General features: G+C 39.9%; 2 protein-coding genes across 3 annotated transcripts; both read right to left on the bottom strand.

Annotated features, from left to right (window-relative positions):
* Positions 1–36982: 36982 nt before the first annotated feature.
* On the bottom strand, positions 36983–85210 carry KCNK13 (potassium two pore domain channel subfamily K member 13). The gene is made up of 2 exons (XM_041400327.1): positions 84871–85210; positions 36983–37875 (listed from the first exon to the last, which is right to left on the bottom strand). The coding sequence occupies exons 1-2, from the start codon at positions 85208–85210 to the stop codon at positions 36983–36985; spliced, it is 1233 nt and encodes a 410-aa protein (XP_041256261.1).
* A 5003-nt stretch (positions 85211–90213) lies between these two features.
* TDP1 (tyrosyl-DNA phosphodiesterase 1) lies at positions 90214–134420 on the bottom strand. 2 transcript variants are annotated; one of them, XM_041395937.1, is made up of 16 exons: positions 134359–134420; positions 133121–133671; positions 131605–131648; positions 130879–130934; positions 128886–128982; positions 127752–127786; positions 126581–126673; positions 124955–125125; positions 123249–123327; positions 120275–120460; positions 119446–119494; positions 115010–115076; positions 110016–110123; positions 108382–108484; positions 97996–98110; positions 90214–90694 (listed from the first exon to the last, which is right to left on the bottom strand). In XM_041395937.1, the coding sequence occupies exons 2-16, from the start codon at positions 133665–133667 to the stop codon at positions 90621–90623; spliced, it is 1824 nt and encodes a 607-aa protein (XP_041251871.1). In that variant the 5' UTR covers positions 133668–133671; positions 134359–134420; the 3' UTR covers positions 90214–90620. The 2 variants fall into 2 exon arrangements, with proteins under 2 accessions (XP_041251871.1, XP_041251861.1); XM_041395927.1 differs by having other exon boundaries at positions 134355–134410.
* Between the last annotated feature and the right edge of the window lie 9759 nt (positions 134421–144179).

Here is a 144179-nt window from a genome sequence, read left to right as displayed (position 1 = left end):
TTCTTTTATAAAAGCTGAGATTCTCCCAGATGACAGTGACACAAGGGTTGGGAATTCCACGGAGTTTTCAATATGCTCAGTGCATCAATAAAATCATGGTGTTGACAAATCCTATGAATATTGATGATCACTCCAGGAGCACAGACCTTGCAAGGCAGTGATGAAACAGTAAGAACTTGTTGGTTAGATAGAGGGCAACAACAAGTGAAGCAATGAAAGGAGAGGCAGTGGAGCAGAGTTTTATAGGTCTGTGCTGCCTGGCTGCTGGCTGAGTACAAAGGAATTTCAGCTGACTGCTGACACCTATAGCCAGAGAAGGTATTTCTGTAAGAGTAAAGTAAGAGTCTGGAGGAGCTGTATTAACAGTGAACAGAAAAAAATGGGAACACATGGGCTTGTATCACAAGCACTGGAAAGTCACTGTTTATGTGTGCCCCAAATAAAAAGGAGTGTTGCACAGAAGTCTGATGTATATCCAATTAGCATAAAGTCAGCAGGAATGTAAGGTCTGTGTGCTCTCAAACTCCTTGGAGGAGACAAAAATTGCTGTGAGAACCCTTCATCATTTACTTGCTTTAATGTCCTGGGTTTGTAAAGAATGTGATTCCTCCCATGGTAAAAGAGATGCAGTTTTTGTTCTGGGCTGAGATATCCTGACAATGCTTCATGTCCCATAGAGCCAGCCTAGCCAGGCTTCCCAGTGGCTCAGGGCTACTGGAGATCTCCTGCATTCACTGCTGGCAGCTGAAAGACAGCATCACACAGAAAGGACCAGGAGGTCTTTTTTCCTTCTTCTTTCCAATCTCCTTGCATCATATGAGTCTCAACATAACTCACTGACAGCCCTGTAACTGAAGATTTTTATACATGCAAAAAACAGCCTGGATTTCATCCCTGTTGTGTGACCTGAAGATATAATTTCAAACAGATAGAAGTTCAGTTTTCATTACCCTATCTCTCTTAATCCTATACCTGCAGCTTGGGTGGTGGCCAAGCATCCCAGCTGCAAAATATGAGGTAGGAGCATCAGCCTCAGATGAACTGGGAATAAACAACAACTCACTTCCCGAAACAGTGGCAGAGGAACAGCCAGATGCTGAAATTATCCAGACTCAGCAGCTGCCTGGAAACTTGTAGTGACCAGCCCAGAGGGAAAATCACAGACTGTCACCCTAGTGCTCCCAGCTCTCCAGAACAGACAAGTAATAAGGGGGAATGGAAACACACATAGTAGCACACCCTGTGTGCCAGGAAGATCCCTGCATATGCTATGCAATGATAGACATTGAATAGGTACAGTTGGACCACTTCACATATTGATTTAATTTTGAATGGAGGCACTGCTGAGAAAAAGAAGATATAAGAATTTCTTCTCATGTGGCTTGTAGCAACTGATTAGTACAGCAGCTCAGTGTGAGAATGTGCAAAACACAGTACCTCTTGAGAGCATGTGAGCTGTTTGGTGCCTTTTTGGTCACCTCCCTGTTACCTCTGGTGTAGCAAAGAAGTTCTCAAGTCCTTTGTCTACACAGCTAATTGAAAACTAACCTGCACATTTCCAAGCATGAATGCAACACTCAGGACCAGAGCTGGGTTTGGTCATTAGGCTAATTCAACACTGTAAAAGTAAGTTTGCATCAGGGCTGACTGTAAGAGTCTGCCTGCAGTATAGGCCAAAGCTAAGAGGTGGCAGTGACCAGCTAAGTTGATGGAAGTCCAAAAGCAAGAATAATAAAAGTACCAGAAGTTTTCTCATAAAACTGGAGTTCTATTAGAGGCCTGTAAATTCTTTCAGTTAAGCTTAAGTGCATGGGACCAGAAGTATTTCATGCTGCTTGAGGATTATGTTATTGAGCAGCTATTGTTACAATTAGCCTTAATAGAAAAATCCTTCTGAAAAAACATTTCAGTTCATTGTCTGAACTCTGCCTTTAGCTAAGCTATTAATTTCCTATCTAGTTACCAAATCATATATCCTCTCCACTACAAATCCCTTGCTATTTTATACCTCATAAAGAGCCAGTCTAAATTCTTACATGTTTACTGCTATAAATCTAAAAAGTAAATTGCTTCAGGAATTCCCCTGGGGCAGTTTGTTAAGCAAAGCTCATTAATTTAGTTGCCTGGATTGCCTACACACTTCTCTGCAGTTGGGAGTGCAGGTGCATGCAAATGCTGGTGACCCCCCTTTACAACTGAATCCTTTCCCTTGCTGAGTGAAACGTGCTCCCTTAACGCGCCAGAATCTGCTCAAAGCTGTGCTCCTGTCTCCTGGGCTGGCAGCTCCAGCACCCATCTGTCCTGAGCCAGGCATGGCCAGGGTTCAGCTGCCTCTGTCCTCCAGATTTTTAGTTCTAGAGTCAAGAAAATCGTTATCTTGTGCATCAGACTGAAAGAGCTAACAAGCATGTAACATATTTCAACAACTTCAAAAAGCTGGGAGAGGCTGTTTGGGTCATGAAACCCAGTCCCTATGACTCCAGGCAGCCACTCAATAGAATGCTCCAAAGTATCCCCTCTGTGCTATAGCTCTGCCCTGGAAATATTTCCCCATTTCCTGTGATAAATACAACCTCTTTTGTACCCACTACCAAAAGTCTACAAGACTGTAACATGCCACAGCAAAAGGGCACAGGAGATATGGAGAGAGTCACTGCAGTCCTGGCAGCAGTGGGTCTTTAATGGGTGAACATGCCAATCTGATCTAAAAAACTGATGGCAGCTCATCTCTCCTTCAGTTTGGGTTTTCCTCTACAGATTCTTCCTTTTGTCACTTGGCAACAGGGAATTTCAATGAATTTTCTCTGCCTGTAAATAAGATGGTTTTGTTACTGTGCTGCCATCTTTGTCCCTAAAAGTTTCCAAGCTGTCAAACAGCTTTGTAACCAAGTATTTCTGATTGCAAATTCCACATTGTTTACTTACATTTTTTTTAGTTTCTTGCACAAAGTCAGAAACCATGATGGCAAATTAAAGAACAGGGCTGTGTTACTAATTAGTGTCCTGCCAATTTATAATATTTTACCAAGCATAAGCTCCCAGCATGTGGTCACATCTGACACTCTGCTCTGAATTTGCTCAAAATAAAAATGGAAACTACAGTGGTTCTTTTTCAAGAAAGGCAAATGAAAATTAAAGCGAATGTTAAAGATACAATGCTGTGAAGCTTTTTGTTCCACTTAACAATATAGAATTCCCATTGATTCATCTGGAGTTTGTGAGGCATGTCTATGCCACAGCACAAAGAGAATCTGAAGTCTGTCAAGAGACAACTGGTCTGTAGAAAGACCAAATTATGTCATGAAGAGCATCAGCCCCGTGTTCCCCAGCACTGCAAGCACACCTCTGAGGCACCTGTTGCCCAGGCAGTGGAGGCTCGTTCAGCAAGGCCTGTGCTAGAAGGATGTGCTGTGCAGGGCAGAGACACTGCCATGAGCGTCTGTAGAAACACTCACCCAGAGGAAACTGGAAGGCAATGACGAAGTACAACAAGGGCAGTGTTGACATTCCCAATCTTTCAGCTGCCTTCCTGCTTTATACATTAGCCCTGCAGAGATTAGCCTGAACTTCCCAGGGAATACACTTTTTTGCCATAGCTAGAGTTAGGACAGTCACCAATCTCCCTGCAGCAGCTGGTTGTCTTCTTCTCATTAGGATGGAAAGAACAACTGTGGTAATACAAGGGCTTTTATGTTTTGTTGACCCCTAAATTTGCAGCAGCTGCTGCTACTGTCCTCGAGGTACTTGGAGCTAGAGAGGCAAGCAGAAGGAATAACTCGTTCCCATAGCAGCAACCTCCAAACCTTCAGTGTGGAGTGAGGCATGAGGGAAGGAGCCTACTATAGGAGAGCAGCTCCCAGGATTTTGAAGTGCAAGATGTCCATTCATCTGCCTGTCCATAGGAGGTGTGAACAACCTTACATCTTTTTCATACCTCTAGAAATCACTCTGAGAAGTTAGCACAGGTAAATCCTCTCACATATATGTGCCACCACTGCTCAGGGTGCCAGCTGGGGAAAGCATTTGGATTTGAAACATCTATCAAGGACTGCACTGCCTCACGAACTGTGACAGCCATGCTGTGAACATCCTGCACTCCGGGTCCCCAGCTGCTCTACAACATCTGCTAATTCTCACAACATGCCATGGGGTTGATTTTGATTGTTTGGTTTTTACAGGAAAAACCAACTTGAAGAATAGGTGACTAATCCCAGAAAGACTATTCTGATGTGTATAATTTTACCCAGTTTATAGATAATCTCCTTAAATACTGAAGGAAATGTCACATACTGGTGCAGAGCTGAGGATGTGTGGACAACACCAAAAGTGATATCAGCAGGGTACAACAACTGCCCCAGAGTGCAGCAGCATTGCCAGTGGTACCTGATGGTATCATCCATTGGCACAGTGTGGAGAATGGAGGCTTTTAGAAAGAGGATTTCTCTGCTCCAAGGCAAAAGCACTCATACAGATAGCTAAAAAGAGCATTCATGTCAATCTGATGCCATTATGTTTAACAGAGCTAAATGTGTGACTTCTGCAAAAATAAAATACTCCTACAGCAGAAGGAGGAGAGAGAGACACACATTTTACATCGTAGCAGCCCCATGGGAATGAGAATAAAGGCTATAGATGCTGTATGCCTAATCACACAGCTGTGGTTATTTTGTGCATGGGATTGATATTTACATAAATTCCCTGGGAAAGCTGTGTAAAGGCAGAGTGTCTGGCTTCCTGGCTAGCATGGCCTAACAGGCACAAGTGTCTCTGGCTCCTGATTCTCTGCTTTGTGATTTCTCTTTGCTTCCATTGTCATGCCGCTACAGAACTTTTATCATCATGACAAAGGCTTGGTAAAATTAAATTTCCCAGAAGAACTTACAGCTTCTCTCCTAAAATTTCAGATTTTTTAAAATGGATCAGCTAATAAATTGTTGCATGTACTCCCTGGCCACATGACATCTAACAGAGAAGTAATGGTTAACCCACTAAAGAGTGTCTAGCCAACACTGACTCTCTGGTCCCAATTTTTCTCTCAACCTTTCTTCATGGAGCCAGACTTGCTAGCACAAGCAACAGTTAGAACCACAAAGAATTCATGTGCCCAAATTGCCACAAAAGACCACAGCAGAAAGTCTGAGATGCTAAACACAGTTGGTCCATCCCTGCAGGTGCCTGGGGGAAGCTTCATCACTATGTCCTCAGAGAGAGCCTGCCTAAGGAGCTGCATTTTGGCAGGGCACTTGGCTTACACTGTGAGACATTTAGCTGCTGCCCCAGCTGTTTTCCTTGCAGGTGTTCCTGGACAATACCTGACTGGGCTGCGGATAGAGTGGGCCTGGGAGGAGTAGGACCTCTGAGCTACCCTTCCTCCGAATGTGGCAGAATGTAGCACTTTGAACACATGCTATTAACACTGGTTTGCCTTGGATGTCAGACATCTCTTTTTCTGTTTACCCCAAAAGATTAAAAAAATTACGTATTCATTGAGGAGATAGTAAGAACAGCCTCTCATAAAAGTTATACAAAATTCTAGTGTTTATAATGTGCAGATTATAGATATGCTGCTACTTCCCTGGATCAAAGTTCCATTCATACCCCAATTAACAATTGTGGCCTTGTTTTAGAACCACGTACCTGGACAGAAAAGTAGTGATGGCAGGAAACATCCCAAACTAAATGCAAAATAGATATTAACTCCCAGACATCTACCAGAGTTGGATATCTGGAATCAAACCACAGGACTCTATAGTTTCTGGAGGAAATATTGTATCTGCCATCTGGCTTTGTAACACGGACTACTGCCACCATTCTTTCCTCAGTGCATGTTTTCATTGTACCATTCATGTAAATTTTGGAACAAGAGATGACAATGTCACTGCTAGTCAGTTTGTTCCCCTCTCTTTTGCTATAATTATGGGTCTCTGTTCAGTTCCTTGTTACTTAAGGAATCTTTGGTTTTATGTGACTATTAAATTAACCCAATTACTTTCCAAACTTCAGTTTCTCCACTCCTCTCCAGGGTGGGAAACTGTTCAATTAGTTTTACAGTACAGAATTCTCTGAAGGTCTGATTATAGATCAGGTTCTCATCAGTATGTTGCATCTATCACTTGAGACTCAATCTCTTCAATAACCAACAGGAAAATGAAGAATTTTGAATTTAAATGTCATTTTGATCCCAGTTCAACCAAGCACTAGGGAGCTGGTTATTCAACAGCAGGGGTTAAACAGCCTTGTAGGCTGGGCAGCTGGGGTGGAGAGCCACACAGCTGAATGTTCATGCCCCAGCACATTCCCTGGTAACCTGCCTGCTCTGCACTGGATGATCTGTGAAGGAATAACTGTGATGCTCATGTCATGGGAGCAAACCGGGGAATGGACCAGATGTCCTACACAACCCTGCAACACTTCCTTTTGGATAAAACAGGACAGACATAGAAGTTTTCTTCTGAGAGGATGAGAAAACTTTTTCTGGGTTTTTTGTTGTTGTTGATGGTGGTTTTGTTTGTTTTTGTTTCGGTTTTGGCTTTGGTTTGGTGGTTTATTTTTTCTTTTGTTTGTTATTTCTGGGGGGTTTTTTGTTTGTTTGTGGTTTTGTTTTGGGGGGTTTGTTTATTTTGTTTTGGGTTTTTTGGGTTTTTTTTGTGGGCTTGGGGTTTTATTTCTGTCATTAATACAAAGTTCTGTATTTTTCTTTTCCCACGGAACTGCTCATTCAACAAGATGCTGTATCAGTATAGCATTATACCAATCAACTTGTAGTTGATGACTCCAGTTCTTCAGATCATGGGTAAATGCTCTATTAAGAAAGAAAAGAGTACTTTTTTCCCCTTGCTTATTTATTAATGGTATGAGTTACCATGGGTATAAAAGAAAACACTAATTGTCATGAAGACCTATTTAAACATTTAATCTGTATAATGACCTAGGTCAGTCAGTGATTTTATTCCTTGGGGTCTCAGCTTGACCTTTCTTGTGATATTCTGTCACCTCCAAGGATCACAGTGTGCTTTGTCTGGGAGCTTGTTTCTCCCATGGGGTGCACTTGTGCCTTAAAGATCACAATAAAATGCAGAAAATATACAATTAACATACTTTATCCTGGGCCATATCCTGTAAGGACACCATATGCTTTCACAGCTTGCTGAGATTCTCATTTTTTAAAACTTTCAACAAAATCATATAACAGATGCAAATTTAGAGGGGGAAAAAAAGTCTTGTCATTTAGACTCCACTATGAGCCTTTTACAGGTCTTGACTTCACTGGTCTGACTTAACTCCCCTGGTTGGATGAATCAAAGCATACACATCAAAAAGAGAGGAGCCCTGGCACAGTGCTACTGCCAACACAGTCAGATGTATTTGAGATTAACTGGTTGAGAGCAAAGTGCTCTGACTTCTGTTTGGTTACAGTCAACATGTCAGTGAGGTGAAGGTCCTGAAGACCAAAATAGCCCCTTCTGGAGAGCTTTTGCTTTTGTCCTGGCACTTACTAAACTATCAACATTAAAGTAACAGCTGCTGTGAGAAGAGTTTGTGCATTCCATGCTTAAACAACTAAGCACATTGATTCCTTTGAGTGAAATGGACTCTGCTGTTGAGTCATGCAGTCTTTATTACAGGCTGACTTCCAGAAGAGGCTGCATTTCCTACTCTCTTCAGGTCTATTTGTTAGTCTTAAGAATCTCAAAGTCTTCAAATTGTCAGGCAAAAGCACAAGAACACACTGGAATGGATTAGAAGTTAATATACTCTCTTAACAATTATACTAATTTGGGAAGAAAATTTGTAATTGCTTTCAAGTCCATAAATATAGATCAAAAGCCCTTAATGCACAACTGCAGAGCATAAATGCTGTTTACCACTGGTGCTTTCCTTTTGTACATCTCAATGCATCCTACAAAAGCAAGCTGCTGCAAACTATTATAGAGGTGGGGAAAGTGAATTACAGATTCGTTACCTTTCCAAATCCCTGCTCAGAACCAGCATTTTCCAAGCAAAGTCCAGCATTCATAAATCCATATTCATAATGCATGAAATACTAATCACACAGGGAAAAGCAGTAGAGTTGTGCTCCAAGCCACATATTTCCCAGCTCAGTTTGGAGCTCACTCTACCAATTTCCCAAGCCTTAGGTGCATTGGTATGTTTGTGTGGGCAGGTGTGCTGGAAGGTGGGGGTTTGCACCTTACCACTGCTCCTTCCTTCACCACGGCTCTGGCTCCCACAGGGTCTTCTGGTGAGGTCCTGCTGAGATTCCTGTTGCTCTAAGTGAATAGATTTTTTTCCCTCCAGTGCTTGGAGTGTGGATAAGAGTCCTCTCTTTTTCCAGCAGCAAGATGTTGTTCAGTCTGAGTGATCTTGTCAAGCTGTTTCAGTCACAAATATGCCCAAATAGAGACCCTAAGAAGAGGATTCTAAAGATTATAGAATGAAACCTGGTGAAAGTGTATTCATTAGAAAAAAAATTTTGAACACTTCTGCTTAAAGAACATCCAGTATTTTGGTATTGCAGGAAATAATTGCCCAGACAAGCCCAGTGGTTTGGATCAATGCAACACCCATCACATCCCTGGAGACACTGGGGACACTCTGTAATTATTCTATATTTAAACAGTGGATAGTTTCAAGCCCCCATCATCCTAATCAAAGTTACCTTCATATAATGAGGTCTCTCAAAGTTTTCCCACCCCCACCATATATTCTCCCAGCAAGCCTTGTCATCCCATTTCTCACAAACCCAAGCACACTTGGCTCTCTTGGCATCAAGTAACAGGGCACAGCTGCTGCACTGTTGCCTCTCGAGGGAAGCCACATGAGGAGCTGGTACTCCTACATTCTTCACCAGTGCTACACCATCCAGCCTGTGCAACCAGCTCTTGCTGCTTCCCTCACTGCAGTTCACTCTACCAAACCTGCCCCATGTCAAGGGCCAGCTCCATTCCCCATTCCAACTGCAACACAACAGTTCCTGTACTTTTTTGGACAAAACTAATTTTTGTTCTCATGGTATGTTTTAGGAGAGGTCTTCCTCAGCTAAGAGTAACAGGGACTGTGGCACTTGCTCATGATGCAGAGACTTTGGCACACCAAGGGTTCTCTGAGGAACTGGCAGTGCTGGTAAGAGTGATGGATTTCTCCCCCCATGCACTGAGCCTTTTGGTGCAGGTCACCCTGCTTGTGTCTCAACATGAAGATCAGAGCAGAAGAGGCCATAATACTGCTGCTGCCATCCCCTTTCACCTCTCGCAGCAGAAGGAAAGAGAGTAAGAGACAAAGCAAATACAGCTTTTACTGTGCCTTGCTGAGGAAGCTGTCACCAGTGTAGGGTGCTTTGGTGTATTTTTCTAAGGACAAGACTTCCCCTTTTTCAAACTGCCACAGAACAAATTTCCTGTACTAAACAAGGGATCATGAAGGCTTTTCTCTGAAGGGGAAGACTTGCTTCTTCCCAAGCTTTTACCTGCATCACCTAATTAACTTCCTGCAATCCAGTCTGCATTGCTTCAGAACCTGATATATCCCATATCCGACAAAGTCATTCCTGTTTCTATGTCATGCTTCAATTGCACCAGTTTGCAGGAAGTATTCGGATGTTAAATTTGATTTAAGTCATTATGTTTCACTTTTATTGAGACTCTTTGACTCACCATTTATTTAGCTGCTTCAGTTGCTTGCATGGCAGGTTGCCCATTGCCAAGGCATCTGAGAACATCATCACCAGTAAAAATCAGCAGACTGACAAGCCCCAAATCCTGAGAGTGGGCCAGATTTTACAGGGAATGATTCATCTTTCAGTTGGCAACTTCCAGCTGCTGATATTGGGAGGTTTAGTCCTCTGCATTGACAGCACAATTGTCTCAGCCAGTCTCAGTCATTTTAGGCAATACAAAGAGAAAATGTCTAAACTAGCTGATCCCTGATGTGAAAGGGCCTGCCCCTGGTTATTGGCAATGTCAGGAAGGCTGTGTACTCTCTCTAGTTCCACTGATAGCCCTTGACATCACCGAGAACAGAGTAGCGGTTGTGCGCCATTTTCTTCATCCATGGTATCAAGATTAGGAATCAAGACTAAGTGTGAGGGTTCTGGTGATAAAGCAGTTATGTCTGGGAGCTGCACAGAGGAGCATGTATGGTGCATTCCTTAGAACCCCAGAGGTCCTAAATTAGCAATTAGGTTGTGGGAGATCCTGAGGTTGCTTTCTAATTGTCCTGATGACAGTCCCTCTAAACAGCCCTGTCGAGGCAGAAACATTTCACTAGGCTGTAAAATGCATGAACAGCAGACAAGACTTATGACATGTTATGTATGAGCAATGAAGTTGTTTAGTAGCTACAAACATTGTCAGATACAATGAATAACTGAGATTTTCCAAAATTAGGGCGTTTTTAAAAGTTGTCCTTAGAAAACCTCAGAACCATTACAAGGAGCTGCAAAGCCAAATTAGGGACTTCAGAGAAGCTTCACAAAGCTTTAATGTTAGCTATTAATGTTAAGTTCACACGGCAATTAATGTAAATTTTAGACAACCACACAGAAACTTTAGATTCTCAGAATGAATGTCCTGTTAGTACCCAGGGCTTGGGGACATATTAAACAGGTATAGTAAACACACAGCCCTTGGGCATGTGGACAACAACCAAGGGCTACATGCCGTGCAGCATCTTCAGTACTGTCTGGCCCACACTGCTGGTAGAATTTTCATCCAACAAGCTAAGAGCAATGCAGTGTCACAGGCCTGGAAAGGGATCCTTTTTGGGCAATGATTATGGCAGTCTCCATAAAGTATGGGGCCATGATCAGCTTGGGGCTGCTCCCGCATAGCTTCCTGACCCCACCAAATCACAGAATCAATTAGGTTGGAAAAGACCTCTGATATAATCAGGTACAACCCACGGCTGAACACCACCACGTCAACTAGATGTGCTACTGAGTGCCACATCCAGTCTTTCCTTAAACACTTCCAGGGACAGTGACTTCACCACCTCCCTCGACAGCCTCTACCAATATCCTCCTAATGTGCAACTTAAACTTTTCCTGGCATAGCTTCAGACTGTGTCCTCTTGCCCTGTCACTGGTTGCATGGCAAAAGAGACTGACGCCCACCTAGCTACATCCTCCTTTCAGGGAGATGTCACAGGACATGCACTCCAGAGCCTTCAACAGCTCTCTTACCCTCCTCTGGACCCAATCCAGCACCTCGATTTCCTTCTTGAATGGATGGGTCCAAAACTGGAAACAGTACTCGACATGAGACCTCACCAGTGCCAAGTACCAGAAAACAATCACTGTCCTATTCCTGCTGGCCACACTATTGCTGACACAGGCCAGGATGCCATTGGCCTTCTTGGTAGCTGGACACTGCTGGCTCATGAACAACTGCTGCCAACCAGCACAGCCAGGTTCTTTGCACCAGGCAGCTTTCCAGCCACTCTGCCCCAGCCTGTAGTGCTGTGTGGGGTTGTTGTGACCCAGGGGCAGAACCTGACACTTGGCCTTGCTGAACCTCATGCAATTGGTTTGGCCCATTGATCCATCCTGTCCAGATCCTTTGGCAGACCCTTCCTACTCTCCAGAACAATACTTCCACCCAAATCAAACTTTTAAGACAAGGCTGACAAACGGGTTGTGGCTGTGTGAGAGAAATTTGCAAACTAGTATTTACATCTGTTCTCCCCAACTATCTCTGAGCCCAGACAAGAGCTTGTCCTCTCTTCACAGGGCAACACACACAATTTCATCCTCAAGAGTCAATGTCATAGAGGAAAAAAAATAAATAGGGTACCTGAAGTTCAGGTTATGGGTCTTACGAGTCACATAAATTTCACAACCCAAATGACTACTGATGTACAAATCTGCTGAACTGTATAAATACCTGCATCAATGTGTTACATTATTTGGCCCTCAATTGCCTCAAGTGCCAAAACTCTTTTTTGTCACAAACACTGGCTTCTTTCTTGCACCCTTTTCCCATAATTGTATTTAAAACACATAGGAAGAAGATGCTTTAAAACTGTTTACATTACTAACTGAAACATCATTAATATTAAATTTGTGCAAAATAATGAAATAGAGCAGAAGGTAATCCTGATTTTGAATAAACTAGTTTCTTAACACCTTCAGCTGTGGAGGGACAAACAAATTCTTTCTGTTCTATAACTTTTGATAGTGTTTTATTCAAAATCCAATTCAATCACAGTTACATCCAGGCATGCAGTTTCTGGCCCCCTCCCAGGAAGAACTGATATAATTGGGCTGCAGGAGAAGGGTGTGCTCTTTCTCCAGCTATCCCTAGGGTAGCAGTATAATTTTTTTTTTCCTATGTCTTATCTCAAAGATATTAAAGTTACCACAAGGAAAAATAATTGTATTGGATAAACAACAAAGAAGTAAAGCAATTTTCTGCCTCTGGACCTGCCTACTTGCCTTCCTTAAATTAACAGCTTCTCAACTGAAATCCCAATACTTCCTAATGTAAAAACCATCTATCCTGTTTATTTACATCTAGCAGGGTGACTAGTTCAGTTAGTAGGCTCAAAAGTAAATCACTGTAAGCACCATCTGCAGCTGGAGGAAGGTTGCCCCAGGGCTCTCTGAAAGTCTTTCCTGTCTCCGTCCTTCTTAGTCACACAGCATGCCCAAGGCAGCTGGAAGGTGTCTGCCAGTGGCAGAGCAGACATGGCAGTGTTCCCTCAGCCAGGGGACTCAGGCTGCAGTTCACTCCTTGTGTGGCCCTGGCCAAAGTACCTCTTGCCCTACTTTGTCCATGGGTTGCCTACTGGTGGGACACAGCGTTTGTGAGCAAGGGCTGGATGCAGCAGAAGGAGCAAGGATGCTTCCTGAAACCAGGTCTGCCTTGGCAGAGCTGGAGGTGGCCTCTCCATATCTTGGAGGTGTTCACTAACCAAACACTGGTTCATGAAGTGAGACTGAAGAGAACTTTTAATTGGTCTAGTCATTAAAGAGCACTGGCCCTAAAACTGAGTTTAAAAAATCCAAAGAGTTTCTCAGAATTGCACAGAACACAGACAATTAAATAATTATTTTCTAGAAATCTTTACTCACTTTAAGGCACTCCTTCTAAGCTCTGTATTAAGCTACTTTATGGTAAGAGTGATTAAGAATGTTGACAGAAGATTTGACTTTCAAGTTCTTCATTGTAAGCTCAGTGGATAAAATGGACCTGCTTTGGTACACACAAGTAATCATTCCCATTTTGGCTAGATTTGTTAACACTTCTATTAATGTAACTGCATCTCATCTAGGCTGTCCTGTTTACATGTAAGTAGGAAAAATCTAGGATAATACTCTGTTCAGAGAAAATAGATGGACCTGCTTTGGTACACACAAGTAGTCATTCCCATTTTGGCTAGATTTGTTAACACTTCTATTAATGTAACTGCATCTCATCTAGGCTGTCCTGTTTACATGTAAGTAGGAAAATCTGGGATAATACTCTGTTCAGAGAAGATAACACCCTTTGTGTAACCTGCAATTCTTTTTATTAACCTGTGAGGAACTTGGACAAGAGAACATACCTTTGTCTTGATATCTTCTAATTTTTTTGAGACATATAACAAGCAAATCAAACAAAAAGAAACAAACAAAAAGAAGGGATGTTACATTGTATATCCCTACTTCTTGTGCTTGGGACTTTCTTTTAAAGGAGAATGTCTAATGCAAGTTTCATTTAAAAATACGTAACTGAATATCACTGGAACTGCTAAGCCAAACAAAGAAAGGTTAGAAATTCTGGGTTCTCTGGTCATGACTTTTCTCTTCTTAATCAGGTGCATTAGCCTACAATTTTTTATTCTCTATGAGTATTGGGAGAGTTCAATAGCCCCAACACAGTCCTTTCTTTGCAAATAAAAAATGTAAACTTCCCGTAAGTATTTGTAGAAAATTTTTATAATGACAAACAAAGAGCAGGCCCACTTCTCAGCTCCAAGCAGATGAAGAATACCTGCATGGGTATGCTAGCCACAAATTGTGGCAAAGAAATGTAATTCCTTTCTTCAAGAGGGGGCCCTTTTAGCTAAGGGAGAAGAGGTAGAAACCATACATCATTGCAAAGCTCTGATGCCATCTTTCCACAATATTTTCATATGTAATCTAAGGAAATGTGGCCCAAATTAGACTGTTTGAAGGTGAATCAGAGCAGACTGAAAACTGTTAGAGACATGGTTCACCATCAAAATGCAGGAAAAGGACTTGGTATAATTCCACATTTTCACCAGTGAAGAGGTCAGAGTTAATACACTGTGAAGCGCTCTGCACACTGTTAATGTTACGTGCACAGTCTTCGTGCAGTATAAACCTGGCAATCCGACATGGTTCACCATCAAAATGCAGGAAAAGGACTTGGTATAATTCCACATTTTCACCAGTGAAGAGGTCAGAGTTCACTGTGAAGCGCTCTGCACACTATTAATGTTATGTGCACAGTCCTTGTGCAGTATAAGCCTGGCAATCCAAAACTATTCTGGGATACTGTTATATCCTCTAATTTACTACTATATCTCTACTGTATCTCCTCTAATTTAAAGATATTTGAGTAGGTTGTAAGCCCCTAAGTTTTGGGAATCCAGTTACATAAAATATTAGCTGTTGTCTTGGTTTGAAAAGACAGGTGTGTGCTAAGGAAGGCAGAAGCCTCTCTTGAAATGGAAAATCTAAGCCCCTTCCCTCTGAATTATTATACCTTTGAAATTAAGGGGGCTCTCAGGCAAAGATACGGGAGTAGGAATAACAGTTTTGTATTAGGAAAAATAAAAATGCAGTAAGACAAAACAACACTGACAAAGTCAGTATGCAACCTGACACTCAGTTGGTCAGGGTGCTGTTAGCAGACCAAAGGGATGGTGGTTGCAGTCCTCCTGGAGTGACAGGTGTGGTTTTGTTGAAGCAGTGATCCTGTAGAAGAGTGTAGTTTTTCTCTCAAGGTCCAGTAGTGGTGTAGATGGAAGGCAGAAGCCTCTCTTGAAATGGAAAATCTAAGCCCCTTCCCTCTGAATTATTATACCTTTGAAATTAAGGGGGCTCTCAGGCAAAGATACGGGAGTAGGAATAACAGTTTTGTATTAGGAAAAATAAAAATGCAGTAAGACAAAACAACACTGACAAAGTCAGTATGCAACCTGACACTCAGTTGGTCAGGGTGCTGTTAGCAGACCAAAGGGATGGTGGTTGCAGTCCTCCTGGAGTGACAGGTGTGGTTTTGTTGAAGCAGTGATCCTGTAGAAGAGTGTAGTTTTTCTCTCAAGGTCCAGTAGTGGTGTAGATGGGCCTGGTCTTCCTCTGGAAATCCAGTGAAAAAGAAAGTTGTTCCTCTGGGAATCCAGAGAGAAAAGGCTGTCTATGGTGTTCCAAATCTCAGGTATCTAGTTGGGAATGCTTGGCTCCTACCCCTGGGCAGAGCTTCTCACAATGGGATGATGTAATTTTACCAGTCATGCAGTGAGACTCAACGGCCCATTAAGAGAAAACATCTCCCCAGAGGGAGGATTGGTTGTGGAAGAGATGGAGAAAACTGCCCCACCTGGTTTTAACAGGTGGCTCCATTAACAGAAGATAACAGCTCCACCGCTAACAGATGGCAATGTGTCCTAGGGTGAGGTTATGATGCTTGTATCCCCAGTTGTGTGTTCTGTTGGTGCTGGATATTATGTACTGTGCCTTCAAGACTGGCTCTGAAGAGCAAGGTTTGTTTTGGTTTGTTATCAGCCTACTCCCCCACGGCTGGCGGGACAGAGAGACGGGACAGTACATAGTGCAGCTTTTGCTTTTGGCTTTGCTTTTTGCTGCTTTGCTTTGCTCTTGCTCCTGCTTCGCCCCTGCTTTGCTCCCGCTCTGCTTTTGCTTTTTTGCTTCTGTTAGTTTAGCTAAGTGGTCCAGATTTTTCCCTGGACTGTTTTTTCCCTTCCCTTCTTGAAACCATTCGAACCTGCTCCGGACTGGGACCTGGGAATCACTGAGAGTTTACATCTTGTGGCTGCAGCAGCTATCCCCAGCGCCAGAGGGAGCAACAACAGAGCGACCACTCCCAGGAAAGACTTTCTGAATTTGTCATCCTTTTCAGAGAGGTGAAAGTGTTGTCATCTGGTATTGTTCATTTTGTGTGCTGGGGGTGTTTTTCTTGTTAAATAAACAGGTTCTTTTCACTTCTCTCCAAGGAATCCTTCCTGAACCAGTAGGGGAAAGGGGCTGTGTGGGTTTATTTTCTGGGGGAGCCCCCTTTGGAGGTTTTCTCCCAGATTTGCCCTAATCCAGGACACAATGGAATACACACCCTTGGCCACATCTTGCATTTGCAACATAAGACAGCTGTTTTTGAAGCCATAGGGAGAAAAGTTAGATTAATTTTTATTTTTTCCATTTTATCAGTAAGCTACTTGTGAGGCTTTGGAATCATTGACCTGACCTCATCATTCATCTAAGTGCTGTAATCACTCCTGACACCTGATACACACATTTTCTTGTATTGAATGAAAAACATAAAATAGTGGTCTTAGAATTATTTCTGAAGTGCAGGTCGGTTCTGTTTGAGCAACTGCTACCTTTACTCCCTGCAAGGCAGAAATCCTCATGATGCTTTTTCCAAAGAGCCTGGGATTAGGGGGAGACAGTCTGACCCCTTTCAATGCTTCTGCTCTCAGGTCTGGCTGCTTCTGCCATACACTCCTCAGAAATATTCTGTGGCATCTGTAGCACTCCTCCCAGAGCTTGCTCTACACTGCAGAGCTCCTGATTATGACTGGCACACAGCAAAGACAGCTTTGGAACCCGTGGTGTAAAATTAAGGAGTAGGTCCAGAGTAACAACCTGCAACACTGATGATGCTCATTAACACTCCTCACTTACGATTTTGTCTACAGTAAACTATGACATACTGCAAACATGGGACTAAGTTTTAATGAACAAGTGCCAAAAACACCCCCTTCCCACATGTTAAAATTGGAAAGCTGAAGTGATAAGCAATGACTATACAGTTGCTGGGGCTCAGGGGAAACATATCACTGTACATCTTTCCCAAGGACTGTTACAGGAGCGTAAATTCTTCTCATTCGACTTAACATTAGTCATCTGCTGATTTCATTACCCATGAACAAAACCTGGAACAGCATGTCTTGTTGGAGTAGTAATATAAGGAGACTTTATAGCCCAGAACAAATAATGCTGAACTGCAAATATTTTTACCAAGAACTTCTTAGACCAAGAGCTAAAGCTGAGAAAACTTGTTTGAAAAGAAGTACTGATGGCAGACTGACCGAGCACACCAGGGCTGCAAGTGTCAGTGCCTGACACAACTTCCAAAGCTGTGGTACCTTGGAGTGTCTCACACTACAGTGTCAGCCTTTCAGCCCCTAAATTACCCACACAGTGTGTATGTGTACATGCATTTCTGTACTTCTTGACAGTGCTCAAAAGCTACCTGTTTTGGTTTTTTATTACTCCAGAGTAACACCAAAGAGGATAAAAGAGGTTCTGTAGCAGGTGACATACAGGCTGCTCCAAGAGCAATAAACACCTTCAAATCCCTCCAAATGGCTCACCTGCACCCTTTTTCTGTATGTGGAACAAAGTCCTACTATTGCTTAATGTATGGCTGTGCCATACAGCTTTGTAATGAAACACTTTTTAAAAACTTTCAGGCTGAAGATTTTGCACGGTCAAGTCCCATTATCCTGCAAGTGACCCTGGGCTGCTCATCAGTGCACTGTAGGCACTGTTCCCAGCCACAAAGGAGGATCCTTTCTTCTCTTCTCAGACACTGTGGTGGCATTTGTCATCAGGACACCTGACCAGTGGGAAGTGTATAAACATCAAAATCAAGTTCTAGCTTTCCTTTGCCACTTGCAAGGTTACATCAATCAGTATATTGCCGATTGATGTACACATGAATCTGATGGTTTCAGCCTACCATGCTATCAGTTTTAGGCTTAAACTGGGACAGAATGGCAACATGAAAAAAAGACAGTTTCAAAGCAATAAATCTGTCCTTTGGATGAAGGGTGTGCATCCATTATACTATGAGAAGTCAGAAAGCAAATAACTGAAATATGCAGTACTATCAGATACCTTCAAATGAAATTATTAATAATTTAGTCAGAGTTCATAAAACTTAGATTGTTTTTTTTATATGAAGGATGCCTTAGAAGAAGACAATGAAATATCTTTGTTCTTTTTACTACTGCTGCTATCAATTATTAAACAGTAACCATATGTCATCTTGTCTTACTTTGTTACCAACTTGGGAAAGTGTTTAGCTAAAAGGGATATAGGTGTTTATATAGGTGTAATAGAAAAATAGTAATTAGAAATGTTTGAAACATCCCAGTTTTGGGAGAACAGGCCTTATTCTGCTCTGTTTTTCTGCTACTTACTCTGTGTAGATGTTTAAAATGTTCCACTCAACCCATGCAACTCTGATACAAGGTTTACACAGAACGAAGTAAAACAGTAACATCCATCTGAACATGGCAATTTGGTATTAGATGGGGCAATATTCTAAGCAATATACTCTGTACTGTCCCTGGAAATAATCTACTTTCTAAGTCAAAGGCATTAAAGAGAGCTCCCAGATAATTATTTCATTTCATTCCAGCAAATTATTTCATAATTATCAATTAATAGAATCCAGTCACTCTTATCTAAGGCACCTTGCACTGGTTACTGCCAGACACAGATTTGACACACCATTCATCTGTATTCCAGTATTGTATTCTTCTCTCCCCATAAAGATAAAATAAAGTCCTAGTTGTTTATTCTGGAATTTTTTTAGGGGGGGTGACTATAAAAAATGAGACAAAGTGTTGGAGAATTTATGGTTTTTATGGTAGGGATGCTCCCTACCATCATTTTACTTCAAATGCATAAAAGTTATAATAGAAATAATTTAACAACAGTTCAGGGAATAATAATAATAAAAAAAAAAAAAAATCACCACATCCAAAGAATTTCCACAATTAAAGGCACTGGAAACTGGATTTTATGTAGAGCAGAAGAAAATCGTGATAAAATTTTCCTAAGCAAGGCTTGACATTCTCTAAAATACATAAAGGCTTTATTTTAAGAAAAGAGACTGATATGACAACAGATTTTGAACCCAGACATGTGTCTGTTGGAGTTGGATGGGATTATCATGCCCAGGATGCCTTTATACAGCTTAATTGAGTAACAACAGAAGCAAAGCTATGACAGGCACCAGCACTAACTGCACAAGCCTGCCAGAAAACTTTAATAGTACCTCTTGCATCTAGGGCATGCCACAATGTTTGCACTGAAATTGTCCTTCAGTCTCACTTGGCTGAGTGGAAAGGGGGTTGCTACAGTGACCATAATCACAGAACTGATAGCAGACCTCGGAATCAGTGAGCTGCAGCCCTTTAAGCACGATCCATCATGTTCAGCAGTGAATGAAGAAAAAGGCAAAGTACAGACAAAATGCAAATCAGCTTTTTTTCACCTTTCAACTGAAGAACAATTCACAAATAAGTGGTGGTTCTGGAAGATCAGAGGCCTGAGACGTCCCATCTGTTGGAGCACCACCTGATTTCCAGAAGGCAGGCTATGGTAAACATTTTTCTCCCTTTCTTTTATTGCAGCTGTATTAAACCTTAATATTTGTATAAAATATTTGAACAGTCACAATGCAACAGCTTGGGCTCTTAGGCAACCTAGCAGGTGAAATACCAGGTTCTCAAATCCCATTCATGGGGAAAAAAATGTCAGTATATGAAAAATGAATTATCAGCAATATACTCCTTGGGAAAAGGAAAAAATCAATTTGGACACTTGGGGTACAGATGCAACATGAAGCCAGACCTCTTTCAAGAACCATGTGCTGCAACCATAGGCACTATAACCCACAATCAAGGCTAGCAATAAGAAATTTGGTGGGTTTTATTACTTATTTGTGACCATTTGATCAGCATCTGATTCTTATAACTAAGACAGTTAAAATAGTATTTTATTTTTTTTCCTTGTCAATGTACTGTTCTATTAAGCTTGCATTATCTGAGAAGACAATTAAGGGCAAAAGTAAGTATCAAGCCCTAGATGGCTGTGACACCAGGAGCTGGCTCTGAGCAGAGGCAGGATCAAGAAGAGCATTCCCTCCCAGAAGGAGGTGTGTGGGCAGAGCACAAACACAGCAGCAGAAGTGCTCAAGTGGGCAATGAAGCTGCTGGGGCTGAAGGCTGTGAATGGCAAATGTCGCCAGCACAACACAAATTAGAGGTGGGAACATGACATTTAAGTCTGGCTTAGCAACCTCCTAGTTCATACAGGGAAGGGATATAGAAAGGATTGGGAACATGTTGAGAATACAGCTGGACTAAAGAGCTGCTGTAGTTGGCAAGGCCAGGGAAGGTTTGAAATGTTGGCACAAATATGGAACAGTTGAAGGACAGGAGGTGGCACACCTATGATTGGAACAAACTGGAACTGAAGAAGTCAGCTGCCACTGTTTCACCACAGGTAGCAGAAAAAAGCGTTTACGACTGACATCAGAGAAGAAATACTATTGACCAATAAATGAGACCTTCAAACTGGTAGTTTCACATTGCCTGGGTTACCACAGACAGTCTAGCACTCACCACCATAGCTCAGCTGCCTCTGTATGAACATATATTTGAAGATCCAGTTATTTAATGGAACAATCCATGAGGGACAAGAAGTGTTCATCTGAGGAGCGAAGACCTCAAATGAGTGATTTAGTAAGCGCTGAAATTACCACCCTCCTCTTATGAGTTCCACTTTGTATTTATCAGAGCCAAGCTGCTCTCTGAGGGCTTGTGTCTTTTTCTCTAGACTGAGATAATTTTCCCTATGAAAATATTCAGTTGAGCCACTTGAGACTGATGAGAATGTGGAGTTTTTTCAGGAAGAGATGTAGCTGCTATAATTGGTGAACAGAAATTGCAAGGTCTTACTTTGATAAGCAAAGATAGTCCAGGCTGCTGGGGAGAAAAATAATTTCTATAGCTCATTGGCTTCAATATAGCTTTGAATTTTCCTTGTTTTATGTTCTGAAGAGCTGGCCTGACAAGACATAGGGATGTTAACCAGTCCCTGTCTTTGCCACAACATTTGCACTAGTACAATGGCTAGCACAGAGCCACTTGCTGTATCAACTTCTGATCCTTTCTGACATGACCTTTAATTTTAATGTCTTAAAAGCATTTTCCTGTTTACTCTCCATAACCCTACAACCACAGCCTTGTCTAGCATTCCTACCCATAGCCCATATCTAGTGTGTCTGCTAAAAGTGAAGTTTGATTTAAGTTCCCTCAGATTGATCATTTTGTTGGCTTGAATGATTCCCTACCAAATGGGACCACAGCTCACTCCAGAGAAACACCATTATACACAAATGCAAACCACTTAATACAGTTTATCCAAGTGTGGATGTAACTCATTACTGCCCATGGTTAAACTCAATTCCTCACTCTCTGAGAGAAGTGAGGTAAAGTGGTAAAGAGCCAATATTCTCAGAATTCTGAGATTCATTCATCAAGATAACACCTAGTGGCAACAAAAGATAAATGTCTTTATTAAAAATACCAGAGAACCACCTGCACTGTGGTGCTTTTTAAAGCAGGTGCTAGTCTAAACACTCTTGCAAGAAGCAGAATATCTACAAATAACCTTGCAGCTTTGTGACATATTCTCAGATCCATTATAGATCAAAGCCATTAAAAAAAAAAGTATAGTTAAAGTAGCGCTGCTTTAGGGATAATTGTGTACAGAAAGTGTCTGATTATACACTTAATGGCCAGATGTCATTCTTTTAATATCCTTTTCATATTGGAAGCTGCATTTGAAGTTGCTCTTATATTTTTGCTGCAAGTGGAATTGCTCGACTTTGTGCTATATTGCTAGAGCAGGAGCAAAGTTAACTCCTATTGCTTGAGCGAAAGGTAAGTCCCAGATGACTGTGACGTGCATGGTGATGAGCACAAAATGGTGGACATGGATTTGTTAAACAGCTTGCAGGTAAGTGGCACTGTCATCACTTTTCCTACTACAGATACTTCTGTTACTCATATCTTCAGGACTTGAAAAGATAAAGTAATTTTAAGTACTTTTATCATCAAACTTGTCTGCTACCAAATCATTAAGAGGCAAAGAATTCTCAAAGTAGGGAAGAGAGATACATAGCAGTAAAATCAGTGGATGGGTGAAAAAAAAAAGATTATGCACAGTTAACATATTAAAATTTGTTTAGAGCTGATATAAAGTACACACATACATGCAAGACATATAATCATGAAATTTTCAAATGTAGTTTAGATGAATATGTCTCTGAGACATGTCTCAATTATTTTTCTTACACAGTCTGGTCTGTGAGCTTATACTGGAGATTTCAGTTCAGCCTGATTTCCAAGAATATGAGAAACCTTACATAGTGCTGCTGTTTGATCTATTTAGTATTATTCTCTTAAGATTTGGGCTACCATCCCAGGAAAAGCACATAGATAAGGGAAACATTTGCAAAATAAAGGTGGTTAATTCAAATAAGCTAAACGGGACTATTTTCTCCAGGAATCTTAGAAAATCCAGTTGCACAAATTCAAGGAACTTTAACATGTAGAAATTGTTTTTACTGTAGTAGGACTAGCACTTGCAAGTAAATCCACTGCTAGTTGTTAATTAGCTGTCTGGACAACAATAGCAATGAAAACACAACCCATAAACACATTATCAGACTGCCTGTACACAGGGCAATTGCATAGGCAGAATCCCCAGGCACTTTCTGTTTTGGTTCTTGGCTCACAATAAAACCCAGACTGTCAGATTTTAATTCTGGTGTTTTCCCTACTGCAGTCATTCTTGAACCTTCCTACCCACACATGCTCCAAATCTCCTCAGTGTTGTTCCTTTTACAGTTACTTTCTTCTGGAGGGCAAACAAAAACATCCATATTTTTGGACTGTGTGCATATAGACTTGCAATGATGTGCACTCCAGAATGACATAGACATTAACTGGCAACTCCAAAGAAAAGTGCTAAACTTTTGTCTAAAGCAAAATACTTGAGGTAAAATCCCATAACTCAAACCAACTTTTTCTTGTAGCTGTTCCCAGAGGAGACAGAATGAAGTATTTTGTATTTTCAGCAAATAAAGAATGGAAAGGAGAAACATGTTTCCTTATTGTTTTTGAGGTCATATGTCCCATCACAAATTCCATTTAAGCAGGCTACAAGAACCCTGGTGTAATAATCAGGGAGAAATGGAACCTCCAATCAACTCCTTTTCAATCAAATATTTTAATTTGGAAGCAGAAGACTGAAGTACAGGAATATATGGAAACATATTCTGCTCCTGGATATTAGATAACTAATTCATAAGGGTGCCACATCTGCTGTATGCAGGAGGAAGAGGGAGCATAAAGGCAGAGGAACTGCCAGGGTATTGAGTGGCAAATTTCCATAAATGTCCTTAGATTTCTATCAATCTACACATGTAGACTTCCTCTGAGCACAGCTTCTGACCTTCAAATCAAAAATAATGGTCAAGAGAGGTAAATGAGACTACTTGCATCTATTTTCATCAGCAACAAGTAGTTTTAAATTATCAGTGTCATGGACATGCTGTGAAAACCTCTGAGACAATCAGAAGTAACAGGAAGTAATCAGTAAATTGGGGGAGTATAAGAAGTAAAAAAGAGGAGGACTTTAGCAGGGAGTGTGTGAAACTTGGCGTGAAGCACGGTTCTCCCCTTTGGTGCTCTCGGTGTTGGTATAAAAAGTATCTTATCAAAAGTTAGTTTATTCCACCTGACTACCCCTTGGAGTAGGAATAAGGCTTTCAGGCATGATCAGAGTAACCATACCAACTAGAAAACATACAAACTGAACAAAAAACATTCAAAATTTGCCTCACTACTTCATTAGGACTTTGCTAATGAGCACTAAGAGAAATCAGTCACCCAATAAATGTCAGAAGTAACACTCTGAATTAAAAAAATGGCAGAACTTGTGATTATTGCATCTGAAGACTGAGATTCTTGGAACTCACAAACTGTAAAAATACCCAGCAAAACAGGTTGCTGCCTAAAGGTTAGGATGCAAACAAATGAAGAGTACAAAATCCATAGCACAGCCTCTTCTATTCTCTTCCGTTCTCATGGCAGTGCACTGGCCTTGTCTGCAGATCTAATAGTTTGGACAGGCTTTCAATTCTGACCATTTAGTTGACTGGAATGGATGAAGACCCAGCATCTGGAAGGCTGGATACCAGACTTGGGGTCTGAACATAGCAAAAGGAGTAAAAGGGCAGAGCATGAATCTTCAAAACCTGTAGCTTCCCAGAAGCTCCTCTGGTCTCCTCAGCACTGATATAAAGGAAGGGCAATATCAGGCAGTGACAAGCCAGTGTCATGTACTCAAAGCTTTTAACATCAAACGAGCCTGATGCTCAGGGTAAAACACATCAGCACATTTCTAGCAGAGAACCTGGTGGTTGGTATTGATTGCACTGGAAATGAGGAACAGGGAGAGTAAAATGAAAATAATATTAAGTTCAAGGGTACTGACAGTCAGCGAGCAAAGAACAACAAGATTCACGCTGACATTTACATGTGCTTGTCCTGTTTCAGCCTGCTAAGTACCTACCAGGCCTGCTGTACTATCAGCCCATCTAAAAATGGTGGGGTTTTATTTTCACCTAACACAGCAGAGCCTTTCACCACTCCAGCTATTTATTAAAACATATCGCATAGAGTTTTAGGCCCTAGAACAAACTCTCTTTTGATTAAAAAAAAACCCTCAAAAAAGTACATGGAAGCATTCCTAACAGACCTTTCTCCCACCAGTTTACTTAATTTTCCTATCAATTTTTTTTTTTTTTTTGCCACTTACTAATTGGAGAAATGTTCTATACTATAGTTTTTGTAAGATATAACTTAAAGGAAGCAGATCATGATCCTGTGACTGAGACACTCACCTGGGGTGTAGTAGACTGCCCTTTAGAAGAACAAAAACTAGGTCTGATAATTTGTTTCCAACAGGAATTTCAGTCTGAATACTTGTTATCTGTTTATACAAAGCCAATACCAGCATTTTCGTGTGGGATTTATTTTATGCTAAGCAAAGCAAGAGGAGACTAAATCCAGTTAAAAAGTATCTGTAAAACATAACCCCCAGGTTATGCTCTAAGAACAACATTATTATTTCCTACCCATGTGGAGCATGCATTCTCCCTTCACTCACCACTGACAATGTTTGTCAGGAGCACAAACTCAGACACAAGGAGAGCTTTGGAAAAAACAGAACTTGAGACATAAAAATAGTCTTAATTATAGCAATGGAGTTTCAGTGAACAGAAGCATCTGCCTTCGGGCAGACAGCACACACGGAGCCTACGCCTGGGTGCAATGCCCCACATCAGAAGGGACGAGTGTCTCAATCAGCCATTTGCTGAGACCATGGGAGTGCTCAGGTAAGTTCCTTAAACACTCCAAAAAGGTCTTTGGAAGAAACCCCAATGTGTTTCCCAAAGTCTGCTGGATTGTAGTGTTAAGCAGGTGGTAGTTTTGGTCAGCGTTACCAGGAAAAAGACTTAATCCACACACATGATAACATCACCGCCTTTCATTGAAAAGAAAACTATCAGTATCTTAATTTTCCAAAAACCATCTCTGGGCAAGAAAATAAATGGATTGCATGCTATTAATACTCTCAGAACTTCTCTGTTTGCAGGAGACAAATTTGGTGATGATACTGCTGAATGCTGGATATTGGGTATCCAGTGAGTTATTTAATTAGGCTGTCACTGTGAATGGGAGGAAAGGGAATAGAGAACCTGCCCCAGGAATGTGCAGGGGTCTCAGCACCCAAATTGCTGGTGGGACAGTGAAATCTGTCAGAGACTAGGCAGGTGGCCCAAGGCAAAGCCTTTTCTGCTACCATGGTGGGTGGCTGCATGTGTACTTGGGGGTGTGGTGCCAAGGAGGCCCATGGGACAAAGGCTGGAAAGCCTGCTCTTTGGGAAAATCAGGGCTGGATAACCATGAAAACAAGTTGCAAGAGTGGGGAAAGCCCTTGCAGCCCTCATGGAATGGCCTGGACATGCCTTGAAACCCTCCAGGAGTGACAGGGCCCCAGGTCTCTGTGCAGAGAGGGAAGCATGTGGTGCCTGCGTTCTTTTTGAAGGAGGCATTTGGGGTGGCATGGACACATTTCCCCCTTTCTGTGCAGCTGTGGTGTAAGGGGACTGTCAGAGTGGACTGGTGTCGGAAACACAGCTGCTGTTTTAAGGTGACCAATGGAACTCGGCTGAAAACAACTCTATTTTCAAGTTCAAACACCTAAATCATCTAGACATTTTGGAAATTTTATTTGAGAGGATCCTAGTCTGTTTAAGACCTTCAAGTCCTTTTCTTCCCTTCAAAAGTATACTCTGTTCCTGTAATAATAACTCAAACACTTTGATTCTCCTGCTTCAGTTTACCACAACAATAGGATTACCACGCATTTGCTTACACATTTCTTAAAAACCAGGCCTAAAAATTTCCACTTTAGCATGTCATCAGAAAGGAGACCAGTGATTCCCTTCTAAAAGTCCCAGTGTGCATCCAGTCTTTGACGTCCAGTGTCACTTCCTAATGGTAGTAAGAAGATGAGGAGTATATTTAGTCAAATCTCATCACTTTCCTTTCTGTGGTCCTGTTCTGCATGGTCTCTGTTGTTTGTTATTATTCTTAACCTGTATTTGCCTCCAGAGGCCCCATTTAGCTCTGTGCCGGAAATTGCTTCCTGCAGTTACTGCTGTTGCCAAACAGTTGTGCTACAACTCCCCTCCAGAGCCCACTCAAAGCTGATCAAAATCAAGAGAGTGATGACTTTACTGTTCTGAGCTATTTCATACAGAGCTGATTTTGTATATTTAATGTGGAACTCTCCAGGGTTCAGAGAGGGAGCAGCATAACTTCCCTCCAGCAAGCCTTAGCTCAGGCCAGCTTTCCTGCAAGAAGGATTTGCTCATGATGGGTACCTGATACAGGCACTACGTACATTTAACACCTTCTTTTTCCTGTCAGAAGAGCATTTGCTTGGACGATAAGCCAAGATGCCTTAAACTAATGAATGGTGAACTCCTTCACATTCAGCACATACATTATAAATCCACAAGGTTTGTTTGGGAATTGAGGCAAGGACGTTTCTATCATCTACTGGTCACACCTTCCTGCTGCCCTTAAGGAGATCAGTCTTTGAAAAAAGATAATCAACAGCCTGACACATCAAGGGAAGAATTTTGTTTTGTGTTTCAGTACTTGTAGCCAGTAAGGTTAAATATGTCAAGCATCATTCCACTTCAAATAGGATTTTATGTATAAACTTAAATAAAAATAATATTTATGGAAAAATATTCCATGCTGATGTTTGACTTTTAAAAATTAATTTTAGTCAGTAGAATGGAAATATATCCTATGTTTTACACATGTGTTAGGGATTAAGATTTTTACTTTTGTTTCTTCCTCTCATGGAATTTTGTCCCATCTGTTGTTAAGAAACAATAACTACCAATACTTAAGAGAATAAAAGGAGGAGGGAGGAAGAGGAGGGGGAAGGTGTTTATGGTTACTTTCTTACCTGGGGGGTTTTCTCTTAGGAAAGACAAAGATACCAGGAGATTTTGGCAGGTTGGTGACAGGCTGGGCTCGGCTCCTTTCCCTCTCTCACTTTTGTCATCGGAGGAGGCACAGCCAGTCTGTGGGTGCTGCTGGAGGGTTTGCTTCCATGATGGAGCTTTTGTTATCCCACTGCGTCTGCTACCATGGGTGAGCCTTTGCTCATTAGAGCAGCTGTTGAACTGGGACTGTCCTAACACCCATTCTGACTGGAAGGGACCCTCATCATCTATTCAGGTGTCTCAGGGAAAAACCCAGGACGCCAACCCATTCGCCCTTCCCAGAGGAGGCGTCTCCCTGGTTGCAAGCGGCAGCTGCTGTGGAGGAGCCTGGCTGCTTTCTGCTGCTGTCTTGGGCTTTTTTGCTACAATCAAACCCACACCCCCTGCCCAGTGGGACACTCCGTGGATCCTGCTACTGCTGTGGAGTTTCTGATACATTTCCCTTGCTACTCTGGGGTCTGCTAGTCCCTGCCGTCCCTGCCGCCGCCCCGCGGTTCCTGCCGCAGCCCATTTCCCACGCAGCCCGGCCGCCATTGCCGCGTGAGGGAGGCTGAGGCACCACAGCGCCCCCTGCAGGCGGGGGGAATCAGCGCACCCGCTGCCCGGCCGGGGGCCAGCAGCGCCCCCGCTGGCCGTGACCGGCACTGCGCGGCAGGGGACGCGCCGCGGCCGCGGGTTTTACTGGTGCCCGGATTTGGGTTGTCGTCGCTGCCGTAGCTGCCGTGCGTTTGCCTTGCTGTGTACATATACATACTAGTAAAGGACTCTTATTCCTTTCCCCATATCTTTGCCTGAGAGCGTCTTCATTTCAAAGTTATAATTCTGAGGGAAGGGGGTCATATTTTTTCCATTCCATTCCAAGGGATGTTCCCACCTTCCTTGGCAGACCCCTGTCTCTCAAACCAAGACAATGTGTAAAAGCCAAGCCAAGTCCTTCCATCTATCCATCTATTGCCAAAGTACTTTTGCATTTTTCAGCCTGAATTCTTCCGGGTGATCTTTCTATTAGTTTCATCTATTTCTGTAGCTCTGGGAACACAACTATTTTACAATATGCAACTGTAAAAGGTCAGAGGGGATTTTGATGTTGGAGACTTGACAAATCAAGATTTACTTCTGTGTAATTTTAAAATTTAGCCACTTTTCCATCAACTAATCTGTTGTGCAAATGCCCTTGGGATCTGAAACCTAAATCTTTTTAAGTTCATATCTGACAGCCTGGAATAAAAATATTGCAATTGCAGCTTACTGTCATTTACACTTTATGAAACTAACACAAAATGAGTGTAAAATTGATTGGGAAACAGTGTTCAGACAACAGCAGGTAGAGACCAATAATTTTGTTTCAAACAGGAAGAAAGTATTGACTGGGATTTGCAAAAATAGTGGGTCACTGTTTTTGTTACTAACTTGGATGATGGAATACAGGACACAATTTTAGGTCTGAAGATGATTCCAGGCAGTCTGGCTGGCAAAGATGCTGAAAGACTAGTATAGGGATCTGGAAAAACCAGAAGCAACTCAATAACAATCCATGGAAGATGGTACATCGCAATAATCACCTGCATAACTGGAGGCACTATAGCTTAGGTAACAGCTTTGAAAAAAAAGAATTTGGCATTGATATTATGTGAAAAACTGAAGATGAATCAACAGCATTTTAAAATTGCAAGCACCAGTCCAGACACAGGAACAGGATAGGTAGGTAAGATGAGTAAAATAATTGTGCTGCTCCATGCTCTATTAACAATATATTTTCTCTGTCTCTGTATCTCATTTTGAGCACTGTACTTGAAAGGAAAAGTGACCAAGAGATGAAGCACAATCTGGAGCATGATAGAGCAATGACAGAAAATGTCACATAAAGAAGGGGATATTTCTGGCCTGAGACAGCAAAGGCTGAGATGAGATATTGTAAAAAATACCTTCCTGTCAAAAGGAAGGGAATATTCTGTTCCCCGTATTCAGCAGGGCTCAAATGCAAACAATGTGCCTCAGCTGTAGCAAGGGAGAGATAAATTTAGTGCCCGGGAAAATGTTTAAAATTAAGGTGCTCTGCAATAGGTTTGCAATAGGTTGCCTGGGACAACTGTGAAATCTCTAACACTGGAAATTCATTAGAGGCATGACAAAATTCTCCGTTTTCTTATCGTCATGGGCTGTGGTTTGTGGATTCTAATTCCTGCTATTGCACAGACCTATTATATAGTGCCAAACAAGGACCAAATCTTCTCCAAACAGGGTGAAACATTTCTGTACCTTCGGTTGTTCATGCACAGGGCCTTAAAGCCTTAGGCATCCAAAGAAGGTAAAAGAGTGAAAGGCAAGGATAGAACCGTGAACAAAGAAGTTAAAATCCTGGCAGATTAAAGGGAACTTTTTTTTAGAGATGCTAAAATATCACAACACTTGTTGTTTACCCTTTGCATCTATGCTGCAATCTGAGGAGGTGTAAGCTCTGTTTGACACCTTCTCAGCTGATGGGGCATTCAGAACTCTCTGTGACTTGCTTGCTTTTCCTCCTGACTTACTTTGTGTGGTATATATACCATGGTATATTTGGGTAACAGAAGAATTTGATGAACTAAGAAAAAGATAAATGGAAAGAAAAAAAAAAAAGAGGGAGAAGGTGTGGACTGAGAGCAGAAAGCTGAGGGAAAGAACAAGCTGACACAAGCAGTCAGCACAGAGCAACTTTTCCTTTCTTTACCCTTGAAAAACTGCAGGAATTTTCATGGATAATGTGTTAATTGTTAGAGTTTTTCCATCTGATGAAATGAATGACTACCAAACAATTCTTAGAGATTATAATCTGTGTACTTTCAATTTTAAAGTGGTCTTCTTTAGAAGTAGATGATTATTTTGTAGACCAAAAAATGGTTCCTGGGCAATAACTTATTGCAGAACACAGCACTGCATGAGTAGAATTAGCATTTGCACAATTGTTGGTAAAAGCAAAGCAAAAGGCTAGTCACATTTCTTTGGATTATTTTGTAAAGTGAAATTAATTCTTGTGCAAAATGCCAGATAAAGAATCTGGAAGCAAAGTCTCCTTCGATTTCAGCAGAGCAGAATCCATTCTTGAGTGAGAATCCAGCCAAATCCATTGCATAGAGCCAAAGTGCCATGGTTTGCTTGCCAAAAGAGTAATAGCCCTGCCTAGGAGCCTAGGGCAGACAGTCTGACCTTTTCAGTCCCTGCCATCTCAAATAAGACTGCCAACAGTAATGATACCTAGGGATCAAAATACCCATCTGTTATGTATGAGGCTGAGAAAAGCAGCGGTCTGGATGCTATTTACAAAGAAATTTGTTTAACTTAGAGCTAAGTATTTGCCCAAATGTAATAGTGCAGAGGAAGGTCTGTCACTTTCTCCTGGTAGGGGTGCTGTTGAGTGAGTACACTGTGAACAGAGTGCTGGAGAAGCATCACCCAGGAATTACAGACAGGCAGGAGCTAGCTAGGCCTGCTTTGGAAAAGGGTGACAGGATGGCATCCAGAGGCAGCTTCCATAGTAAATTATTCTGTGCATCTCTGAAATGGTGGTTCTGAACAGCATTCTCTCTGTCTAGTCCTGGCCCTGGGCACTCAGTGCAGACAGCAGGACACCCAGAAGTTAATGGTCAGCAATTGCTGCTGCTGCAGCACTAAGGACTCTTCTGAACATTACTCAGTGTCTCTCTGACCATTGCAGAGATGAGAACAATGGTGATTCCAGCCTTTTGAAGGCTAGCAAACTTAGAACAGCACCCACTGCTCAGACCATCAGCTCATTGCCTCATTTAACAGATGAACAAATACAACTTTAAAGTTCCTTCATTGGAGCTGACTAATAAGACCAAAACTCTTTGGTGAGCTGGAGAAATTGCTCTGATGCAAACTTGAGTTAGGATAAAGAGGAGGATTTCTGCAGCTCCAAGCATTACATGTAAAGGTTATGTAAGGTCATTTTCATTATTCGTCATGTGCATCTTTTTCTTCTAAAGATATGAAAAAAAGCAAGGTTAAGTTTTCTCAGACAAGACAAACAGAAAACACTGACAGTGTTCTATGGCTTTAAAAGGGGGAATAGCTCGTTTTCTCAGACAAGACAAACAGAAAACACTGACAGTGAATAGCTTTGAAAAGCATTTCAAAAGATAACATTTGTGAAAATGAAGCCATCTTGCCCCTCTGGGAGCTTCTGCTTGTACCTAATAGGAAATCCATTTGAGTCCAGAAATTGCTCCCTTGCTTGGAAAGAGTTGATCTGCCTTTCATCAAATTTCCCCTTTATAGAAAGCTAGACAGCCTGTGGAGAATAATATTTCATTTAAAACATATCTCACTATTGCATCTCTCAAAATCTTTGCAAATTTATATTTATTCTATTATCACAAATAATTTCAAATAATGAAAACTGAAGGCATATATTAGAGTGAAACTGTAAAAAACACAGTGTATTTATTCTATAAGGTTGTTCTTAGACTTACTTATGCTCTTAAAAATCTGCAGTGGTGTGGTTTTTGTGTGGTTTGACATAAAACAGCTCTATAAACACAGGCTATATAATAAAGCTTCTGACTACTTGGATGTGAAGGGTCTTTCTTTGTGTTCACAATTTCTCTTAAATCTAATACAAAATAAAACTATGCTGGTCCACCTTGATGAGCAATGTTTTTCATTTTCCTACTGAAATGTGACCTTTTAAGTAATAAGCAGAGTATTGAGTAGATATTGTTGCCAATGCCAATAGATGTTTGGAAAACAAGGAGTAGGGAAGGGATTATATTCTTATTTCCTGGATTAAGCAAAAAAGTACTGTGAACATTCTCAGACAGACACATTGTACTTGTATATTTGGCAGTATTTTCTGCCCAGGGGAAAGAAAACTTGGTGATTCTCTACAGCTTGTACATTAAATTAGATAAAATAACTTTCCTACTTCTTGAAGAATCTAAGAAAGTGCTGTGTTAGCCCAGTGTTAGTAGCCTAAATTAAAACAACAGAAGATTCCAACTGTATTGCTTGGAAATGCTGACCCGTCTGTAAGCTAAGGCTCACTCAGCTTCTGTTCCCAGAGTAGGGACATCGGGGAGGTCACACAAAGAGTTCCACTTCCACAGCTGTTGGAGAGGAGTCATCCAAAAAACTTAATACCCTCCAGATAAACTTTATTCAAATATAATATTAATCAAGGGGCTTGTTTTCCAACCTAACCTGTTTCTCTTGATCAATTCAGTTAGAGAAATGAAGCTGCTTTATTTTTTATGCCTAGCCCAACCTTCTCTTTGTTCTTCAATTTGTAAATGTGTCAAATATAATCAAAACTGACAGAGGCCAAGACTAAATCAAACAAAATGTAAACATGGTTGGTGTTATTTGGTTGATGCAAAGCTTTCACCACAAAATGCTTTTAGATAAATTAATTCAGCTATTAGAGTGCTGCAGCACTGAAACTTTGCTCCAACTGTTTGAACTTTTCAGGGACACTGTCAGGTCATCTTAGATTCAAAACCTAATACATGGCTGGGGTTCTGAAATTGCCTAAGGGAATCAGGTACCTGACTCCTACTGAAAGTTGGTGTGTGCTGGGAAGTTAATTGACTTCCAGCAGAAATTAAATGCCTTTGAAGAGTCTATTCATGTCCTTGCAAAAAGCAGCCCGTGTCCTTCATGGAGATAAAGGAATGTAACTGCTTTCACACCTACCTAGCAGCAAAGTGCCTGATGCACACATTTTACAAAACCTAAGCAAGGAAGAAAACCCTAAGAGCTACCTCTACTTTTATTTGATTGTATTTTGGTTAGCAGTAGATATTTCCTTTCAATGTAAAATAATTATACTGTTCAATAATGGTATTATTAAGTTGTGGCATAACTATATGGTTAAATTTCAGCAGATTATTCCATTAAGGATTTTCAGTTTTGGCCTGGCAGGCTGCAAGCTGTAGTTTAACCCACTGATTTTAGTGGTACTCCTGACCTTTTAAAGTGCAGAATCAGAATCTCAATGCATCCAAGGTTTTTCCCCAAGCATTTCTGCCTTAAAAACCTCACCCCTATATCTCAATAGCCACCATGAAAATTCATGGCAGGCAACAAACTCAGTACTTTTGAAAACAGGTTTCTGTCTTGTTGGCTGATATTTTAGTGTTAAGCAATATGGCATTAAAATTTGCACATCTTTGAAAATAGATCCCTGACTATCTCCTTTAATTCTTCATTGCTACTTTAAAAAGTAATGCAATAAATGTGATGCTATCTGTATTTTTATTGTAATTTACTTTTCACACAGGATGGGCATTTGTTACTCCTATGTTAAATTCTGCTCCTTTTTTGGTATGTGTACATCTGTGTCTCCACTTGTTTTGTTATCTTTAATATCTTTATTAAATTTAATATATTGATATTAAACTATAATATTATAGCTCATTATAATCAGAGCTTTTGGGGATTTCTCTCTACAAGACCTTTAGTAAAACAACCACAGTAGTATACCATGGGACCGTAGCCAGAAATTTCTCTCTCTGATCTCAAAAGTCTTATTTATCCACAGATATTCTCAAAGAATTCTACAGTGTCCTTGGCAAAGTAACCTCATTCAATGTTAAGTGTGGTTGCTGTAAGGGGAACTCAATGACAAAGTCAGAGGTCTCTTAGGGACAGGATGACACCACGGTACAAGATGGCACAGGGACAGAATATGCTGGTCCTTCATCTCTGGCAATTGACGTCTGTGCAGAGATGATTAGTGCAGCTATTCCCTCGTTATCTTCATGGACATGAAATCCAACCACAAATCCAGCGCAGAGATTTGCAGCTGGCAGGTTTGGGTCATGAGGATGGCAGTGCTTGAGTGAGCAGAAGGTCAGGGCTGATCAATGCAAACAGAGCTAGCGTACACCAAAGATCCCTCGCAGCCTTGCCAAGTCTCTTGGATAAAGACCATTTATTGGTCCCTTGCTTTCATAACCATAGATGTTTTCAGACCTATTGAAAATAGCTGACAAAGATTCCTCTGTGGTGATGAGAAACCAGTGCTGGTTACCAGAAAGAATGGAACAGAGCAACACAACTGTCTCATGTCTTGAAACCATCTGAAGACCCTCTTAATGGTTGCTGAAGCAAAGGGTTAAGTCCTGTACTATTTCTGCTAGTTGGCAGAGGAATACATTGATAACAATGAGATCTTAGGCTTACAGGCAGTGAACAGATGTGTTTCTGAATGAATTTGGAAAGAAGGCTACAGAGCAGCTCTTCTCTGTTTTTATAGCCAGGTATTTTTATTCAGGGAGATTAAGACAAAGAAGCCCTTGGGATTTAAAAAAAAATTAAAAAGTATAACAGTGTAATGGATCTTGGGTATTATAATATTATCTGAAATAGCTCAGTGGCAATTTTTGCTAATACATAACACCCCAAAAAACCAAATAAAACTGCATTTCTCACAAAAGTTAGGTTTGGAAGCTGATTCAGATTTTACATTGATGCAAATGTGAAGGGATACTGCTAAGACTATTCCATTGCTGCACAGATTAGTTGACAGATATCAGAGTTTGGACTGATTACTTCAGTTTGAAGCTTTCCTTGTAACTAAGAACAGCAGGATTTGACTTTAAATCAGGATTTTTACCCATAATAATGCCAAAAGAGTTTGCAATTTTTTCACTAGTTAAGTGCATTTGTTGAATATCTTGGGTTAGCTTATTATATTAAAGGATTCCAAGCTTTTGTTTTCAAATTAAAATATTGATAAAATGAGTATAAAAATGTTATTCTACAATATTAGAAACCTAAGTGAAAGAACTTTAGGCCAGAATGAAGACAAATAATTAATTCCTAATACAAATTAAACTGAAGAGGCTATCTGCATTGTTCTGTATGAGAGAACTACATAATGATGTTCTAAATTTCCTAATATTGCAGTATTCTGAAAGGCTTTCCAGCTGTGAGAAAACACTTAGTCCTGATGTATATAATACTTTTTCCAGGGGATGGGGTCCTTTGTGACCAGTTCTGCTTATTTACACTCTCGTATACTGTTTAGCTTTGATGTGTTGCAAGTTTAAAGGAGAACCAGGAATTCAGCCCAGTCTTCCTTGAAATCTTCCTAGATTTTATGTTAATTTAATTCCTTATTTCTCTAGCTACCTAATACATAGGATGATTTCACTGTCATTAAAGAACACTTCTTTTCCTGTTTTCATGATCTTCTCACTGTTATTATTCTTCTCATTGAAATTTCCTTTCTAGTCATAATGAGCACTCAGAGCATTTCATTGAGAAAAACAAGGAATTAAAACATTTTCTATTTCCCTAATCAAGACCCTGTCATTATTATCACTGAAAGCCAGAGAAACAGATGAAGAATGACAGAGTTACATGAAAGAGAAAAAGGACACTGCCAAAGTGATTCTGTGATCACAGTTATTTATAATAACACTCTGGATGCTGGCATGGCAATCTAATTGCATACTAAAGCCTGTTGTGTAAACTCAGTTACTAGTTGCATTACAGAATGCTGATGCTTCAGTCACAATTGAGGCAAATGTGAACAGAAATTTGGAAAGTCTTTGATTGCTATTGTGGAATAATTCATACCACTCATCAGTATGTCAATTTTCAATTTAATTTGACATTTTTGAAACAGAAAGCCACAGTGATTCGATTCTAGAAGAAAAAGTATCCTTGGAAAAGAATAATATTTTGCAAATGAAGAAAAGAAAACAAAAGTAGGATAAGTTTTTATTCTATCATTTTTGACAGTATCCTATTGTAGGAAAGACTAAATAAATTCTAAAGGCAAAAATCTCTCCCCATTCACATTACAATAGCTCCAGAATATACCTACCAACTTCCATACTATTTTCCATTAAATTAGATCTGCAAAATCACAAAGGCTGATTCATCTTTTGGTCTCAGATAAGTCACTTCCAGGAAACAGGCATGATGAGAGTAAGAAAGAGAGCTCCAAACAATCTCTGAATTAAGAATGTGTTCAGTAGACACACTTGGTTTCTTCCCATCCCACAGATTTCCTATCCTGAAATCTGTATGTCACATAATGGAGAAGAACAGGACATAGAAATTTTATCTGAAGGCTAAATTAAAATCCTCCTGCAGTGACCTGCTTGAGGAGCAGAGTGATGGGGAAGAAGGAAGGCTGGGACCGGTACAATGCAAAAACATTAAGTGACAGTCCCCAAAAAGTCAAGATGTCTTCCATCAGGAGGTATGCTCTCCACATGATCCCACCCTCAGGTGGTGCTCTCTCCCTAGCTATTTCACTTGATTCATGCTGTTTCAATACCTGTCGAAATGGTTCACACTGTTTCACTGTTATTACTGCTATTATTTTACCTATCCACACTTGTCTCTGCCAGTCTGTTATTCATAATTGCTAGGGCTCCAACCCCACCAGAGAATCCATTTTGCTTCGAGTTAGAGCTCATTTGCCTTGGATACCCGTTAGCAGTTTCTGACAGCTGTTTCTGCATGATGGCCAGTGAGACTTTATTGGAGGCCAGGAAGTCTTTCATGGAGATCATCTCCCCTGACAGACGGCGTCCGTCCGTGTCGCTCTCATTGACGCCGTCAGTCTCGATGGAGATGTTTCTCCGGCTGCGCACGTTTCCTGGCATCACCACATTCCTCCGCGAACGAAATAATCTTCTTTGGCACCTGTGGCAGCACTTGCAGGCCAACTTCTTTAATATCCAGTTTATGGACTGCTTGATGACAATAGAGATCACATTAAATAAGGAATAGATGCAGCACACCCCCATGAGTATGAAGACAAAGTTGCCAAAGCGGTAAAGGCCTTGGCTCTCATACCTGACGTTCTGGCTACTGACCAGATCACCAAAACCAATGGTGCTGAAGGCCACAAAGCAGAAGTAAAGTGAGTCAAAGTAACTCCACCCTTCAATTGGTGTGTACATCGCAGAGGCACAGCAGGAAATGATGAGGGATGCTACACATAAAATCAGCATTACATAGTACACAGAGGGCTTCCAGCCCGCCAGACTGTCCACCTCAGAGGTCCCCGAGCCCCGCCGGCCGTTGTGAGGGAGAACCCCTTTCCTCCTCAGCTGTCTTTCGTGGCAGGACTTCATGACGTAAGCTATGACAGTGATCAAGCGCTCCAGGAACAGGTTAAAGAACAAAATGGTCCCTGCACATCCTATAAGGCCGTAAAATATCAGAAAAATTTTGCCTCCAACGGTGGCTGGGGTGGTCATACCAAACCCTGGAAGACAAAAAAGAACAGTTGAAAAAAATAAACCTGTAGGTATCATGTTAGGACTTTCATCACGTGCAAGATGGATGAACTGGTAGCAAATCCTCGTGGTACAGCTCAGCTTTGAGAAAAAATACATTCTCCCCAGATGTCACCCACTTGTGCTTGACTACGTCTGAGCTGTAAGGGGAAGAAACACATGCCAGTATTTCCTCCAGAATCAGAATGAAGCAAAAAGCAGAACAAAACACATGGACAGGAAAAGAGAGTTTAGAGGAGGCCTGAATTTTGGTCTGGTTACTAGGTTCACTCTCTCTTTGTGCTTTGGATTGCTTCCAGGCTTTGGGGTGGTTATCACAGCTGCTTTCTTCTGTCTTAAGCTTTTCTGAAGCATGGCTCTGTCCCAGGGGTGGCTCTTGCCTTCCAGAGATCCATCTGCACCAAATCTTTGGAACACAAGGTGAAATTTCTCTGAGGCTCACTTGACTCCTGGTGGTAGTGCAGGTGGCACATCACCCAGCACTCAGCACCCACTGTAGCCTGGGTTTGGAAGCCCAGGCTGGGAGCACACACCAGGTGACAGCCCCTGACAGGATCATCATGAGTGTCCCAGGAGGAGTTAAAGATGCCCTGCATCTGACTTGGCTGTCACTCATTTTCAACCCCTTTTCAAATCAGCATTCCTGAAATTTTTCTATTTCTCTGTGAACCACTCCATAGCTCAAGTCTGCATGTGGATCTTTTCAAAAGTCTCTTCTGGTCTGATTCCCTGTAATGGGATTTCTCAGGCCAGAGGTGCTTCAGTCTACTCTCAAATATTTCCCATCCTAAAGCCTGAAAATAGTAATTTTGTTTTGGTTAAAGCTGTTGATAAGACAATCTTGCTTTAAAAAGATATTACTAAAGAATAAAACGATGTCCAGAACATCACTGAGCAAATTGGAGTAACACTCATAACAAATCTTTGCTGGTATTTTATCAAGATTATTAAAGGACTAATAACTGACCAACTAAGCAGAAACATTTTTGTTGACAGGACAGAAAAATCACAGGATTTTTTTCTTTCTCTTTGTAACTATCAGATGCCAATTATGAAATAAACATGTTAGGCTCTGAGAAATAAAGGAAAATATAGTCAGTATGATACACTTGTACTTCAAAGACAAGAAAAGAGCAATGTGAAAAGACCGTGCTTCCAACAGTGCCAAACTGCACCTCTCTTCCCTTCACGGGCAACCTTCTGCCAGCACAGATTCCTCTCTAACACTGGCCCTGCCTCAGCTGTGAAGTGTCAGCCCTCACTGGAGCCCAACTAACAACAGCTCCAAGCATGGGCTCTCCAGGGTCTGCACTGCACTTCTGCCTGCCTCCACAACCAAACATCAAATTCAAATTGCTGTGCTAGGGAGAGCTGGACTGCACCTCTGTGGTGTGGAAAACAGCATGACAAGTGACAAACCACAGACAAAACGTTCTCCACAAGAACTTTTTCCTGTTGTTGCCCTTGGCACACAAACAGTTCTTCTTGCTTTCCACCCTCTGTTTCTGTTCCATGACTTGATCCCTCTATAATTCTAGTTTTAATGCTTATTTTTGGTGCAGGCTGGCTTATATGCAAGTCATGACCTCCACCCTGTGGACAGACACAAAAAAACCAATGGACAAGTGGAATCTCTCAGCAGCTGGTGAGGTCTGCCCAGAGAGGCTGTGGGGAGGGAAGTGAGGGGCTGCCATGTCCCTGCCCTGCCCTGTTCCTTGAAGAAGGGAAGCAGCTGTAGGATGGGCAGAGATGGAAAGGTGGGGAGCCCCCGCATAGGGTGAACAGCATTTTGGGACTGGCATAAAACATAAAGCAAATGCCCTGGAAAGAGAAAGGCTCACACTCCCAGAGGCAGTTTTATGCCTTTGGGCTGCTTCCGACAGGTCCCTCTTGGGATCTTGCCCTGGCATCCTGGCCAGTAAAAATTCCTCAGGTTGTTTTTGAACTGACTGGATTTTGTTGCTGGGTTTGTCCTGTGACCCACTAGCAAAGGCTTTACAAAGGCATTCAATAGGCATTCCAGGGAATCATGGTGAATTATGAAAAAATGACTTAGTGAGCAATTAGAGCACCAATGTGACCCATAGAGCACAACAGCGAAACAGCAAGAAGTTACATTGCAGGTTGGGAAGCAAATACAAAATGAAATTATGAAATCATATAATAGAGGAAGTAAAAGCAGTGGCTGATACTTGGAGACCATTTGAAAGTACAAAATTGCTTCTTGTGATGAAAAAAAAAAGACACAACTGCAGGAAAAAAATGCTGGTGATTTTATGGTATGAGAGAATGCTGATTAAGTTTAGTGATTTTTATTTTACAAGTTGGGTGACATTTCTCAAAAGCACTGTTTCAAGTAGCAATTGAGATTATAGTTAATCAAGTGGAAATCAGATCATTCTGGGTTGGGAAAATAAAATGTTTTTAAGGTACTAAAAATTGTTTCAATCAATTTTTTAGGCATGTCTGCAGATATGGCATTAGATAATCACTGTTGATAGAAATGCATGACAAATCCTAACTTTACCAGCCCAGCAACGAAGGCAGCATTCTTAGTAAAAATTTCAGGATCCTATTTTGAAATCAGTATAATAATGATTTGCCTCTGTCTCATGATCCATTAACTTCTGTAAATTAGCGTGATCTTTCTTAATATTCAGCTGAACTGACCAAGTACATTCCTTAAGCTTCAATTTTCCTCCAAACTTTGTGGTTTGTTTTTTTCACCTATAGCTTAAGCAATAATTCTGTGAGTTTTTTGTGAATGTTCATATTAATTCTGAATTTCTCTGTAGCGTATCTACTTTTTTAGAAGCTGGAGGAAATTTAACACCAAGTAGAGTCAGAAAAATTTTTCTAAACACTGCAAGCCTCCTATGGAAAACAAATCTTTAGATTTTGTTTTGGCAGCAAGATTTCTATTATGAAGTCTGGTACTGCAAAGCACTCTAAAATTCACCTGTGTGTTCAGGTTATATTGTGTAGATATTCCAAAAGTATACACTTATATTAAAAAAACAACTGAAAAAGGGAAATCACATTAGCAGTATAATATATCATGCTTCATTATTTCTTGAAGTGAGTACTGGGTATAAATGGAGAAAAGTGAGCAGCTGTAATTCTTATCAATAGCCAGTTTGATAAGAAGGATTGAGCTCCAACAGGAAGTTTTCCTAAAGCAGAATACTCCAACAGCAAACAGTGAATAGCATCAAGCAAGTATTAATCTCAATCTAACAGTAAAAAGATTATATTGAAATCAAACAAGAGGAAATAGGAATCAACTACCTATTCCAGGCCAATATTAGGTAATTTCATCTTTTCTGTTGCAAACTGCTCCAGTGCTACCAGCTGCTGTGTTTCTCATGGGTCATTACCCACACTCATCTCCCTCTGCCTGGTGACACATAGTTTTGGCATTTTTTGTTTTCATTCTGGATATTCTGACATTCACAGGTTACATTAATTAAATTTCAGTTTTTATTTCTTGGTGAAAATGGTGCCATGAAAAAGTCTGAGAAATGGTTCATCAGTCCTAATCCCTCATGAATGAATCCCGGGGTGCCCCATATAACGTGTGTGTAGGGAGACTGGGACAGACATAGAGATTTCACAGTTAAGTTTAGATCATGCAGTTGGGTCTTTCTATTCTTCTGAAAAATATCTCTTTTCTGAGAGGTCTCATTTCCTTTCTGAATGTGTGCAGTTCACTGCTCCTGCCCTTCCCACAAAGAGGAAGTAGGTAGAAAGAAGGGGCAACAATGAATCATTGTGATGTTAGAAATATAAATATCAACAAAAAACCAGTTCCAGTTTAGCCCACAATGAGAGCTCTTTGTGATGTTGTGTCGGTATTCCTAATGTAGATTATATTTATTTCTTTTTCTCTGTCAGTTTGGTTTAGACAGTCACTGGGGAAATGATGAATTTCCAGTGAAATAGACAATGAATAACAATTGAGGTTCATGATAGGTGTGAACCAAACTAAATAGGACAAAGACTTTCAACTGCAGTGAAAAAAAATCAAGAAAACAGTAATTAGTAAAGAGAAATACAGGAAGACTTAGATACCTGCAAAGATGCTGGTCCTCTTTTTTCAGGCACATTCTGTACTGAACTATCTACATAAGGATATTTTGTGCTCCTAAAAGAGACAGAAGAAACAACTCTAACAGAAGCTGTACTTCAAAGACTTTGTGGAGAAAATGTCCTGTACTTTGCACTGTTACAACAGTGTGCAGACACCAACACTTAGACAAAATTCTCTTCTGCCATGATAACCTCTTCTGGTGCTCTTGGAACAGGATAAGTACTCCTAACAAAACTACCTCTGCTGGAGTAATTCTCACCGGTAGAGACTCCTGTAGGAACAGCTAAAGGACTCTCAAATCTTGTCACATTGCTGCCCTTATGACACTGCTATGTCAGCAAGCTTGTAAAAGTGTCCTGTTCCAGAAAGGAAGGAGGACATGAAGTCCTTCTTTCCAGAGAGAGAAGAAAAAGACTCATTTCTGTGAAGACTTCCACTGTATGAGAGGACACATTGATGGAAGCAGGCATGGTGCTGTCACAGCTACCTGGTGGTAACAAACTTGCACTAAGGTCCAATTTCTGATATGAAAAAATATCATTAGTGTTGTTGATTTTGCTATGTCTATGCAGAAAAGCACACACACACATGCACGCAGGCACCTCTGATTTCCCATCAGTGGAATATCAGCACCTGAACAGTGCAGCTGCCTGGTGAGACATACATCCATGCATGTTGTCCTAAACATTAATTTCAACATCTTGATCTTGTCTCTTATGAGGAAGGGAGAATGAGCTAGCCATGAAACTTTCCTTTAATGGAAAAATTATTTGACAAAATAATATTTTATCGGCACAGTCTGGGGTGTGGTATCATTTATTTAATTGCCAAGTGCTGTTTTCTTGTGCAGATGGCTAAGTGGTGGGGAGACTCATCCTGCCCAGGGAGGCAGGGATACATGGCTATAACAGCATTCCTTTGTGCTCTATGCTCTTCTGTTTCCAGATTTGTCTGCCTGAGCAACCTCTGCACCTCCTGCCCAGCATCTCCAGCACTCCAGAGCTGTAAAACCTGGAAATGTCTCCAGGGCTATTTGAGCTGAGTCATAACTGCAGACTGCTGTGATGAGTGCTCAGCTGCTTGGAGACCTGGGGCCTTCCTGAGTGCTGGTGCAGCTGCTTCCATCTGTGTCAGCGTGCACTTGCTATGTCACGTACAGGCAGGAGGAGAGGGATGTAACCTCCTGCAGACCTCCTGGCAGGGTTCAGTGCATTCCAAAAGGACAAACACTGATGCTGGAACTAATGGTGTAGGATGTCTTGATGAAACAATACGTATATGAGATCTTTTTCCCTCTCTAACTTGTTTGGAGACTTGTCCCACCTGACAGCCAGCTCTCTGGATGCTGTTTCAGTGGGGCTGAAGGGCTGGCTGGGGATGATGATTTGAGGACTGCATGGAAGCTGTGCTCAGTCTGTGCCTTCACTGGGACAGGAGCCTTGTGTATGAGATGGGGTGTAACATTTCCTGCCCTCTGAGAAAAGGCTTCTGTAAATCCAACCCTGTGACACAGATGCAGGTTGGTGTCACACCAAGTGTGTGAATGGGACTTCAAGTTTAGAAACAGCAAAACCTTGGGCTTTCACTGACTTGTTCTGGAAGACATGAAAAACTGGTTTAGTGTTAGTGCGTGAGGCAATGCCTCTGTTTAACACAGCAAAGTTCAGCTCACGGGGAGTCATTGTTAAACCCTCTCTGGAGGGCTGGATGCCTGTTACTGCCCTTTCTCATCTCACATATGGAAACTGCATGTTCTGCCTTCAGCAGAAACCTACCTTAAGAAAAGCTTCCAATGTTAAGGAATCTAAAAGATATAAGTAGAAGGAATACTAAAGGGATAACATTAAATCAACAATGTAATAAAAAATCAGTTTCAATAGACATCTTGAGGGGTCTGTTGACAGCTCTGTTATCATGTCTGTGTAGTCCTTAAAGAATACATGACTGTAATTTTCATTATTGTAAGATTTTCACACAAGATAACTTATGGAAACCTTGCCATTCTGTTTTATATAGTTAAGATTACATTTTATTTAAAGTTCACACAAGGTCTTCTATAAGAAATGTACACAGCCTTATTACAGCTGCTGTGTGATCATAAATTCAATGTATAAATGTTTTATGCCTACCTTCAGGCTTCTGTTTATAATTTCTGTACAGTTTTTGATGCTGGAGGTGCTAGGTCTAGTGCCTTTCCATCACCCCTAGATACATTTGTACCTCTGCACAGTTTTTGTGTTACTATAGGGATAGAACAAAGTTCAGTTTTGAAATACCTTATTACTATTTTTGAACTTCATAACTTGTTGAACAGTCATTTAAATGTTTTTATTTAGCCTTAAAACATATAAACATGTATCTAATTAAATCATATACCTTGAATGTTAAATAAAATTTTTGTATTTAATACAAAATCATATTTTTGTTTTAGTATGCTGTATGAAAAGGCACTTGTGCCTACATGTGCCGGGCTGCAAGACAACCTGAAATCCTCTGTTTAAATGTGCTTAACAGCTTCTGCCTTGGTATGGCTACAGTAATGCTGACCAGTGGAGGTTCTGTGGACAAGGTTCATAACTGAAAAATATACAAAATTACATCTCAGTCAGATATATACATATACAGAACCTTCTTTTTTGTTGAATAGAAACATTTCTTTTCTGTTGAATAATCTACCTTACTAATAAATAGCAGTAACTTCAAACCATAATTCATCTTGGCAGGATAATAGTTTATCTGGATCATGAATCTAATTAACACTGTTTCAAGAGTTTCTTTGCAGTCATTCAGTCTGTGTAAACATAATAACCCAAACTATTATGGAATAGGAACATAATACTGAGTACTCATTAAGCTATAAGTTCATCTATGCTAAAATTTGCCTTTTTAAATCATACAAAGCTGCCTGTATTTCAAGAATTTTCAAAGGTTAGTTTAAAATTGCTTATTGTTACTTTATTGCTGACATATACAGCTTTTCTCTGGAATAAAGTTTCAGCATTTCTTCTCTCTTTAGGTGTTAAACTATGGGAAATAAGGCAGGCTTTTTGTCTCTTTCAGGGGAAAAAAACAAGTGGTGCCTGCTTGAATCCTCTTGGTAACCTGAGCTTGGGGGCACACTGTCAGCAGCATCTCAGTGGAGGGGATTTTATAAAATTAAAGATCTTCCCTGGCTTTATATATCAACAATTTTAAGCAACAATGTCACTCGTGATTCAACTAAAGCAAAAATATCTCAGCTGTGAATATTAAGCTCAAAAAAGAAAAGTAGAGAAAAAAAATCTGCAGTATTACAGACCGCAAGGAAGTTGGTCACAGATAAGAGCTTATTTTTGATAAGCTGAAGAAACAGTATATGTGCAGGTGTGTTTGTGTGTGATTACATTTTCCTAACCAATTTCAAGCCTTATCTGGATGTCAGAGAGGAAGTTGGATAGCCATTGCTACCAGAACCACCACGTGCCAAGGGCCTCAGCATCACTACTTCCCAGGAAATAAAAACCTCATCCAGAAAATTAGTTTGGCCTGATGGTTGGATACATCAAACTAAAAGATAGATCAAAAGGCCATGGCATAAAAAACAGTTCAGATACTGCTTTCGGTTCTTGGAGACTGACAGAAAGCCCCAAAAAGTTAGGAATAAAGGAAAAAAAATCATAGTACTCGAGCAGGTGCTGCAGGGACTACAAATATGAAGCAAAACCCATGAGGTCACACCATACAGAAAAGGCTGTTGGTATTGTGTGTAATAAGGATTTTGAAATATTCCATATAAAAGCAGAAGCAGATATTAACATTGTAACTAAAATTTCAAAAACTGGCACATGATGACAATCAACATTGTCAGATATTTCAGTGAATATTCATCACTGGACAACTGGTTATGGAGAAATGGCAAATCTGAGAGTGGTTGTGATGAGCATATGATGATGAACTTCAAGTTTGGTTTTATTAACTCTGAATTTCTTATCCATTAATCTGTGTCTCAAAAGACAGGAGTTCTGAAGGGGACAAAGGCTATTTCTCATTTTTTTCACATTTTGAAAGCAAACATTTTTTCTGGGGTGGGAGGCGCTGATGGATGGACACTTGGGGAAAAAGTCTGAGTTTTTCAAGCAATCATAGAATTACAGAACAGTCTGGGTTAGAAGGGGCCTTCGAAGATCATCTCATCCAGTCCCCCTGCTATGGCAAGGGACACCTGCCAGACCAGGTTGCTCAACCTGAATAATGCTGGGCTTCTCCAAAGACTATATCACCTAGCAAAAAAAGTATTTTTGGCACCAGGTGCAAAAATATCAAGACAAACTTAAGATACCATAATGAAGGGGAAAAAATCAGAGAAATGTGACAATGCGGTAGAAAGCACAATCTGAAAGCACTGAATTTTGTCTCATTGACAAGAGTAAGTCATTGCTGAAACCATGTGCTGGCTTCTATCCACACAACAGCAAGGTGTGTACCTTTGTTTCTGAAATGTCTGGCTTTTTCAAAATGTAAAAGGACTTGCTAAGTCCCTGGCTCGTGGATGTCTTAAATCTAATGCAAAAGTCCCTTCCTGTGAGGCCAGAGATGGCCTAATGGCTTCTCTAATGGCAAATGACAGCTCTAATGGCAAAGGTCTGTAAGACAAGCATAAATTCAGTGATCAAGCCTACTCACATGATTTTAACAGCTCCAAACATTTATGTAAAACAGGGAGGCCATTTGTAAAATATGACAGGGAGGTTCAACACTCTGCTACTCCAAATCCTCCACAGTAATTTTGGCTTGCTGTCTAAGTGTTTTGCCATTGCAAATGCAAAACCACCCACAACACAATACCTATTTCAAGGGCTGCATCTCTTCTCACCTACCTGGGTGATGATCAGTCCTGCTCTCTGTGCATCAGGCATATTCCAAGTCTCAGCATTTGCCTTACCCACGCAAACAGTTAAACAAGGACAAGAGAAGCATGCAGAGGCGGGGAGAACTGAATGAGATTCCAAGATTACAGCAAGATGTTAAGGAGTAGTTAAAAGCTACAGAGCTAGGCACATTCTGATATAACTTAACAAGTGATGTACTACAGGCATCCCAAAATCAGACAGTGGCTAAGGTAGGAAGGGACCTCTGGAGACTGGCCAGTCCAGCCCCCTTGCTCAGCAGGGTCTCCCTTGCACGGTAGGTGCCCAGTCGGATGGGAATTCATCTGGAGATTTACAGGGATCTCTGGCTTTCCAGTCAGATATTTAGAGATTTGTGGGAACAAAAATCATACTTTAATGATGTCTGGAAACAGAAATCTTCATATATGCAGTGAATTCTTTCAGAGGTAAAACTGTGAAACTGTTTCTGAAACACTTTTGATTAAAGCTTAAATGGCCCACAATAGATTTTGATATATTTATTTAAAGATTTTTCTTTAAATTATTTATTCATTTCAAGGAATCTTTCTTTACTTTCTCTCTGCTTTATGAGATTTTTCTCTGCAAGTGGGTTAACTGAATTAACAGCTTTTGTTTTGTGTGCCATCACTGCACTGCTGTTGGAAGTGTGAGCCATTCTAGCGAAGCTCTCCTCTCTGCTCAGAGGTATCTGCAGATACTATTTCCAAAAAAGTATTTGAGAGCCTCCAGGGAAAGTGAGCTCTTCTCTGATGACAATTCCTGAATGGAAATGATAAGGCTGTAAAATATAAAAGTAAAAACTTTGTGGGTAAAATGTCAGGTTGAACTTTTAAGAGGTTACATGCAACTGGAGTGCAACATTGTGTGTTGCTCATTTTCTTGAAGCCTGAAGGCTGTGTCCTGGCCTTCATGCAGAGGATCAGGACTTCAGAAAGGCCCATCTTTTCAAACATTAGTGTTTAAAGAAGGAAACACATTTTAAAATGCACAAAAAGAAATTTATCACAAGAAACATCCTAGAGATTTCAGATTATTTGGAAGATAGCTTTTCCCAGTCTTTGGGAAGCTGTTAAACCTGGAAGCAGGAAGGTTCAGTGGTTGGCAGCTTGTGTACAACACTCAGTTTTGTAAATACCCTTTTCACAGATGTGGAGTGGTTTACTTCATACTTTTAATGCTGATCAGTCAAATAACTAAATTTAATTAAATTGTTTTTCACACTCTGCTTATGAAAACAGTGAAGCTGAGAAAGCTTTTGCTAAATATGTTTATCCAAAACCACAGTTGTATTGCCTGTTTAATTCATTAAGTATTCTTCCAGAGGAAGGAAAAAATGCCCAATTTATTCCAAATACAATCTACTTGTAAATTTTAAAACCCTTGAAAAAATGACGAAATAAAGTCCTGGCTCTTTCTAAAAGTTTTGAATATGTCACTTTTACTAGTAATAGGTTTAAAAGCTTCTAACTTCATAGTTCACAGTACTTATTCCCCAGCTGAACAGTGTATTTTTCTTTGGAAAAGAAGCACATAATTAAATAATAGGGTTTCTTAGAACTCTAGGTGTCCAGTGGCTAACTGTGTGAAAAGAAATCTGAAAGTTTGGAGGCCATTTATCAAGTCCTTTCTGCACTAGAAGGATGCTGGGCTATCTTTTGTCTCTCTATAATGGCTTCCTGGAAGCTAAGTCCAAAACAGTTTGCCATACATGAAAAGGCAATAGTGCTTTGATAGCATATAATGTACATGCTGAAAAATAGGTACAAAACCCTGTGCCACAAAGGATTCTCGTCTAAAATAAAAACTTGTTAGTGAAGTACTTGAAGAGACAGACTCTATCAGACTTGTGAAAGAAAGGTTTTTGAAGTATACAGAAAAAAATCACCCAGCCAGGAGCTGAAGAAATTAATGCTTTCAAAGTCACAGCAACTTTTCCAACAGGTAGAGAAATAAGTCACATTCTCCCAACGAGTTTTAAATGAAGAAGAAAAGATTATGCTTTTATGTGAAGTTTTCAAAAAATTCTCTACACATATGATGAAGAATGATGTAGACAGAGAAAAATTAACCCTGTTTCAGCAGCATAGGCAGACCACAGCTGCCAAACTTCCACAAGTGCAAAAGATAGGAAAAAACCCTAAAACTCAAACCACATCAGACTGTATAACATGACTTAAGCATATACTAACACAAGAATGTTGAATGACCAAATTAGCTGGTCCAGTACAAAAGTATTTTGTGAAATAACAAAAGGATTTTAAAAATTGGCTAGTAATTATTCCAAAGTACTTGGCTTTATCAAGGCTATTAGAGCTCCTGGGGTGCTGATACTTTAATGAAAACTGTGGTTGACTTGGCGATGCCATATTTTGCTGTGTGTTGTATTGATACCTTCCAGGACCTTTGGGAACACACAAAAATCTGTATCACACATACTGGATTTGACAAAACCCACCAGTGTCCTTTCCTTTCTGGCCTCCTATAAAATGGAAATTGGCTGAAGTAGTTTTTTCTCACTGTATTTATAAGTGTGTATATGTATATATATATGTATATATTTAACTATGTGATTTTAAAGATTGACTTTAAATAAAATTTTGCTTTTCAAGTGTCACAATGAATGTTTTCTAAAAAATGGTTAAAGAAAAACTAGCAAAAACCTAAAACCACCCCACCAGCTGTTTTGCAGTCCCAAGAGTTACGTTTTGCTTACAAACATGACAGTAACATTCTTTACCAGATGTATGTCTGGGTCTGCTAAAATGTGGTTTTATATAATCTTGACATGGTTATGGCTTTATGATTTATCTTTTTCAAAATGCATTGCTAATAATTCTCCTAACAGAAGAACTGGAATGACAAGCTTTAGGTAATACAAATGACCACTTGAGAGGGGGATCTGTGCAAACTTCATGAAGTTCAACAAGGCCCAGTGGAAGGACCTGTGCAGGTCAGGGGGATCACAAACACAGCCTGAGCAGGGAATGGATATTAACCCTGGGGAGAAAGACCTGGTGGTGTTTGTGGATGAAAAGTTCAACATGACCATCTTTTTCAAAATGCATTGCTAATAATTCTCCTAACAGAAGAACTGGAATGACAAGCTTTAGGTAATACAAATGACCACTTGAGAGGGGGATCTGTGCAAACTTCATGAAGTTCAACAAGGCCCAGTGGAAGGACCTGTGCAGGTCAGGGGGATCACAAACACAGCCTGAGCAGGGAATGGATGGATATTAACCCTGGGGAGAAAGCCCTGGTGGTGCTTGTGGATGAAAACTTCAACATGACCGGTGACATGTGCTTGCAGTCCAGAAAGGCACCCAGATCCCAGGCTGCATCAAAAGATGTGTAACCAGCAGGTTGAGGGAGGTGCTTTTGCCTCTCTGCTCTTGTGAGACCCCCCCTGGAATGCTGTGTCCAGCTCTGTGGTCCCCACACAATAAAGACATGGACCTGATGGAATGAGCCCAGAGGAGAGCCATTAAGTTGATCACTGGGCTGGAGCACCTTTTCTGCAAAGACAGGATGAGAGAGTTGGGGTGGTTCAACATGGAGAAGAAAAGGTTCTGGGGAGACCTTACAGCACCTCCCAGCACCTAAAGGGGGCCTACACAAAAGCTGGAGAGGGACTTTTCGAAAGGGAATATAGGGATAGGACATGGAGGAAAGGCCTCAAACTGAAGGAGAGCACGTTTATATTAGATATTAGGAAAAATTGCTTTACTATAAGGGTGGTAAGACACTGGACAGGTTACCCAGAGAAATTGTGGATGCCCCATTCCTGGAAATATTCAGGGCTGGGCTGAATGGGGCTTTGAGCTACCTGGTCTAGTGAAAACTGTTCTTGCCCATGGCAGGGGGATTGGAACTAGGTGAGCTTTAAGATCATTTCCAATCCAAACCATTTAGTGGTTCTATGAAATGAAAAATTCTTCTGGTTAAGAAATAAAGCATCCAATGCTGTCCATATTAAAAAGCATTTAAAGTATGTAGTGCAAAATCAAACATAAAATCCATCCTTGTTTGAACATTTAATGACTATTCTGGTAGAGCATGCATAGTTCAGGGAAAGAGGAATGAAGATGTTTTCATGAGAGAATAGCAAATTAAACCTCTTTCGAGTGAATGTGCACTGACAGGTGAGGATATTAAGATGCCCTGCCATCCCAAAAAAGTTTTCTTTTGTGTAAGATCTGTTATTGCCCATATAACACTAATGGTGAGGTGTCACCAGACAGAAGATCTGAAGATACTTGAACAACCTTTGGCTAGCAATGACAGCTGTTTCATGTGCATGTTATAGCCAATTCATGTTCTCTCCCTTCTATCCTCTAATCTGCAGTTTTCAATATCAGGACCTTTTCAACATCCATTTACAAGACTCACAACTGACAACATAATGTTTAAAGCTGAAGATGTCTTAGCAGACCTTCTACTGAAAACAGAACTCAAAAAACCCTGACACCTGGATTCAAGAAGTATCTCAGGAACTGGTCCAGCTGCTTGACCATCTGTGAGTCATGACCACATGCCCCACACAGTATTTGGCAGTGCAGAAGGTCTAGCAATACCTTCACCTCCTTCCCAAATCCTGGTATGGGTGCAGCCCATAGATTATTGTGTCTGGTTAGATCTTCACTGAGCAGGTGAGCTTATTGGAAGTCATATTAATTTCCATTTCCATGTCTAGTAAACTTGTCTTGAAAAAGACCTACTGCTGGACAAAGGGTCCACAAGCAGAGAAGATACCTTCTAACATCCATATCCAATGACTGTGCAAATTGAGGGCGTACCAGGGACATAGACTTTGGCCAAGCCTACATCCCCAAATGGCATCACCTCCTGCTGCTGTTGGAATGGCTAGGGGACTAAGGGGACCATTGATCTGGCTTTGCTGGGAAGTTTTTTAGGTTTTATAGGAACCTTGTTCCCTCCTTGCTCTGTCAGGATTTGCATGTTATTCCAGCTCTGCTGCACATTCTGTCTTCCTCCCTCCCATCTTCTCCTTTAATTTTGGGTTAGATGTCATATTTCTATTGTGTTCCTTACCAAAAATTCAAGCTCAGAAAATCCTTTTTACCTTGCTTCATTACTTAATAAAGCATGTATATTAGAAAATAACTACTATGAAACTTAGAAACAGCTCATTAATCAGCTTCCAGCATTTCATAGAGATTAAACATGACATACTTACTGACACAATAAAAACCAAAGACATGAGGGAGGCTGGGCTAACTGACATCATGCACATGATTGAATTTTGGGTACCTCCTTCCAAACAAGTTTTGATGTGAGAACCAATCTGTTCTCATGAAATTATTAAGGTATATTAGCAAACCAGATTTACTTTGCTGCATGTCAATTTAAATTTGAGAACAAAATTCTGTGGCTAAAAATACATAGTTTGAATGGCAAATTACTGTATTTTCTCCCTACATTATTAGGGTACATATTTCTCTTCAACACAAAATAATCATGACTACATGTGCTTCAGTTTTTATTCACAACTCAATTATGAAAACACACAGTGCTCTGTAGATTACCTCCTACATGTCTTGCCACAGCTGAGGCCTTGGAGCTTGTGGGGAAGAGAATATGCACTTCTTCCACTCTTGTCTTTCTACAAAACGTTCACAATTTCAGTTTAAGACTTTGCCATTTTTACCTTGGAGCTATTGCGTCTGAGGAGATCTCTGATGATTCAGGCAAAAACACCATTTGCTTTGCAGCCCATCCAGCACATGGAATTATTTTTTTCAGGGATGTTGTTCACCTCAGGTTTACAGAAAACATCAATGCTTACAGAATATTTACTTGTGGTACATTAGAAAATGCAACTTTAAAAAACCCCAAACTTCCACCTTTTATATATCACCATAAAAAGCACCCTTTAAAGGAGACTGTACAGTTATGCTTACTTTAGCACAATTTAATATTGCTTTATTTGTTCTACTCAGTAAGTTATGAGGTTTTTCTATGGTATCCCCCAATTAATTTTACTTTAAATAGGTTGAAGGGACTGTTTTTAAACTCAGCAGTGTGAGGGCAGGTAATTCAGCATAGTCACAACTTACTGATGTGTGCAGGTGTAAGGAAACCACAGATTTATTCCAGTGCTGTACAAGTAAGCACATGCCAACAGTCTGCTCAAGGATCAGGTCTTCCTCAACACAGGGATACCAACTGGTAGAGTACAGATGTCTTTAAAAGTGAAACGTGCTTTTCTGCTTTGACTTGTAAAATGTGAACACATAATTTTAAAACTCCTGCATTCCCCATTTTACGCAACCCTTTGCAGTAGTGCTCTCTTTAGAGTGAGCCAAAGCATACAGTGCTGCCTGTACTGATCCCCGAGAGCTGGGTCAGGCACACAAACAATTCAACAGGCTGAACAAATTTAAAACCTTAAACCATGGGTTCACTGCTTTGACTATGAAGGTATATTGTGAGTAAGCTTTTCTACCCACTGCACTGGCTAAGGAAAATCTAGGTTCCCACTACTGTGTTTCCATAAGGTTCTCTTCCAAGATTTACACACCTGGTGTGTATTTTCCAAGTCTCTAAAACCCATGCTCTACATGACCAATAGGAATTCACATTCAGTTTGAAAAACTATAATACACTTCCATTTCACCATGTTTATTAGAGATCTGCCAAATTCACTTCCTTTCTAATTTGTATTTTGTAGTGAGAACAGCACTAGCTTTAAGAACAGTAACAATATAACTCCCTCCTATTAAGACAATTAAGGGCAATGCACACTAAGTAAGAAAATGAAGGCATTATTACCATTGATGTGGGGCAGGCTCAAGGATTTTGAAGCCTCAATGCCCAGTTTTTAGCTCACCACTATTCTGAGTAACAATATGCCAGCTTCAGCTGTTCTTGATCAGAGACCTTGCCACATCCAGCCTCATTAATTGCTGTTTCAGTACTGCTATTTGGTTAAATGGAATTTGTGTAATCTGATAGGTCAAAAGATCGATGGTTTCACAAGAACAAGAATATGTTGGGGATGCAGGAAGAAAAGAAAGAGAATGCAGAAGGAACTTGGAGTGAGGATAAATGACCCGATGTAGAGTGCAGATCTGAGTCCAAACTTCCCAACAGCAATGTTGAGAGACTGGGATTTGAATCTCTGGGAACAGACTTGAGAGATGCTGCCTCTGTATCAGCACTGGTCACCTTATACCAAATCCTTTATACTTTCAGATGATGACAAATTTGAGTGCAGAACTCCAGTGGATCTCACTGTAAGTGGATCCCACCTACCAAGATCTGCTTGAGCCCTGTTGCTGCTGTTCTGCCAGCATTGCCACATAAATACACAAGTTACAAACTACACTGATAAAAAACTATAGCTTTCTCAATTTACACTGAAATTTGATAAAAATTTATCTCAGTGACAATGGCAGCAGAAGCAGCTCTTGCCCACTTGACCCTTGTGGGGTCTTGCACTGGCTTTCTTGTGCCAGTGCAGCTGTAGCCTCACATTGATCCAAAGGAAAAGTTAAAAATCACAGAATGACTTGGGGTGGAAGGGACCTTACAGAGCACCTCATTCCAATCCCTCTGCCATGGCCAGGGACATCTTTCACTAGACTGGGTTACTCAGAGCCCCATCCAACCTGCACTTGAGCACTTCTAGGATGGGCCATCCACAATCTCTGAGAAACCTGTTCCAGTGCCTTACCATCCCCACAGCAACAAATTTCTTCCTAATACCTAATCTAAACCTACTCTCTTCCAGTTTAAAAATGAGCTTTTTGTCACAGTATTTTTAACCAGTCCAGTCTTGATCCAGCTAATTGCACAATCCCACAAGAAACAGGCAGGTGTGAGAGAGGAGGTGGTTCTGGGTGTGGAAGGGGTTTGGGACAATGGGGTGCAGCACTGGCTCTGAAGAACATCAGGGACAGGGTGTTTCCATCAGTAGGTGGAAACACTACCTCCTAGTAGGTAAGTGATTCATCAAATGCTTTTGGGGCTAGATATGCCACCCTCTCTTTCCTGGAAACTCTTGTTTTCTAGAGGCATGTTTCCTTCACTCCTGCTTGCCAGGGGAGGCCCAGAGAGTTGAGCTCTGCCAGTGCTGCTGCTGGCACAGTCAGACTCCTGTCCTGTCCACTGGGGAGATGACAGCACTGGGGGCCTTTTCACATGGGCGTTGCTACGGGCAACTGTGTACAGGAGAATGTAGGCAGAGGCTGAGAAACCCAGGGGAATGGAGCAGAGTAGAAACAACAGCCCAGCAGGAACAGCTGTCAGGGCGGGTTGTAAATGCTCATAAAACATCAAGTAGTCTTTAGCAATTCAAAAAAAACTACAGCCAATGTGTCAGCAGTCTAAAAGTTATTTTATTCCTCCTGGAAGTACATGTGAGTTTTCATCCTTTCTATAATGAGGGTGCTAAGGATGAGGAGCAGGCAGAGAGGTGCAGGCACAGCAAAGCAGTCAGCTGTGCAGCTTCCTCTGCTGTCTTCTCTCCTCTTGTGAAAGATAAGAAGTTGACATTTGCAGACGTCAATTTACTACCCTCCTTACCCTCCTGACATCAAAGAGGGCACTTTTTAAATTTTTAATTTATTTTGTAACCATCAGGGAAATTCACATTTAGGTTTTTTTACAAGAATTTAGTTTCTCTTGCACAGTGTGTGACAGGCATTTTTACAAGCCAGCTTAACAACAGTTCAGCTGTCCAGGAAAAGAGCAGGTTACCCTCCCATGCAACTCTCCATTGAAGAAAAAATTTCATTCTTTCCATTACCACAAAAAGTAGCAGAAACAGCTATTATACATCTGAGTTTAAAATCTGGCTTTTATCTCCAGTTCTTTTGCAACTGTATTTAGGAGTATAAGATGGACAGGTCCACATATGCCACTGTGCCTCAGCTTTGTAACCTTTCCATGACTACAGCAGTGAGCCAGAAAGCTTGCTGAAAGCAAGGTAACAGGTATATACGGCAATGCTGCTGCTGGAAACCTGTGACAGTGTTTTCCTCTGTGTCCTCCAGTCTGTATTTTCCTGCTGGACTGGTCTCTCCTGTGGATACTGGTGCAGGGGAACCAGGAGTGCAATATTGCTGCTTCAATCCCAAAGGCCACCTGGACAATCAGGAAATTAATTTTTCTTATTTTAATAATCCATCCAATTGCTTTTTCCTTTCTTTCCCCAGATCTAAGATAAAGCTTAGATTAGCTTTCTTGCCTGTTTTATTTTTCCTTAGGTACTTCACTGGCACAAGTCCAGATGATTTTGCAGCATCTGTGAACTTAGGTCCCCTTTCCAGAGTGTTTGTAAGCCTTTCTTTTCAGGGTTGCAAGATTTTGTTTTCCTTCCCGAAAGGAAACGAAATCTTGCGATTTCAATGGGAATAAATTGGGCCATCTTTGCACCAGGTCCCAGCACTTGACAGCATCCCATGCCTTTTGATAGGTTTGAACTTGGCAAAGATTTTTTTTTTTCCCCAGTATCCATGCCATGGCTCTCATATCTTCCCCTCCAACTTGTGCCTTCCTCCTCGACTTTGTGCCATGACTTTGCAGCATCTGTGAACTTAGTTTTGGTACCTTTTGGTCCCTTGCACTGCACCACATTTCCTCCCACACCATTTTCTTCTTCTTTGGAACACACTTGTTCACTTTAGACTCCATCCATTTCTGCTTTATATTATGACAGTTCAGCTAAATTAACCTCTTTTCAAGTATGGGAAATTAGTCACTTTTTAACAAACCCAAGTAAGACAAAAGTCTCCTGCGATCTTTTTCAGCCAAACCTTATTCACGTGTAGCTTTGAGTTTTCATGGTTTATTTATTTATTTCTAAGACAAGAAATTGACTGCAAAGATTAACAAGAACTTATTCTGAAATTGCAAGGAGGTATATCATATCATATCATATCATATTTTATTCTACTATTTCCCAGAGGATAGAATAAAGCTCTCTGAAGAAGTTATAGTTAAATAGTCATTGACAGTTTATATTTCATTGCCATTTTTTTCAATAAAGGATTATTTTATCCAAGCCAAATTCCAATAAATTCAACTAAATCACACCAGGAACTGTCACATCTTCAGGTCTTCAAACATTTCCCATCATCATTAAACAGACACAGTAAAAGTCTGCTAGCAGCTCATAAAAACCTGAGACAGCTTCTAAGTAGATGTGATTCTACCTGAAGACAACATTCAGCTCTCCTGCTCCTATTTTTTCTCTTCTCACATTTGATACAGGCATAATTTGCTAGAAATCAACAATTTCACATTCTCCACATTTTAAGATTCTCCTCTCTACTATTTATGTGCAGGTAAACTAACTGGAACACTGCAAGGGATAATTACAGATCTGTACACAGAATATAGAACAGAACAAGATTTCACCCCAAAGCAGATGCACAGCACGTGCACATCCATAGATGAAGTGCTGTGTTTAGCATTCTGGATAAAATGCAATATTGACACCAATAATTAAGAAATAATTGCTAACACTTCCCACTGTAGAACAAGTAAACAGTTCTATCAATGCAAGCTTGGTCTTGCCAATTTAAAGTAACAAGATGCAAGAAATTGCCACATTTACTCTTCATAGAAAGTTAAGCATCTCTTCATGGGCAATGGATACTTTTGAGTTCTTTTCACACATTCTAAAATTTCTCTTTTTCTGACAAAACTTTCTCCTGCCTTCCAGGATGAATCCCACTAAGTGTCAACAAGCAATATTGTGCTGCTATGAAGGGATGCTTCGGTTTAGCTTGACAGAAATCAGAGCCTTTCAATGGAATGTTCACAGATGGTGTGTGGCTTATGCCTTGAAAAAAGTGAAGACAGGAAACATGAACTTCAGCTCTTTTAGAAAGAAAAGCCGTTGTTGATGCATGTGCAGCTCTGAGGCAGGTGTACAATGTGCACAGTGAGGTGGAGATTTCCCATTGAGCTTCTCACCAAAATATGAATGACTGAAAATATGGTCACTACTTTCAAAAACATGCATATTTGCTTAGTTTATCCTATGGTGAGAAACTAAATGCTTGAACCATGACAAATTGCAGTGCATGGGTCTTCGCTTCAAGAAATGAATCAACCAATGCATGGCCACTCAATCCCACTGATAATTCTTCCCTGCACTTTCAATTACAATGGATGGATCTGACATTTTCTTTCAGTGATACAGAAGTCTGATCTGTGCTCCTTTGTTTTTTACTGGTTTAAACCAATCCTCATGATAGAGTTATAACTGATTCTCTCAGAGATAACTTTTTTCTCTAAATACAAACTAAAACCAACTGAAGCATTTTTCTTCTTCATTGTTAATTACACAGTCATAGACTACTGAAAGTGAGAAAAACAAAATGAAAGCATTTCAGTAATTGCCATCTGTGGCTCTTTGGAGGATTTTTTTAGTAGTTTGCAGTTAGAGAAAGTAAGTGAGTTTTGCTTTTACATCTGGGCAGATTCCTGGGCAACAATATACCATGCCATAATATTTTGGCTGCAAACACTACAAAAGTGATGATTTAAAAATATTTCCATTAAATAATCATCATGTCTGCTACAATAGTGTGTTTATCAGCAGATGCAGTGGTAATTAAAGGCTAGAGTAAAACATTAGACTAACATTTTTTCTATTATTTAGACTCTGTTTTAGAAGCTGGAGACAAATACCTGCCACAGAGCATCTTCTCATGCAGTTTGATGCCTAGAATGCAGAGATATATGGCAGGAGTCACCTTTCCCCCTGTGTATCACATGAAGTTCAGAAAACATGATGAATAAAAAAAGCAAAAACTGTTAATGTCTGGAAAGAAAAACTTTATGTAAGATGGGAGATTATGTTTAAAGCAACAAAACTGTTTAGATTAAGAAAAGTAATAGTAATTTACTTGGAATTATATCAATATTCTTGTTGTCAATACTTCTTGACATGGGAAAGTAATAAAATTTTCAGCAGAAAACCCTTCTTCATAAATTCTAAATGAATGAATCTCTGTCAATGCTGATGGACAAATTCGGCCATAACTCCAATAGCTGAAATGAAAGAAACTGAGAGTCTAAGCTGGTCAGATGGTACAAACCCAACTGCTACACTGGCTGTATCTAAAATCACTTTTCTGTTTCTCATGCAGGCACAAAAGGATTGCAGCTTTTTCATAAGTTAGAATGACCTCTAGACTTTTCTTAGAAAACGAATCTCATGATACTTATTTTTTCCATTACTTTTTCCTAAAAATTTTATCTTCTCTCTTTACTCTCTGTATGTAGCTTGAAGCAAGAAAGACAAAGCATAAACTTGACCAAGGGTGAGAAACCTGGTCTCGGTAACATACTTCAGGTGTCCTATTGAAGAAAAAAAAGACAAAGTGGAAAAAAACAAGCAATGAAGCAGGATATTAAAGACAGTCTGTCATAACAAATGTTTCAGTGCCCTCATGTTGATTATTCTCAAATCAGGTGAGGCACAGAATTTCCAAAATATTTCCTAATAATTTTAAACCTGTATGGGATATCTTAAAAACCCATGCCATTAGGCTAAGTGTACAAAAGTCCCTGCATTTGGAGTAAAATCTTGGCTTGGCTGAACTCAATGGCAAAAAAATCACTTTGAAAACTGCAGAAGCTAAAGAAATTATGATTCACAAGGCTTTCTCACTGGTATTTGCCTGTACTTTTCACAACTCGTAAACTCAAATATTATATTCCATTGGAATGGAAATGTATATTCTATTGTGATTAAACTGACTCTCACTGCAGTTGTATTAGATAATTAAACATTTGTCTAATATGGCAGATGTTTAAAACTAAGACATAGGAGAAGCAAAGTCTATCAGCTAGTGGTAAAACTTTGACTCCCTTTTCTTTTAACAACTGAAAGCACAAATTCCTTGACTAAACAGATGTACCAGGAATATAAAACAAGTGTTTATCAGGAAAGCATATTAAAGTAGTAAAAGCACCAAAACCACTTCCACTCCTAGCATGTAACAAATTTATCCCACTGGCTGACCTCTAATTGACTTCCCATGGACGAGTTACTCTACACTGAGTGCATGTCCATAGCTAAAGCTGCCCTGTGCTGCTGCAGCGGGGCAGAAAGGATGTACTGCAAAAGGGAATCAACTGCAATGGCCTCACATCTTCCCAGCCTTTCCCACATTTCCAGCCTCCCTAACAAGGCAGCATGTTAACCCTACAGCCCAGTCCAGGTTTGTTGGCTGCTTCCAGTGGCTGCCCCCACCCCTGTGTGCTGTTCCCCAGGTTAACACCACCTAAGTACTCCTGCACTTCTAAGAGAGGCCCAGGCAGTGACAGTCAGACACTCTGCCTGCTACACAGTACCAGGCAATATGCCCAGCATGGGAGCCCCTTGTCACCAGCTGGAAAAGATTGTAAATGGCATGAAAAAGGCAAAAGCGTGTTTTTAGAATTACATTCACTTCACCACTCCAGTGCTACTGGAATGTTTGGTTTCCCAGGGAATGTAGATATGGCATTATGGTTTGCATGCCCAACATGGCATTTCCCACCTGTGAAAATAACCAGTGTTTGTAAAGGGAAGGACTGCTGCTGGTTGCCTATAAGACAATATGTTTATATCAATTAGAGAGGAGTTTAGTCCCCAAAGCATAGCTATTTACACAGCTTATAAAATGATTAACTCCATTTGTATACATTCTCATCCACCGTGCACAGATGTTCACAGAGGAAAGTTTTACAGCAGCCACAGAGTTTGTCTATGCTATGTCACCTCTTTCTTATGCCTTTGTAAGCCCATTACAAAAAATCTGTTTACGCTGGGGAAACACAATGGTGAGTCAGACACCAAGACAGAAAATTTAGTGACATATAAATCTGCTGTCAACAACAGATGTAAAACTTTGCACAAATGACTCAGTATCTAGAAAACAAAATAAATATTATCTCATAAGGTTGACAAAAACTGGGGGAAAACACCAAAATCCCCAAATAATTTCAATAGCCTAGTTGAGTAATAAGCTACATAGTATTTTAGCTACATTACTTTTATATTACATAGAAAAATATGAAAAGATTTAATATCCTGAAAGCTACATGTTGGACCTACCTTTTCTGTTAAAATAAAGTAACATGTTATTCCTGAACTTAAAGTAGGAATCTTATTATATCAAGATTTCTAACTCACTAAAGTTATTAAATTGGCTAAAATGTAACATGCAGTAGGATCTGCATAACATCTAACAAAATATCCCTCATTGACCCATAACATAATCAAAAATCTCTTCCGGTGCAAGAACTACATCTTACTAGAAGAAATGTTACATAGGTGCCTCTTCTGCTTATGACTGAGCATGTCAGTTTTCTCAGCATCTGCAATTGTAGTCCACCTCACACCCTGCTTGGCACAATTAAAAACTTGTAAGGAAATAATAGGAAAATATTCACAAAAAAAAATTAATGGACAAATTTTAATTTAACAGAAAATCCATATATCTGGGACACTTAACACTAAGCATCTTCTAGACCACTGCTGATTCAAAACCACAATCTGATATCTAATGGTTAATAATATTCCAATTTTTTCCCCTGATATTTAACTTATGCTTTTTCTTGCTTAATATTAGCCCATTATTATTAATCATGCTTTTTCATGTTAAGTAAATCCACTCTTCCCATAAGGTTATGTTTTCAAATACCTGTAGATTGTCACTAGTTTATCTTGTACTATCAAATATTTACAGGCTACTACATAACAGACTCTTACCATGCAATTAATATTTGCCTTTTTTAATCCCTGTCATCGATTCACACCTCGACGTGCTGGAAATCAGCATAGCTCTCCCTTAAACTCCCTTTATTTGGTAATAATTTTGTTTGCAATAGGGAAAAAACCAATCAAAAAACTCTGTGTGTTTACCCAGATGAAGTCATGAGAAAGCACTTCAGGGCCCCAAAAGCCTCCTCCACTTTGGCCAGGTGTGTGAGGAACTGGCTGGGGCTGGTTGACGTGGAGAGCTGCCCCAGCTCATTGCCCACCCTCTGGCACCATTTGTCTCTCTTCCGCCTGGCTCTGGACAGGGATGGTGGCAGATGATCTGTTTGCTCCCCTGCCAAATCCTGTGCAGCCCTCCTTGTATCCAAACAAGCTTTTAGGAGGCTTCAAGAGGAATCAGCCTGAGGGTTTTCTAGAGAGGCTCTGTGCTAGAGAGGCAGTACAACGACTACTGGCACTACCCCACTACCTAAATGAGGGAGGCAGATCTCCCAACTGCAGACATCTGCAGAGCAAGGAAAATGACATCTTTCCCGTACGTCCTTGTCACCTTCACACAACTCAGTGAACTGACTAAGCAATAACTGAGTTTTCTGGTTTCTAGAAGTACAGTGGAAATACATAATTTGACTTGCAAAACACAATTGTATTTTCCTTGCTGCTAAAGCATTCATCATGAGGACATGCCATTAGTGCTTCTAGTGACTGTGACTCAGAGAGGGAAGGGAACTGTTGGGTTCTATTTTAAAGAAAATACTTCCTTAGAAAAGTGAGGGCTTATTTTTAGAAGTCTGTAGAAGTCACTTTGATTCCTCAGAGTTCTTTCAAAATTACTGGAATGTGTGATGTATTCATACCTACAATAATCACATTAAGATATTTGTTAGGAAATTCATGCTTAATAAATACTGTTATTTGCTCTAAAACTCAATTTCCATTGATGTTCATGTTCTGAACAATGATCTATTAGAGTTAACTCAGGGCAGCTCTAATGAGCACCAAGGAGAAAAGTCTGTATGATGGCTACTGTTAGAGCTTGTGGTGACTCTCCAAAATCCAGAATTTCAGTGGTAAACAGTTAGCAGTACATTTATCCCTCCAAATATCCTGTGTTATAGATTAAATGCAATTTTTCAGGGTTTTTTCTGATGAAGACAGACTGAATTAAAACTTTATTTCTAAGCATCTATTCCAAACCACCATTCATATTTATGCGGTACAATGACTAACAAGGGCTATTTCGACAGTAGCCTTTCTGATTTCATTATATATTCTGTCCATGGGCAAAATTAAAAGGCATACCAAGTGCTAAAATGACAATAATACGAAATATAGAAAGGCTGAGTTAATTTTATCACTAGCAATTTTGCTGTTACTATGGTAAGTGTGAAAGCATTCCCACTATTTAAAGCAGGATTTTGCAGTGCTACAAGTCCTCATCTCAGAGATACTTAAACTCTTTTTAAATATATTAATTACTTCTACTATCCACCTTTGACTTTTCCCTTGTGGATAAACATTACCAGCCCATGGCCTCATTGGTTGCAGCTCTCAAGACAGTTTCAACACAGCATTTGAATCTGATTCTGCCTAAAACTGCATACATGAGCTGGCTCTGCTCCTGATTTTATCCTTGGCCAGGAAGACCACAAATGGACCTTGAATTTGCCAAGAGAATGGTTCAGTAAAGAGTCTCTCTGAAGAAACAAAAATCATCAGGCTGTTGGGGGAAAAAAGGAAACAATATATGGAAGAAGCAGCATAAAATATTTAAAACCCCCTATTTTAATGCATCAGTGTGTGTAACTCTTAACTTGTGAATGATTTCTTCAGCAAACTATGCCCAGCCATTCCCTGAGAATGTAAGTCAAACTCCATGGCTTGTCTTCCAGGAGAACAATCACAAAATACTTTCCCTCTAATTTTCTGGTGCACTTGCTCATTTTCAGTGGACAACTTCACACTCTTTTGTCTTTTGTTTCCAAGTGATTAAGTGGTTAATCTCTAACAAGCAAGCAGCAAAGCCATCACAACAGGCAAGGAGCAAACCTCCTAATGCTCCAATTTGTCTTCTTACCTGTTGTTTAAGGGCATACTGTGAAAAAAATGCTTCATCCTTGCATGGGAAGACGTGGGATGACAACCTCATGAGGGTGAACACTTTTCTCCTGATTTCTTTTTACCTTAGTAGAATACCACAAATTATTTCTATTTGTTAGAGCTTCTGGGAAAACAGGGAAAAGTAACACCAGCACACCAATAATTCTCCCGTGGTAAAGGCTGGGGGCTTAAATCACCAGCATTTATGCATGTTGCATAACATGAAGAATGTTATGCCTCATGCCAGTGTTTCTTCTATTCATGCATGGTTGCTGTGGAAGCAGGATGTAAAAATCCCACAGCATTTAAAAGGTGTAGGGAAGTCCTGCTGCCCTACCCATATCCCGCTCTCCTGTCTGCCAAGGCACTCATTGCTTTCCCTCTGAGAAGGGTATGCCCCAAATATCAGTGCAGTATGAGATCAAATTTGGAAATACAGGAAGATCTGCAGGAAAATATCACTTCAGAGATAACTAATTTTCAGTACCTAGCAAATCATTCCTGACTTATATAAATGGGAACTCTAAGGTGACTGAAACTCAGATTATAGCATAGTCCATTTTAATGTTCAAGACCATCTGTAACAAATTGACAGCAACATCTTGGCTGCCACATCTGCTTAAGTGTGACAATTAATTTTAGGGTCTAGTCTCTTGCACTGAGATAATCAAATCCATATAGTCCAAAAGGGAAAATTTATTCTAATTTTCTACTTAAAATACCTTGTTAAGGAAGGCAAATTAGCAAGATGACACTGTGGGCAGTATTGTAAACACCTTAATCAAGTCACCCCTTTGAGCAATATCCTGCAAGTGTAGCTCGCTGATTTCTTGGCATTTTTCCCATTCCAAAGCACTGAGCCAACCTTAAGATATTTCAGGACTAAATACAAATCACCACAATTAACACAACTGGATGCATGAAATCAGCATGAAAATATTAAGTTACCCATTCCTTAAATACATTTCTTTCCTTCCAGATCCATGTTTATTTTTAAGAACTAAGCACCACTTCTCAAGGAATACATCCAGTAAAGCAGAGTTTGGGATAAGAAAAAAATACATAATCCAAACTCATGTAGGTGAGAAACTGAGATGTGTCCTTTTCTCCTTACCTATTATAAACTGACTAGCAAGAAATAAAAGTGTTGCTGAGTTCTCAAATTCAGGACTTTTCTAGGCTTAGGTAATTACCCTCGGGCTCTAATCTAAGAAAATAGACTCGTGACTCAAAACACACTCAATTCCCAGCAACAGTCAGTGGCACTGCCTCTATAAGAGAGGAACAAAAATCACCATTAACAGCAAATTTCATATTCCAGTGTGCTAAGCAAAAACATTACCATTGTAAAAGGTGCAATCACCATTTTTTCCCTAATGGCAGAGCAACTAATTTCATTGCAATATGGCTCCTGAAGTGAAGACAGAAGTCTTAGGATGATTTGCATTTCAATATGGAAACAAGAACCTGAGAGCTGTAAACTCAGCTTCACGCACTCATATTATTAGCACTGCATTAACAGTGATCTCTTCCTAGCAACTGACAAAATTACAAGGACAGCAGGCTTTCTTGCCTATGCTTGCAACACTGCTCTTTCTAGCTGGTATGTTAGAGTGATTCTAAATGGTGGTTCCGTATTTTTAAAACTATAAATATCTGGGTGAATTGGTGTATTTTTTCCATTATTTACATTTCAGGGTTTATTATTTGTCCTGGATTTTCCCTACTGGATACTGAAAGCTCTGGTAATTGATGAGTCCGAGGTTTATACTGGGGGATGGAAGAGTGAAAATCTCCTCCACAGAATTTCCCTCAAAGGCTGCTTTCTCTGCTAACTCTTCTCTTACAACTGCTGAGGAAGATCCATCATACTCTTGATTTTCATTAAATGTGATCATGAGCAATGTGTAAGAGCGAAAGATGATTCACTGGATTTTATGGAGGAGAGAAACACAGCTGTTCCATTTATACACAGCAAATTTTTTCATAGTCCCAAAACAATGAGGAGCAATGGAATATTTCAGCAGAAACACTGATGAAGGTAACAATAAGGATGCCATATACTGGTTTCTAAAAATGAAAGTAAGGTTTCATCTCAGTCATTTTCATAAAAGATTTCAATTTCATCTTACCCATTTCTGCTTCCAGCTCAGAAGTTGCTCAAGTTTTAATCCAAGTATATGTGAATATCCAGTCTATATTCTTTCTTCTTATCCTTTATATTCTAGTGTATTTAGATTATTATTATTTACAAAGTAAAAATATTTTTAGACAAAGATCACGGTTTCCCTGCCTAATTCTGTCATGAGAAGCCCCCCTACAACTCCGTTGAACCTATGTGTGTATATTTACATACTACATGTGAATGCAAAACTATTCTTTTTGTGCCTAGCTTTGTATTAGAAAGAGTAATTACACCCACAAATATGTTGCGAAGCTCAAAGCTTTCAGAAATCTAAAGAAAAGCTTGGCATAGGAAAATCCAGTACTGATGGCATCTAAAAAAAAAAAAAAAAGTCATATTTGTAGTATTACTTGGGCTTTGCAATAAAATGGAGCTTATGTGCCCACTTGCCCCCATCTCTCTGATTATCTGTCAGTCATACTATGCTTCAGTAATTTTTGGAGTTGTTGATCAGTCTCTGTCAATTCTCCAAGATAATTATGATCCTACACATTTTCTGAAAATATGAGTTTAGGTGACAGACAGAGATGCTAATTCATGTTGTTGTAAAAGAAGAGCAGTCTGATAAAACTTCTACATATTATGTTTGACAGAGATCAGCATATTCACACTGCCTAACATTCAGCAATGTAACTTCATATGACACAGCATGTGCTGATTTTTGTGAAATGAAGCGGATCAGAAGGTACTTAATGGTTTCTGCAGAGGGGGTTGGCTCAAGGAATGAAAGGAATAAATCAAAGGAAACAGTTCAAGTAAAAATTAAATTTAAAAACAAATCTGATCAAATCAATATAATCTTAGTCAGGTTTCAGTAGCTCCTCACAAACAGCAGGCCATTTTGGATGTTAACACATCCACAGTCCAGTTGAAATATGAGTTACAACCCTGCTTTCTTTCCTGAGGTTATTACCAGATGGGTGAGTACATCAGGTACAGCTAGAAATAAAATCACCCCTAAACTCAGCTCCTCTACAGGACTTGACAGTCATCACTAGTCTCTGTATGACTTTGATCAAGTACACACACTTTCATGTTCAATACATGGTATTACTCCTGCATTTTGATTGCTTAACAAACACAGAAGTCAGCTACACAATGTATATGGTTTCTACATGAAAACATCCTATCTGAAAACCAGAAAATCTCACATCAAGTACTGTCACAGCAGTTGATACGGCCACAATACACAATACACAGAGTATCACCACACAATTTCAGAAGGCTTTAAGCATTCACCTATAACACCAGACCACATCAGAAGGCTTCAAGAATCTGCCCATACAGACTAAGATCATGTCACTTCAGAAGTCTGCAAGCAGCTGCCATTTCTTGTTCAGCCCAACCTTTCATACCCCTCGTGTCCATGCATTGCCCCTGTGTGCCCTCTGCTCCCGTTGTGGTTGGTCCGTGCCCCGGGCACTCCATGGCTCATTGCTGTCAGTGCTGCTCACCTGCTGCTCACAGCTGTGCCCATGGGGATGAGCTCAGCCACAGCCCCACTCCCAATTACCACAAACTATGTACCTACAAAGTACTGATAAATTTAAAGGAAGATTTGCAGGTTTGGTTCATTTTTATGTATTATTTCACTTTCTTGTGTAGGTGTGTAAATGAATGCAGGTCTTCTACATCATGGCACATGTCAAATACACATTTACACAGAGGTGTCTCAACAGCCTGGGCAGCCCTTCTCTGTAACTTCAGCAAGAAAGCAATCTGTAAGATAAGAAATCTTCATTTCTAAGTGCTGAAAAAAGTAGCTTCTCCCAAGACTAAGCCAATCACAGCCCTGCACCTGCAGATCAGCACAGTCTGCAGGCAGGGTGGCCTTGGCACTTTGGCTCCTGGTGACACATTCAGACACCCTTGGCAGTTGCCTTGTGACATAAGGGCAGAAAGGCTCCCAGTTTAGGCTTCACACTTCAGGCATAGGCTTTGACTAATGACTATGAAACTGTTATTGCCATGGTTCATTATGTTCTGTCAAAGGGGACAATGACAGTTTTTCCAACAAAATGCTCTTGATTTAATGAAACTTAACTCAGTTGCAACCCAGAAAGGTTCAAAGAGATAATAATCTCTCAAATGCTGCAGGGTTGTTGTTTTAATTACTAATTTGTGCATATTTTGACAGCAATCACTGAACCCTGTGATGGTCCCAGAGGTTCCCATGGTGCTGTTAGAAGAAGTTTTGGCAGATTCTGCAGTCCTCAGACCAACACCAGGAGGATTTACTCAAGAGCATATACTGGGGTTTTTCCTTTGCTTCACACATCAGAACTTCAATCCTACATAGTTTTGTCACCATACTTTGAACATTTTAAATGTAAAATTAAATGGACACTAAAGACTTGAAATCTAATAAATCTAAAAAATAGCTACTTTTTTCTCCTGAGATTGAGGTTTTACAGAACACTCCACTTCCTTTTCTCTTTCACCTTGCTGTAAAAAATATCAGTATGAAGAAAATGAGCAATATTTCATTGTCCTGTAAATAAATTAATGGAGAAAAAAAGGCAAAAAATAAATTTTAACTACATTTATGTTTTGTATGCAATTGCAGAAGGAAAAATTAAAACTCATTTCTGCAGAGACCTGTTTATATGTTTTACTTACCCCAAGTAAGAAAACAAGTAGTTCTGTTACTTCAGGGTCATTACTAAGGATGCATAAGATTAAGCATTTGCATAAATTTTGACTGCATTTCATTGTTCCTCCACAAAGTACCCAAAGTGCCTTAATATCAGTTGCTGTGAATGTTACAGCAATTCAGCCAGACTTGCAAATCCTGCATGCTAAGAGTCATGTAGAGAGATGTCCAAGCTCTCTTTGTATCCTTGACTCATATTTGTTGACTTTACTAGGCACTGGCAATTATGGATTCTGTTCAAAATCACTAGTGGTGTTGCCTGAATTTATTGTATTGCAAGGACTGAAATAACAAACACCTGGGAAGCAAGAAGCTTCAGCTCTAAGTCCTGCTTGGCCACAGGGAGGCTTTAAGCATTGCTTTCATTCCCTAGAGCAGTACCTAAACCAACCAACTTGTACACAAGGCTGGGACTGAGCCTTTTCTGTTTCTTCTTAGGGAACCGGTGCCATGGTGCTAACTTCACAGGAGGAGACATGGAGCATGGACACAGAGATGCCAGGGAAGGTAATGATTGTGTTTCCTCCTCTTTCATTTTACCGGTGTAGCAAAATTTTGACACTGATTATAACCACTTACAAATTCTATTTAGAGGTCATTTTTCATCCCTGCCCTAGGAAAATTAGGTTCTTCACATGAATCTGCTTCTGGAAAAACCATTCCTGTTAGCCCCCTAGTTTATTCTACAAGACAGCTGGTTCAGGTAAAAGCCTGAGGGGGCTTCTTCAGACCTCTGTCCTAGAAAAGCACTCTTCAGGGAAGCCAAGATCCAGTTCAATGCAGCCTGAAAGCTTCAGTCATGCCTGTGTTGTCATCAGGGGCAAGGTAACGGTCAGGAAAAAATGAAGAAGTAAACAAAGAGAGGAGGAAAAGGAAGATTGAATGCTAAGTCTGTGGTTGTTGAAAGCAATTTCATATAAAGTGGAAAAACCGTTCATAGCAGCGTCTGTTGAACTTCTGCTGACTTCAGACCCTACAGCTTTACTGAGTCCTGAAACAAAAAACAAGACCCAGGAAGGCTCTAAGAGGGATATGTTTCTCTGAACAAACTAATGGCAAACACTACATTATCCATTTTAGAAATAAACTTCTGAAATTAAAAACCTTGCCACTATTGCTGCTATTTGACACAAACTGAATTTCATTATTTTAGGAAACAAAACCTAACCAGTTATGTTATTTCTGAGTCTGATTCAGTGTTTGATTATGCATCTACTCTGCTGAGTATCTTTTTGTTCTACATTGCTTAGTCTTGTGGTGTCTTGCATAGATTTACTTTTTTGGATTTCATCTGAAAGCTCAAATGCTGAAGACAGTACATGGCTACAAAAACAGTAGTCATATGCTTCAAAAGTATTTGTCATTCTTTTGATATGGCTGTTATTCCCAGTACTTAAAAGCTGTCCTTGATGTAATTGAGGCTTTTACTCCTCTCTATCTATAGGGCTTTTGATCACCTCCTAATTAATGAAGTAATGACAACCAATTCTATTTACATCTAACACAAGGCATATTGTTAAAGTTTGTCATTACCACTTTCCTTTCTGGCATGCTAACACAATGTTGTAACCCTAACATTTTCTGCCTCACTGCTGCTGGGAGCATTAATCAGTAAAGTTATTTATTCCATTTTAACATTTTTATTAACTGGCAATTATACATGAAGAGATGAAATGTCTGCATAACTCACGACTCCCAGGATGCTTCTTACAAGCCAAGTTTTCAAAATACTTAAAATGTGTCAGGATCCTATTGTTTTGCTCTGGACAAAGCTTCATTAAAGCTATGGAAGGGAGCTACACACCTCTCTGGAGGTCTACATCCATGTTTTATCATTGGTTTCAATTATCTAGTCTGAGTTAGAGCTCTGCAAGAGCACAAGCCTCTGAAATGGTGGGGAAGGCTGACTTCATTTTCTTATATTCATGTTGATCGGCACTGTTGGGTTTTTTGCCAAGGAGAATTTGAATTTGGTGCTGTATTTAAGGCAGAGGTTTCTGACATCCTCTATGAAACAAAAAAGTTTGTTTGCTTTCTCTGGATTTAAGTAGGATTCTGTTGGCCACCACAGATGAACTTCACCAGGGCAAACAAACTGACTTCTTACCAAGTCCCATAATAGCTACTTGACATGAAGAAAAGCCCATGCTGCCAGCGGCTTTCCTAATTTTAAATATAGAGCATCTTTGAAAAAGGAAAAACAATAAGGGAACAAAGAAAGAAAATTACTTATATTGGGATTGTTTCTGTTTACTAAAATAAACTAGGAATTTTCTAACAAAGCATTTTTTCATGGGATACAACAAAGCTTCAAACCCAAGTGATTCATAGACACATTTTAGTTTTGGCATGTTTTTCCCAAAACAGAAACAGGATTCAATTGAACAGCCATCATCCTTAGTGGTCTGCTGAAGAACCCTTGTTTCGTTGTGTGTGGCCTGGGGACAGCCCCACTCTGTGGCTTGTCCAGTCAAAAGTAACTCATAACCCCAACACAAGTTTGTCACAGAGCCAAAGGTTCATGACAGCCCAGCTGTGCTGGCAGTTCTTAAACACACAGCACTTCTCAGGCTCCTTTGGCATGGGGAGAAATTATCCTTATTCCAGGAAAATGTCCCCAGTTGTCACAATACCAGAAAGGTTCCAGAAAGCGCTCTCTTTTTTAGATTCAGCAAGTGGAGTCCTTGGAACACTCAACAGTGTGCAGAATCCCTAGCATTACATATCTCTCTGCTCCACGCTGCTTTGAAAAATGAGAAAAAACATATATTCCTGCAGATAAATTTTTGTGCATGATCTGTAGAAACTTTTGGAATCTCTGAATGGTATCTTGAGCCCGAACTAGCTCCATGAGGTCACCTTCCCGTGACTCCTTTGAAGATGGTGCTATTGCAAAGTGTCCTGGGGCACTCTGAGCACCAACACTGCGCCCTGCAACAGCTGCAGAGCTGAGGACTTTATGGGCCAGTTACCAGCTACCAGCCAGCTCCTTCCTCAGTAACCTGGCTGCTTTGTAAACAGTCCTGCTAAGAAACACTTCCATTTGATACCTTGGTCTGTATTATGCAGCAGCACTTCGGAAATGAAGTCACAGATATTCTGCAGCCTAATTTACCTTAGCCTGAAGGAGAATTTTCTGCCATCAAGACAGATCTGACCAGCGGCACTCGTGGTGTAGCTGCAACAATGTGAGCAGTATCTCTGCTACAAGGATTGTGCAGAAATCTGCACAATTTTCTGCATGCTTAGGAAGGCTCCCTGCATGTTCAGGACAGCATGAGAAGTTTCTCAGCAGGAATGTCAGGCTGAAGCTGAGACAAGAGGGAAGTGATATATATAGAGAGATAATTTTTATCCTAAACATGTTCCTGGATCACATTAGCTCCTTGTTCAAGAAATCATACAACAGCCACAGGATGGGTCTCTCCCCTACCCGTCCATGTAGATGAAGTTTTAAGTTCAGAGCTCTTGTTTACAATGACATTATGCCAATTTTAAGCCTTTGCTGCAGTCAAAGAAAACACAAACTGCACCTACTCCAAGTGATGACATTTTGTGCAAATGCATTAAAACACTTCCCACTGAAATGGTGAGAAGAAAAACAGGCATTTCCTGTGTGAAATAAATTACATAATTAATGAATGGATCCTTTCATTATGTTAAAGGTCTTTTCCTCTTTAGAAAGTCAGCAACAAAGGCTTAAGCTCAAGGTAATTAATAAAGAAAATAAATGTTGTAGGAGCAAGAACCTGTGCAATGCCTGAATTGTCATGTGTAAGGGACAAAATCTATCTTAGGACTGATTATGGAATCACAGAATCATTTTTGTTGGAAAAGACCTTTAAGGTCATTGAGTCTAATTGTTAACCAAACGCTGCCAAGGGCACCACTAAACCATTAGAGTAAGTAGTCCAGGAATACACAAGGCAGAATATTTTGGAGCATAGCTTCCTTGTTGAAATGCAAGTGTCCACACTGAACATGCTCTTTATCCAGGCCTATGTCTTCAAAATATCTTAAGCACCTGTGAATGAGGTACAAATACATTCAACCTGGATAATATCCAGTGGCACTAAAAGACAGCTAGATCACTTGAGTTTGAGCAAGGCATAGTAAGTACCTGTGCTGCTGCTGTCGCTCAGCAGGTGGCTCTAAACTTGTAATCCTCATCCTTAACACCTGCCTGCCTACTGGCAGGGAGGTCTTTTTTGTCTGCAGTTGGCTTGATTACCTTTACTGGTCCTTCCCTCCTAATTTCTGCCAGCTTGCTGCCCAGGTGTCTGCTTAAAAAGAGTGATGATATCCAGATACCTGCAGCTCTACCTTTAACATGGACAGAAGATTGAAAGTAGGATTTACAAATTCTTTTATGATACGATATTTAGGCTGATGAGCTTCAGTGATAATGGGAAAGAACTTTAGGAAGAGCAAATACATGAACTAGTATTAATGGGTGATATTGGATTTTTTTTATTTAATGGGAACTAAATTAAAAGTGCAAGTTTGTTATAAAACATGACTGTAAAATCACCTAGTAAACAAAGCAGATCTGTGTGCATTTTGAGTCATACTAATATTTTCTTCAGGGTGAGAATGCTCTGCAGACAGGTTGTATGACACACTGTTTATCCCTTTGACTGCTGGTAAGATTAAAAAATCTTAAAATTATATGCAATAACCTCAGTGCAACAGTGTTCCAAGATAAGATGTAGACTTGAAGACTAAAATCTTACTTCCAAACTCAGCATTTTGCCCTTTATTTGAGTAGTGAAACACTTTACAATCTGTATAGAACAGTGCAATAGATGGCTTTTAAAGTGATTGAAAATTCACTTTGTTATTTACATGCTCAATTTTAAACACAACAGGAAAATGGTTCAAAAGTTTCTACAATAAAACCTATCCAGTTAATTTCTTTTTCCAGTACTCTCCTGAATCAGCTCTTGAGGCAGGAGATAATTCATTCTAGGGGAGCAATAGAGAAAAAACATCTCTAGTAGGAACCTTTCTTCTTATAAAAGGACAATTTGCAAAGCTTTTTTAATACAGCTTCAGCTGCATAAATTACAAAATATTTAGTATTTTGTTATGACAAGCATATTACCTGCTACCTTCTATTGTTCTGCTTTTTAGGAGTCCAGACAAAGAAATTGGAAGGGACAAATGTAGGAACATTGAAACTGTCACTAATGGCCCACAAAAGTAACTAAGGACACCCATGAGTAAATATTTTATTTCTTTTTGCAATACTTCAATATTATAACTTCTGAGAGTTGTAGCCCATGGGGTGTCAGAGAACAACCAGTGTACAGTATCCAGCGAAACATGGTGAAAATTCCTTTCATGTACCTTTGCCTGGAGGATCAAAATTAAACTATGGGCAAGGCCAAAGTTTTACAGAGGGTGCCAACTCTTCTAATGTTGCAGGGTTTTGGTTTACAGCTTGTCTGAAAGGCAGCATCTCCTTCAGCACAAGGATGTTTAAATTTGTGGTGAAAGAGGAAAGAATGGCCAGTACTGCTCCCTGAAGCACACAGACAGTCTTAAGAACCTTCTCATTAAAGCACAATCCAGCTGGACCCGCTGACTTGATAAACCAGGAATATTGCCGCCTGAGAGGGATAAGGTAGACTCTCTAGCTCTTTGAGCAGAGGAGAATTTCTATTTAAAGCATTATACATGAAAAATGAAAGGAAGAAGAGCAGCCTGTATAACAAAATTAACTTAATTTTAAATTAACAAAATATTTTTCTTAGAACAAACAGCAAAACAGTGCCAGTACACAGCATACAGGGAATGGAAAAGAGATGTGATGTAGGAAGACTACGAAAGGAAGACTAATTATTACAGGGAATTGTTCTGCAATATGAAAGAAAAGTTGCATATATAAAGATGTTTTTACCCTAACAGCACTATTCTATTTATATCTTTATGGAAATAACTTCAGAAAAAAATTATTTCTGCCCCTAACTGAACTATAATGTTTCTTTATTTTCCATGCCATTAATGGAACATGGTTTTGCTCTAACTAAGTGGTTTAAAATTTTTGAGCGTGACTATATTAATAACTTCATGTGTGTGCATAAGAATATGGAATTCAGTATTGTGCCTGTTTAGTGGGCATTATCCTCCACCAGAGAGAATCAACAAAGCTCAGCTGCCTCTCCAGGCAGGTATGAATGAGACAATCGCTAGCACAGACGTGCATGAGGAACAGTCTGTTTTAGCAAGAAGGCTGGACAGTTGTTTCTGTGAAGTTCTGAACACTTACCAAAAAAAGAATCTTGCAGAAAAGTACAAAATGGATGCAAATGCATGCTTAAAATAGGAAACTGGATTTTTTTAAGTCTGCACCTGCCTTTAGTACTTTTAAATTCAACGTTTTGCTACTCCGTTTGGAGTTTTTTTGCAATGTTACATTTTTACACTGAAGGAATGCATGCTTTCCACTTCTTTGGCTTTCTAATAACTGATAACTATCAGTTATTCAGCAGAACTACTTTCTATTAAAAATAGTCACAACTAAAATAGGCATATTAGTTCTGTGTGAATAAAATCACATTTAGGGTTTTATTAATATCCTCACTGTGACAACAAAACCACCTCAAACTCAAAACTGGTTTGAGGTTACAAAAAGCCTGGGCTATATTTGCAACCAACAGCACCTACTGATATATTGAATTTTCACTTGTCAAGAAGTCTGAAACACTTCCACGAGCCATATTCTGCCTTCAGGGATGGCAGTGTGAAATCAATGAACACTGAAGCCTCATGAATGCTATAAAAATCTCCATGCTATAATAATAAATATTTTTCCTGGTAATTTAAATTATAAAATAATATTTCATTATTTAGCTACAAAAGTGATTTTTTTTTAATTTTAATATTAAAACAATTCTGTTATTAAGCATTCTTAATGTGCTGAAAAAGCTTTAATATGTGAACTGCTGGTATACCAGTCAGCTGAACCTTTAATAGCAGAAATAATTCCACTGGACGAAAGTATTATCTATCAGTAAATATAAATAGTGTAAAGCCCTTATCTTCAGAATTTTATATCCTGATCAAATTATTCTAAAACTCAGTTAAGACAGTCAAAGACAGTCAGCTAACACTGGGATTTAAGTTTGCAAGCCTTCCCCCAGCATTTATGATATAATTTAGAACAAATTTCTCCCTCTTTGTATATGTGGGTTAGTCCAAGTCAAAATAATTATTTTATATTAATAACTATAATATATATCATTATTTAAACTGATTGTTAGTTAATACTCACTTAAGTCAATATAGACTTTTTTTTTTTTTTAACCACCCTCACTATTCTACATACCCAGACCCTCTTTGTTCCGAGATTTCATCCATGGGACAAATTAAGACTGCTCCTGTAACCAGCAAGTAATTTGTTTAAATAAGTGTTTTTCTTTTCTCCATCCAAATTATCCCACTTCATGGCATGTCTAATCTTCTCAGCCCTGATTAGGTTCTGCTTTCAATCAAAAAAGCAAGTTTTCCTCCAGGAAATAGGAAAACTGTGTCACCACTATAGTCAGAAAACCCTCACATGCTGAGTGCTCCAGGCTGTAGCACTGATCTCCAGCCCTGCCTGCAGCAGGCTCCTTAGGGAACTTCTGGCTTGAAAATTAGAGATTCCTTAGAAGTGAGTATTAGGCAGAAGCAGCAGGATAGCAGCAGGGCTATCGGTTCACGAGGTCAGTAGGCTGGAGAGTGGCCTGGCTGGGGAATGGGTGCATTCTCCACTTGGCTTATCTGGAGGAAGGCAACACCTCCTGGAGCTTTCCCTGGCCTGCTGTTCGCACGCCCAGTCTGCCAGGGAGCTGCAAAGGCCCTGATCTGCTCCCCTCCCTGGCAAGGAGCCTGGGGATGGAGGTTCCTTCCAACATTTCATTCAGACACACAGGGCTCCTACATGGTCCCTGCTGCATGTCACCTGAAGGACTACATTCAATTGTCAGCAGTGTTTTGTGCAAAAAATGGACAAAAACAGTGCTTTTCTTGGGCTCTTTGTCTCCAAGTCATACGAGTATATCAAACAAGCAGAAGGAGGTACAGCTGCCAGAAGAGAAACTTCCAGCAAAGTATTTAATTCCTTGCAGGACCAAGTTCTTCAAAGTAACCTTCTGTTTATTTTTAGCTGGTCTTCTTGGTGACTATTTTTCCATCCAGGTTTGTTTTTCATTCCAGCAGCAGTAAAGATATTATATCTGATTTCACTGCTTTAATTAAGTAAGTACTTCTCAGTCCATGATAATTTCTATTTTGGCTGGTTTAAAGTTTATTTCATTTGAGACATACACCAACCAGGGTAGCATAATGGCACATCTCAAGGCCTGCTTGATCCTAATATTAAAATGTTGTTTTATTTCCTGAAGGTAAAAAAAAAAAATCTAAATTCAGTGTAAATTTGTCAAAAAATTATTTTTATCTGCACTCTAAAAATACAAGTAAAAAACAGCCAAAGAACCAGACTCTATGTGCAGTGTGATTAACATCCTGCCTCTTTTTTTCCTTTTTATTCTAAGGAAAACAGGAATAATGACCACATACTATCACTGAACCTGGGGAAAAAAGCCCTGGCAGAGGCAGAAAAATGTCATCTCATCCATTCACTGCACAATGAGGGAATTAAGGATCCTGCATAATTCTTGTGGAGTGTCTGGTTAATCTGAGTGTAAAGGACTCTGGTGATGGAATCTCCATGTCATTCCTAGGCAGACTGTACACTTGCTTCACTTCATTTAGAAAACTTTTTCTCATACACAATCTGAATCTTTGCTGCAATTTAAGCCCATTGTCTTTCATTTCTTCCTGTCATCATTCCTTTTTTAAAGACTGGCAAAATGTTTGTCATTTTAAATTGCCTGGAATTTCAAACCCTTCTACGAGTTGCCAAAGTGCCCATTATTGCTTTAGTAATTTCTTTGAATATTCTAGAATGCTAGAAATGATTTTAAAAGATCTGACAGATTTAGGGAGTCTAACCTGTTCTTTTATTTTTCCCTTTCTTACAAGTGTTAATTGTACCACACAACAGTTCAGAGTTGACCTTTTCAGAAGACTGGTACAGAAAAAGCCATTACACATCTCAGCCTTCTTGGAATCATTTGTTGAGAGTTCTTCCTCTTTTTTGTACAGCAGACCAATGTTTTTCTTAGTCTTTCTCATCACTATTGTGCTGATGAATCAGTTCACATCACCCATGATACCCCTTGCTAATAGCATAATTTTGTATCTGTTCGTGTATTTCCATTTTCTTCCTTTTATTTGTCTTCACTGATCTAATTTTCTGTTTTCTGTACGCTTTCTTCTTGTGACAGAAATTAACTTAAAATTTATACATTTGTCTTTTACTATAGCTCCTGTCCTCCTTCTGTATTTCACATTTGGATCTCTTGAGCCAGCATCATTCATATCTTTTGTCTAGGAAAGTGATAGTCCCCCTTAAATAACTTTTCTTTAGTTTTGGTTCCTCTGATATTCTAAACTGCAGATTTGTATTTAAAGCTTTACTCTCAAAATCCCCTGGTTTTCTGTACTTGTTCCTTTCTCTCTGAAGAATAATGAACTCTGCCACTGCATGGTCACAGAATTTGGCTTCTACACTTACTAGGCTAAAGTCAAATCCAGAAAGGTTTTTTCTTAAATTGCTTATATGTTTCAAAAACTTACTATGGAATTTGCGCTCAGGTCCCAGCATATTCACCTAGAAACAGAGAAATTCCCATATTATTATAAAGTCATGGCCTGGAAAATGCAAAGTCCTCACAAAAATCGTAATCCTGATCTTTTTAAGAGAATAACTGATGACATGATTTCCTTTACAGAATTGAAGTGTTTTTAACTACTTAGTGATCTCATTTAAATGAGAGAGGGAGAGAACCTGTGGCACAGAAGTTACAGTCAGTACTGCCAACACTGCTGATCTGGCTCTGCTGCTGCCTGGGTGTCCACCTGTAGGCTGATAGGCTGGGACTTATTTCACCAAAATTTCAACACTAATAGTAGAAGTATGAACCTTTGCACTTGACAAATCAGCTATTTTATTCTAGTCAGGAAACAGGCACATTAGGACATATAAATTCATGTGATTTATTTTAGATATCTTCTGTAAAACTGGATGACTGGCAGTAACAAGTAAGAAAATTTACATGTGAGGCCAGACCTGGCCTTTCCCCTAACCTTGTGGATTACAAACGCATGGCTTAACTTTTATTTTAATCAGTGTCCAAGAGAGAACATGTTTGGCTATCACATGTGTACCTTTTTTACATCTTGCTTATAACAGCAAAATTTCCAGGTTGCTTTAATTTTATACTTCCTTTCTACAACATGACTTGCTTTAAGTTTTCTACATTGTTCTGCATGCAGCAGAGACTGGTGGCAATCCTATCATTATAACCAATGTTCTCCTTTTCACATTTTCTCTACATCTTTGCTTTACACAGATCTGCCATATATTATAGAAAGCTTTTGGTAGAGTAAACCATCTAACTTGTCTTTCAAAGGTGAGCAATGTTCTAGTTTATTAACAGATGCAATCCAAGGCTGGTGGCAATTACCACTTCAGTGAGTTGACAGCTACCTGGTAGTCTCCGTAAGGCAAGTAAATGGTCTCAGTTTGCCTGCAGCTTCCCTAAAAAGCCTTTTGCTCTAGAGATGCCTTTCTTGCTCTATTTATGGCTCAATGGCTAAAGCAGGAAGGCCATTTTGAATTATTAGAGCTGTTTGCAGCTTGTGTGCAGTTTTGGGCACCACAATATTAAAAAGACATTAAGCTGTAAGAGAGCACCTAAAGGAGGACCATGAATATCATGAAGGGCCTCAAGGGGAACTCTGTGAGGAGCAGCTGAGGTCACTTGGTCTGTTCAGCCTGAAGGAGACTGAGGGGAGACCCCACTGCAGCCTACAACTGCCTCATGAAGGAAAGGGGAGGGTCTCTTCACTCTCATGACCAGTGACTGGACTGAGGGATTGGCCTGAAGTTGTGTCAGGGGAGATTTAGGTTGGATATTAGAAAAAGGTTCTTCACCCAGAGGGTGGTTGGATATTGGAGCAGGCTCTCCAGGGAAATGGTCACAGCCCCAAGCCTGACAGAATTCAATAAGTGCTCCCAGGCACATGGTGTGACTTTTGGGGCTGTCCTGTGCAGTGTCAGGAGCTGGACTTGATGATCCTTGTGGACCCATTTCAACACAGTTCTACAATTCTATGACTCTAAATACTTCAGGCATAGTACTGTTATGTAAGGGCAGATAGTTTGGTCTCTGTGACACCAGGAGTAAGTTTGGCCATGGCCCCAGGTGGAGCATTTACTGCAGCTGCCAGTCTCTGCTCAGTCCACACACAGAAAGACAGGGTGGCCTCAAGGCTACAAGCAGTAGTCCAGCTCTCTGGGTTTAACGACCTTGGTGGTTTGCTGGGCATTATCACACACGCTTTTCTTTTGCACAGCTGTAATTCCACTTAGCAGTGAGGAGAAAATGAGGAAATGGGCACTTTCTGACACTTTTCAGAACTCCTTCCTTCACTTCACGACACAGCTGTAACATGGACACTGCAGTTGTTTCACCCCATACAGACTTTCCCATTAGCAAACAACACTTCCATGAGCAGCCCTTTCTATGAGGCTCCTGAAAGAAGATGCTATGACTCCTTCTATCCCTTCTGTACAGTACACCATGTGGTTGCTGATTGCTGCCTATTATAAAAATCCCAGCCTTTACTCCAGGCAGTTTTATCTTTTGGGCCTCAGGTAATGTATCAGTTGATGAATTTATTTTCTCACCTTGTATCCAGACTTTACACCTCCAGCCCAATTGGCTGCAACTTTTTGCAGAGTGGAAGGATGCAAATTTTAACAATTTCTCCAGAAAATGTATCTCATTTTGTGAAGATGATATAATTTCCTCCTTTGCCTCACTGCTCACACAGTTCACACAGAGAAGACAAGAAGCAACAGGTTCAAACTGAAATACAGGAAATTCCATTTGAATAGGAGAAAAAGACCCTCTTTTAATGTGAGGTTGGTCAAACACTGGCACAAGCTGTCCTGAAAGAATGTGGAGTCTCCACCATGAGAGATACCCAAACTGCAACAGGATGCAGCCCTGAGCAGCTGACTGTCACTGACCCTGCTTGGAGTATGGGGGTTGGACAAGACAATCTCCAGAGATCCCCTCCAACTTCCAGCGGCCTGTGAAAAGGGCAGGGATATTGCAAGTCAGTCTGAGAAGTTGCTTTGTGTTATGTGTTTTTAACAAGATACATTTTATTCCAGCTCCCTAGTTCTTGGAGGCACTACTGTGCCAGGATACAACAGAAGTCCTTGGATATCAGAGCGCCTGATGATGACTGTGACCCTACAGTCAAAGGCAGCTGAATACCCAGAGCCAACTAATACGTCTCTGTATAAAACAGATAAACATTCACTGAATTACAAATTGGGACTTGGATCTTGTTTTATTTTCTGGTCTGCAGATGTTTTATTAGGCTATGCAAAGTGGAAGAGTTTCAACAGAAAACACTGAGAGTCACCTTAAAATTATTCCCCAGACTGGTGCGCAGGGCACTTGGATAAGACACAGGAATTGCTTCAAGTCCTGACTGAGAAAGAAGTGGCTTTGAACTCTTCCATCCTGAGACATTACTACTACCACTTGATTTCTAGGCAAAAGGGACACTACATTATGTGACAAAGGGTAGATTGAAAGCAAAGTGAACTTTTGGAGGAGCCCACTGGACATGTGTGGATTAGTTAGGCACCTGCCTTAATGGGATTGAGAGCTTTGACACCACCTAATTCCTTGGGATCACTTCCTGGACAGTCTAGGCAGTCTCCTAGTTGGACAGGTATTTGTGGTTATGTTCCTTCATTCCTAACATTTCCCTCACTGCAAAGGAAACCTTAGTACTGGGTGACAGTGGACATCACTGCTCAAAAGGTGCATCAAGATTAGAGGTTGCAGACTGAGCACTGATAGGAATAAACACTTTTATGGAACAAATCCTTTAATTACTAACCTGAGAAATTAATTATTTTTACTAGTCCAGTTCTGTTTAGCTTTGTATTTTCTTGACAAATTAAAATAGGCTGGTTATATTTAATTTTGACCTCTTGACTTGATGCACTTATACCATGTTCCAAAATCCATGTGTCAAACATTTTATGCAAATCTTAATTTAATTAAAAAGACAGGATTATTCCCTTAGTTACTGCAAAACTCTACTTTTCTTTGAAATACATGATGGTATTTCTTTCTAGCTGAAATCCAGGAAGCATTTGATGTGACAAGTAATGTTTGACTGATGCTTTAGCATTAAATCAAAATGGCTAGGTTCACCTTATTTACTGCAGAAGAAATAAATTTATTGTGGTGGAGTAGCAAAATAATTCCTATTATGCAAAAGAAAAAAAAAACGTAAAGTTTACAAAAATAACCCCTGTTTTTACAGTAACTTACCCACAAAATAATTCCTATTATGCAAAAGAAAAAAAACCCCATAAAGTTTACAAAAAAAAAAAAAAACCCTGTTTTTACAGTAACTTACCCGCTAAAGCTTCTATACCAGCATGTAGTACTGAGTGCAGAAGGTGAGCTGATATTAAGAATATGTCATAAGCACCTAGTCCTAAAAAACTGTTTTTAACTGAAGACATCAAATTTTGTTTAGCTGTAGGAATGTACAGAGCCACCAAAAGTATCAACTGGAAAACATATAAATAAGCCTTCATACTTTCCTCAGAACTAGCAAGGCTGCAGCTAGAATAACACATTAATATTGGAGCATTGTACTAGGGCATGAAAGAAGACGTGGACCATTTGGAAAGAGCTGAGAAGAGAGACAAAATATTGATTTTAGAGGTGCAAAACAAAATCTATTGTTAGGATGCCAGTATGGTTGATACAAATGAGCGTGTGGTTGCCTGCAGGAGAACACTCCTGAGTGGCACATCTGAGGAGACCTGGTCGAAGCACAATCCTGAGAATGCCTGGAGAGCCCAGCCTGCAGCACAAGCTAAGTTAAAGCATTGAAATGCACAATCAGTCCCACAAAGCAGAAGTTCTACTGAGAAGATTTTAAAAGAGACATGCTATCAATATGATGAAGAAGTGCACTGCTGTTGACAAGATTAAGAAAGAATGACGCAATTCATAAAACCCACTGAGAAAGTGTCATCACTGATAAGACTGAGAAAAGCAATGTCAGGTCAAAAGAAGGGATGGGATGTAAACTGTCAAAGTCTCCAGACCATACGCAGTCTGAAGGAAAATGGAGCCTTGAGGATATTTCTGCAGAAACATTAAGGGAGCTGTAACATGTGAGCAATAGAAATCAGCAAGTCATAGAAGTTACCAAAAAGTGTGAGTGGGTGAGTGGATACTTGTGTTTGCGATCATCTGCAGTTAGATATCACAGATACACTTCTCACCTTACCAATCTTATTTATACAAGACATACATTAATGTAGAAATACTGGTATCAGTTAACACCTGTGAAAAGTTACTGTATCACTGCAAAACGGGTTACAACGGGTTACAACACTGTCATTTTCCGCACTGAGAGAAGGCTGAAGGGACACACAGACAATGGTCTTTGAGTACCTAAGAGGCCATTCTCTGAGTACAAAGGATGGCAACAGAAAAATAACGCAAGTCACTGAACTGCAGTGAGGCAGACATCAGAAAACCTCAGGCACAAGGCTGGATTCCTTGTTGAAGCTGTGGAATTTCCAACAGTGCAGGTTTGAAATGGCATACTGGACAACCATCATATAAAAAAAAAAAAAAAAAAAAAAGCCCCATATAACTGACCTCCTCTAGGAACAGAGGCAAAGCAGCTGGAACTTTTGAGATCTGGTCCAATCTGATCAGATCTTTTACTACGATTTTATGGCTGTAGCAAATGTTCGCATAAACTCTGCTTATTAATTTTGATTATACAAGAAGCACACTTCAAGTGACATGTTATAATGGCAAACAAACTACAGCAATCCACAAAAATGGGCTAAATAATGCTATAAATTATTTTCAATTGCCAGTTCAGCAGAACACTGAAGCATAGTTCTCGGTCTTAAAAACTTTAGGTCTAAGGACACAAACCACTCAAATCTTGAAGCACTGATGAAATACAAAACCAGCCCAATGACTATCTTTAACAACAGAATTTTAAAAACTCAGTATTAGAGAGGAGTATGCTGCAGGGCATACTCTTATACATCCCACAAAAAGCAAGGCATCTCTAATCTCCACTTCAGGAAAAAAAAAAACAAAAAACCCCAAGTGTTAGTGGAGATTTCCTGAAGAATTAAATAACCATACCTTAATGTGTATTTCATTCATGGAGAGGGACTGATGTGAACTGGCTATACCATTACTAAGATTTAGTGATTCCATTTGTCACAGTGATAACTGCATACAGATTGCCTGTCTTTAACTAAAGAAAGCTCCCTTCCTCCGAGGCTTTTAGCTGTCTGAAGATGCCTAAACGAAGCCTTTCTGTTGACACCCATGGGCTCCTTGGGGTGCTTATGTCAGTTCCTGGTGCTACCCCTTTTCATCTTAATGTACACCTGTCAGACTGCTCGGAATTTCTATTCAGTATCACCTTCCCCTAAAGGCTCCTTCAGCCTGAATAAACTTGGGTTTATTCACAAGTGAAATAAACTGTGCTCACCGACTTGATGGTTCTGCCTTGAAAAGCCTAAACGAGCAAAAAGCCGAGTGGTTTGAAACCCAATCTTTCCAAGTTGTACACTTTGCAGCTGGACACCGCAAAATCAGTTCAAGGGTTCTTGTTAAGATCAGACGATCCTCAGAAAAGGGCCCTGAGCGTACAGCCTATGAAACCACCAGATCTAAGATCTTCTATAACATTTCCCAGAATTTAAAGGCTTACAGGATGGTTTAAAGCTTTCGGCTTTGGAGGCGACTGGTGTCTCACAAAGTCTACCAACCGTATCCCGAGGACAAGTCGATCCGCGCAGGTAAACGACACCCGCGAAGAGCATCCTTGTGTGGGCTGCCCTGCCTGCCCGCAGCTCGGCCCCGAGCGCCGGCCGGGCTGCCCGGAGCTCCCGCGGCGCTCCCTGAGCTGAGCGCTTCCCGCGAGAGGCGCGCCCGCGGCCGCGGCTCTTTGACAGCAAGAAGGCAAAAACAGAAGCAGCGAAGAGACAGGACCATGCCCGGGCACCGACACCGGCAAGGAGGAGAGGAACAGCGCATCCCCGGGCCCCCAGCCCTGGCCCCGCCGCCGCCCCGGTGCCCGCCCGTCCCGCCGCTCACCGATAGTAGAAACGACGGTGCCCACGAAGTAGAAAGCGCCGGTGAAATCCCATCGGGGCCGGATGTCATCGACGCGGATGCCGGCCACGCTCGCCTCCTCGTATTCCCGGAGGAAGTGCCGGAGCTCGGCACGGCTGAGGTTGTGGCGCCGGGTGAAGTTCTCCAGGCGTTCCTCCCAGCGCTCCTTAGCCTCCCGCTCCGTGGGCAGCTCGATGGCCGAGAAGACGGCGGCGCCGCACAGCATGTACAGCACGATCAGCACCGCCAGCAGGAGGAACCGCGCGTTGTCCGCGTTGAGGCGACCCGCGCTGGAGCAGCAGCAGGCGCCGCGACACGCCATCCTCCGCCCGCGGGACCGGGCTGCCGCTCCGCCACGCTACGTCGGGGCCCTGCTGCCGCCGCCGGGCATCACGGCGCCGCCCGCCAGCCGTACGCGGGGCCGCGGGGCTCAGGGCGCCGCGGAGCCCGGCGGCGGCGAGCGGCGCTCCCAGGAGCCGGCCGGCACCTTCGCCCCGGGGGCAGGGCGCGGCCCCGGCACGGCCCCGCGGCGGACGCGCTTCGGGCTGCCGAGCATCCTGACGGCGATGGAACCGCTCGTCCCGTCCCGTCTCGCAGAGCCCCTCAGCCCCAACGCCCGCCGCGCGGGGCTCCCGTCCCCGCCACTTTCATATCCCCTTCATGCCCCCGCCCCGAGCACGTCGGAGCGGGGCGCAGGGACAGGCGCCTCCTGCCTGCCGGGGGGGACGAGGCGGGACCGGCGGCAGCTCGCCCCTCGCCCTCCCCCTTCGCCGCGGGGCTCCGCTGCCCGGTCCCCCGGCCGCTCGCACCATGGCCTCAGGGAGCCGCGGGCCGGGCCGGGCCGGGCCGGGCCGCGCCCCCAGGGGCAGCTCCCCCCGGCAGAGGCGCGGCCACCGCCCCCGGAGGTCCGCGCCGGCAGCGGGCAGGGCGGGCTGGCAGAGGGCGGCGGCCCCGCGGCCTCCAGCCCTCAGAGCGGGGCAAGCTGCCCCCTTCCCGCCCTCAGGTACCCGGCCCGGGCGGTGGGGCCCGGCAGCGCCCGAGGCAACCGGGCCTCTTAGAGGAGAGCCGGCATGAAACCCGTCAGTCGATTATATACCCACTCCCATCAAAGCCATAAAAAATTAGCGCCCTTTGCCAAAAGAGGGCACCTCCTTCTCCACAGGTCTGGTTACCAACTGCCTTCCCTACAAGGTGTTACATCTCTATCTGCAGGACATGGTAGTCGAAGGGAAATTGTTTAGGGAAGACAGAAGCAGCCTTTCCAGCTGCAATATGATTTTAAAATGCGTTTTTTGCAGGTTCAAAGAGCAGAGATGTGGATCCAAATCTGCTTGAAATATCATTCGCACTAGAAGAAGAAAAAGCTAAACTCAGCAATATCTGGTAGTTGCTACAGTGTTGAATTCTACTTTTAAATAATTGGGGGCTGGAATTCAGCTCTGCTAAACGTAATAGTATACAAGCACATTCTTTCCAGGGAAAGACAAGCTACATATATTTTTTAGAAAGCAGGTTAATGAGCTGTAACATCCACTTTCCTCCCCCACCCCCCCCCCGCAATTTTCTAATAATTGTTGCAGTCAAAATGCAATGGGAATGAACACTACGATCTTAGAAATCTCCCTTAATGGCAGATAATTGTACACTCTATGCAAGAGCCACTGATTGTCTCACAGCCTGAGGTATATTCGAGTATTGGTCTGAGCCCCAAGGGTGCACTGTGGGCAGTTACAATGCCAGCGTTTGAGAGAGGATCAGCACCTGTGTGACAACTGCTAGCGCAGTAGGCACAGGGAAAAATGAGTCCTTTTCTTGTGTTGCACAGTAAACCAGCAGCCAGGGATAAATGGGAGTCGTGTTTAATTTTTTCCTATTTGTTGTTATTCATAGGTGATACATCATGCTGCAGGTTTTTATTCGCTCTTAATTAGTCTTTAGCATAGACTTTAGCATGGAAATTAAAATTAGCAGCAATACTGAAAGACATCAAATAGCCAAAAATAGGAATATGAGATGCCAGCCAAACTAACCAGACTGTGCTAAGTGCTAAAGGTAACAACACGCTTCCATAAAAAAAAATGCTGGTGTATCTTTAAAATTATTGGCAGTTCCTATTAGGAGAAAAAACCAAAACCCACCTATGCTTCCTGCTTTGCCAGTCAGAAGGAAGACAGAACTGAGTGTGTCAGTGCACACAGCCTGCAAAGGCAGCAGAACTGAGTGAGCACCCTCTGTCCACACCAGTGGCTCCATCCATCAAACCTGTTCAAGGGTGGCTTGGATTAGCACGGTAGAAAAAAGCCTTTAGCTGCTTGCAACCATAACATCAATGTGATTGCCCAGAGGAATATGAACAACAATAACACTATGCAAAGGAATGTCCAAGGCAAATTATTCAAGGTTATTGAGTTCCTCCTTATTTACATACTATTTTGTTAGTGTGGAATAGTCATTTTTGTGTTTGTCTTGGGCATAGAGATAGTTATTGCATTAAAGCAGGTAAGATCATCTGGCACAGTTTTGAAAGACACATGTACTACTGTCATTGATCAAAAATTGCAAATTCCCTTAATTTGTCAACTTTGATCTTGGCAGTGATTTAATCATGTCTTAAGAAGGTGGCTTTTTAAGGATATGCTCCCTCTTAAAGGATGGAAAACCAGCAAGCTGATATTGGCTGGAATCTTGAAAAAGAAATTGAGAGCTTATTCTAAAGAATACTTTAGTGTAAAACAAGTCACCATTCCCACTGCTCTTGGGTAAATAGCTGGAAAAACTGGAGCGTGTGGAGAGCACAAACAGTGTAATCAGTCAGCCATCCATAACATTTAATAAAGGTGGAATACAGAAATGCAGTGTGTTCACTGGCATAAGAAAAATAAAAAGTAACTTTTAGTTTCAGGTAAAAAAAAAAAAAAACCTGGTTACACATGTTGCTGACATTTAAATTAACCCCAAATCAAAGTGAATGTCTTGCAAGCCTGAGCCCAGAACACAATGCCATTACCCTCAGTACAGACACTGGCATCACTATCAGGAAGCATGCTGTTTTCCCTACCCCTCAGCACCACAAGCACACAGCTCCCTAGCGCCTGTGTGCGCGGGCATTTGGTGACAACAGATTGGTGGTGGTAAGGCTAGAGCAACTGTAAAATAATAGGAAAGAAAAATCAATATATTTACCAATTCTCTTGATAATATTGACTGATAGCCCTGTAATTAAGAAAGGTAACAGTCACTGAGTACCCCAATAATGATTACTAGTAAGTGTCTGGTCAGAGTAGAATTATTATTAATGCATCATCAAATTACTTGGAAGACTCATGAAGAGGTTTAGTTACTTGTAGTTATGATATTTTATTAAAAATCTTTTTTTTAGAATTTTTCCTTTCCTGAGAAGCTGAAGGCCTCAGGAAAGAAGTGTAAACAATAACTGTCTGCTGCTGTGGAATGAGACAGGTGTGTCTTCATTGATCCATGTGGATTGTTTTCAACTAATGACCAATCACAGCCACCTGTGCTGAGGCTGTGAACAGTCACAAGATTTTGTTATTCTATTCTTGTTCTTTGTAACATTCTAATCTTTCTTTTCTCTCTGTTCTTTTAGTATAGTTTTTATGTAGTATTTTAGTATAATATATAACATAATAAATCAACCTTCTGAGAAAAATGGAGTCAAACCTTGTGTATCTCCAAACAGAATTCACCTCAACAGTTACTCTCATTGACAGTATCAGTACTTTTTAATTCAAGGTCTCCTTTACAGGTGATTAGCTGGTACACTTAACCAAAACTCACTGCTTTTGTTTAGTGAAGCTATGGAATGGCTGCAATGTACTCCTGAGCCAACTTTATGCCTAATGAAATATCCTGACAGAGAAGCAAATAAACCAGCCCTCCATTACCTTTGATACTGAACAAAAATTCTTCAGGAACATAATTCAGGAACATAACAACCTTGACACTAACAAACCACGTTGAACAAAAAACCCCCAAAACAAAACCAAAAACACCAAAACAAACAAACAAAAAAAACCAAACCAAAAAACCCAAAACTTCATGAACATGTGAAACTGGGCATCTAGAGTAGGCTAAACTTTTCAACATCCCTATTGCTTTTCTAGGAGTTTCAAAGAGATGCCATCTTTGGGAGACTCCTTTTGAATGTGGAGTAGGGAATCACAGAAGTATTTACTGTGTCCAGTTCTGGCCCTCAGTTTGGGAAGGACGTTGAGATGCTTGAGCACATCCAGAGGAGGCATCACGGCTGGTGACGGGATGCGAACACAAGCCCTGTGAGGAATGACTGAGGGAGCTGGGGGTGTTTGGCCTGGAGAAAAGGAGACTCAGGGGTGACCTTATCACTCCCTACAACTCCCAGAAAGGTGGTTGTAGTCAGGTGGGGGTTGGTCTCTTTCTCAAAGCAGCAACTGATAGAACCAGAGGACACAGTCTTAAGCTGCACCAAGGGAAATATAGGTTGGACATTAGAAAAAAGTTTTCTAGGAAAAGAGTGATAAAGTACTGGAATGGTCTGCCCAGGGAGGTGGTGGAGTCACCATCCCTGGATGTGTTTAGAAAAAGACTGGATGTGGCACTTGGTGCCATGGTTTAATTGATGTGTTCAGGCATAGGTTGGACTCTATGATCTTCCAACCTAGTGATTCTGTGATTTAAGATCATTTAGTCCAAACATTAACAAAATACTACCAAGTCTACCACTAACCCGTATCAGTAAGTGTTACATCCACACATCTTTTAGTAACTCCAGGGTGACTCCACCACTTCCCTGGGCGGTCTGTTCCAATGCCTGACAACTCTCAGTGAAGGATTTTTCCCTAATATCCAATTTAAACCTCCCCTGGTGAAACTTCAGGCTCCTCTTGTCCCCTCACTTGTTACCTGGAAGAAGAGGCTGATTCCCACCTGGCTACAACCTCCTTGCAGGTAATTACAGTGAGCTACTGGGACTCTTTTTCTCCATGCTAAATACTCCTAGCTCCTCCAGTTACTCCTTGGAAGACTTGTGCTCCAGACCTTCCAGCCAGCTCCACTGCCCTTCTCTGGGTATATTCCAGCCCCTCAATGTCTTTCTTGTCACGACGGGCCCAAAAGTGGACACAGCACTTGAGGTGTGTCCTCGCAAGTGCTGAGCATGGAGGGACAATCACTGCCCTGGTCCTGCTGGCCACACTATTTTTGATGCAAGCAATGTGTTCTATTAATGGGATGCTGTCGATTTTATAAAATACCTGGGAGTAAACTTGCAAGATACAAGTTCCAACCCAATCTGAAATGTACACATTTAGAAGACAGAACAAAGGATATATTAACAAGATTGCCTTTATTTTAATTTGAATTTTACATACAACAACTTTTATTCCAGCTACTGGGGTCAACTGACAGTCTCACAGAATTGCAATTTTTAAATTAATTACAGCTATAAATGCAGAGAGACTCTCTGAGAACAGTTCTTATCTTGAAAACCATATTAGGAACCACAGTAAAGAAAAAGCATATAAAAAGGTATTCAAAAAAGCAGGTTCACTTGTAATAATATGGTTACAGATTTTCCAAGAATCTCTCCCTTATTAACATTTTAATGTTTCAACTACAAATTAGCCATTATAGCAGACATTATAGCTTACACAACAGAAGAAACAAGCAGTTTTTGCAAGTAGCACAGCAGGCTCAGTGTCAGCAAGTGGAACATCATAGAATACTGGAAATCCTTATGATGGAACCCACATATTTCCATGTGAATCAGGGGCATCAGTGTAAGGAATATTCCAAATCCACGGTTGATCTGTAAACCAAAACAAAAACATACTCATGACAAATTAATTTATCAAATGCAAAATTTGGTTCTCTTTTCCCTTTGCGGGGAGAGGAAGATTGAAATTTTCATTGATTTTCAATTAACATCATGTGCAATTTCCGTTTAGTGGACATTTTTGTTTCCTTTTTTTTTAAACGGGAAGATATAGACTTTTCAAAAGGCTTTGCTTTCCCCCCAGATATTATTTTAAATATAGTTATAACCCAACATGCTCACCAGCTGTATAAGAATTGTATTTCAGATAATATACAAGTACAGTAATGCAGCCAAATTTGGTATGGCCTAGTGCCAGCAAGTTTTGTGCTGCATCTCTCTTAACCCAATGTAATTATAAATAAGCACTGTAACATATTAATATTTTTACAGGGACAGTAAGAATTCAGTACCTAAGAATAACACTGCCTGACCTCTGAAAAGTTCCCTTTTACCCCTCACTTCTTCAAACATTACACTGTCAGATGAAGAACAGGTTTGCACCACACAGTTCCCTCCCTCCCACTTCTCAGAATACAGAAGCCCTTTCCACTCTTGGGAAAGAGAAAAGGCAACACACCAGAAGTTAACTGCTAGCTCTGCAACCTGCTCTATGCTGCTCTTCCTACCATACATGTGGCAGAAATGCAGCTGTTCTATGAATCCAAGGTATTATTCTACTCCTTGCAGGCTAGTCCTACTGAAATAGAGAAAAATCCTTTAACCCTTTTTTCAGTGAGTTTTCTCAATTAAGAAAAATATATAAATCTAGCCTGCTTCTCTCCATGTACAAAATGAGCCCTGAAGGAATACAATTACATTAATCTGTAATATGCATAGATTAAACTGAATTGTACCAAGGATGACAGGAATAGCTATTGATTACTTTAATCCAATTTTAAATTTACAGGATCCAATGACAACTCCGACAATACAGGAAGTGAGAATTACTGTAGCAACGAAAGAAGAGTAAGAAAGTGACAAAATCAGTAATGAAGGGTTATATAAAGTACACAACAGCACAGTGTGACAAGTACCATGGCAATTAAACATGGGGCAGAGACCATTGCTACTAAGTACTCATTATTACTTGTCACAGGTGTGTCCTTAATTCTCATACTGCAGTTCCATATGTTGTAGTAAAACATATCCCAGATACGCATATGTTCTAAAATGTGTCTATTTACAGCAGGAAGAGAACAGTAGGGTAGCTGGTTGTTTTTCTGTTACAGTGGACAGGTGATTTCAAAGCATATAAAAAATAAAAGGCATTAGAAACCAGAAGAAACTATAGCACTTAAGTCACAGTGCACTGCCAAGAAAGCTCTCTAGGTTTTTGGCTGAACTACAGGATATCTAGACTTTGAGTCATCTCTTAAAAAGAAAAAAAGTAGCATCATTATTTCCCTAAGCTTGTTTTATCAGTCTCCCGCTGGAGAGCCATGTGTACCTTTTGTATTTTAGGTGAATACCTTACCAGATAGTAAACATTAACAGTTAAAAGAATGAGTACAGAATAAAGCAAATATTGGGAAAAGCATTGAGGATTTCAAACATACATTCAGATTTGAACACTGACCTCTATCTATGACATCAGAATAAATCTAGTCCCACTCAAGCACTGGAATCTGTCACTCAAGAGTACATTATGCAGCTTAGACCTATCTATCTTCCCTACTTTCCTACCATCTGGCAGTGACTCTGCTTAATTCAGCAAAACATGCAGGCAGAGAAAAACTTAAGATGTTCAAAAATAACTCCAGTCACCTCCTTAAAGCATGCTGAGAGGTCTCAATACCTAATTTAGCTCTTTCTAATTGTAGCTATCTAAATAAAATTTGCTCAAGGTAGCTATTATTGTACTTGGAACTTTGTTCTGTTAATGGGATGCTGTTGATTTTATAAAACAGCTGCCAGTATTTTAATAAGTCATGTGTAGAACTATTACTGATACAAATTATAATTCAGTTATTTATAAAATGTCAGGTTCAATTTAAAACTATTCATCACTTTTAATAGGATCTGTAACAGCAAGAGAAAGACAATGACTGTGCACAAGTACCATATGATGGCAGCTATTTACTGTTGCACATGAAAATGACTGCCAAGCTTCTCAAAGTTAATTCCTTTGATCTTCACGGGGGGTGGAAACAAAAGCACCATTAAATAATTTTTAGAAGTGTCCTTAACATACCTACCCCTCCACACGTTTCAAGATCAGTGCTTCATTTCTGATACCCCAATGCTGTCTCAACTCCACCTCACTGGAGTTAGTGTTATCTACTAGGCTGGTACCACAGCTTCACTCTGGCCTCATATACAAGCAGCAGAACTCCAGCAGTGGAGTCAGCAATAAGTAAAATAAACGGGGCCATTCCAGTCCCACTGCTACTTAAACATTGTCTGAAAGCTCAGGTGGAGCACTGTTTCAGTTAGACTCAGATTTTTGAACATTCTCTCACAACTCAACAGACTACCACATTTTACTTAAAGATAGAGAGGCTCTGGAGAACAAGACAAGTTCCTTTTGAGTAACACCTGAGTATCACTCAAGGAATCCATGCTGGCAGGCCACATCAAGCCTCCATGTTCTCATAAATATGACAGATAGCAGTACAGTCAAAACTAGGAACACACAATTGAATAGCAAAGTATAAAACACAAAGAAAGCACTTTTGTGATACTCTTCCTATGGGTGTCTTTTGCACTGTGGAGATCTGGATGAGAAAATTCCTTGTTGATTTCTAAACCCAGAGACTGGATTCTTACCTCAATTTAAAAAGATAGCTTCAGGGCAACAAGTATTCACATATATAGAAAGGTTACAAATAACCAGACTTCTTCAAGTCATTCTACATGGCAAACTCACTCCACGCTGCATGAATCTGCATGTTTTTCCTTAAACATTTGCAAAAGGTGCACACTGCATTTCAGTCTCTCTTGTTCCCTCCCTCTGGATGAGCATGGCATTTGAAAAGGAACTAATCTTGTTCCTCCCAATGCAAAAATCATACTTGAAGATCTCAAGAAGGAGGAAAGGCAGATGGGGAATAGATGTGGGATCTATATGAGTATTTGCAAACAAAGTTATGATTTCTGAATGCCAGGACAATGACCACTTGTTTGGGAAAAAAAAAAAAAAAGAAAAAAGCATAACCCTGTACTGCAGTTTTAAACATAGGATTTGCTTTGTTTCTCAACAAAGTGCTGATGTGATGAGGAAAACAAAAGTATTTTGCACTTTTCTGAGACCTCCCCTAAACTGTTATTAAAAAACCTTGATATACTTATGAATTAGAAGTTTAGAGTTCCCTCCACACAACAGATGTTTTCCTCAGTCAGTAAACTTTGTAATATCTAAATCACAAATGAAGTGAAACTCCTTGACTACAGTAAGCAACATGTATTGGCAAGAGAGATAACAGCAATACTGCAACTGAGATGTGATGATGGGAGCTCAATGAGAAAATGTTATACAACAAAAATGTTATACAACAAAATCTCAGTATTCACTTAAAAGATTCTACAAGAAAATAAAAATCTGAGTATTGTTAAAGACACAAATGATATCTTGCTAAGTAAGACAGGCTATTGTGTGCATGATTCCCAAACACCAGACTGGATAATTTTCAGCTTCCCTTCCAAGGAACTCTCAAATCATACTGCTGGTCTATAGGTTTCATTATCTTAGTATGATCGATACATAGAGCTTTGCAATAGTCTTTTATTATAACAGCCTGAATCTGTGGGTTAACTACAGAAGCCTTCAGGAGATTGATGTATCTACATGATCTATTTCTCTAGATATTGACTAGTACTGTCAGCTACCAGATTTTTTTTTTTAAATTCTTTAAATGTTTTGCCCTGAAGATACATCTGCTGACCACAAATGGCCCTCTCCTGTTCAGCTGACTATTGGAGGTGATCAACAGCAATGTGAAAAGAGTTAATACTGTACATGTTGCACACAACAAATGTTATTTGCTAAAAATTAAGGAGGTCCTTTGTCATGTCAGAATAGGAATGATCTCATTCTTTATTTTAAAGCTGTCAGATGTAAAATATGCATGTTATTCCCTGCAACAAGGAATCAAGCAAGCTATGTATATCATGCATAATTTGGTAATTTAAAGCATTTGTGAAGAAACAGTCTAAAGGAAAAATGCCCAGGTAAAAGTCCCCTGTGCAACCTTAACTCTGATCTGTCAGGATGTCATACTGTTAAATTTCCTTGGACTTCAACTACAAATCTTACACTCTGCACAAGATGGCTCAAATCACATATAAGTTCCAAAACTACACTGGGCATCATACATCTACCCTGAAAAAGAATACCCAAACCAAAATGCATTTTAAAATTCTTGAGTTGACCAACTATTGAAGAAAAATACTGACCATCTGGTGAATTTGCCATCTCATGACAGTGCTCTCACCTACTAATCTGAAGCACATCTCCCTTAGCCAAGCATGAGTTTTGAGCTCAAAGAAGTTGGCTGGTAACATGTGGCAAATCAGATAGTCAAGTGGCTCCTTCTGGTCCACAACCTGATCTTAACATTGCACGGAAGAGGCCAAACTAAATACTGACTCTGTAACTTGAGTTTCTTCTCATGCAAAGTGTTAATTTCTTTACAGTCAATATAAACACCTGGCAGAACAAGTGTTAATTTCTTTACAGTCATTATAAACAGCTGGGAGAACAAGTGTACTCAAATGTTACACTTGGACTCTGGGAGGTCCTCTGAGGCAGTGTCTGATGTCAAACTGCATAATGAGAGCTTCAATCTCAAACTGCAGGTTTACCAGTCAATAATAATGCTTTTGGTTCTGCAAAGGAACGAAACTGAGACCAACACGAATGAGACTGGTTCCAACCCTGGCTTCCTCACCCTGGGCTTTGATTTACAATGACAATATACACTTGTTGCTTGAAAAATTAATAACTAAACTTTTAAACACACTTTGATTCATATTTACTATTCTGTGAATGTTAAATAGGTGAAATATTTTCTGTTCAATGTTCTGACAACTAGAAACAGGCCTAGCATCTAGTTGTTGTCTACTAAAAAGAAATTATATTCTTAGATTTTGTACCATATTAGGCACACTGGAAGTACTTGAAGTTCTCTAAAAATTCATAGAGGATGTTGCTAGACTAGCTCTTTCAAACCCCAGAAAGTACACAGATTTCAAGCAGCTATGCAACAGTAATTAGAAGAACAAGGTAGTTACTGAAGAATATCAGTTACTTTCCCAGAAGTCTTCTATCTTAATTTCTTCCAAAATATTTCAACTACTTGACAGAGAAAGCAATGCAGCATTCTTCTGAGTACTGCAGAACTCAGAAGAAGAAACAAAGGTGAGAGGAAAGTGAAGACCACATACACTGACCTTTTCCTAGAACTTACAGGACCTCCTGTGAGGGAGTTCAGAGTAACAAAGAATTCCTATAGCTTTGCTGGACAAAACACCGATCTCTTCTTTTAAGCACTGTGCCAGTAGCACAAAGCAGGTAAATGAAAATTCTTTCAACTCTTTAAGCAACAGGTTAAACAGAAATACCTAAGTCTACCAGAGCTGGAGGTAAATATGCCATGAAGTCTTTCTTCCTTTTATCCAGCACATGTTATACGTAATAAATGAGATGCAGTGTTACTATAGTTTCCTGAAATAAATATTTACCAAATGTAATTTCACCAGAATCCCAATCCCCGCTCATTGGAAATCAGACAAAATATCAATCACTGAATATCTGAAGTTACAAGAGAAAGGTAATTTGCTTTTCCATGTAAATGTGGCAGTGGAACAGTGAACAGAGCCCTTCACAAGGGAGAGTGCTGCTCTTGTGAGATATGTTAAAGATCCTTTTGTGCATCCTTAACGAAATCACAGCTGACAGTGGTTGAAAACTTCAGCTAGAGAACTAATGAATTAAGTGGACTGTCAATTTCTGAATAATGCCTGAACTTTTATTAAAGCTAATTTTCATCCCATTTCCCCACCATTTTTCCAGCCTCCTCACCATTTTTCGAGCATGAGATTTGACAGCTTTAGCCCCCATTTACCAAGGCTAAAATAGATTTGCCCACTGGAACATAATGAAATACATCTTAATACGTTTTTACAAGTTGTGAGAATTGTTCAGGAAAGAAATCTCCAAAAAAGGGCACAACAACTAAGGCAATTAATGTAATCGGTATGTAGAGAGACTAATATATTGCTTCACTCTAGATTCATCTCAACTGAGTTGAAACCTGTCCTATTTTCTTGCATATACATTCATCTTCTACATACTATTAATCAGCTAATAGTTTTTTTTCTTTGCTCTCAATATATACAATTAAGAGAAAATTAAATGAGAAACAACTTGTTTATTAGAATGCATTTACCCCCCCTATTTTATAGGGTTCTCTTCCAGAGGATTTAAGAAGTTTCAGAACATTTTGAACTAGGAGCTCATTCATTAGTTCAAAGATTTACTGAAACATTTGAGTTTCAATACACTGTCTGTGTCACTCCTATTTCAAGCTCCATCCTAGATCCAGTCTTTCTTCTCAAAAAGAAAATTAGTTATAATATTTTGACATTTGTTTTAAGGACAAAAATATAAAAATTTGCTCTTCCCTAATATTGCAGGTTGCATATCAACATTATCCCCTCAATATATTTTTATATTTTTCAGCCATCACCCCATAGCTGCACTTTTATCATTTTCCTCATTTGCATGTTCTAGAGATGATCTCAGAAACTGAGACAGTTGAGATTTTATACACCTCTTCAAATGTTATGAAATATAACCTATGAAATATAGAATGGAGCAGAAGCAACCCTTCTTTCTTCTGATTTACAGCAATTCTTTCACATTTGCACTACATTATTTCTTTCACATTCCACTTCCAGAGGACTGTTTTTAGCTCATACCTGCTCTCTTCCAAACATTCCCTTTTCAACACTCCTCCCCCTATTAGTTCCGCAAAAAAAAATTTGGACTCCATAAAGAATATCTATTTCTTAATGCATGTAAGAATCACAAAACAGGAATAAAAACTAGCATTGAAGTTATTGTTCCAAAATTTAAACAATAAAGGAAAATATCAGAATAAAGAACCTTATGGTTGCTTTCTTTGAAATCACAAGCAGAACATAGAACTGATATCAAATGGCGTACAATCACACCACAAAAAAAGTTAAAATAAATCTTTGGAACACAGCAGTATTCAACTGACTCAGAGTTACTCAATTAGCTTGCTTCATGCAGAATACAAGCTTACTTTTCCCCTGAAGTCACACCTTACCTTTGCTTCCATACTGTTCTGGTGGAAGGTCATAAGGTACAGGAAAATATGTTGCTGAATCTTTCCTTCCTGGAAGCTTTTCCCTTCCTACATGAAAGTAACCTTTGTCCAATCCCTGTGAAAGAAGGGAAAAATACAGAAGAAAAGATTTATTAGTTTCTGGGGGAAAAGACAAGCTTAAGCTACAATAAATGCTTTCTCAGTGAGCTATTTTAATGAACAAAACTTTCTGCCTCCTTTACTGAGATTAGATATTTCATGAAGCACCTTCACGTCTCAAAAACTCAACATCTCTTACTTCTACTATTTCAGCTCTTCTCTTTTTTTAATTCATCCATTGGCTTGGCCATGTGGGTCCATATTAGATATATTCGGCCTTCTTAGGCCCCTACACATACACCAATTTATCTCTATGTTCACTAGGTGACCTCCTTCAGTGTTTAATATTTAACTAAAGTGATAAGCATCTAAAAAATTCTCTTTGCTGCTTAGTTGCATTCTGACTACATTAACTGGATGCTCATTGTGTTTCAAGGACTAAACTAGAAATCACTTTGTGTTACAGAAACAAGTCTTCAAATCTGTGCTTTTCAGACATGTTGGGTAGTATCATTCACAGACACAAAAACATGTAATGAAAATTTGAAACTGCTTGCACAAAAACATCAAAGATTACACTTATATTAGAATGACAGCATTACTGTCAAACAAGGTTAAGGACTAAAAAAAGAAAAAATGCAAAGGTAGACAGGGATTCAAGTAACTTGGACAGATGGTATTGCTTAGCTACTTCTCCAGAGAAATTGGATCCCAACTGTAGCGAGTTACACAAAAGCAAAATCTCTTAGTTCTGAGCTTTCAAATAGCTTACTGTCAATCAAGTACAGTTTGATTAGAACAGACTAGAAATTTAAAGGCTATCAAGTTTATTTATAAGATATTACTGACAACTACTTTTCTTTCTAAAATCATAGAATAGTTTGGGTCAGAAGAGATCTTCAAGGGTCATCTAGTTCAATCCCTATGCAGGGACATCTTCCATTAGTAGCCCCATCCAACCTGATCCTGAGTGTTCCTAAGGATGGGGTATCTACCACCTCCCAGGGCAACTTGTGCCAATGTTTCACCACCCTCACAGAAAAGAATTTCTTCCTTAGATCTGGTCTAAATATACCCTCTTCTAGTTTAGAACCACTGCCCCTTGTCCTGTCCCTACAGTTCCTACTAAAAAGTCTGTCCCCACCTTTCTTATAAGCCCCCTTTAGGTACTAAAAGCCTTCAATAAAAGTTTCCTTGGAGACTTCTCTTCTCCAGGCTGAAGAAGCCCAAGCTCTGTCTTTCCCCATAAGGAGAGATGCTCCAGCTCTGACCATTTTTGTGTCTCTTCTCTGGACTCAGTACAACAGGTCCTTCCTGTGCTGGGACCCAGAGCTGGATGCAGCACTGCAGATGGGGTCTCATCACAGCAGAGCAGAGGGGCAGAATCCCCTCCCTCCGCTGCTGCCCACACTGCTCTGGATGCAGCCCAGAACACAACTGGCTTTCTGGGCTGTGAGTGTGCACATTGTCAGCTCATGTCCAGTTATTAACTTACACTTTATTCAAGCTCTGTGGTCCACCAGTCCGAGTTTCACAGCATTACTGTTTTGTGATAGTACAAACAAGCATCCTAACTACAAAAAAAACTCCCGTGGCATTCAAACACACACACTGAACGGAGAGTCCCATCTATACACAATACTGTGTATTCTTCTTTCTTCACTGGAGTTTTACACCATCAAATGCCATCATTTTAAGTTGGAGACAGCAACATCCACATGACCACACAAAGCATGGGAATCAATGCAGCCTTGTGCTGCCTTCTTTGATACTCAAGAATAGTAACCTAGAAAAAGGAGAGCTGCCAAAGACAATGTCAGACAACAGAGTTCTAGCAAGCGAGTTCAAGAATCTCCTTTAGAATATAGATACATCTTTTGTCTCATGAGCCAAAGTAAGTGCAAACTATAGGTTATGATGTAAGAAACATTATATATTATTTCAAGGACTAGGAAAAAGCCACTGCCCTTTAAATGAAAGAACAGAGGAAACAAACAAGGCCCACACTAAAGGACTGCGTGAAAGAAAATCCAGTTTGAATTTCCCTTTCTTATATCATTTCAGTCAGATATTTTGACTTGCATTAAAACCAGGCTACAGCATTTTGTGCAGCTTAGCCTTGAGGTAACAAGTAATATGTTCAAAACAGACCAATGTAAATATGCAATATGAGGTTTTAAAACCTCATAAACATCTACAGGTTTGAAAATGACTGGAAAAAAATCATAATTACACAAAATGCAACAATCAAGTTGTATAGCCTTACTTCCAATGAATTTGAATCACTCAAGGATTGGTAGAAATGTCATGTAAAAATGCAAAAACCATACTTGTTTGTAGTAGAAAGAACATGAAATATGCCAGCTCACAAACAGGAACTGCGTAAGTGGTGGTGGTGCCGAGAGACATTTTTTCATAACTCACAGCAGTCAGGTTGCACTTGGTGGGAGGGTCTGGGTGGTGTGTATTCCTAGATACTACTCACAAGATGGCATTTAAATTGTCAGCATGTATGTGACATGTATGAGGTTTGATTGCCCAGACATCCCATGAGCTTCTCTTGTACATCATCTACAGAAGAAACGCGGAACAGCACAGAAGATTCCTCTGCCATAGTGTGAGATGGTTCTAATGCCACAACAAACTTCATATGCCTGATTGACAGCACCAACATTAAAAAGCTGCTGCCTGGCACCATCTGAGTTGAACATTTGTGAAACCCTTACTGTCACAAAGCACAGGGTAAAACACAATGAACTTCAGCCTCTACCTATGAAGTAAGGACATTTTTAATCTGTTTTTTTTTCCTTCCTGTTATCCACTGTTTCCTTCAACCTAGCAATATTTTTGTTTCTGCATAATTTCTTCTACACTCCATGCCCTGTTATTTCTTCAGCATTTTTATTTTCAGGCATTTTGCTTCCTTCTCTCGTTCTACAACTTTGGTTTTCTTTGCCTTGTTCTTCCTGAGTACTCAGCAATTCTATTTCCCTCTCCTCTGAAAGATTCTGATGCTGTCCTCCAATGCTGCTTGATTCAGTTCATCCCAAAAACTGTTTTATTTGTCTGTCAGAATTTAACCTATAGAGATCTTCCATTCAGGAAATATTCATCTAAGAAAATACATTTGGTTTTCCTCAAAACACACTGGAGTAAGTGTCTAGTTTGTGGAATACATTCTTTAACAAGGCTCTCTGAGGAGATTTACATGCTTTTAAAAATAACTCATGTGTCTATCTTCACACAGAAATTTAAGTAAGTCACACACTTTCTCTGTTTTGAGCATTTCCTGAATGCTGACAGCTCTCACTGCTGTTTCCAAAAAAACAAACCAGCAGGATCTTGCATAAAACAATTTTGTCTCATTTGTAAATTTTCCTCAGCCATATTCTATTCTTTCAGGATTTTTCCCTCAGCAGCTTTATTTTGCTCTTTGACTGCTGCTTACAGCAATACATTCTGAAATGCTGATAAGTACATATCTCAATTGGGATATATTTTTTTTAACACTTTAGGTGCTGATATGGCTTCTATTAGTGCCTTAGCATCATACATTGAAAAAGCAGACATTGGGAAGAATGGAAAAAGGAAGTATAACAGCTTTTAACATACTGCCTTCCAGTTTTTGAGTGGTTTTTTTCCCCAAACACAAAGCAGACTGCAGGCTATAAAAAAAGAAATCACATAAGATAAAGGTAAGAATTGCTAGCCCTATTGAAGTGGGAATTAAGGCTGATACCATTACAGAATTTTGATCCTACTGAAGTAACTTTTAACAGGAAACAACTGATTATCCCACTGGGTGATTATGGCAATAATGTTTCCAATGCCAGTAAAACGATAAATAGTCCTCTTTGGCAAAACTATTTAAAAATTTGCTGGTTTTGGCAGCAAAGAATTAAGGATGCACACAAACTTTACAGTGATCATGCTCACCAGGCCAGCAGAATACACAGCAGAATCCTTCCTCAACATTGGGTGCAATTATTCCACGGAGAGCTTTATCCAACTGTGTCAGAAGATTTTTTGAATTTTAAAATTATTTTTAAGAAGCCCACAGTGACAAACTCAGGTATCTAAATCCAAAGTTTCTCGGTTTGGAAAGTATGTGTCTGGGTGTCTTTAACACTGGAATTTGAAAGCCTTGTGGCAGTTGTGTTAACACTTAAAGCAAGGCTTAACATTTTGAAGTTTACACACAAAATCTTGGCTTACTTACATTGTATTAGCTTTCCCACTCCCACTCTATTTCACATGGGATGAAGGACTTAACCTAAGACTAGAGAAAACAAAGAAGAAAGTGGTACTACATTGCCTTGGAAGTTGATGTTACAGCCAAAGAGCTTAACCGACTTGATTTTGGTTCTGCTCTAAGTTGAGCTATGACTGAAGGTGTCTGGCTGTTATTTGAATGCAGCAAAAATTTAAGAAGGTCAGTTCTGAAAATCACATGCTAATGCCTGGCTGATCTCTAATCCATGCACCCAGACCCAGAATCAACTACAAACCAGTACTTCACCCCAGTGAGTACTCAACTTCACTTGAGAATACATCACTTCAGAATCTGCAATACTGTTGTTGGTTGTCTGAGTTTGATTATCTAGATATAATTGCAGGATTTGACAGCACTAGGTAGGCAATTATGGGTAGGTTTTCAAGTGTAATAGCATCTGTTATATTTCTCTGAGCTTTTATTTCTAAAAGCTGACTGAGCCCGTACCATATTCAACAGACCTCTAGAAAGATTTAAGTATTTCACAAATTTTTATACTATTTTACAGGTCAAGCTCAATTTATCTTAGCATCTCATCAAACACAGAAGCTGTGAGGAAGAACCATTTACTACTTTCCATTAGTCACTTCCAAAATTTTTCAAACAAAATTATTACTGGAACATGCTTCCCAGAACTCCATGCTTTTTGGTCATTGCCTTCTCTCTGCATGTTTTACCTTTTAAAGATGTACTTTATCTCAGCCTCTGGAAAGGAATCCCCAGCAGCTGAAAGAGCAAGTTGAAAAAGAGAGAGTGTAGATGTAGGAGGTGAGAAATAGAGATGGAGATGGAAAGGGAAATGTAGTTCAAACACAGGACAATCTTTCTTATAAACATTATTTCTTACTCAATAGAAGCTTGTGATCCAATGCCAGCATCAGCTGATTTTTCCCTAAACACTAAAACTGTAAATGATAACAGCTGCTGCTATATTGGGAACAACCATTCAACATATTTCTGAGAGTTTGTATTAGCACACCAGGCCAAGACTCAACCTCAAAGCATAATTCTGGAAGCATTTTTTAAGAAAGACAAAAACCGGCAGTCAGCTGATAGCAAGTGAGGAACGATCTACTTCCAAATTTGTATTCAGTAGAAAATAGAAGGCACAAACTGCAGAGCTAGAGGAGTTCTTAAGATAAGTGACATTAAGTGTGTGCTATGCAAATACACCAGGGCAGTGTGGCCAAGTAGTCCCAGGTGCTGGATTAAGGCTCCAATCTCTTCTGGGACATCGGTTAAACTTCTATCACTGCCAGGGATATTTTAATGGTTGGATTATATTATCTTAAAGGTCTTTTTCCAGCCTAAATGATTCCGTGACTCCATGACGCTAAGTCTTAACTTCTACTAGAATACATGTCACGAACTTCGTGATAGTACCACATGAAATAACCTAAAGAAACAGAACTATCAGAAACTGGCAGCATTAAATCAGCACTCTGATAGCTAGAGCACGGTGAGTCCCTCGAGGCCTAGGAAAGTTCAGTTATGTTTCAAAGCACTTCATGTAGTTTATACTTTAAATAACTTTAGCTGTAAACAAGCATTTATGTTTCTAAACATTTTAGTCTATTCCCAGTTCTCTGTTATCTTCACTTAAAACTACTCCGCCACATAGCATTGTAAAACCACAATGAACCAGTGTGACAAGCAGACTAAGTTATCAAAGAAGCACTTTTTATGCCATTAACTGCAGGGCATATGCATAAGAAATCCATAAACTAAGTAGTGCAACTTGAGTATCAGGTGACTGCATGTACATAAGCCCAGTATCAGTATGTGTCTGACTACCTCCTTGTTACCAAGAGTCTCTGTAGGCACTTCTCAGTGAAGAAAGGAAAGCAGCTGCAGTGTCTCTTCCCTGCTTTGCTCCCACATACACTGTGGGATATCACATACATGTGATAATCAGGTGACTTGTTCTCTTCTGGTTGCCAGTCTTCACAATTAATTATCAATACGTAGGAAACTGGGAGAAAAAGAACTAAGTATTCTCTTCCAAAATATGTACTGTTATATATTCTTGCAAGTTTTAAATGAGCTTCAATTAAGTTGTGTTCTGAGAGATCTGAAACTCAAACATAAGAATATCTTGTGTACACTGACAGATTTTAGTACAGCTATCTAAAACCCGTAAAAATTACAGAAAGCACAGGAGCTTTGTAATTTCTTTAAATTACAAAGACAAGAGAGGTGAGGGCTGTAGAGAGAAAGCATTGTATTCACACCACGGTTAGCTAACCTGTTACACACCACTGTAAAAATACAGCAGGCTAAACAGACTCAGTGAGGAGAAGCCTGAGAACATCACTGTGTAATTGTTTTATGTCTGGATCTGTTTCTTTAGAATCATATCTGCATTTTAAGTACAACCTTTGTCCCTCTATTTACCACTCTCCCAACCCAAATGATACAGAGGGGAAAAAAAATTGAGAAAAGTAAAAATTAATGAAAAATCTCCCCCCAAGGAACAACTGAGCTGGATAAGAACGCATCATTCTAGACAAAGATAAAGGTGTCTGGAAAGAAGTATGAAAAGGATGATTAGGGATCACATGTTCTTGCATCCTTCAGTGCAAGAAGAAAAAAAACCTTCAAATGAGTAACTTTCAGAACTGTTTCATGTGACATTATTACGTTGTGGAACTCAGCCAGAGCAGACTGTGACTGCCAAAAGCCTACAGACATTTAAGAGCAGACAAGAGATGCTCATAGAATAGACCTCTAAGTCATGAAACATGCAGGGACAAACTACTACATAAATGCCCGGCCATTACACTTGCCCACAAGTGTCTGCTTTTGACCACTGAGTTTTGAGATGTAAAGCCTTCTACTCCCCCAACAATGGCTATTTTGAAGTAACCAGTGACAAAAAGGGAAAGATCTGGAAGCCTGGCTCTACTTCATACTGCACATCATGTTTCTTACCCAGATCCTAGCCATTTATTCCTACTTTCTATCCAAAACTTCATGGACCATCATTCTCCATAAGCTCTGGTTCCAGAACCAGGCTGATAGGTACCTCAATATGATCTCCCCACTCACATTTCTGCCCCTTGAACTTGTCCTTCCTACTTCTTCCTTGCATTAGCCCTCACCTGATCATGTTGAGCTGGTTCATGGAATGACTTTGGAAACCTGTTCTGGTTTGGCCAGTCTGAGCTGGTTTAAGGGATAAGGAATCCACTCAGCACTGATGCCAGTACAAGTAAGGGAATGAAGACAGCCAGAAAGTTGTGGTCAATGGTTCTATATCCAGGTGGAGGCTGGTGATAAGTGATGTCCCTCAGTGCTGTCTTGGGACTGGTGCTCTTCAGCACCTCCACCAATAACACAGACAGCAGGACTGAGTGCTCCCTCTCAGCAAACTTGTCTTGACACCAAACTGAGTGGTGCAGCTGACACACCTGAAGGATGGAATGCCATCTAAAGGAAGCTGGAAAAGCCCAAGAAATGGGCCCACAAGGACCTCATTAGCTTCAACAAAACCAAGAGCAAGGTGCTGTACCTGGGTCAGGGCAACCCCACACAGGAGCACAGACTGAGGGAAGTCACTGAGAGCAGCCCTGTGGAGGAAGACTTGGGGTACAGGCCAGACATGACCAGGCAGTACGCACTTGCAGCCCAGAGCCAATTGTGTCCTGGGTTGCATCCAAAGCAATGCGGCCAGCAGGGCAAGGGAGCGGATTCTGCTCCTCTGCTCTGCTGTGATTAGACCTCACCTGCAGTGCTGCATCCACCCAGCATGGACCTGTTACAGCAAGCCCACAGAAGGGCCACAAAGATCTTCAGAGGGCTGGAGCACCTCTCCTACAAAGACATGCTGAGAAAGTTGGCATTGTTCAGCCTGGAGACTCATTTCAGCCTTCCAGCACTTAAAAGGACTTTATAGAAATGCATTCCTGTGTAGAATGCAAGATTCAGGACAGAATGCAAGCCAAATGTTTCTCATGGGGGTTTGGAGGAGGGGGTAGTAGTGGGAGGGGTTTTCATTGTTTCAGTGGGGTTTTTAAAATGAAAAAATTGCAGATTGGCAAGATCTAAAACAGGTATGGCCATTCTTGGCAAAAAGACTAACTGAAATATTCCTGATTTTCTATCCATTTCAAGTATACACAGAAAAGCCAGAACAAGAATACTCAAATTATGTTACATGACTCTGTCATCTGGTGATCAGTTATGTTTATACAAAGCCCATAATTTAGTAGGTACAAATATACCAGTACCATGAATTCTTTGCCTGGCAACACCTGGAGATAGCCAAACTGCAAGCTGGAGTACCCCACTTCCAAGAACATTAATTTATCCTTTTCAGGTCAGCTGCTGTTAAAAGTCAAATTTTTGCACAACTTTGTTTGCCCAATGCTTCATTATTCTGTTATTAATAGTTTACACAAATGGTGTTTCCTTTTTTTAGAGCTCATTGATATAAAAAACAATGCTTCCTACTCTAAGAAGCTGTAGGACTTTTCTTGTTTCACTCTCTGGTAAAACACATTTTCTTCCACATAAAACGTGCTGGAGAAAAAACATCTCTAAGGTTCATATCAGAGACCTCACTACTATGCAAACTCATTATAAATGTTAGGAGTGAGATACAGGAATTCTTTAGCTGCAGTCAGAAACCATTAATCTTAATAAGCAATCTCAGGAGACTACAATTACCCAGTTATGGTAGGCAAACATTTTTACAATGCCATAATATTAGTAAATATTCATTTGGGACTACATTACTAATCAGCAGAAATGACAGAACATTATGTGATCATCTGTGAACATTCTCTAGGAAATAAATACTCTTTATCAGCAAAATACTTCTAAGGACTTTTAGCATACAAATACTTTTTCAGAGAAAATGGCAGTTTCTTCCCTGGAAAGAAGAAATTTCACACAGGAAGAAGTTTGAATTGTTTTTGATCACAGACTGACTGCTGTTGAGAACATTTTGGTACCGTCAGCTCATCAGAGAGAAGAAGGAATCAGCCATGTCTTGCATCTCCCCCATCAGGTAACAAAGAAGGGAAAGGAAATAAAGAAGGGAAGTTGTTTTCTTAAATACAGGGTACAATTAAGGACTTTCTACCACAGGATTTCATAGAGGGCTAAAAACCAGCAAGTGTAGATCAATAAGAACCTTCATATTAAGAGAGAGTCACATGACTGCAAATGCATTTCAGAAAATGAGCAAGAACAGCAACTGGTGCAATATTAAGTTGTTTGTCCTGGGGCCAGTTCTCATAAGCCCTAGAAAAACACTTAATACACCCAAGGATAGCTCAGCTACACTTTGGGGGCATAAAATAAGCAGGATGGCTTCTGCTGTGGTGTTAGAAACAAAAAAGGTTTAATAAAGGCAAAATAACAAATAGAAAAACTCGAGCCAGGTACAGAGGTCTGCCCCTGGTAGAAACACTTCACACAAAAGCCCCTCTTCTCTTTTGTTCTGTTCTTTTCTACTTGATTGATCAGGCGGGACTTTTTGGCTTCTATCCAATTAGGTGTTCTCTGGTGTTTGGTGAAGTCCCTGAGGCCCTATGAGGTGGCTTTCCACCTAACAGTTGAGAGAAGCTTCTGGGCTTCTTTCCTTTTTTGGGGGACAAAGGTTAGTTATGCCACTCTGTCATTAGGGGGCGCATTCCTACAGTGCAAGATTAGAAATCATTTCTCTAGTTACAACACACACCCCTCACTTCAGTGCGAATATGCACTCACAGCCTAGTTTTAAAAAGCACAGAAGAGATTTGATCATCCTTTACAGCATTTAGGTATATGTCACAATTTCAAAATATTATTGCCTGTCAGTAAGAGGAAAAAAGTCACAGCAATACCAAATCCATACCTGCTGTGTAGGAAAACAAGACTCTGTGAACACCTCACAAATTTGATTTCCTAATAACTTTTTAATCTGGAAATACAGAACCTATTATCAGATTATTCAGTTATGCTAGTATTCATAACTACTTGCAGATTTTCATCATATCCCAGGATCTGTGCTTGAACTATGAACTTACAAATGCTGAAGGCAAGAAAAGAACTCCAAGTTCATAAGAACGGATCATCAGTTGGCTGCCATTTTTCTCCAGAGCTCCCCAGGCTGCTTTAGATAGATTGGCACTGTGAAGAGAAACAAAGTACATTAGTGAGGCACCGTCTTCAATGCAGAAAATGTTTAAATAACGTAGCCTAGTAATGTCCTTCTAGCAGGAGAACTTAAATTCAGTCAGAATAGTCTCACAAAAAGTGACTTGGTTGTTATTCCTCATTGCTATTTTTACAGCACAGTGGGAGCAGAGACAATATGTAGAAAGGCATTCATACAACACATGTGGATAATTATACAAGCCTATTTCTGTCATGCAGATCTACAAGACAAATTCAGCCTTTTGAATCTTCTCTGCACATATCAGAAAGTAATTTGGTACTGGTAAATAGCTTCAATTTGATGACTTAAGAAGATTAAAAATTAGCTCAGTTATGACTAGTTACAATACATTCAGTACAGAGTGGGTTTGCATTTTACATTTTAATACAGAGTGTTACACAGTATCTTTTGCTTTTGGCATTTTGTTCTTGGATCTGTTTAAGAAAACAAATACTTATCAAACAGGTTTTGTTTCAGTTTGCTATTTAGCACCATGCTGAAGTTAATTTTTCATCAGTACCTACTACAAAGTAGATCAATTTGGGAGTCAAAAAGATATGCAATTCTGTTGTCAAAACCTACTTCTACAGCACAATACAAAATTTACACCTTATGTTTCAACTGATGGACATACTGGATGCTGTTTGGTAACAGCAAATGGTGGAACAGAAGAAACATGAAAAGAAAATAAAGCAACCAAAGTATTAGGTGGAGTGAGCATCACATTTAAATGACTTAAAACCTTTTAAAAAGCACACTAACCATTACCACTATTGCAAGCAACAATATCAATGAGTGATGAAATTTAGAGAGACCAAATACAAAGAAAAAAAAATATTAAAGTAACTGAGTATTTAAGAGTAAGGACAAATCATAATCTGTAGAACATACGGTTGCATAAAAACCAGTTTTGGCAAAACTGAAACATATCTGTATTTTTTGTTTACAACAAGACATTCTCGCTTCAAGTCAAGAAATTCTTGCTTCCTCTTCTGACTTTTTTAACAACTAAACAACCAAAATATAAAGTTTATACTTCAAAGCAGACTGCTAAGCAACTCAATCTGACAAAAGATCAGATTTCAAATTCTATGTATATGTACATTTTATTACAGTAGGGCAGCCCAAGTACAACTTCAGCTAACCCAAACTCTACCTATTTTGTAGAAATCAGCATATTCATACTATAGCATACCATATCTTAAAGAAACTTAACCCAAATTTAAAAATATTTATCACTTCGGTTGCTGCTGAACCCCAAAACCGGCAGTCACAACTCAGACAAGATTTTTGTTTGATTATCAACTATTTCTGACATAATCATTTCAATCTGCAGCCTCAAATAGGGTAATGCAATGGAGAAACATTAAATATGGACAAAAATTTGTACTGCTAATTGAAGTATTATGTGAGTTATGGAAGTAACTCACCTGGGCCTGCAGCTGACAAAGAAACCCCATATATGAAGTGCTTAAGTGAGAGCTGTACTGGTTAGATGTTTACCTTGTTACCAAGAACCAAGCAATCTTCTGGAAGTCAGGAGAGAGTCTCATGTATGTCTTAATATGAGGTATAGCATGAGTTCGACCCGTGACTTCTGCTGACCATTTGCTAGGAAAAGAAAAGAAATTCTTTTCATATTCAGTTTCATTTGAGGTCTAAAAAATACCATACAACAGTGCCATGATTTCAGGAACACTACCTACACTTGTCACACTCAATACTTCTAGAGAAAATCTTAAAATACCACATTTAACTGAACAGTTAACCATTCTAGTAGAAGTCAGAAGGGCAAGGGTTTTCTTCCTTACAACCAACCCAGAGAGATATTCTCCACAGTTTGTCATGTTCTCCTAAGAAGTTTTTTCCATTTCTCTGTTCCAGATCACACTCAAGGAACTAAGTCTAAACTTCTGGACAATACATGTTCTTTGAAGACTATCAATGGTATGACTTCAAGCAACTGAGTTTGGCACCAAACTAAACCTCACAGAATTCCGAGTTTATTACAATTTATCATCCATGACAAAGGCAGGGAGCAACTAGTAGTTTGTTGCCGCTACTCCTCCTCTTTCCCTTTTGTGCCTCTAAGCCACTGAGAAATTTGAGGGTTTAAGAGAATAGAGCTCATATCTATGTGTATATAAAAAAATAATAGATTAAAATAACAAGCCATTGCTGGATTAATTCAGCATCAATGTTACAGAACTAAAGTGTAAGTAAGCAGTAAATATATGTACATAACTGAAAGTATGTAGTCACAGCTGTTAGTCCTCACTCAAATTGAGAAAGAAAGCTTCTTAACACACCTTCCTTCACCCAGAGACATTTCTTTCCCCAGACTTGAAGGAAGACTCTGGTTTCAGTTGTCACAATCCTGCTTCCCTAACTTAGCATTCTCTTCTAATAGGCAAATCAAAAAGAATCAATTAACTCTGAATAACTTAAGTGCACTGTGTTCCTCTAAAAGCCTGAGCAGATTGACTTTGAAGGGCTGGAATTATTTACCTATGTTGACTTTCAGGACTAACACTTACATACAGTGCACTTAAAATTACGAGGCTTTGTATTTCATGGGTGAAAATCTAGTTACTTTAAAAACCCTATCTCCCCTGATGAATGAAAAAAAAAACATCTGAGAACTGGTCCTGTATTCTTAAAGAGCAAGAGCTGAAACATTCTGCACGTTTGATGCAAACTAGACTTCTTCATATTTTGATGCAAGCCATATCAAAGTCTCTTTCTATAGGACAGATGAAGAGATATATACGATACAGAATTAGCTGACTAAACTTGTCTTCCCCTACAAACTCCACCCTTTCCATACATACAGATTGTAAGGCTGAGTCATGACTCAACCACCCTGGTTAATAGCTTTTCTCTCACAACTGACAGTTTCGACAAGCATCTTTAAGTTTATGGGACAAAAATAATTAGGTAACTCCAACAAAATTGTAAAAATGAAAAACAGGAAAAATAGTAGATCTGAAAATTTAAAATTTATTTTCTTTACATTTACCTCTCTGTTTTACCCTGGGACAAACTTCTCCCCTCACCACTAAATGCAGTTATGAGATACTATCTCAGTCTATTGCCTTTTTGCCTCCTTATCTTAAGACAGATACAAATAGTGTGCCTTAGCAAGAGTAATACCACTTCTATCTATTACCTACAGCACTCTAACTGCAGTTCGATTTAATCTAAAGTGATTGAAACTCCTATTTTAGAAAGTTAAAATCAGAAAGGGGAAAATATATTTTGGCCATATTTTTCCTAGTAGGACAAACGTGTAAGGATTAAAAGGGGAAAACGCATGCTAGTTTTGGCTGGGATAATTTTCTTCCTACTGGCTACTATGGGGCTATGTTTGGATTTGTGCTAGAAACAGCACAAACACACAGGTATTTCAGTTGTCACTTACACACAGCCTTTTCTGCCTCTCACACCACCCCACCAGTAAATAGGCTGGGAGGGGGCACAGGCAGGACAGCTGACTCCAGCTGACCAAAGGGATATTCCAGACCATACACAATTATGCTCAGCACATGCAGCTGAGGGAAGAAATAGTCATGGTGGGGGGTCATCCAGAATGATGGCCTTTATCTTCCCAAGCAACCATTAGGCACGACAGAGCACTACCTTTCTGGGGATGACTGAACACCTGCCTGCCCACAGGGTGTGGCAAACCAACTAATTTTGCTTTGCTTGTATGAGTAGCTTTTGCATTATTAATAAACTGCCTTTATTTCAGCCCACAGGTTTTCCCATTTTACTCTTAGGATTCTCTCCCCTATCCCACTTGGGGGGTAGGGAGGAGGCTGGGGGAGCCCAGGTAAGTGGCTTTGTGGTGCTGAGCTGCAGGCCAGGACTAAACCATCACAGTCCTGGAAATTTAACTGTACAGACATACCCAATTCATAAACAAAGACAGGAATAACTAATTTTATACAACACCACCTCTTCCACCATTTAGTTCTCTTATTTCAAATACTGAAAGAATTTTCTATCCTAAGATACTGGCAACAAGGCTTGAGACAAATTAAAACAACTCACACCATTAGTTTCAACCTAAGAGAACACTTATGATCTCTGTGTAGATGCTCTGTCTCTCATATTTTATGATTTTAGGGGAATAACACTGTACTTCTGCAAAATGAGAAGAAAACCCAAAACTTATTCAAAACTTCATAAATCTAAAGAACACGCAAAGCTCTAATAGAACAATCATTATGGACTTGTCAGGCATATGTCAAACTCTTGTCAAACCAACTTCTTCCACTCTGAAAATAAATATTTGACAAAGTAACTGCACAAACATAAGGCACACCATATTAAAAGCAAATCAACTAAAAGGAACATTAAAATACCATACTTCATCTACTATTAAAGCTGATCAAATGTTTTGAAAGCAGCAATTAACAAAAATTATTAATAATTTCAAATCTGTCCTCATAAATTAGTAATACTGGAAGAAAAAACAAGCAATAATACCAGAGAGAAAACTCTGCAAATTACTGTTTACACAGTAGCTAATTTAACAAAGCAGTCTAGTCATCATTTGCTACAATTAGAAAAATAAAAGCAATATTAAGTTTAGTTACACTACTTTTTTGAAGAACTAAAATTCTCAGCTGCATTATAGGTTAAACACACTCAACTGTCAAAAGAGACAAAAACAGCCAACAGACATTATAAAAAGTAACATGCCTGGGGCAGACATCCTGCGTCTTCAGCTGAGAGGCTGCAGGACACCATCTTCCAACTCCATTAATCTCTCCCTACTTGCAAAAAGGAGTTATTAATTTTCCTTTATGGTAAGCATAAAAGATTTGGGTTTTTTTTCCTTGCAGCTTTGGTAGAATACCTAGTTTCCTGCTGGTTTCATACTATTTTCCAGTTGGGAGAAGAATTTTCTAAATTTCTCTAATCCCTCCACTCCCCAAAGATTTGCATTATAGCAAGTCTTTCAAACAGCTCATCTTGTATTTACATCCAGTGAAACCTGCTGTTTTCTGTGTGCCCCAGGTTCCACAGATAAAAAAGTGCAATCTGTCTCCTGCCCTTTGGTAAGAGTTGACATGCAGGCTCTCCTCAAGGGCTACTGTCCTGCATTATTGCAGGGTAAGGGCCTGCATCTGGGTAGTCACTACAGAGCAATTATGCAGGGCCACTGCCATCTGCAGCCAATTCCACAGATGAACTTGAAACAGCCCTTTTGCTGCCAGAGCAGGTTCCTGTAGGTCCAAAGGAGACAGCTATGTGGGCATTTTCTCATTGAAAACGAATAAATCAATGAATTATATCATTATTAAGTAACATTCTGTGTACTAAATAAGAGACTAACTGAAAAAAGGTTACATCTTTTTTCTAGTAAGATTCTCATGAGGTATGACTACAGAAACTGAATTAAGACTGCACAAACACCCCCAGATTTATGATTTAAGACTGCACAAACACCCCCAGATTTATGATTTTTTTCCTTTTGAATCACGATTGAACAATCTTGAAAGCTTCAAGTTGATTGCAGCTTTCTTCCTTTGCTGAATGTGTTCAGAGGACACAGTTTAAAGGCAGGAGACAAAGCCTCACTTGCTTTCTGCCTGAGTTCCATTCCTTAGACATTGACCAGCAGGACTCACAACAGCAATCACCTCCACTCTAGAATGGAGGATGCTCTCTGCCACTAGCAATTCTATGTCAGTGCCCTGAATACACACCCAACTGAACACAATCTTACTTAGTAAATTTTCTTACCAGAGCAACTTCCGTCCAAAAGAGTTAAAAGTTTCTGATGAAAGGAATGGGAAGTTGTGGTCTTGTAAGAGGTTACAAGTTCTATTAATTTTTTTTATCTTTGCAAAACAACTTTTCCCATTGTTCTCTAAACATGCATAAGTTTTTAACGATTCAGCCTGAGGGAGACATCTGGCATGGAATGTGTCAGACTGTTAGAATTTGGCACAACTAGTAGCATATGGAAATAGAAATTCTTAATAGAAAATGTCAGGCATCTTTAACAAAAGATATTGCCACAAGGGATTGAGAATCTTTGCAGCAGGACTGCTGTACTTAGAAGAAAAAAATAAAGCAACTACCAAAAAAGCCTTCCTAGTCCTGTTGTGGCTCAGTTAAAATCCCATTAATACAGAGGCACAAGTGGGGAAAGTGAAATACAACTGTAAGTTTTAAAAAAAAAAAAAGTAACATTATTTCTGTTCAGAGAAGGAAACATTATATAAAAGTTTACAGAAACCTAAATCCAGTAGCAACATTATCCCATATAATTTTTACAGGTAAACAGCATTTTTTTTTACCAACTGTTGGAGGTAAGACCCAGCAGATAAGGAACTAAAGGCCTTTAAGGAGTTTAGGAATATCATACTTGTAACCACTTCCACTTATTTGCTTTTAACACTCAAATATTACAGCACTGTAATGTATTTTAAACATACAGTCTGAAATTAAAAAAAAAAAACAAAGAATTGAGTTTTACTTACTGAAAATAGGAATGCAACCACAGCTGCTTCTGTGCTGTCTGTATACTGTACGGAAGTGAGCCACCAGCTTAAGGAAAAAAACAGAACATGTACATTTATTTTTGAAAGACATTCTAAAAGCAGCAAGCATCTTGGGAAATAAGGTATCTGTCCTACCTTCATGAGTTACTTCCAGGAAATTTTTAAGTGCTCCAATAGTATAAAGTAATATATCCTTGCTGGGGTTCTTTCCATTCTTATAACTTAGCAAGTTCCTAAACACTACACAGCACATTTACACTAGGAAAAGTCGGAAACTGTATACAGGGAGAACTTTGGGTAGTTTTTTTATGTGATATCAACAGATATCACAGATATCTTGATATCAACAGACTGGAATCAATACCCATACAAACTAGAGGAAATAAACCAAGCATCTTTCAGAAGAAAGAAAAAACCTTCCAAATCACAAACAATGTTATTTTAAAAAGAAATCCTATAATGAAATAATATTTGTATTGATTTGGCCTTGGGCTAATGCACACTGCAACTTCTTGAAATGGATTTAAGAAGAATCAGCCAGGCATACTGAATTATATTAGTGCTGTGTAGAAAAAGCACGATGCAAAGCCTACTGTATTCAACATGTCCTAGAAGACACCAAAAGAACTCATTACAAAAGCTTTACTACTCTCAGGAATGCAGTAACTGCAGGAGTCTACAGAACCGCTCATTTGCACAAACGGAGTTGTGTCATTCATCAAGCGTAGTGGGTCTCACCCACTAGAACTATTTACTCATTTGCTGCTGTGAGATAAGGACTAGGAAGAGAGCAAAGCAGGCTCAAACTTTAAAGGGTATAAAGAAAACTTCATTAATAGAAGTAAAAAAAAAATAATAAGAAATCAGAATAACCTTCCGAACACTTCTCCTTCCCCCACACCCTATTTTCTTTCCCACTGACAACGTAAAAAGGCAAGACCTGGGACTTTAAGTCAGTTTACCACCTCTAAAATAGCCTTTCTTCAGTTCTCTTAAGGAGAAGAGTCTCTCTTGCCATGCCATGGAGACTTCCCCAAAAGAAACAGTTCTCTCGTGGCTCTAATGTCACAGTGAATCAGCCACCCAGGAAAGGAAAATCCATTTGCAGTGTCAAAGCCCCTCCCATGGCTTGCAGCTTTCCCACAGCTGCTTTCATGGGCCATGTCAACTTATGGGGTACTATTTTAAGGATGAGCTGTTCTCGCATAAAAATAAAAGTTCTTCTCATCCATCTCTCGCAACAGAGGTCTTCTTCCTCCCTGAGAGGAAAAGGGCTTTATCACTCATACCTCTCTCTATTAAAACCTCTCATTGGATTACATCTACTTCAACACCTGCTTGCTTCAATGGCTGTGGTTAGAGAGCTACATTACCCCTAGTACATTTCATGAGTTACAGGCCAAAACCAAAAGTCTGATATATTAACTATCTCTTCACCATAGCCTTACAAGAGAATTTCAGCCCAAGACTAAGGCATCTCCTCCCATGTAGAATTTGACTCCTTCACGGACCTCAGTGTCCCATGTTTTCTTTACATGTCTTCACCCTTTCCTTTTCGTGATTCATAAGAGAATTGATGTTCGCAGGTTCACTTGTTCTCAAGTTTTATCAATCAAAACAGTTACAGAAAGGTTGGTCTCGTCCAGGCTCTGCAATCGAGGAATCGCTGTGTCTCTCACTGCCGATCCTGTGGTCCCCATGGCACTGCACAAGCCGTGCTGGCTGCCAGTGCCACCCCATGCCTTTCCTTCATGCGGTGCGCCGAAGAAAAAAATCAAAAAAAGTGCTGGCACCGCTTCTGTCCTTCTGCCCACAGCATGGCTGGCTAAAAACAGCTAAGGCAACGAAGTGCATTGTGAGCCATGCTGAGATAGCCGCAGCTGCCGCCCACGTGGCCATTCCTGGACCAGGCTGGCAGCGGCCATTCCTGGCCCCAGTAGCTCCTGGCCTCGGGGCTGCCCTCAGCACCAACCGTGGGGATGCTCCCACTGTCCATCCCGGCTGCATGGCCGCCCGTGGTGCTGGGATGGTCCCGGTGGCATGGCCCAGCAGCGGCAGAAATGTCAGCCGAGCTGAGCCATGGGCTGACCTGGCCAGTGCTGCAGCAGAGAATCACTTCAGTAACTGATGGATTTTTTCTCTTTAACTACAAACCAAGCTATGTTAAACCACGACACCAAGTTATTTCACAATAGGAATGAAATTACAGTAAGAACTCACTGGGCAGTAGATAAGCAGATGTATTTAAAGACACCGTAACTTAATTCTGGGAACCACAGATACCTATAAATTCTCTGGCTGCAATTTCTATGTATGTCCAAACACTAACCAGAGGAAAGAAAAACTTCTGAAAACATTCTTGCTAGCTCCATGTTCAAAATCCACCAGATGCTAGAATTCAAAAGCTACTTTCGTGCAAAGGAGTGTAAGTATCCAGCTTGGAACAGGAACACTTTTAATGATTCAGCAAAGCCAAAGAATTCCTGAATTGTTGAAGTTGAAAGCACTCTCTGGAGATCATCTAGAGTAACTCCATGCTCAAAGCAGGGTCGAGCAGAGCACACTGTTCAGTACAGTGTCCTTTCAGGTTTCAAGTACGTTAAAAAACAGACTCTACAGCCTCTATGAGCAAGCTATTCCATTTAAACATCAGAAAACACTTTTGCTGTAAGGATAAATTGAGACACAGGAGATTCCCATGTACTTACATTGCCTTTTGTTCTTTCCCTGGTCACCATGCAAAGCATCTGCCTCTACTTTGCATCTTCCCATAATTTATATACACTGATAGGATTTCCCAGGAAAGCATTCTTCTCCAAGTTCCAAGAATTATCCAGCTCTCTCAGCCTCTCCTTCTATGACAGATATTCCAATCCCTTATTCATCTCTGTGGTTTTCTGCAGTACTTTGGTTCAGTATGTCCATATCTGTATTGTACTGTGAAGTCAACAACTGGACACAGCACTCCAGAAGAAGTCTCACCAGTGCCAAATGGAGGGGATAGATCACTTCCTGTCCATGTACTCCCTAGTACACCCCAGGATTCTGCTGGCCTTCTTGTTACAAGGGTGCATTGCTGGTTCATCTTCAGCTTAGTGACCAACAGCACTTCTGGTCCTTTTCTGCAAAGCCGTTCACCTCTGCTTAACCCCCAGCATTCACTCGTGCCTGGGGTTACTCTTGCTGCAGCTCAGTACCTTGCACTGCGCGAGGTTCACTGCAGGAGATTGATGTCTGCTCATTCCCCCAGCCTGCACAGCTCCTCTGACTGACTGCACTACCATCCAATACATCAACCACTCCTCCCCAGTCTGCATTATTTGGAAATTCCCCCCAGGTGTACTGTACCCCACCATCCAGGTCACTGATGAAGATATTAACACACAACCCCAGTGCTTGGCACATGCCACCACTAGTGGCTGACCTCCTGCTGGCCTTTGTGCCAACTCTCACAGCTTCTGAAGCCTGGTAGCTCAGCCAGTTTCCAATCTGCCCCACTTTCCTCTCATCCAGCCTGTATTTAATCACATCATTGTAAAGATGTTAGAGATGACAGTCTTTAAAGACAAAGATAAGCTAAACAACATCTAGGGGCACTCCTTCATTCATCAAGCCACTTATCATAGAAGGGCATCAGGTTAATTAGACATAATTTCTCCTTTATGCTGACTACTCCAAGTCACCTTTTTTTCCATCATATGTTTGGAAATATTTCCAGGATTCCTTGTTCCATTACCTTCCTAGGGATCAAGATGAGGCTGGCAGGCCTATGGGTCCCCAGATCCTTCTTCTTACCCTTCCTACAGGAAAGAATTCTTTTCTTTCAGTACTCATGAATCTCTTCCAATTGCCTTGACCTTTTGAAGACTTGTTTTTGAGTAACAGAAGCTTCCCTGTATCAGAATACTATGGTACCCATTCCTGTTTCAGTTTGGCTGGGGCTATGCTTTTACAAATATGGCTTAATGAAAATAAACATGGGAATAATGAACAGAACAGCTGCATATTACAATATTTCAAATAAGGCAAATAACACCTTAGCCTCCATTGTATCTGATGTGCAGAATGACATTGCAATCAAAACAGAAGGAAACTTGACACACTCAAACCTGAATTTTCTGCCAAAATGAAATTATGACTGGAGTAAGAGCAGAGGGCAGGAGCTGTTATTTTCCTATACAGTGACATATGAACATGGCTAGGACAGACAAACATTACATAGCAATGCCCACAAAACCTTATCTATTCAATCACAACAGCGGTCAGAGCTCGAGCAAAAGCAGTAAGATTCTACTGCCACCTACTCTATTATCAGCAAGATGAGAACTTCATGTTCATTTAACATCAACCACTGAAGTGATTTTGCAGGGCATTATGACTACAAAAAGCAAATAAATGAGGTTTCATCTGCTTACCAGGATAGCCTTCTAGACTTTGCCTCACATTGTTCACAGTAGGATAAACCTTCATGGACGTAGAACAAAAAGTAACTTTAATAACACAGTTCTGAATAGACAAGCTGTCAATTTTCAAGCAAACTCCTTAAAGAAAACTTGAGAAAAAACAAATGTTAAAAGCTATATTTTTTAGAATTAATACATTTACACTGCAGTCTACAACTACTAGTAACACAGAAAACCTAATATATTTACCACTCTTACAGAGTGGTAAGTTACCACTCTTACAGAGTTCACCAAATTAGCTAGCAAGTCTCAAGTAATACTGCTTCAGCCACTTCCACAGCAGCCAAAGCTAGCTCTTAACATTATTCCATGAGATTTTAGGCTCACACCTCAAATACAAGATATGAGTATGCAGGGGCAATTAGCACATGGCAAAGGCATAGTTTGACCATAATTTTTCCTTGATTTAACAAACTCCTGCCATAAACTTTTCTGCTCCTCCTATTAATTGTGCTAGTAACCAAAAGTATTAATGACTAAGGATTCAGCTACATCTCAGCAGGAAAAACAGCTGCATCTACAAAACCCAATGGAAGACAAGCTATAAAATGAGAAGTTAATTTTGATGAGATTATATAAATCTAGTGTCATGCAGATGGAAATTATAGTACGTTTTTATAGTAAACCACATACAACTAAATGGCTTTAAGTGCCATATATATAACTTCATGATGAAAAAACTGTTACTGTCTTCCAAAAGTTAAAAGCAAAACAATGACTAAGATTTCCAAAACAAATTATTAAGTGTTAAATAAAGGTCACCAGCATCTAAAAGGCATACCAAATGAATTGGGACATCACATTTACGGAAAGTTGTCACACTGCTGCCTGCAGCCACCAGGCTCTCCTGGAACTCTGAGCACAGCCACTTGGACCCATCAGCTCCCATTGAACCAATGCTTGAGAACTGTCCAACAAGAGGCCAGGATTCCTGTGCTGGTATTGACACAGCATGCTCTTTCAAAAGCTGGTGAGGGGAATTAAAACACTGTTAGAATTACACACACAGAATACCTTCATCAGTTTGATAGCACTTTTGATATAGTAAATCCTCTATAACTTACTTTTGATAATGAATGAGATTAACATTGATACTACATATTTCACTTTGCAATAAAAAAAAAAATCAACAGGCTTTCCAAATAAACTTACTTCAAGAGAAGATTAAACATCACAAGTTTTATCCAAAAGCACCAAAGCCAACCATTAAATAATGGGTGAAAAGAATGTTAGCAGCTCTTTCTAAAACCATGAAACATGAGCTACAGAAATTTCAATAAATAAAACAATTAAATGTTTTTCATATTTGGCGGCTGTTGGCCATAAAATTCCTCTTGTATCCTAAAGTAATGACACCCAGCTACAATAGAAGTCTACAATAAGAGGGGGAAAAAAAGAACAATTGAAGAGAAAACTGGAATGATCCTTTTAGAGTTCTTCAGCTGTGAATGGAATTTAAAGTCACATTAAAAACAGATATAGACAAATATTAAATTGCATGTAGTTGCCACCTTTACCCCACTCTAGAGAAAACACACAATCTAATGGCTCCAGTCATCCAGTATCATCAGATCTACCTGCATTGTCACTAAAATCTTTTTTAAAATCACAGAAACATTTGCCACAAGATCACCTTTCTCCCTTACAAACTTTTTCTGTTTTAATTTTTTCTTCATTCTATGTCTAAATAGGCAAAAAATATCAGACAACATGTACCAGAAAGGACAAGCTCTTAAGGAGCAAAGGGATGTCCATAAGAGTAACCTCATGATGAAAAGCAATGTGATACATAAATATTCTGTATGTCACAGAAGTTTGCCACAGACAGCATTAGATTTTCATATAAAATTCATGACAGTATTTGAAATAATGCCACATCAGCAGGAGGTGCAGGTTAAAAATTCTTCAATTATGAGAAGCACTTAATAGATGACACAAAATACCTCATCAAATTCTGAAAAAGAACAAAAAAACCCCAACAAAATAAAGGGTCCAAACCAAACAAGAAGGGTCCCTGCAAATTTGATATATGGTAATCTTGAAGATTTACCATCACAGCTTACCTAAATAAACTTAAGACCTCTAAAGACAAGACAGTTCAACTACTGAAATAATACTGTCATATTCACCCCTAACCATATCCCTAAGTCCCACACCTACACATCTGTTAAATATCTTCAAGGATGGTGACTCCAATACCTGTTTCAATACTTGACAGACTTTGAAGGAATTTTCCTTAACAGCCAAACCTTACCTCCCCTGGCACAACTTGAGGCCATTTCCTCTTGTCCTATCACTTGTTACTGGGGAGAAGAAACCAACCCCCCTCAGCTACAACCTCCTTTCAAGTAGCTGTAGAAAGCATTAAGGTCTTCCTGAGCCCTTTTTTCCCCAGGCTGAACACCTCCAACTCCCTGAGCTGCTTCTCATCAGTGCCATAGTCCAGACCCTCCACCAGCTCTGCTGCCCTTCTCTGGGCACACTCCAGCACTTCAATATCTTTCCTGTCGTAAGAGGCCCAAAACACAGCACTCAAGATGCGGCCTCACCAGTGCTGAGTACAGGGGAAAATCCCTGCCCTGGTCCTGCTGGCCACACTACTGCTGACACTGGCCAGGATGCCATTGGCATTCTTGGCCACACACCGGCTCACATCCACCTGCTGTCAACCAGCACCCCCAGGCCCTGTTCCACCAGGCAGCTTTCCAGCCACTCTGCCCCAGCCTGTAGTGCTGCATGGGGCTGCTGTGACTCAAGTGCAGCACCCAGCACATGGTCTTGTTGAACCTCACACAGCTGGTCTCCACTCATCTATCCAGCCTGCCCAGATCCCTCTGTAGAACCTTCCTACCTTCCAGCAGATCAACACTCTCCTCCAACTTGGTGGGCTCAATAAGGAGCCCTGGGGAACACCACTTGTGACTGCCTACTAGCAGGGTGTAACTCCATTCACCACTTTGAGATCTGCCATCCAGCCAATTTTTTTACCCAGCAATCAGTGCACCCATCCAGACCAGGAGCAACCAGTCTCCTCCAAGAGAATTCTGTATGAAGGTTTTACTAATGTTCAGGTAGAAAACATCCACAGCCTTTGCCTCACTAGGCTGTCACAGAAGGAGAGATCAGATTAGCCAAGCAGGACCTGCCTTTCACACTCATTGGGCCTAATGACCTGGGTATCCAGGCAACTGGGATCTCCCCAGTTAGCCAGAGCAGCTGATAAATGACTGAAAGCGGGTAAATGAGCACTTTTGCCAGCTCCCTCAGTGGATCCCATTTGGTCCCATGGACCTGTGTCCATTTCAGTGTTGCAGCAGGTGATTGATCGGTTCCCCTTGGGTTACAGGGGTTTCATTCCACTCTCTGTCCCTGTCTTCCAGCTTGGGGAGCTGGACACACGGAGAACAGGTCCTGCTGTTAAAGACAGAGGCAAAGAAGGCATCAAGCACCTCAGCCTTTGCCTCATCCTTTGTCCCTATGTCTCCCCCTGCATCCAATAAATGATGGAGATTCTCATTAGTCTCTTTTTATTACCAATGTACTTATAAAAGCATTTTTTATTGTACTTTTCATCAGTAGACAGATTAAGTTAAGTTCTAAGTTGCAAGCTTATATATGTTATTGCTAACTTGAACTGTAACAATGTATTAAAAGACTGATGACAGCTGCAAAAATTGGAAGGAACTGAAGAATTCTGTCCAAAATTCTATTTACATTTTAAAGTATATTAACAATAAAGGTTACAGTTTTGGTACCTTTCTGAGCCTAAGATGTCCCCACTTTTCTTTATCATTGCCTTGATATCGTCCAGGGGTAGAACCAAGCAGATACACTCTAAAAATAGAAAAAAACAACAGATTTTTGTAGATCTCAAGTGCTTTGGTTTGTAACGTAGCAAGGTATTTAAGTAAAACTTACCAGCAAGATTGAACGCTCAAGTGCAACCAGAAATATTTTATGCCTCTCGTGGGATTTATAATACAAAGAAAAGTGGATTTTCAGCTGTATAATTTATCATCAGCCTCCTGTATGGCTGTCATATATCACCAGGCTGTCTACAGCAGAGACAAAAACTAGATCTTTTTCAGTGTACAAAAATGCAGAAGATAGATAACGCTGGCAATATGCATAAATAGCACGTTTGGCACATAACTGGGCACATAATTTTGAGTAAAGCCAAGCTACTGCTACACGCAAATCAGCAATTCAGGTACGAGTTTTCATTTGGGCACCTAACAGTTCAGATGCAAAGTACAGCTTTTTCAACACTTCCTAATAATGGGTTTAGTAACCTATTTGACTTCACCCTGAAAAGAGGGAAGGGATCTGCCTGAAGTCACAACAAGCAGCTTTAAGAAGCTGCTCCCTACTGCATACATCTCATGCCTAACTTTATTCAAGACTGAATGCCCCCTACAGCACATAAAATGGCAATCCCTATCCTAACAAGTAACTTTCCTATCACATGCATAAATTCCTATCAGCTAGGGCTCAACTCATCTGTTTAAACTCATGCTGATGGTCAATGCAATCAGAGCAGCTGTTAGCTCACCAGATTATAAAGTACATACTTTTTTTTTTACCCCCTCCAATCTTTCAAGACTCAGTGTAAAAACACTTTTTACTGTATGAACTAGACAAGGTTTCAGTCTCTATTACCACCACAGTATGTGACCATTTTCAGCATTTCTTTTCACCAATTTTTGTTCAGATTGCAAAACAGCAATCAAGTTGCCAGGGAGATTTACACTTTCTGAAGTAAATGCTCATATTTAAGTGCAACTACTTATTAGAAGTAAATTAAGCATCATGAATTATTTTTAAGTAATATCAGCAATGTGATATTAGCTAAGACTATTCCAAGACCAGTAAGGCACAACATTGCCCACCAAAACCATTCCAAAATTCTACAGATATGTATGTTGATTAAACTCTGCCTTACAAGCAGAAGCCTATTCTGAACTAAATCCTCATTCCAGTGACCTTTACTTAAATGCTCTCTCTTACATGACAAACCCTATACAACACAGTTTTTTCTCCCCCACTGGTAATATTACTGGAGTAAATACTTGAGCCAGACTGGCTCAAATGAAACCAAGTCCTTATTGCTTTATAGCTACCCTCTATAAAGTTGCTGCTGGTGCAGCTTTCTTTCTTCTTTTAAAATGCATGCTCATAAAACTAGAAGTTGGTCTACTTGACATAATCTACAAAGAGAATTTTTTTAAAACCACACAGTCATGCTTGGACACTCAAGCCTGAAATAAGATTACCTTACAAAATATGCATGAGGTCTAACAGATCCTAACACAGATATCTAATTTCTGGGGGGAAAAAAAACCCAAAACAAACAAACAAACAAACAAACAAAAAAAAAAACAAACAAAAAAAACCCAAAAAACCAAAAAAACCAAAAAAAACCCACACATGCAAGTTACAAAAAACTTAAGATTATATATACCTTGTTTCTGATAAATCATGTTCTCGAATCAGATCTATCCACTCTTTGAGTGCAGGAGAATTGTAAGCTGACAAGTAACTTATTAGGTCAGATTTAAAATTAGTTGCAGATTCACCAGCAGTACCAGATGCTCCCTTAGGTAGTCTTGGATACAAAGGGCTTAGCCATATTCTTAAAAATAAAAAAATGAAAAAATTCAGCCATATAAACAAGCATGCCATACATTAATAATACGTGGGTTTAGTACATGAGTAAAACACATCTGAAGGTCCTAAACAAATACTTGACAGATTCATTGTGACACTAACTATAAAGTCTGTACTAACTGGTCAGGCTCAGACTTAGCAACCATCAGTCCTTTCATCAACATTTTCTATAAGAATAGAACACTGCAATGTGTTCTGCTAAACTACTGCTTTGTGCAACTGCCTAGAAAACCACCAATGAAAGCATCTGAAAGGTTTATATATTTGAAGAGTAGCCCACAATAATAGGTTGCCTCTCAAGAACCTCCATAGAGTAAAATAGGATGGGTACCACCAGGGAAAACATTTAGCATTTCTTTCCACTCACACATTACTGCAGCCATAGGAATCAAAGATTCTGCATTTTCAACTTTACAATGGGTTAATACTACCCTTTGAAATTCAGAACCACCATATTGTGATCCTGTATAACACTGCAGTATGCAAAAGCTAAAAAAGAAAACTATTTCTCATATTTGACAAGTAGGGGACCTTGTTAAGATTCCCAATAGGTATTTTCATGCCTACTTAGCTTTCTGAAAAGCTAACTGCCATAAGATACTAAAGCCACCCATAAGATTTAAAGGCAAAAAAATCAGTGTCTATTCTTGCCACTCAAAGAGCTTGTCTCAGACAAGGAAAGTCTCAAAACCCGTATTTAATGGCAGCAAAACGGATGCCAAAGTGACAGTAACCTCTGAAAAGCAACTTTCCATTAGTTTGAAGAAATTTTATACCCTGATTTATTGTGGTCAACTAACTAAAAAAATGCTTCTATAAAAATACCCAAAAACCTGAAGAATATGAACATGCCACTTCATCCTGTTTTTTTGTGCTCTCAACAAATCCTAAGCTGGTCATTAAGTTTAAAGACTTCTACCAAAAAATAAGACAGGAAAAAATACCTTCTCAGGAAAGGATACTGAGTGAATACTAGGTCATCTACTGTATTACAGAACCAATAATGCACAACATTTATCAGACATTCTAGATAGTCACAATTAAAGCAGAACATTTGCACATCCACATTATTCTTGCAGTATTAAGACACGTTTTAAACAGCTGCTTCAGATCTATCTATATGGTATTTTATAGCTATGAAGTTTTTTCATAAAGAGACAGCACAGCATAATAAAATCAGATTGATTTTAAACTATCAGCCAACTAGGAACATAGGTTTTTTTACAGGAGAAAGCAAGTTAAGTTCAGACCTAGACAGCTACCAGCACTCTAAGTCCAACTTCTAAAATTTTTGTTTTAGAATAGCTCTATCTTAAGAGTGTAAGGCTTGCAACACTAGATCACCTGATATCCCATCTCCAGCAGAAGCAAATACCTATGGAAAATATCAAACATTCACCTGCTAGGGATTGTTGCTTACCCCTGAGTTTTCTGGTGCCAATCTTCAGCAATAAGATTGGATGTATGTATCACAACTCGAAGACCTTCTTCATACAGCAACAACATCATTTTCCTTTAAAAAAATACATATAACTCTTCATTTATTTCAAGTACACTGAGAGCAGGATTTACATTAGCAATTCACTAAAAGGCTCCAAGGTAATTATTTGCAAATATATGTTCTGCATCACGCAAGCACTTAGACTTCATGTGCATGTCAAGCTCACATGGCAGCCATTAGACTATCCCCATATATTTTATTCCAGAGTACAGCTTAACATCTCATGCAACTGATTACCCACAACAAAGAGAATATTGGCAGAACACTTCCTGTATTTACACAGTTCTTTAGACACTTATCCCTTTGCAGATAGTCAGAAAAAGAACTAAGGAACACTGAAAGGCCTTTACTGATCACTGAATTTATTAAAACCTAATTACTTTAACTGACTTTTACCTTAAAAGAAGGTATGCATACAGCTAACCACTGTGATGCAAAAAAGCTACTTACTTATCATAACTCTTAAGCTACAACAGAAAGGAATTTTAAAACTAGTAACTGAGATAAACATACACATCTGTACCTTTTGTAAAAAAATTGCTCAGATTTTCACATCCAAGTTTTCATTAGCTGTGTAAAGGCAGCATATCCATGTGATCCCAAAGGATGAGATCTGAAACCCAAACTGAATTCAAATGATCTTTGCTAAAACATAAGATCTGTTCTTTTCTCTAGATTTCCATCTACAAAACTCGCTTTGAGACACTCCTATTATATCCAGTTCAAATTTTTTTATTGAGAAGACCACCAGATTTGCTAGTTATTTTCAGATCCTCCACATGAACTGAAAAACATGATCAGTAAATCAGTGTTGTGTCGGTCCTGCCTATGACTGCACAAGTTTGAATTACAGTTTTGGTATTAAGGCATGAGTTAAGAGCCAGAACCTGCAGTCCACCTGTCTTAGACCAATTCAATTTCAACTGTTTAACTTGCACATCTCATATCTACTCAATAGCTAATCTGTCTCATTAAACTAGAACAATCCTGTCATCTCGAAATAGAAGATGTTTATGGAAGCTTTAAGACTCAACAATTTCTACAAAAGCCAGTTTTGCTGCAGACCTTTCTGCTTCACAGTGTTACTTACGTATGGTGAGTTCCAAATGCAATATCCAGTTTAGCCTACAAAATTAAAAGTTAATCATTAAAAATTGCTATTGGGCATTGCTTCTTGTTTTGTTTCATTTCACTGCTCTCTAGTGGACAGATCACAAAGTACATTTTCTTCCTTCTCCGTAATTCTAATGCACTCTCCACGTTCTACAAGCTAGATTTTAAACAGTAATGCAACTCTTGCTGGAACTGTTCCAGAATTTGTACCTCTCTTACTAGCAGCATTTTCAGAAACAGTCATCAGAAAATAACTCAAGGCTCCTGCTGGACACCAAACAGAAGCCAGCAACGTGCCCTTGCATGAAAGATGACTAACAGGGTCCTGGCCTGCATTAGGAGGAGTGCTGACAGCAGGTCAAGGGAGGGGATACTTCCCCACTGTTGAACATCAGTGAGGACACACCTGCAGTACTGGGTCCACATTCAGCAGGAAACTCAGGATTACCAGACTGTTTCAAAGAGAACAAAATTCCAAGATCATTCTCCTCCTAACAAAGAGTACACTGTCCCCATGATTATTAATACACTTCACCTGACAAAACCTTGAAACACTCCCAAGTTGCCATAGCCACACCCTCCCCCAGGATGAAGCCAATGCCTTCACCATTTAGGGACAGCAAAATAATGAATATAACGTAAGAGATAAAATGGCATGTGCCAGGAAGCATTCTCACAGCAATTTGAACAGTATTGCAGAGATTATTTGTATCAGCCTTTTCTTGTGTAAAACATGTTTGGGAAATAATAACTCTTTGATGAGATTTAAGATTATAGTGACACTAGGACTAAGTTCTGTACATTACAAAAAAAACAATGCTTCCTTTTCAGCCACTGTAAGAACTTGAATGTAACATGACAATGGAGAAGGTGAGCAGCTCTCCTGTGAGCATATGATATTCCTGTGGGCAGCTGTTCTGTACAAACTTCTGTGGGTGAAGCCTACCATAATCAGATCTGACAAAGGTCACTGTTACCATTCCTGGTATGGCTATTCCTCAAAGTGTAACAAAAAACTTCTCACATAAGGTGTGTCTTTTCATCAGTAAGAAGACTTTGAGTGTAAGAGATGGCTTAACTTCAACCGAAGGATGATACCAATGTTAATTACCTGACAGAAGCTAATATTCTCATAAGGCCGTGCTTGTGCAATTAGTTCAGCTTTGGATTCTCTCTTCTCACCGTGAACTATCAGCAATGGCTTCTTCCTTAAACAAAAGGAGATTTCCATTAAAACATCAAGTGAATCAGCAATTAGCCATTCCTTCATGTAACTATGATATCTGGCCCCTAAATCTGACAGTCCAGCAGAAAGATGGCACTGAAATCAATATGCCTTATTAACTAACTCGAAATAGTAGTAACTACAACAGAACCTCTAAAGAATAGACACTGTAAAATCGTAACAGAAAAAAAAAAAAGGGAAACAGGAAGTGTGGAGTAAAGCAGGCACCAAAATAAAAACTCTTAATACAAGATCATGAAAGAAACTCTTTCCCTAGAGCTCAAAACAGACAAATGCATACCCTCAAAAGCACCAATATACGCAATGTGAATCTAAGACAATTTAGTAATTATTATCTTACAGAGAAGGTGAAACGTTGATAGGGAAAAGGTGAGAGTCTATTCTGGCAGTAATTTGGTGTTCACTTCCTAAAAGCAAACTTTTGGTCCTGCCAAGCAGATCTAATCCATAGGGAGGGGTGCTGCCTCCCTGAGGTCCAGGTAAGAGACTGGACCACCAAGAAAACTTAGCCCACTGATTATTATGGATTTTTCAAGTGAGTACCAAAAAAGTCCCAACAAGACAGCAAGAGGGCCTTGGGTAAAGACATCTGGAGCAAAAGTTGTGTTCTCTTCTCTCCTGCCAGTTAGAGGGAATGATGGGACAGGATGGAGATAACTTCACAACGTAGAAGCAGCCAAATACCTAATCACAAGACAGGCCTATGGGGCATCTCTTGGCACCCGCAGTGGGGTACTGGCACACTCAAATACTTCCATAAAGCACCTGGATACTATAGGACAGGGAACAAACAGGAGGAACTGGAGAGCTGTGTGCAGTCACAGGGTTTTGATCTCATTGCAATTACAGGGACATGGTGGGACAGCTCACACAACTGGAATATTGTCATGAAGGGCTACATGTTGTTTAGGAAAGACAGGAAGGTGCAGTAGTGGAGTTGCCCCCTACATGAGGCAACACTTGGAACATATCAATCAAGATGTTATGGGTTAGGATAAAATAACAAATGAGTAAGAGTGACACTGTTGTGGGTGTTTGCTGCCTGCCATCTGATCAGCAGTGGATGACTCCTACAGCATCAGTACAAGCAGCCTCAGACCCTGGTTCTTGTGGGGGACTAACTACCCTGACATGTGCTGGAAAAGCAACACAGCAAAGCATAAACAGTACAGAAGTTCCTTGAAAGCATAGATGACAGCTTTCTGACAGATGTAGTGGAGGATCCCACAAGGAATGGTGTGCTGCTCAACCCAATGTGGTCCCTTCCAACCTTACCCATTCTGTGATTCTGTGAACTGTGGTTCTGCTGCATTTCCAGCAAAATGAAATTTAAAAAGCACATTATATACTCACTTCATCTGCAGGAGTTTGCAATTATCAGAAAGGAATTTCAACCAAGTATCTACTGCTTTTATGACAATACCCATCAACTTACTATATCACATCCATGAAATCATCCTGATCCTTTCCACAGTTTTCTTGTATCCTTCCTACATTCTCTCCTTTCTCTTGCACTATCTGGCTCTTGATTCAGTATGGCAAAAAGCCTCTTGTTCCATCTTTACAGTCATCTACTGCCATCTCATTGAGGCCCACAGTGGGACCTCCTCAGTGTTAACTAATAACAATCAGAAACCAGCTATCCTGAACTCTGACTATTTTCCAGTCTTGAAAAGAGTCAAGAAAACAGAGAACTACAGCTGTGGAATAAGAGAAGAAAGAAATCCAAGAGTTTGTGCATATCAAGTTGGTAACAATCATCTGCACTGCAAAGAAGTGTTTATCATTGACTTAGAACCTTGTTTGAACAGAAATGATCTGGAAATTTCATCACTTCACCTTTGTAAAATAAACATACCTGAATTCCTGTGGGTACTGTCTTACAAGCCATCCCACATCTATACAGTAGTTAAACTTGCATGTAAGAAAAAGAAAACAGACTCATTAAAAAGAAAAAAAAAACAGCTATATCAATGAACTACAGCAAAAAAGCTTTCTGTGTTCATCACACATTACTACTTACCTCATATACAGCATATTGTAAAAACAGGTGTACTTTTGACTTTTACATCCTTTCTTTCATTCCTCTTTAACAATTCAAGAATAATTTAAGTTTCTCCAAAGTGTGAATTAGTGCTTATATAATTTACCATAGAGGAAAAAAAAGAATCACATGCACATCCTATAAAAGCTTAGGTTCAAGGATCATCTCTTTGCTGTGTGTTTGTATCATGAATGATAGGAAAACTTCTAGGCAATAACAAAGATATTATTCCTAGATTGCAAGGCACTCTTTCTTTCAAAAAGCCACATGCACATGAACATAAACACACACTTCTCAGTTGCACATTTCTCAAAAACAGGAGAAATTAGTCTTATAATTGCCTGAATTCTACAGAAGTACATAGGATGGTGTTTATATTTCAATAAATTGTTCAACAGCTGAAAACATTTAGAATTCCTTCTGTATTTTAACAAGGTTCCCTGTTAATATAAGACAAATGGCACAAGCATAGATTATCAAGTTTAAGATTAATGAAGTAAAACAAGCAAGTGAAATCAGTTTGACAAACAGGCAACTCACCTGGGCAGAAGATATGAGAGTTCCAAAAAGAGGAGACAAAATATCTATTAAAAATATTAAAGCATAAATAAATAAAAAAGACTTCAAGTAAACATTTTGCATCTTGAACAGCTTGATAACTACCACAGCACAAGGGCCAGATTGTTCATAGACCTGGTGTAACAGAGGCATTCACAAGTTTACTGTTCCAAGTATTCAAGTCATTGACTCTCCTGTGAATCACTTTGGATCATGTGCTTACAAAAATTAATAATCCTCTCAAAGCAGAAAACAAGTTTTAAAAGCTGATTGGGAAAAAGTCCACCATCATATAGAGAAAGGGACATTAAACTACTCTCTCCCCTGTTGAGTGGGCTCGAAGAACTGTGGAAGAGTAGCAGCCATAAGGGCTTATTAATCTGCTTATTTAATGCTTATTTATCTGCTGCAGTCTGATTGTGGGATATGTGTTCAATCACAGTAACACAGGAAACTAATCCAACTGGGGATTTATAACCTCAACAAATAAAGCACAGCACCAACTTGAAAACACCCTACAAGTAATTTCCAGGATGTGCAAATTATTTAATGCCCTGGCTCTACAGACATCTGGTTTAGAAGGTTAAACAAACACTGCCTGTCCACCAGCTCAAATAATCACCTAGCAGGGCTCCCAAGAGAGGACAAACCAAAAGACACAAATTCAGAAAGCATATAAAAACATCCTAGAGTAAAGCAACTGAAGTATCTGACATCTGCTTGTGCTAATAGGCATGAGGTTGAGGAAAAGTACTAACCTAATTGCATATATAGGTCTTGAGTAATTTCTCCTCCCTCAAAGAACTACAATTTTTTTCTGCCTTATTTTATTGTATTTTTGTACACAATTCTCTTATTGATACTTGTTTCTGATTCTGTCTTGTGATGTGTAAGATTTTATTTCTAACTACAGGGATGTTTACAGGTGCACAAAGCTCTTCCCCCTTACATCAAATGACAACTAACAGAGCATTCCTGAAGCATCGGTATTGTACACCAGACTCCACTCCACCCTGACTGATGGACAGCTCTCTCCCAGCTGAATTTAAACAGACACAGAACTTCAGAAGTACTTCATCTAGTAATAGTGAATCATTAGGTCCAAACCATTCAGCAGCACAAAGGCAAGTGCAAATAACTACTCAGAGTTATGTGTCCAAGAAAAGCACCCCTTTAAGTGCCACAACGACGTGGTTTTCCCCAGACTAACTCACAGGGAGAGTAGCAATAAGAAGCAGCATGACTTGTCTTGGCTAAATACACATTAGATTCCTGCAGCCTAACTCAAGTTACAACAAAGTAACAGCAAATCATGCTTTATACACTATACTTCTAAAGGAGAAAGGTCCACAACCAATTTTTACACACCTGCACATTTAGAATATGACACCTCAGCAACACCAAGAAATACCTGCATTTAAAAATACCCACAAACTAAAAATAAGCATTCTCTTGCTTTCTCCAAAAAGCCCTCTCCTAGTAGAAGCCATTTGTTCACCTTTTATGTGCAGGGCTCCAGAATTATAGTTCTGTTCAATTCCACTGACTTTAGTGAGAAAAAACCTGAAAGGATTGCCTCCAGTCACCAAATCCCAGGTATCCTGGGCTTCACTGGGTGTTACATTATACTCCTCTTCTTTCAGATTCTCTGAGAGTTTGTCATCTTCACAAAGATTCAAAGGATGCTCTTTGGGCACATCATATTTTTCTTCTTTCACTGTTTCTGTGTGGACATGCTTTTGCTGATCTTCAGACTCTTCATCACTACTAGAAAGACACCAACCTAAGCCTTCTTGGCTTGGTCTCTGTTTTACTGCCGGAGGTGCTTCTGTAGAAAGACTATTATCAGTGAGCTTCAGGGGGGAAGCTCTTCTCTTGTGAGCAGCTTTCCTAGCTTCAGAGCATGGATATTGTGGTCCACTTGTTCTACCAGACGCAGCATCCGACAGTGAAGATGTACATGGTTTTTCACTGTCAGAATTTTCCTCTGCACTTTCATCACTGCTAGATACTGTCCATTTACCGTGTGCGCCTTCCTGAAGCATGTTCCTAGGAACGGAAAAACACCAAACAAAAATTGTACATTTTTGTTACGCTCAAATCTGTCTCCCTTCCTAGCTCCCATGTATTCATTACTAAAGAACTGCGTTTCGGTATTTGACAGAATCTCCGGGAAATCTCATGGTACACAAGGCTTGTTTCTGTGCCCGGGAAACAAAGAAACACGTGCAATCAGGGCAACCATTAACTGGGAAGCAGCAAACGTGAAAATCTGCACATGGAAAACGGGCTAATATAGCGACAGCTGTGGGAAAGCATTCTAAAAAGCAGAGGCGTGATTTGCACGACACAGCCATTTCCCCGTGGCTGAGCGGTCCAGCGCGCTCTGCTGAGCGGATTCAGGAGCACGGGCCCCACCGGGGCGGCGCTTTCCGGCAGCCCCGGCTGGAACACTGCGGGACCGCGGCCTTCCTCCGACACCCCCGTGCCCCCGGCGAGCCCCTCTGCCGCGCCTCCCGCTAAACCTCGGCGGCAGAACCCGGCCGCCGCCGCCCCCGGCGCCGCCGAGGGCCGTGCGGCCGCCACCCCACAGCCAAGGCAGCGCCCGCAGCCGGGGGAGGCGCCGCGCGGGCCGCGGCACCAAAGAGCCCCGGCAGCCGTTCCAGGCCTGCAGCCTGGGGGCTTCCCGCCGCCCGCCCTGCCCGCCGCACTCCGCGGCCGCCGGCACTCACTCACCGACCCGCCGCCCGCCCGGCAGCGCCCGCGATGGGGAGCGGGAGCGAGAGCAGGCCCAGGCCCCGGCCCGCCCTCTCCGGCGCGGCCACGCCCCCGAGCCGGTGGCGCGCGGCTGCCGTGAGGGAGCCCGGCGGCTCCCGGGAGCGGTCCTGGGGGCTGCCGCGGGAAAGGAGACGGGTCTCACTGAGCTGAATTATCCTAACGAGCCTTCATTGGACCTTAATATTAGTTACGGGCAGGTGCGGAATTTGCATAATGATTCGTTCGGCGGTGTTAATTACTGTGTCTGAAGTGCCCCGCTAATGAGATAACTGCGTGAGGAATATCGGGAAGGAGAGGGAGGAAAGCAGGTGTAAAATTAAACAAAGGAGGAGCGCGGCTCGCATCAAAGCGTGCTTCGGCTGCTGCGGTGAACTGAGCGCTCGGTTCCTGTTACTCTAATTTATTGTAAGCTTATGGCTGCAGTTAAGTTCTGGAAGTGCCAGCAAGCAATGAAACCGACAGGCTACTCTTGGAAAAGCTTTCCTGAAAATTGAGCTGATTTGTGTAATTGTCTCAGTACTTGTCCGTAGAATTGTGTATAGTGGCGTTCCCTGCAATGCTCTGTGGATAAACCCTTGGCTAGTGTAAGACACGGTGCTGTATTGTCAACCCTTGCTGAAGGTGTTCTGTGGGAAAAGCTCTTAGGAACGTTGGGTGGTTTCCCATGTCATGTGTGCAGTCTCTTCTCTAAGTACAGGATCTGGAAATGCTTTTTTGTTTTCTATAAGTCCCTCAGAAAATTTGATGGCTTCTGACTACGCTTTCATTGTGCTCTCTCCTCATAGTTCCTGTTTATGTGGTGCCTTATCTGCGATTTAAAGCTATCTGGCATTTTTCAAGAAAAAATGTCTGGTCTGGTAGAAGCAAATTGCACGTCCTATAAGTCTGTAGTATGTATTCTAAGTTTGCAAAAAGCTTTTTCATCATAAGCACATAAAATGTAGCAGTATGAAAAATTTGATTTTAACTTAAAGACCCCAAACAGAATGGACTTGCCCGTTTTCTGGAACAGAGTAGATGAATAGAGGTGATTCAACAAGTGCTTCTTTTGTTTTTCCTATAACAGTTACACAAAATAAAAAATCCTAGGTCAGGTTTATTGGTTTTTAATGCAAATCACTTTCTGTAGGTTTTTGAAGTGTGCAATGAAGATAGCAAAGCCTCTTTAAGCAGAGAAGCTAAGGCTATTTAAGCAGAGAAGACTCTACAGTTGGTCTAGTAATGCTTCTTTTTTTTGCTAGAAACCCTCAAAGGTATATACTTTTTTATTGTGTTCTGAAGATCCAGCTTATAGATGGCTCACTGTTGAGAACACTGGTCTACACTAATTGGAGTGGATTGCTGTAGGTGTGGTAAACAGAAATACCTACAAATCCTGAAAGTAATTTTCTAATTTGCACTTATTTATTACAAAAGAAAATAATCAAATCCCTGGCTTTTCTGTTGAAGACTGTGAAGAGTAGAAGGTTGTATTGTATTTCATATGTGTACAAGGCATATGAAGTAAATGACTTACTGAGCTTGTTATTGGTGTTTATTAGTGGCACATTCAATTCTTTATTCAGTGGTTTCAGTAAATGTGAAACTGCTCCGTGTTCCAATAAAGAACATGTATTCTCAAAAATATATCTAGTTTTAGTTTCAAGTAATAGTTGGACATTTTTAGCCATGACTTCTCAAATGTAAATCTACAGCTGTAGAGAAGTCTTAAGAATAGAAAGATTACTTGAGAGAAATAATTTGTTTCTATACTTACAGGAAAATACAGGATATCTTGTATGGCTTGATGTAGTTTTAGAAGTCATATTTTTACTCAAGTAAGTACCAGTGAATTAAAAAAGAGTATGAAGAACACAAAAGATTTCAGAATACACACAGTGTGTCTGTGAGTCTCTCATGCCATGTCAATAAATGAGACCTATCTACTGTAAAGTGTATTATATATATAAAGTATAGAAAGGCTGAATCATCTTTCTTCTCCAGCTTGAACAATCTTCTTCCCTAATGACCGCTTGCTACTAATTATTATTATTTTTTAATTAAACACATATTTTTAAATTGAACACATATTTTACAAAAACTGTCTTGACAAGGTCATAAACAAAATTGTGTCCATGATAATTTAGAGTAAAGCCCACAAAAATATTTTAGTAAACTATGAAAGTAATTTCTGATGCATTTCAGCTGTGGGAAAACCTTTTCTCAATGAACTGTGGCCAGAGTTAAAAATGCTTAAGGCTTCTAATGTGAGTCCTAACTGCTGAATTATGAGTCTCAAAATGCTCAGCTTCTTCCTTATTTATCTTCCCCTAGCTATTTTTACCATATCAAAATTAAGTGTTCTCTCAAATTCCCTGGATGTTTCTTCCAGCAGGAGTACTCAAAACATGCTTAAGGCATTTAAACAAGAGCAGGCTCTGTGCATGAGTCACTGATGGCATCTCCTTGGAAAGAGACTACACGTAGAGGACTCCTGGGAAGACAGGAGGTGCAGGTTTAGTTATTTCCTCCTGAAAAGGTGCCAAGTCACACCTGCTGTGGCTTTAGGCACTACTGTGACCATTTGGTCTGTGCAGCTGCACAAAAATTAATTAAGAAACCTTTGGTCGAGGGCTGATTCTGTCATCTGGTGGTTTTGCTAGCTCCTTAAGTGGGCCCAATTCCAGCAACTGTTGACCTTTCCCCAGTTACTGCTCATGGTGAAGATCCCTAAAATATCCCTGGGGAGGCAGATACTTTTCTTTTTGTGGCTTCTGCTAGTGTGCATTTGGAAAGGTTTGTAGCACAGCCACATGTTTTGCTTTTGCTGATGACTGGGTCCTGAGTGTGTTCCTTTCAACGTTTGTAATTGGGTTTTTAATCTGGGTCTGAGAAACACAACTTTCTCTGTGCCCCACAGAGGAACCAAACGCAGTCCTAAAAGTTGATTGCTAGGATCCAGTTCTTGAGGATGTTATTGTGCATATTGCTTTGTTGTCAAAATTCACAAAATCCTAGGCTATAGGAACAGCCCTTCTATTTTTTTGGAAACGGTTAAGAACAGCCCTGGCAGGGGAGTCCTTTCACTTGCTTTTGCAAGACATGGGGAATAGTGTGTACACGTTATTTCTTAAGCTGAAACTGTTTTTCAGCTGCACTACATACAAACAGTTTTTTCAGTAGAAGTGGCAATTGCTTGGCATCATCAACTGCAATCAAGCAACTGAATTTTTAGTAAATTGTTGCTGCGTTTTGTTTTTTGGTCACGTTTGCATTTATTCTATAAGTTAAAAGTAATACTAACTTTACCCACTAGATGTCATGAATGAACTCTTCCTTGGAAAAGGTGAGCTCTAAGAATTTGAATCACGTTCCTACTGCGCTTGATTTTTCTAAATAATTTGTTGTAACAATGCTATATGTGAGTAAAATATTATTTTAGTGTGGTTATTATTAGAAATTTTGAACTTTATGTAATTTTAATGTTTAAAATTAAACTTTCTGAGGCAAATAATTGGCCAGAGATTAAACTCATTGTTGAACTGGTACTGTATGTATATCTGCATATAAATACTGTCATTTCTGGGAACTAGCAACGTTGTAGGAATCATGTCTATGTCACTTCTTTTTTCTTTGTCTTACAGTTTGCTTCAGTGATCCTCTTTTCCACAAAATTTTTCCAAGTCATCTAAAATGCTCTTATATTTCAGCAACCATTCAGCTAACTAGCTGCTAGCATTTAATCTTCCAAATGAAAAGGGAACTGCAGGAATTGTAGTCATTAAAATACATCATTTCCCAAGCTGAAATTTCCTTCCTGGTGCTGTTACATTTACACCTAACTAAAAGCACTCTCTGCAGTATTCCTGGGAGGCCAGGCCTCCAATGTCCAGTGTTTTCCTTGGCCCAAGGCTGTACCTTCACAGGAGGACACCAGCAGGTCGACAGCTGCTGCTGAACAAGATGCCAGCAGCAGGACACCCTGACATCCAGAGCCTAGAAGGGCAGTCTGAGCTCAAGGCTGCTTCCAGCTGCTCTCCTGGCACACCTTATCAAAGCTTTCTAGACAGGACTCCCTAGTCTGTTTATATATCTGACATGGTCATGGGGGAAGTGTTGCAGGCATGGTGGAGCATACAGCCTGAGCTTAAGTGGTCTCATCATGTTTGGCTTGTCTGTTCTCCAGAGTGGGATCTGCTCACATCCCCTCAGGTGGCTGTCTCAGTGCTGCAGCTATGTGCAGTCCTGTACTCTGATAACACAGAGGTAAGAGTTTAGACTCATGAGCACTCAGTTGTGTCAAAAACTGATATAAATATAGCTCGAAGTGGACCTCTCTGCTTTATTTGTCTATATACTCCCTTTGTGTTCCTTACATTGTTTAAAGATGTTTTGCAGGGATCTCTTGGTCACCTCTTAAATAAGTTCTGGAAAATCTTTTATTTATTGTTTTCATCATGTAATTTAGTTTATTGCTTTGTACTATTAATGAATCCTGGTAACACACTAGTATTAATGACTCTTGGAAATTTGCTAATCAACGTGTAAGTGTCACTCCATTGTTCCTGTCAGGTAAAGTTGTACGGTAAGAACCTGCTGAAAGACACTAAAGTACATAAAATAAGGTGGGTTTCAGAAAAGCTGTAGAAGCATAAATGATGCAAATATTTTTTGCATTTCCTCTTAATTTTTTCTATATTTTTATTGAATTTTTTATTTTAGACAGATTTTCCAAATTAATTTTGATCCAGCTAGTCTTCAGTAAATATGGTTTCCAATCTGAATATTAAACCAGAAATTTCTTTCATTGTTTAGAGGAAATAACAGATGTGGGTGCTGCTGCTCCAGAAGTTAGATTTGAATATTACAGTTCCTTTGTGTATGAAGTTAAGCCTCTTTGTTTAAACATGTGAGTTTGAGATTTTGATATTGATTAGGACTCTATTAGGACTACATATATGCTTATTTTTTTGGATAAAAAAAGTGGTTCTATTTTAATTTGAATAAAATATTTTCTTACTTAAATGCCATAGTTGCTACAGTTGTATAATATGTACTAATCATACAGCTGGTGAAGGGTCTGGAGAGTCAGTCATAGAAGGAAAATCTGGGGGAACTGGGCTTGTTTAGCCTGGAGAAGAGAAAGCTCAGGGGGGACCTTATCATTCTCTACAACCACCTGAAAGGAGGTGGGGTCAGTCTCTTCTCCCAACAACCCCCAAGAGTCCAAGAGGAAATGGCCTCAAGTTGCACTAGAGGAGGTTTAGACTGGATATTAGGAAAAATTCCTTCACCCAAAGGCCTGTGAAGCACTGGGACAGAAGCTTGGGGAAGTGGTGGAGGTTCTGGAGGTATTTAACATACATGTAGATGGAGTACTTAGGGACAGGGTTTGGTGGTGAACAAGGGCTGAATTAACAGTTGGTCTAAAAGATCTGAAGAGTCTTTTCCAACCTAAATGGTGCTATGATTCTAATCTTTGATTCTGTAAATGAGCTGACCGTGGCTGTTAAAGAGATTTCATACAGTTTTGTAATACTTTTAGTGCTTCTATGTTACGTTTAGCTCGAACTCATTCTTGCCACTCAAAGTGGCATTTCTTAATAGCAACATTATATTGATTAATGACAGAGAAAAGTATTTAGTAATTTTTACTGTTCAAGCTGATAAGTCATGAAAATTTTTATGAGTTTCTTCATAATGATACACTGTTAACTTGGGAACATACTGGAGTCCTGCACCACAATTTAATAAATAAGCTTCTCATTTATATAGTCCTGCTTGGGCTTTGTTGTCCTTGACATTGCCAATTTGCACTCAAACTTCTGTTTGTGGGATCATGTGACAAGTCTTATTGGATAAATTATTCATATAAAAAATGAAGTTGCAAAAAACCTGACATTGCTTTTATGGCTAAATTCTGTCTTCCCTTTTGCCACATGGCTCCACAGGTATTTGTATCAATATATTTGAAAGGCATTATGGAAGCTGATTCTGTTTATGATGCTAGAGCACATACTCATTAAGCCACACCCTTTCTTGTAAATCTTTAATTTAGGCAACAAATACAAAATAAAGATTGTTTGGTTTGGGATTTTTTTTTCAAGAGAAAAAGCACATGAATGTCTGAACCAGAAATAGTGAAGTAAGATACAAGGAGAGATCATGGATCTGTTAATACCTAATGGCTTCTGTAATTTTTAAGATATCCTTTTTGTGTGTTGACATAGCTTTGCAGCCTGTTCTTGTAGCACATGAATCGGCAGCTCTCCAAATCAATGAATGGGCGGGACTCTATTATAGGAGTCATTCTACAAAAGGAAAATTGTGTACTGTCATTTTCTGGGCTCTTATGTTACTATGAAAGAGAAGGAATAAATGGATGGAAAGGTTATACTGCTTTTTTATAATTTCACTTCCATAGTTATCCAATTGAATGGAAAGCTGCTCACGCAGGCGAGTTCAGCATGTTTGGGCAACCTCTGTTATTATAGAAATGGTGCATGTACAGAACCTAGCAGTTGAAAGCAGCAAGACAGTGTAATCCTGGAAATTGAGATGGTAATGGTTCTTAATATATAATTTTCCAAGAAGAAGTAAGCAAAAAGGCACTGGAAATCTGTACGCTGGTACACAGATTTGAATTGAGACAGCAGGTGGAGCTGAAGGAGTTGTGCTTTTGAACCACTGCAGAAAGAAGAGAATATGAATGAATCAAAGAAAAAGAAGTGCAGTGCTTTTGTTATGTTACTAAATATAGGAAAAATTACTGTAGGATACAGTCACCTTCTCAAGAAAATGAATTTGTTTAAAATGAACATAAGTCATATATCAGAAGCTATGAGTAAAGGGTATTAATTTGTGTTTGGATATTGAGCTGAAGTGGGATCCCTTTTCCAAAAAACCATGCATCTGCTGAATTTTTGTATTAGGATTTTTGCATATTTTATGGAGAGGCCTTAACTTTTGGAGGTCAGATTTTTGTTTCTTAATTTTATGTTTTACTTTGATTTTAGAAGAAATGGTCAATTAAGAGCCTACAAACTAGATTTGTATTTTAATTTATTTAATTTTCTGTTCATTAGAAAGGTAAGATAAATGTACAAGACTTTCATACAGCATGCAGAAGGAATAACCAATTCCGTTTTACACTCGATTTTATTACGGGTTTCCCAGGAATCTGTAGCGGGGGTTATACATTATTTCAGACTTGGCTTCTGGGAATGATGCCAGATAGGTTGTTTATGCAGCATGGATCTTTATCCATGGCATGCAAATGGCTTAGAAAAGTCCAGGTTTCTCTCCAGTATAAAGAAACGTAAGATGGCAGGTAACAAGAAAAAAGTAGAGGTAAGCAGAAGTATTATACTCAAGTATAGAAAATATGTGAGAAAAATTTAACTATATTGAAATATTTTTATGATTATTCTCTAACTTTGAAGCTTATTATTGCTGTTTTATTTTTATTTATAGAATTAAAACTATTCATAATCAGTAGACCTTCATCGTACGTATTTTTAAGGAGGAAAATGAAACTGGCTTTTTTTTGGCAGGGAGATTTATTTAATTTTGCATTTTCTAGGTCCATTATTTGAAAAGTTTGTTAAATCTTATGAGCACAATGAAGATTGCACAGTTATACAGTAATGAAACAAGTAAATATTTACAGTTCTTCATATGCAACATAAGGATTTTTTCTTCTTAATATTTAAAATATTAATTTAATTCTGAAGCAATTAAGCAAAACAGAACACCTGAAGGAAAATAAAAAGACGAGATGTCCTGGATGCAGCAAAATTAAATCAAGCAGTACTAGACAAATAAAGATGGTCTTCATGTGACTATGAATAAAGTCAGGGTCACTGGACTGCAGCGTTCTAGACTGTAGCTCTGCTGTGGTAGCTCCTCCAGCTGCTAAAGGAAATCTCTGGCCATTCACCTCTCTGTTTGCTGTTACTGCCTCTCATTATGTCTCTATGACTCATATTTCCCCGCTCATTTATGCCACAGGTTTTACCAATTTCCTTGGTTGGTGGCTGTAGATTTTTTTACTTCTCGTAACAGACCAAGGAAGGGAAATCAAAGGAGCAAGAGGGTTTTTTTCATTCTCGTTGGGAAGTAGATGTGGAGATTCTTTCTCATTCCTGTTAAACAGCAGAGGATGTCCCACCACCAAACTGAAAAAGGGAAAACTTTATCAGGAACCTCTGAGCTGATGGATTTTCAAATCCTCTGCCTTTTTCTTCCTGATCTCAGACAGAACTATGGTCCTTGAAAAGAGGGAAAGTGAAACATATGGCAGATCAGATGTTGGGATGATCTGATAAGCATGCATTCAGCTTTTTGCCATGAACTAAAAGTAGCTTTTCAAGTGTTATTTTTAGTGGGTTATTTCAAAGGACTTAACTGTTTCAAGCACTGTGCTTTTGTTTGCCTTGCTATCTGCAGCACACAGTCTACAGTAGCCTTGTTTGAGATGATTTATTTTCCAGATGAGTCTGGAAGTGAATTCATAACCTAAGTGATTGATCAGCTGATATTGCTCTGATATAATGCATTCAGCAGGATTAAACTGAACTAATAATTTAAATAAGTGGATTGTAACATTTGTAAAAAAAAAAAATTAAGCACAGTGTTCAAAATATCTAAGTTGCCAATGAAAATGGTAGATTTGAAAAGTAATTTTGAATATCTTATAGTCTATATTTTCAAAGCTTTGCAAATTTGCAATTTCCAATTCAGTTGTTCAGTTTTTCAAAATGTCTACTTGTAAAATGAAAACTTAAATAAGACAGTTGTAGATGTAAGCACATTACTTTTGAAGAGTTCACACTGGCAAAAGGGAATACTCAGTATAAAATCTGTTTTAGATTGTTCATCTTTATATAGTTGACTTCCTAAAACATTTTTCTAATGCAGTAACTTAGAAAGTATCATCACTTCAAAACTGGGACTTGATTAGCTTACATACAAACATTGTAAGTAGTTTTAAAAAACACCCTAATTTACATTATTTTTCTCTTGCCTATTTTTGATCTAAAAGATAGAGGATTTTTGCCTTTTGAAGACTTCAAGAGAGCTTTCAATTCTGTTTCTTCTAAGTTATCTGAAAAAATCATATTTGAAGCCACCAGGTAAGATTAACAAATTGATCCATATTCCTGGATAGCAGTCTTTTTGTTGTTTCAGTTAATTGAAATTATTAGATTTTATCATGCAGCTGAAGATAAAAGCTTCAGCACCCCATTACTGTTTCAGTGCCTTTATTAATAAAGATTATACACAAATTAATGAGTAAATAATGTAATAATGAATATAAATTTTATAAATAGTATTTTTTAAACAATAAATAATAAATAAATAGCAGGTACAGAAGGTAATTTGTTTCCTGTACCGTTTCTTAAGAAGCTTAAAACTATTTGCTTTTACATTTTCCTCCTCTAATCAGGAAATCTGTGTTCAACAGTTGTCTCAAAAACATTTAGTTAAACAGGAGTGCATATTGCAAGGTAGTGGTGGTGGGATTTCTTGCAAGGCTCACAAGTATGGATGTTGAACTTTATTTAGGCAAACGGAGCTAAGACTTTTGTCCTGAATTGATCTGTACAATTGAATAAGACTGTATGAAAAGAAAGCCATAAGAAATATTTTAGACACAGATATTTGTGAGAAGTTTCATGTATTTGTGACACAGAATCTATATTACAATAGATTTTTGTAATAAATGAAGCAGATATTTTTTCATATTTGTAGATACGTTTCTTGTTCTTCACTCTTTTTACCACAGAGATCAAAATAAA

The sequence above is a fragment of the Onychostruthus taczanowskii genome, unplaced genomic scaffold, assembly GCF_017590055.1.
Source record: "Onychostruthus taczanowskii isolate IOZ18803 unplaced genomic scaffold, ASM1759005v1 scaffold1, whole genome shotgun sequence".
In the NCBI taxonomy this organism is placed as follows: domain Eukaryota; kingdom Metazoa; phylum Chordata; class Aves; order Passeriformes; family Passeridae; genus Onychostruthus; species Onychostruthus taczanowskii.
This window is presented reverse-complemented; position numbering and strand designations above follow the sequence as displayed.

What these genes read in the sequence shown, in the direction of transcription:
- TDP1 (XM_041395937.1), bottom strand. Translation starts at nt 133,667, where the DNA reads ATGCTTCAGGAAGGCGCACACGGTAAATGGACAGTATCTAGCAGTGAT. An exon ending in TGGAGCCCTGCACATAAAAG is followed by an intron (nt 131,649 to 133,120) that starts GTGAACAAATGG and finishes TATTTTTAATAG; the next exon opens with ATATTTTGTCTCCTCTTTTT. An exon ending in CTCTCATATCTTCTGCCCAG is followed by an intron (nt 130,935 to 131,604) that starts GTGAGTTGCCTG and finishes CTTACATGCAAG; the next exon opens with TTTAACTACTGTATAGATGT.
- KCNK13 (XM_041400327.1), bottom strand. Translation starts at nt 85,210, where the DNA reads ATGGCGTGTCGCGGCGCCTGCTGCTGCTCCAGCGCGGGTCGCCTCAAC. An exon ending in CACCGTCGTTTCTACTATCG is followed by an intron (nt 37,876 to 84,870) that starts GTGAGCGGCGGG and finishes TTTGTCTTCCAG; the next exon opens with GGTTTGGTATGACCACCCCA.